The 144,179-nt window shown below is 36.0% G+C and overlaps 3 protein-coding genes and 1 long non-coding RNA gene across 9 annotated transcripts; 2 read left to right on the top strand and 2 right to left on the bottom strand.

Annotated features, from left to right (window-relative positions):
* The first annotated feature begins 26,897 nt into the window (after positions 1 to 26,897).
* On the top strand, positions 26,898 to 54,891 carry PITRM1 (pitrilysin metallopeptidase 1). Its single transcript, XM_003206978.5, has 27 exons — positions 26,898 to 27,053; positions 27,399 to 27,501; positions 28,283 to 28,389; positions 30,705 to 30,856; positions 31,205 to 31,319; positions 31,455 to 31,551; positions 31,866 to 32,026; positions 33,383 to 33,509; positions 34,250 to 34,338; positions 34,804 to 34,932; positions 36,631 to 36,744; positions 37,202 to 37,298; positions 39,470 to 39,604; positions 41,449 to 41,587; positions 42,701 to 42,817; positions 44,266 to 44,398; positions 45,099 to 45,219; positions 46,027 to 46,103; positions 46,522 to 46,687; positions 46,805 to 46,905; positions 47,752 to 47,872; positions 48,635 to 48,706; positions 49,988 to 50,100; positions 50,614 to 50,739; positions 51,869 to 52,014; positions 52,634 to 52,736; positions 53,310 to 54,891. The coding sequence occupies exons 1-27, from the start codon at positions 27,007 to 27,009 to the stop codon at positions 53,401 to 53,403; spliced, it is 3,102 nt and encodes a 1,033-aa protein (XP_003207026.2). The 5' UTR covers positions 26,898 to 27,006; the 3' UTR covers positions 53,404 to 54,891.
* On the bottom strand, positions 54,354 to 95,952 carry PFKP (phosphofructokinase, platelet). 4 transcript variants are annotated; one of them, XM_085227061.1, is made up of 23 exons: positions 95,812 to 95,952; positions 87,793 to 87,866; positions 82,328 to 82,405; positions 80,722 to 80,911; positions 78,059 to 78,224; positions 77,299 to 77,343; positions 77,105 to 77,213; positions 76,718 to 76,813; positions 75,487 to 75,579; positions 74,940 to 75,065; positions 74,357 to 74,421; positions 73,725 to 73,794; positions 71,167 to 71,313; positions 70,501 to 70,571; positions 69,965 to 70,052; positions 68,850 to 69,002; positions 63,108 to 63,260; positions 59,120 to 59,284; positions 58,116 to 58,177; positions 57,063 to 57,174; positions 56,106 to 56,205; positions 55,409 to 55,514; positions 54,354 to 54,891 (listed from the first exon to the last, which is right to left on the bottom strand). In XM_085227061.1, the coding sequence occupies exons 1-23, from the start codon at positions 95,894 to 95,896 to the stop codon at positions 54,738 to 54,740; spliced, it is 2,508 nt and encodes an 835-aa protein (XP_085083187.1). In that variant the 5' UTR covers positions 95,897 to 95,952; the 3' UTR covers positions 54,354 to 54,737. The 4 variants fall into 4 exon arrangements, with proteins under 4 accessions (XP_085083187.1, XP_085083189.1, XP_085083188.1 ...); XM_085227063.1 differs by lacking the exon at positions 63,108 to 63,260; XM_085227062.1 differs by lacking the exon at positions 68,850 to 69,002.
* LOC104911382 (uncharacterized) lies at positions 94,092 to 140,006 on the top strand. 3 transcript variants are annotated; one of them, XR_014884158.1, is made up of 6 exons: positions 94,092 to 94,372; positions 94,506 to 96,357; positions 101,159 to 101,238; positions 120,108 to 120,212; positions 136,060 to 136,225; positions 137,676 to 140,006. It is a non-coding gene; the product is annotated as an uncharacterized LOC104911382 (long non-coding RNA). The 3 variants fall into 3 exon arrangements; XR_014884159.1 differs by having other exon boundaries at positions 94,506 to 96,373; XR_014884160.1 differs by lacking the exon at positions 101,159 to 101,238 and having other exon boundaries at positions 94,093 to 94,372.
* Positions 109,715 to 113,331, bottom strand: LOC146544076 (interferon upsilon-like). Its single transcript, XM_085227064.1, has 5 exons — positions 113,197 to 113,331; positions 112,385 to 112,462; positions 110,775 to 110,912; positions 110,079 to 110,156; positions 109,715 to 109,974 (listed from the first exon to the last, which is right to left on the bottom strand). Exons 1-5 carry the CDS (start codon positions 113,329 to 113,331, stop codon positions 109,876 to 109,878), a joined length of 528 nt encoding a protein of 175 aa, XP_085083190.1. The 3' UTR covers positions 109,715 to 109,875.
* Positions 140,007 to 144,179: the final 4,173 nt, after the last annotated feature.

The following is a 144,179-nucleotide window of genomic DNA, read 5'->3' as shown; positions in this document are numbered from 1 at the left end:
TCAAGTTGTAATTCAGTACAGCAGCTTTGACTGGGAGAAGACACATAATTTTTCATGCCCAATAATAATGGAAACAGGGCTAATTTCTTAAAGCTGCTAACAAATAATGTAAAATATGTAATATTTAATAATGTAGTATATTTGTACCTTTCTGTATTGTAATGGCATCTCCTTGACATACACAGCTCTTTTTCTGAAGTCTGATCTTATGTGCACTGAGCTCCTGCCCATGATTATAAAAGATCTAAAAGGAATAAAATGTTAATACTATACGAATTCTGAAGACTTTCAATTGAGACCTGAAGATTTTCCTTTCCATTGCAGAACACAAAGTAAAAAAATTGGAAATTTTTAGGAGTGAAGGAGATGCACAAAAGTAACTCTTCATATAAACATCTGATGATAGTTTTTTTCATTTTGTTTTAAAAAAATATAACCATGGGACACTTTTACATGTTTGGAAGTTGGGATTTCTTTAAAATTGAAAATACTCTAAAAGTGATTCCTTTAGAAGTTCCAATATTAATTAAAAAAAAAAAAAAGAATTTGAAAAAATTCAAGTTGGACTCTGAAGATGATAAAGCTGTTCACTCCCACACAGATCACAAATTACCTAGATCCAGTGCAATATTTCAAATATGCCTTTGTTCCACACATCAACCTTGATGGGTATGAATTCTAGAAGCTACATGTCAGGCCTATATTTGTATTTACTTTCTTCACTGTTCTCATAGGGCCAAATACTTCTGCTTGTTCAAGGAAAGCATGTGTTTGGTGGCATGCAAGGAAATAGTGTATGTGCATTCTGCATAATTCTCACAAAGTCAATATACTTCCGTAGGGGATAAGTTGAACATTGATACATCCTTGTTTGTACATTCGGAGATGGTACATTCAAGATATGTTCAGCTCCACAAGGGGAAACAGCCTAACAACACAGCCGAAAGCCCATATTTGCATATAGGACATAAGGAAGAAAGATTAAGTGTTAAAAAAAAGCTAGTATATTGATGTAGCCAATTAAGATCAATTTTTCCCGTAGAAAACCTGCAGCAAAATTACCTCATAGCAAGGAGTTAATTCCAGTTTGACTCATACACTTTCAACCACAAATGCTCTGCAGAAGAGCTATCTTAAGGTCTTCCGTAAACTCAGGGTCTGATCCAAAGCCCTTTAAACCAGCAGTTTTTTTAGCCTCCAGATGAAAAAAGGCTGCTCCCAAAGCAATGCCTCATATTTTATGATGTTGGCTCATTACGACAGAGGCGGATGTTGATGGTATGGGAGGAGAGATTGAACCTTCCCGCCAATATGCCCTTACATTTTGTTGCCATGTGATAGAAGGCAGTAGAGGGGCAGTCTGACAGAATGGTATCTGACATGGAGGTGTGTATAAAGCAAAGGTATGGAACTGAATTTCTCCATGTAGAAAAGATTGCACCCACTGACATTCATCAGTGCTTGCTGAACATTGATGGAGACCAAACAGTGGACGTGAGCATAGTGATGGATAGTGCGCTTCAGCAATGGTGACAGTAAGTCACTCAGATGGTGTAGATTTTTATGAGCATGGCATGCTGGGCATGCTGGCATTTGCTCATTGTCGGTGAAAATGCGTAGTTAATGGTGATGATTATATTGAAAAATAGTATTTTGTGACTGAGAATGTTCTCTCTCCAATAGTCTTATTGTCCTATTTGTGCCTATTGCAATTTCCATGGAAATAAATAAGAGGCACTGCTTTTGGAGAGACCTATGTAGAATGAACCACTCCTCCTGATGCTTTTTCATACTTTTTAGTTTGCTCCATCAATATTAATTGACCAAGACGAGTAGCCAAATATTTATCACAAATAACTCTACCCAGTCTCGATGCCTTGTTCAGTAATATGTAAGCACTGAATAAAGAAAACACTATAGCCTGAGAAGTTATTTGAATTCAGGTTTCTACTAGCTGTTATCTAAAACGTTTGCTAGTTGTTACTATAAAACCCAACAAGATGTCACTCTTGACAATGAAGAAGGAAAGCCTAGGGTTCTCTGCAAAGATCTGTTTGAAACAGACAACAAACACTGAAACCACACATTTAGGAGGTTGCAACAAAGACTGACTTAGCAGATAAAAAAAAAATTCTGAATTCAAGAAATGATATCATTCTGAGCTTTGGTGTCAGCTATTAAAATTCCTCAGAGGGATATTTTTAATACTAAATTTTATTGCTTTTAGTAAGTGGCCAGGCTGGCTACACAGGAGACCTAAAGCACAAGACAGGCACAAGTTGTATTGGAACTGGCTGCCTCTTCAGCCCTGCAGTCCCCTGACCAGGGCAGACAGATGACCATCAGAGACATTGCCTTCATGCCTCTTCTGTTCCTGCTCTGTCTGTCTGCTGACATTGCCAGAGGGTCGTTTTCAGATAGAGACAAGAGTGCATCACTAATGCATAAACATGTCAAAACTAGACTGTTTAAAACTCTGTTTTATTACACTGGAGCTTGCAGCAGTGATCTGGAATGAGTGATGAGTCTGGGTTTCGGGTTTGAGGATGGCCAAGTTTTCATTAATTTACATCATTTTTGGCTTTGACCATTCACTGGTATGTTTTTTAAGATTTCACGCTGGCACAGTTCTGATTGGTTCCTATACAACCACCCATCTCAAAATAGATTTACCTCATGCTTTTCAAGAGAGGCTTTAATAGCACTGTCTAGTAGTGAGAAAGAAAAGCTCAAAGCATCCAGTTTAGTTTTTTAGAATGCCAGGCCGCTGATGTATTAAAAACCACCACAGTAAGTCCATGGAACAAAAAGGGAGGAAAATAATAGTGATAAAAGTAAGAAATGAAAGAGGAGATTGTTCCATAATTAATAGAGCACAGAGCTCCTCACTACTAATTTAAATCCAGTTCATTATTAGCTGTTTTGTCATGTTTTTATAGATTGCTTTCTGTCACAGACCTGTCACTCTATGTCTTACACAAAACACTGGCTTATTCCTGGTGCTGAACAGATAATGAAGTCATCCATTACAGTTTCTGGCCCACTCTGTCATGCAGTTACTCAGTTTATTTAGCAAAACAGTGTCTCGTGGACACAGATACCACACTACTGCAGCACTGCCAGTCGGAGATGCAGACCCGACTATCTCTTTTTTGACAGTAAAGTGCTCAAGTTGCATTCCTGTTAGTGTCTCTGAATGATGGTTGCCTATAGGCTGCACATTGTCTGTTTAAGCATAGGATGACACAACCATTCCAATACACAGTCCATAACAATAACCCTGTTAGTGTCTCCAGACTGATAGTGGGTGGCAGCCTTAAGGTCTTATTCAGTTTCATTAAGGTCTTATTCTGGCAATCTTTTTCAAAGGTATTTTTACTGAGTATTGCACTCCTGATGCTTTTTCTCACTCCTAGTCTGGACCCTATTTAAGCCAATCAGCCGGAAATTCCGTCTTGTCACAAAGCAGAGACAGCTTTTCTCCAGAATTCCTAAAACATGCATATGCTGTGCTACAAAACCCAGACAGGAAGCCCAACAACAGAGAAAAAGTGTAAAAAAGGATCCCAAGAACTCTATAAAATACTTCATTGGCATGTGCAGTTTAATGTTTACTGTTAGAACAAAGTGGAATAGATTTGTTTTCACTTGGGAATATCAAGATTTACAGATTCAAGTATTTAGAAACTTTTAATTCTGTGGAAAAATTAAACTGTAATAATGGCCAAATGTTTGGATTAGAATAAAAATAAAAATAATAATAATAAAAATAAAAATAAAAATAAAAGGCAGAAATACAAAAGCTTCCCAGAAGAAAGAAGATCTAATTTTCATTTTTTTTTTCTAATCTTGAAGCTCACAGTCAAATCTGAAAATAATTCTGTCTGGCAAAAAACAGTCTTACAACCGGATCATACACTGTTGTTTTTTAACTGGTTACAAGAATCAGAATAGCTCACAAATTCAAAGAGCTTCAGCACAAAAACTACATATATCCCTGTAGCAGACAAAGTAAATGCATTTAGAATTACAATTTATGTTCAGAATAAAACAAAACAGACAGACCAAAAACCACCACAAGAATGAGCTTAGCTTTCCAAGGCACAAAGCATGAGCTTTAAGTTAAATTTGGTTAATATGCTTTTCTGGACACAGCTAATTTCCTGCATCAGACTGTTAGTGAAAAAATGGTAAATGAAACATTTTTTTCCCCCTACAAGTACAAATGTATCATGATAATTTCAGACCAGCAAGTAATAAAACTATATTGTGAGAAATACTTTACTAAGAAAATCTACTATGAAATGTTATATAAAAATAACAGATTGTTCTGCATTTGATTTCTCCAAATGATCTCATTTAAATGTAAATTTTAACTAAGTTATGCTTCCCTTGGTGGTATTACTGTTTAAACTAATTGCTGGCTGTTAGAACTCAAAATCATATGTGTATGCAGCTGTGAATAATGAATTTCTATCATCTTGCTAAAGAGCACAGGTTTTTCTCTCTTGAAATCTCTTTGTCTTCATAGTATCTATCAGAACTTGTTTTTACACAAAATGAAGATTAAAAAAAGTGACCTTCAAAAATAACCTAAAAACAGATTTTGGAAGAGATTAGGTGGATCTCTTCTGAGGGAAAAACTGGTAAACTTCGCAACATTTGATTTGAGAGTCACAATAAAATCATTTACTTCTTTTAGCAGAAAATGACCCCTTACCAATCTTCATTGCTTTGCTTTTAACTTGTACCTTTTTTCTCTCTCTCTCTGATTTTTTGTTCTTCTATCAGAGATAATCAATTTTTGGCATCACTCACAATATGGGAAGCAGAATTACAAATCAATGGCATTACCACATTATATATCTCATATGATTCTTTTTTTCTCACAGATTCCTTCAGTTAGCAGCTGGGAAGCCCATAGTGCATATCAATGGCTCCACTCACATCTTCAGGTTTGTTTGTTCCTCTCAGATGCAACCATGTGTGAAGACCAAGATTTGCCCCATACAAAAGCACATATAAGCCCACTGCCTTTTGTGGCTTGGCAATCAGCATCAGATCCAGACTTGCTTGCTCACTGCATATCAGTGTATGAGATTTGCTGCATTCCCAGTGTGCTGTGGAAGGGGAAATGGTGAATGCACATGGTGCAAAAGTCAGGAAGTCTGACTAGAACAGAAAGTGATGGAACTAAACATGTTCTGGTTATTTATAATTTTTAGTGTTGTTTTCTTTTTCTTTCATACCACAGAGATTTATTTCCAAAGGGAAACTGTATCTAAGAGGATTGCTCCAAAAGTAATGCCTCCTATTTTATGATGTTGGCCTACTACATCAGAGACAAATATTGGTGGTATGGCAGTAGAGATACTCTGCCAATATTCCATTACATTTTGTTGTCATGTGATGGATGGCAGCAGAGGAGTAGCCTGACAAAAAATGGCATCTGACATCGAAGTACAAATGAAGCAAAGGTTGGAACTGAATTTCTTCATGAAGAAAAACTTGCACCCACTGAGATTCTTTGACACTTGCTGAAGGTTTATGGAGACCAAATAGTGGATGTAGACACAGTAAGGCAGGGGATGGTGCGTTTCAGTGGTGGCAACAACAGCGACAGTGGATCACCTCTGCTGGTGCAGATTTTTACAAGCACAGCATGCAGGCTCTTGTTCATTGCTTGAGAAAATGCATAATGATGGTGACTATACTGAAAAATAGCATTTAGTGAATGAGAATTTGCTCTATCAACTAGTGTTATCATGCTCTTTGTATCTATTGTAGTTTCCATAGAAATAAATAGGAGGCATTACTTTTGGAGTGATCTATGTATTACTAGGAAGTTGAGTATGTTCATAGTAAGATTAGCCCCACTTTTAGGATCCCTGGTGTAAGCCTTCAGCCCACATTTGTCCTTCTGCTGCTCAGGCTGACCTTGGAAGCTCTACCAAACATCTGGGCATGAGACCAGCTCCCTACATTCTGCATCCTTGTCCTTTCTGTTATAACATGTATTTGAAAGTTACCTTGATCTCCCACTGCTTTGACCTTAGAAAATCTGCCAGCAGTCTTTCTGGTTCTGGTAATTGGCCCTTCTGTTAATAAATAGTAAATACAACAGGAAAGAGAAGCTGTAGGTCCATCATTAATTTCTAAAACTATTTTAATGTTGCAGTCAAGAAAGAATAAAAGGATTACAAACAAATGATGTGATGCTGGAATGATATATGATAAAGACAGTGAGTGGCAGTGATACAATCTCTTTTGAATTCACAATTTCACAACATGGATGACCTTGGAGATTTTTACTCTTCATTCCAATAATATATTTGCAAAATTAAGAAAAAGATTCTTAATAGGAAAAAAAAAAAAAAAAAAAAAAGGCTGGTTTACATGTTTAGAAGTATGGAAAAATAAACCTTCAACTTTTTCTTTCACCGAGTCTGGCTACTTGTGAGAAGTATATTTTGCAAAAACCTTGTCACGTGAAAAACCAGACGAATGAACTGGAACCCAATGTACGGTTTGCATGCATTATTTAAAAACCAGACTACTTAAAAACATAGCTTTCCTTTACAAATCTCCTGCCAGCAAAGCTGAAATATTTCACTTTGTCCAGTTTCCACTTTTCTGCCAAGGCTACAAAATGAATTAATTCATTCCTCTTGTGCCACTTTACCTTACATTAAGTTTCCAAATATTCATTTAACTTAAAATACAAGCTGATGATGATAAGTTTAGCTCAAAGGTGGAAGCTTTAATGATACAGGAACTCATAACTGGAAGAATCTTTCAACTTGGATTACCAGTTTAAACCCAATGAAATGGTAACCTCTTGCAAGTTGGTTATGAAATTCATTGACACCCTGCACCTCATTCCTTGAACAGTAAACCACTTTGTAACTGGCACTTACTGGCAGACGTGCTGGCAATCTTAGCAGAACAAGTTAAGATTTAAGAGGCTTGGAAACTGAATATCTTCCAAGTTTGGAAGAACACAGAAGGTCCCGTGGCTGCTGTGATGACGGGCTCAGCTCCCAGGCTGGAGTCACTGGGAGTCCTTCCACTTTCCACATGGGCTTGGGATCACCAGTGAAAGCCGAACTTCAGCTTCCTTCAGCAGCTGCTCTGGGGCTATTAACAGCAGAAATGTCATTTTGTTTTTAGCTGGCTGTAGGTGTGTTTAAGACACCTGAACATAGTGCTAGAAAAATGCTATGTGCACTAAAGTCGTGGACTCTCCCTCAAATAGTATAACTTTTATGGTTGCCAAACATAACACATTGATAACTACCTCAATTCCATTTCAGTAGTTACCAGGTAAATGCATAGCACCAGCAAACTTAGAGTATTTTTCCCTTTTTATAGAAGTCCATGTTTCTGTACATTTTAATTAAAAAAAAAAAAAAAGGTTATATTCTGCAGCAAAATTTGGAAAACATAAAGTTCTCAAAAATTAATAGTGAAACATGAACTATAATTATTGCCATCACTGAAGTTATATTTATTAAAAGAGTAAGTCTATGCTCAAAATAAATGAGAACACTCCAATAGTGCTACATTTCTCCCTGTTTTGTAGTCTTCTAAAACAAATGGAAATGACATGAAAATATATCAGAAATATATAATAAGAGCTTGGAAATGAATCAGGAAACATAAAATTATGGTTCTGACTAAGGCATTATATTTTCCACATTGCATAATGTTATTACAGTCCTTTAAATCAGGGTTAAGGTAGCTTAGACCGAAATTCTGTTAATTTAAAAGATACCTATTAACTTGAGTGACTCAGGACTGACCTAAAAGACATGTTACTTTTATTTGTTCTTGTTCTTTCAAAGTGAAATTGCAGATTTCTGACAAAAAAAAAAATGCTTTCTCTTTGTCAAAGGCATTTGTCCCTTCACAGCATCATCTCCATTGAATGTCATTTATCAGGAAAGTCAGTGATTGTTATATTATCAAATTAGAAAAGGATGAAGAAAATCTGTTGAATAGACCTACAGAAGGGAAACTGTAAACCTCAGCCCTCATTTTGGAGAGTTGCTTGAACACCCTTCATAAATTCTCCCTGAATATCTTGTGTGTGTTTTTGTATATCGCCTATTTAGCTATGGAACATTAATTAAATTGAAACAATATGGATATATCATTTTGTATCATTTAGGGCAGTTTTCTTCAATTAGTATAGTAAGATGAAAATAACGTGTCTTAGCAAGGGTCACTTGTGTCATTTCACTGTACTCAGAGGTCTTTCCAACCAATTGTTTTCAATCAGCTTAGAAAGCACGATGAACAAAGCTGCTGGAGTGTAGCAGTCTTACATCCAGCATTATTCATGACATATTTTCAAGCATGGTTTCTGAGATCCAGACCACATGAAAGGATTTCTTTTGACTCTTTCAAAAAGTTTGTGGTCGATCTGTTTGCTTACAGTCATCACGGAAAGACTTATTCAGTGACTGCATGTTTTTAGAGGTTTTTTTTCCTTTTCCGTCTTGTGAGTGAAGATGAAAGAAGAACCTAATTACTGTAGGATTAAACTTCTTTATATGAAGGACATTTTGCTGTGACTTTGAACATTAATATCGCTAGAAAACACAGAGACAATAATTCTCATTTACCATACAGGTTCACATGATGCAATGTGTTGAATTAAAGAATGTAAAACTATAATTATACACATATGGCTTGTCAGAAAGTAAAAAGAATGCCATAATAGCTGCTAATTAATTTTTACAGCATGACCAAAGTTGGTTAGGTAGTTTGAATCAAGAGAACATGAAAAATTATACCCAATCTGCACTGTTAAAAATAGACATTAGGTTCTTTTCTGTTTATGAACTTGTATCTGAAACTTTGCATGTCAGTTACAAAGGTCTTTTGACATTCAAGAGAAAGCATTTCTTTTCTTAAAAATGAGGAAGGGCACAAGTTAAAGGAAGGAAAAAATACCCAAACATCTCATTTCTTAAAAATTTCAGAAGCTATAAAAATGTAAGCTTTATATGAATATTTTCAGCTTAACAAAAACCTAGTAATAAAAAAAAAAAAGCCTTGGTTTTTTGTTTTTTTTTTCCACTTTCATAGTTTCTTTCTATCTGAGTAGTTGGAAATAAATTAAGCTTCTCAAGCAATTTCAGTAGAAAACTCTAACTTACGTGGTTGGGCAATCATGACTCATAAGCTTACTTACCATAGTGGAAAATGAGGACATCCACTCCAGGACAAGTAGCTATGTAACTCCATCTTTGGGTGAAAGTTCTCATATAGATAAGCTCTAATTACTCACCAAGAGCACAACTGAGTTTTTTACCCACAGCGAGTAACCTTCAGTTTCTGCAGAAATCTTATGCAGACACTGTAGGAATATTGACCAGAAACAAAAATATAAAAATGTCCCTTGAAAAATCAAAATCCATACAGGCTATAGTCTGCTTTCTTTTTGAGGAATCTAAACTTGAAGAAAACTGAAAGTCCTATCTCTGTCAAAAGATACTGCCCAGTGCTTCAGAGTAAAATATCAATTTTTATTTTACAATGACATTCCTATTAAAATCCAGACTGTCATTAAAAATGTATATTTTTTCCTTCCAGTGAAACTTCTATTTCTAGAGAATCTTTGCAGTTGATTTTTTTTTTTTTACAAGTTTTCAAATTCTTTTCAGATTTTTGATCCTCCCTGCCTTCACATGAAAGCAATCACTCATTAGGATTGCAGTCATTTCACATTACAAGCAAACTGATTTTCTTGGCATAAGGATGTGCAGAATCAAGCACAGCTTTGCCCTGTACCAGAATAGTCATGACGTAAAGCACAGTACATGTGTCAACATATGTGCCCATAATTCTGAGATATGCTTACACTGCAGTTCACAGGCTTTTGAACCAAACCTTTTTGCTGTTCATTACCTGGCTTTCCAGTACGTGTGCAAGATTTAGCAACTGCAGTGACATGTTTTTCATTTTTAATAATCATAGAATGGCTTGTGCATCAACATTCCCTTCCAGGTTACATCCTTCCCAAGTAAGAAACTTGCAAAGAAAAAATAAATACCACTTAAATAAGTATTTATTTTGCAATGCCCACAAGCAAGGTCACAGGGAATTTGAAAGAAGCTACTTTTCTAAGCTTACATAAACACAGTGACCATGCTTATCTGAGCAAATCAAGCTCAAACTGCTTTTGCCTAGAATTTTTAAATGTGAATTACCCACAGAAAGCTGCTCTGGCTTTGATTCTTCATTCGGATTACCTGCAATTTCTTGCAAGCACTTAGATGCAAATAAGCACCATTTCTTTTCAAGATCAAAGATCTATTGGATGTCAGATTTTATCTCTGACAATCAGAACACTATATGCATAAGCCTAATGCTGTATGTTCTTACATTCAGATTCTCATGTTCATTGTGTTTAACAGAAAGTAGGTCATTGCCACATAGTAAGTGAATGAGCATAACAGTATAAGAAATCCATAATTCTCTCTTGAGGGTTCAACAAGGGAAGTAGGGAAAGAGATTGGATTAATTCTCCTGAAACAGTATGGTTGGTCATTATTCTTTATGTGGATCAATATGAATTGAGTCTGAGCTATTCTAAAACATACTGTTACTTTCCAGAAGGCAGTGAGCTATTCTGGTGGTGTGCTCAAACATTTGTCAGATTAGCTATTATACCTCACATCTCCATAAGAATTCTCAGTGCTCAGATGTGCTACTGAAATAATCTTGAGCAATTTTGCTTGAAGGTGAGATGATATAGTTGGATCTATTTGGGGTGATATTTTACTGATCAACCATTCTTTAAAACAAAACAAAACAAAAAATACTGAGGACAATTTGGTCATAATTGTCTCTAGATATTTTGACTGCTTTAAAAATTAATTTATCATCTAATCTGAGAGAGAGCATCAGAATAGGACAAGATTAGACCTTGAGATATTAACCTTACTATTATTAGCAAGGGCTTTTGTTCCTTTTCTAATTATGCAGCTTGCCTTCTTAGCAATAGAACCCCTACGTAAACCCAAGATACATGAAATCTCAGCTTCCTATTGGGAATAGGTGCATATATGCCATGGCACTGTGTGTGTCTACTGATCTGATCCTGTAAAGGGCTGAACATTCCTGGAAGCGTCAAGTTTGGGGGTTTTTTTAAGGACTAAGAATTTGCTGGTTTAAGCTTTTACTGGAATAAGAAGAAAGACTTCAGTGGATCTATGATAATTTAAACCAGCCCTCACTTCCACGATTTCAGAAGATCAGGCTTTCAGCACCACATTATATGCTGGAGCCATGAAGAATAGAAGTTAAAAATCCCCTCACAACCTTTATCATAAGGACTACACGCTCAGAATGCATATTGAAGAAAGAGTTTAGAACTGCATAATGTATGCTGTGCAAATGTCCTTCCTCTTTAGACACTGACACCGATTGTCTCAATCCACTGCAAAATGTTTCCTGCTTATAGTTAACTTCTTTTTTTATCTTTGATGAATTAATAGATTCTAATAGATAGTAGGTACAGTGTGCAGTTATTTGGACCAAGGCAGTGTGCTTATAGGCATCGCCAATAAATGGTGTTAGAGAATAAAACAAAGATGTCCAGGAGCAAAGGAGAAGGAGTGTAAGGAAGAAATAGAGGGCATTGAAAAGTCAGCTTTTTGAAGGGAATGTTCAAGGAGATTATTGCAATAACCTTTATATGAAGGTAAAGCATTAGACCTTTACTGCAGCATTTAAAGGATGAGTGAAACGTTTTAGGGTGTTTTATTTTTTTAATTCAAAAGATGAGAAATAAAATGTGTAAAAAAGCAACTATTTTCAGTGCTAGCTGTATCAAGAAAGTAAAACCTATTTTCTCATATGATGTTTAGAGACACTGCTGTTCAGTAGATGTCAGTCAAAATGAGTGAAAAGAGTCGTAACAGTGACTAAAAAAGCTTTCTTCTCTCATTTGTTCAGTTTTCAGCCTCTTTTCTCTTGAGATGTTATAATTCCATTGTACCTCCAGCTACCACAGAGACTTTCAGGATGGACAACCAATGAATGCACATAAAAGAACAAATGACTAAATGAATGAAAGAAAAAAATGATTTTTTTTCTTTTCCAAGATCACTATTAAATGATATTTCTCTTCCTGAGAAAATAAATACACTGACTTAAATTAAAGCAATGTTGACATTGTGACATGAAAACACAAGGTCATTATTCATTTATTATACCCTGCTGAGTCACAGAATTTAGAGAAACATGCACTATCTCACAGAATATTTCCTAGGGCCTTTGATCCTGCCAATATGTGCTTTAAAAGTGGAAGTCACTCCATGGACCTCAATGGAAAAACTGACACGCTTAAACAGCTGCATAAAGCTACATCCTCTGTGGAATGAAAACCGAGACACATAGCAGCCAATATGAACACAGAAATGAATCGGAATTTCTGTATATTAGTTATGAAGGAATAAATATTAAGTTTACTTCTACTGGAAATAGCAGTTTAATTTCCCCCTTGTGGGTATTGCTGCACAAGAGGAATACAAGTAGATTAAAACAATATATCAAATTTGCTAACATAAACCTTCTAAATCATAGAAATTCCAGTAATAATGCTGCCTAAAGGTGATGTAACATACTTCCACAGGATATTTGCATTAAATCAAAAGAGAGTGCAAACATACAGCATCTCTATGAATCAGGTCGGTTAGTTAAGTGACTGAATGTGGATTTGGGATTTTCAAATAAAGCTGAAGCACATAGATCACCCTCTGCCACACTGTCTTCAAGCCTAAGTGACTAAATGATTTAAATCTTATTGTCCTTTACTTTAACCTACTAAAAATCCTAGCCTTATGTTGAAAGTCTTGTCCCAGTGAAGTCCATTACAAGCCAAACAACTCAATGTATCTCAGCAATGCCATGATTTTATCTGGGCCACTGAACTTTCCCCACTCCAAAATGAGCATCCTCTAGACGAGGAGCTTTTTTTGCTCCCACTAATGATTTTATTTAGAGCTAGATTGAGTCATAGAAGATTAGCTTGACTTCAATCCAATTTAAGGTGAACAATCTTTAAGGGGGGTGACTACGTGGTGACAATAAAGCCTGAACAAAATAGCCTCAATGAAAAGCACAAATTTCTGCACGAGCTTTTATTAGTTTTCCAGTGTGAAGAAGGGAGCATTGCTGATCTGTGCTGCCACCCTGTGTCCGTTAGCCCTCTGACTGCCTCAAGACTGCAGCTGCAAATTCATAGAGTATTTGCACTTACAGTACCAGTTCCTCTTCCCTTTCTTAAGCATTGAACATCTCTCACAATAATCATCCCATATTAACTTCCATTCAAGATATATATTACAGCAGGAAATGTTTGACATCAGTATGGTTCCAAGCATACGTGTCTTAATGTTTGTTTGTTTGTTTGTTTTTTTAAAAAAAAGGCTTTCATTATGCCAAACTGATATTTTCTTACCATTACGGCAAGCATCATCACATGCTAACTGTCAAATAGTTTAGGTCCTGATTTAATTGGAAAACCGCAATTGAAAATGATGGATAATGTTTTCATTGTATTTATTTCGAGGCTCTGCTTAATCATAGTTCACAATGGGGAAATATTTTAATTAGATTTTCCCTGGGCCAGTCTAGGGACAAAGACTGTCCTTTCATTTTCATGTGAAGTCCTTCAGGCAAGAAGATTCCAATCTTTAATCATTGTGTTTAAACGCAACAACTAATAAACACATTGTTTACATATATGTATACATTTTACTGTAAATTATAATTTTAAATTCTTTACAGATGTGCAAGAGCTTGAATGGACATGGGAAAACTTACCCGGCTCTTGCCTCACAGGACAATTAGGGATTCCCTCTGCTGAAAATCTGAAGGGTGCAAAGGGCAAAACCTTTCATTTGTTTCAACCACCATGTTCCACTTCCTCAGGAAAATATTGTATATAGAGACACCTGCAATGTGTCTGCTAAAGTTAGCTGCCAGCTGAACCTTACTGTGCCTTCTTCCTTGGCAGATAGGAAGACTTAAATGAAAGTTTGATTTTTGCACTGGGCAATATTCACTGATCAGTGACCAGCCTATACTCGACATGCATCAGAAGCTGAGAGCTCTCTGATCACTTCTCATTTGTCATGATGCCCTTAAAACCCACAGTAGCCAAAGCAGGTAGCTTTGCAGAACTTCTGCAGTGTTCTCTTGGGCTCTCCAGGTTGTTTGTCTGAAGCTCAGCCGTTTTTCTTCTGAACTGCCTTTTCTCCAGACTGCAGAACAGGATATTTCTCATAGGTCCTCTCTGATATAAATACTCAACAAGATATGTGTATTTGTATTATGTGTCACAAAACTAACTTAACAAGCTTTTAACTCATACACAAAACCAAACACACTGACCATGTGAGACTTAATATTGTTAGCCAATTGTTAATTAATGAATACTATCTTTGATCACTATTATTTTTTCCAGTATTCTTTAGTGCCAAGAAAGGACAACACTCAGTGAACTGGTATTCCTAGTAATGCTCAGGTCACTCAGTGCTGAATGCCATTTACAGCCTTAAGGATATACAGGATTCCCATCTCTTCATAGGCTTTTCATCGCCATTGCTCAATTTTTCTCAGATGACTATTTGTATCATTAATTGCAGGCATATTTGCACCAGGCATGGAGTGCTGGACAAGCTACTCACAGAACCAGAAGTATTTTAAATGCATCAGCACCATGTTGCATTGAGCCCTATGGGTGGACTTTAGTGTATTAAGAGAATCAGTTTCTGTAACTCAGACAAGTGTCTCTGAAGGTAATGCTCTTCATTGGTAAGCTGTACCAAATCAGCTGAAGCTAGCAGAGGAATTTAAATCATGGCTTTGTTTTACACCATACGAACACAGCCTTATCTGCAATATGCTGTGAAAAGGTAGGTATTGTGTAAGGAACAAGACTATCCCTTTTTGTTCCTATTTGAAGGTAACTGCAGCCTAATTTTTCTGAGCTGTTAGAATTTTTATCACAGTTTAAAACATAGTTCCCTTTGGCTCCGTTTACAAACCCACAATATTTTGTTTTAAGTTTCATATAAAATGATCTCCCATTCAAGTCATGTGATGGATAGTTTTGTGGAAAAGAAAGCAAGACAAATGCAGCCTTGACCACATATTATGAATTTTGCATGGTTTCAGTGGAAATATGAAAATGATAGAACAAGGGGAAATGGTATTAATCTGAGACAGGGGAGGTTTAGGTTGGATATTAGGAGGAAATTTTTCACATAGAGGGTGGTGATGCACTGGAACAGGTTGCCCAGAGAGGTTGTGGATGCCCCATCCCTGTAGGCATTCAAGGCCAGGCTGGATGTGGCTCTGGACCACCTGGTCTAATGGTTGGCAACCCTGCACATAGTAGGGGGATTAAAACTAGATGATCATTGTGGTCCTTTTCAACCCAGGCCGTTTGATGATTCTATGATTCTATGAAGTGTCATGGGGAAATCTCTTGCTGAGAAGTAAGATACTGGCATAGGCTGCCCAAAGAAGCTGTGGAGGCCACATGCCTGGAGGTGTTCCAGGTCGGGTTTGATGCAGCCCTGGGAACCTGATCTAATGCCTGATTTAGTGATTGTTAACCCTGCCCATGGCAAGGAGTTGAAATTAGAATGATCTTCAAGGTCTCTTCCAACCCAAGCCATTCTATGATTCTATGAAGTCTCTGTCTCAACCTAGATCCTTTAAAAAGCAAATTTTAAATTGCACAGGCAATAACGGCATTTAATTTTCAGGGAAGACGGTAAATAACGGAGGAGGTATTTTATCATTTTGCAGCAGTGATAAATTTTCTCTTTAGAATGTAATCCTACCTAATGAGATATAAGTGCACAGATTGTCTCCCTGCCAACTGTATCAACAGAAGGCTCCTTTTAGCCAGCAGCACAATCAATAAGGCAATATGAGAGGTAAAGGGAAGGAAGCAAAAACCAGCAGTGTGACCAACACAAAAGCAAGGGTTAAGCTGAGGCTTTGGCATAAGACAGGACAATAACATCGGTTTTAAAGGAGACAAGGGTAGCAGCCGTGCTGTAAGACAGGACAAAATCCTGCTTCTATGAGGTTTTATGATAAAACAGGGAGCACTCGCCCTCTAGAGGATTAGTGACAAACAACCTCTTTCAGACTCGCAAATCCTTTGTCGCGATGGAGAATGGTGCGAAAGCATTTCACATTGCTGACATCGCTTCTGTGCCCTCTGCGCTCCCTGGCTCCAGTCCTTGCTGTGCTCCCGCGACTGTGGCGAAGGCAGAGAGAGGGTGACTCACCAGCAGGAGCCTTCCCAGCAGCTGTCATGGCAAATGATTCAGACATTTCTGGAGCTATAAACTCACAAATGGAGATCTTCCTGGAACAAATGGGAGCAGTTGGTTGAATAACAACTCTGCTGGTCTCCTCAGTCCCATTTAAAGGTGATATTATCACCCTTTCCTGTGGCATGGCCTCAGTTTACCTCTTCCTCTCCTGCCCCTTCCCAGCACAAGCCCTGCCAGACACTGCTGCCCACTGCCCAAAATGGGTGCAGCAGAGTTCCAAGTGGAGAGGTCCTTCCTCATCTGGTGCCAGACCAGGGCTTGCTCTGCTGATAGAAATGTCACCTCAGTGTCCTTCCTGCAGGTAGCGCAAGTCTTCAACTGCCTTCTCTTGCATTCCATAATTTGCCTTCTGCCTTCTTCACAGCCTCAAACAGCTTGAAAAATGGGAGATTATGACCCTTTTGCTAATTCAACATTAACGGTATGCAGACCTAAAATTCTTCACTGCCAATATCAGTTTCCTAAAAGCTGTGAAGAAAGCAAAACGTGTGGCAGATGAGTGGCAGATTTCCCAGTTTTATCCCATATTTATGTGCTGTGTATAATAAAACATCAGTCTACAATGTAGGGTAATGCATGTTTTTTTTTCTGATAGCTCCAGTCAATAATCTAAATTAATATTCCCAAGATCCAGAAGCAAGGCTAAACTGATCATTTAAGAGAAAGCACTTAAAAATGCATAGCATGTAATGGCACTTTGGAATAAGTTACTATTTATACTTTTGTAATAAATGCAAACTCAACCAGGGTTTCTGAAGGCCTAAATTTTAAGGCTCAGTTGAATGCTAATTGCTTACTAACAACATTATATAATTCTCTTATTAATCTTCTCTTGAAACAAGCTTACCCATGAGATATATTCCAAAGTTTGCATGTGGAAAACTGACATTTTTGAAAATGGAAACACATTGGATTTCCTAGCTGGAATTCACCTCTTCCATACTGAAAAATGTCTTCAGTAGAGTTAAAAGAAGTGACTGCCTCATTCTGCAAATTAATGCAGCCTTCTTGTGATTTCATTGTATCATGTCTCTCTGAAAGTACTGAAGAAGCTTTTAGGCCAACATTAGAAGTGCAGGATCTACATCTAAAATGGGATAGTTCTTTGTATTTTTGCTTATTCATGTTTTATTTAATTTTTTTACACATGTATGGTATATATATATGGGTGCTTGATACATCTAATTTTCAATTAGATTTTTCCAATTCCTTCTTAATTTCATTTTGTCACAGCCTCACAAATAGATTTTTTCAAACTTTTCTAGTTGTTACTACATATCTTGCAGTCACAGTGCATTCCACTTTTGAGTACGATTTCTCCTGATAAATTTTTAGGAAAAAACAGCATGTAAAACCTTGCTTGCTTGATTTGATCAGCAGTTCTCATATCCTCTTCATTTTCTATTTGCTTGTAAAGACATGAGGTGACCTCTCAAACAGTTAAAAAAGCTGTTACATATATATTTCAAAGATTTGGATATAAGCCATAGCAAAACAAGATTTGGTTTAGTTTGTTTATTTTCAAAAGCGTAGGAAAGTGAGGCTACCATGTTAATTTCACTTTTTTTTTTTTTTTTTTTTTACATAGGTTTTGCTTGGTTCAAAATGAGCAAAAGCAACCATTAGAGAATTTGCTGGTCCTGTGAAAGATTCGCCCCTGAATTAGCTTTCATGCTCCCAGGAAAAATAACTTGGAAAAAAAATTGAAATCTGTAAAAGCAGAAATTTGAAATCTGTAAAAGCAGAAGAGATAACTGAGGGGTTTTTTTGTTTGTTTTGTTTGTTTGTTTGTTTGTTTTCAAATTCAAATCTAGTTGTTCAGGAAATCCATTTATGCAAAAAAAAAAAAAACTTGTGAAAAGTATCTTTTTTGAAAGTAATAGAGAAGGATTAAGATAAAGATATATTTGAATTACAAATAAAATTATATCTGCATTTATATCTGTAAAAAGTTTTCCAATTCTACAGGAACTTTGGAGGAAGTTTAATTCATATATATCAGGGACGAATTTCATCACATAGGTGTTACATGAATACAACAAAAAATGATTTTTTTCCTGAGTCCTGGTGATTACTTAATGGAAAATCCATTAACTTATCTGTAAAATAATAACAGCAATCATAACTCATGAATTCCTTGTGAAACTGCAAAACCGAGCCATGATTACTGAAGTAGAGATTATATGAATCACCAATAACCTGGTGGGGTTTTTTCTGATAGCTCCAGTCAATAATCTAAATTAATATTCCCAAGATCCAGAAGCAAGGCTAAACTGATCATTTAAGAGAAAGCGCTTAAAAATGCATAGCATGTAATGGCTGGGGTTTCTTTTTGTAAGTTGGTGGCAGAGTTAAAAGATTCCTGGAGTCATGGCATGCAGTCTTCAGTTTTAATAACTACTGAGGCCATCAAAAATAATAACTTGATTCTCTTTCATATTATTGGTGCAGGCAGTCTTCCAACACTGAGCTCCTGTAGCAGGTTGACTTCAATTATTAAGCAGTAAAAGGTGGCAGGTCTTTATCAGAAACAGAGATGAAAGAGAATACTTTGCTTTACTACAAGAAGGGAAAGACATATTGCTGAACATAATAAACTGTATACTATGTGGAATACATCATAATGGGCTCTTTATTTGGCTTACATGTGGAAGATGAAACAAATGTGTTCATACATTCCACAGACATCTTTTCAGAACTTCAAACTATCTCATTTCATTCACTTTGGATAATATTTTCCATCTGACAAAGAATAAGATCATTCAGCAGATTAGGTCACACAGCCTATTTGAAGCCTTTATGGATTATTCAAAGGAGATAAACTTACATGTCCTGAAAAAAGTTGAGTAAATAAAACATGCATGATAAAAATCCTGGCTCAGTTCTACAGCCTTACTCAGGTAAATCTGCCAGTAACACATAGCAGGAAGCCACTGCTGCAGAAACAAAAGCTACTCGCACTCTTGATGAAATGCAAGGACTGCAAAAGCTGCAGTTTTCCTCAAGCAGGGCTGCTTCTCTGCCTTTCTGTGAGTGCAGTGTTGGTAGCTATACTTGTGTACCTCCCTTTAGAAATGGCTATCCGTGCAGCTACAGTTAAGGAGAGAGCACCATAAACATCAAAAGCCATGGGGCAATACTTCCCTTTGCTTCATGAAATTCTACTCAATTCAGTGCAATTGAGTATATCATATGCAAGTCAGAAGATCTTTTTTGGCCCATGAGTCTAAAAAAATTAACTGAAAACAAGCTTACTGAGCAAATGAAAAACTATGCACCACCATCAATATTTCTGAAGTGTTTTGACTCTGAACCTTCAGAACAATGACACACATTGTAAAGTTTTGCTTCAATAGTACAAAATCACAGTACAAAATACAGATATTTAGTAAGTCTTAATTTGTGTCTCATGTCTAGAATGTGATTATAAGTGTTGGCCAACTGCAGCACGATGCAGACATGAACAGTGGAAGATACAGATGGTTTCTGCTTAGCACTTGTTTATAATAATGAAGTGCAAGTCAAGATGCATTCTGTGTTGTATTTTAAGCTTCTGCGCAAGGCCAGTCAAAAATCTAAAATCAAGTACCGCTTTTTCAAAAAACAGCCAGGGAACTGGCAAATGTTTTGATTTCTTTAACTTTATATCATTTATACATTTGTTTTTATCTTGGTTTTCTAAGGCGGTTAGACTTGCAGCTCATGTTTTTCCTGTCTGTCACTGAGTTCCCTTCTCCTCCACCAAATGACTACTTGCAATGGAATCTGGTGAAAGCAGAAGTCTCAGGGACATTAAATTCCGTGTTTTGTTAAAAGAGACAGATGAGCAGCAGAACAACTTAAGTGCTCAGATGAGGGAAAAGCAGGAAGGACTCATCCATTTTATACTCAATTTTCTGAGCAATCTGTTCATGTATCATTCCAAATCAGCCACAGCGTATGATTTTGCACTGCTGTCATGGGCAATGGAAAACCACTGAAGAGATGAGATGCTCCTAAGAGCACTGCAGTATGGGGACAGATAACAGGGAATTGGTTTACTTCAAAGTACAGCATGTATCTAACAAGAAATATCTGTTTATATCTGTTGCTCATGGAAAAACTTGTCTAAACATCTACTTCTTCGCATAACAAAATTCTGATAGCTAAAGCAGATGGAGATACAAATATGGCATTTTTACCATCAATGCTATTTAAGCAGGCCAGAATACACCCAGCTGAGTACACTAAGTGTTCAAACCAGCATTCAAATGAGAAAATTTGAAGATTAGCAAGGAGTTGGTTCTTTGGCATTTGGAGTACAGAGCCAGGCTATACCATCTGAGTGAGATTATGGAGATAGTTTGCTCAAAGATTTCACCCAAAAGGCAACTGGACATAAACTAAAAATGGTTAGGCTGTCATCACCTTACACAACTCCCCCGTTTACTCATGGGGTTTTGTACCCTCAGACTTGCCCAAGGCCCTTCTTGCACACACAGTTGTATGAAGGACACTTTCATACTATAAAATCACTGCCCCAGTACAGTTCTCTCACTGCCTCAGGTAATTTAAACTGAAATTCCTCTCCCACTAGCTATGTCTCAGGGACTCAGAGGGATCAGAAGAGACAAAGGGCCAAGTGCGGACCTTAATTCTTAAGAAACTCTTTTGGCTTTGTAATTATAAAATGCTTTTTGTCATACTGATGCCCTGCTACCCCAACACTAGTTTTTCCTTTTTTTTTATTAAGAAAACTGAAAGAAACTTCATGATTAAATATTTTTTACCTTTCCTCCCTTCTTCTCCCAAAATGAAAACTGAGACATAACAAGAAACAATTATTTTCAGCAGTTTAAATATGAAGAGATGAAGAATGGGTTTTCAACAGCTTTGAACAAAATCAGATGTGGAATAGGTCCCATCTCTTCCCAAAACATGTTGTACTTTCCTAAAACAAAATACATACTTCTTTTTTTTCCCCCCATTACTTTGGTTCCACAGGATCTAACATACAGTTTTGCAAACACAGGCAGATAGTTGCGTTAAATTAAATTCTGCATAAATTCCCTAACTTCTTTAAGTAGGAGAGTACTTTGCCCTGTACATGTGTATGTGTATCTGCACTGTTAAGGTCTTAATAAAGGCTCTCTGTCAGCAGGGTGACAGGAGCAGGACTGAGTACTTTGTTAGAGCTATGTGAGAGACCAGATCTGCACAGCATTAATCTCCATTCTGGCTTATCTGACTCTGGTGCAACAAAGAAGTTAAGAAATGAAATAAAACCCAACTAAGGCTAAAAGAAAATTCATAAAACGAAGCCTCTCCACAGTAAGTATCAAGAATGGAGCAGATGGCAGAGTCTTCTACTTGTTTAACCTTTTCTTGATGTCACGGATTATGGTTTTCAAATGGGTCTAAGAAGACAATAGTGGAATTTATAAGTAGGGAGGCTTTTTGTCTTTCTTCTATTGGCAAAGATGCACTGATGTAATTCACAATTACCTATGTTGTTATTTTTCCTCAGTAAATGGCATTGCTAATGGATAAAGTGGATTTATTCTAAACTGTGAAGGGATGAATTAAAAGGCTAATAAAACTATGTAAATAATGTAGCCGAATATTTCTGTGTATTACAAGCAACCAGAAGAAAGAAGATCTTCCCAAACAGAATCACCCTTAGAAAGATGTCTTGTATGTCATAAATTTTTAAGCCATACTCAATGGCTTAAAATGTTGCTACTTTACTAATTCATTCTTTCTCTTTGTTATCCCTGAGATTCATAAGCTGTCAGCTGTACTGTTAACAAGTGCCTCTTACAAAGTTTGGAAATAGTACAAAATTGCAATCTGGAAGCAGCACAGGACAAGAAGTGCTTGAAGTTCTTTTTCATCATGGGGACATGAAGATGTTGACCAATTTTCAACTCCTATATTTGTGATTTTTTATATCAAAGTTTTTCAGTTAATGATAATCAACTTTGTAATATCCTTTTCCTACAACTAATTCTGCTGTTTCTCTAGCTACCCTTACTGATTCATCCACATAGTATTACAGAAGCATTGTTTTTCAACCTTGACACAACCTCTACTTTCCCTCTACCTTTCTCTCTCCTTCTTCTAGCTGATTTTTTCACCGTCACACTATTCGTTAGCAGGGAAAACAATTCAAATATTTAAATCTTCTAATAAAGATGAAGAAAAAGATGTGAAGGAGTGTATTGAAATAAATACAAGTGTAAACGGTTAAGCAAGGTTTTCCTCTTGACTGTCACCAGGTCTTTTTGTTTGGTTAAGATGATCCTACTTGTGATATGGCATTTTAGCAAGGCACAAGATTTTCTTTCTTCCTTCTCTCATACAGTTGGTTGGAAATAAATCTTGTTCCTAGCATTAAAGCAATAGGAAGTATTCTCAACTTCAGTAGTACAATACAAGGAAGAGCCTGCAAGCTTCAGCATCAATCCTGCATGGAGTTCCATAGCCCACTGTAGAGTGTATTTCCACCTTGTCGAATGTCTTTGAGAAAATGCATCCAAAAATCATTTCAATGAACATTACATGTGCTTTTCATTCCATTTTCTCCTATAAAGTCTTTGTGGTGAACATCTAGTTCTCTTTCACACTGCAGTATTACATACTTAATAATCTTCTATCTGGCTCTGACAGGCTTCCCACTAACAGGCTGGAAATCTTTGGGTACCCTCAAGTCTTATCAAGTTAAACAGGCATTTGGGAAGGTAGGAAAGAAGTGAAAAATGCAGCAGCAGCAAAAACATCAACTTTTGTCTCATTCTGTCACTCGCAATCTTGTCTAGAAGGAAATGCAGAGTAAATTAGGAGGCACACTGTGGACCTCTCCCCAAACAGCTTTGTGAAATACTTACTTTAGCATGTCGCAGAATGTTGACTAATACATGTAGTGCAAGCTTTATTAATTAACTGTGGAGAATACCTTTAAAAGTAGGAACATGATTAATTTTGGAAATTGATACAGAAGCAAAGGGTGCAGTAATGCTCAAGACAAAGCTGAAGCTGCGCTCATGCTCGCATCCTCTCAAAGACCTATACTCATCAAATCCTTTATAAGAATATGATGGGTGGTGCACAAAGGGAACCAGGGTATCTGGGATGCTGAAGTTTATTCTTTTCAGCTTGCAGAGTGCCATGTAATTGCCAGGAATTCTCTTCACAGAGCCTTTATTCATTGCCTCCAGAAAAAGGCTGACAAGCAGATAGTCTCCTCATTATTCTTTCCACTGAGAAAGCACAATTTCTGATATACCAACAATATCTTTTTATATTTCTATTTTTCAGTAGACCTTGAGCTTAGTTTTTTTTTTTACTTCAACTTTTTTAAAACTTTATAAGGAGTTTTATGTTGTTGAAGTCAACAGATAGTAGATGATTACGCAGAAAATCACTAGTCTCTTACCCAGGAGGGTAAAGCATTGTCCTGATTTTGGTTTGGAAAGAGACAACTTTCTTCATAGCAGGTGATAAGGTGTGTTTTTTACTTAGGGTGAAAATAATGTGGATAACACACCAATGTTTTAGTTGCTGCTAAATAACTCTGTCAAGGACTTTTCAGCTTCTCATGCTCCTCCCCCAACAATAAGGTTGGGAATGTATGAGAAGCTGTGAAGGGACAAAATGAGGACAGCCAACCCAAAATGGTGAAAGGGATATCCCATACCATTTTATGTCAAGCTCTACAATAAAACTGAAGGGAATTGGCCTGAAGGGCTGCCACTGCTGGGCATGAATTTGTAAGAAACTGGGCTGAACATCACTTGTTTTTTATTATTCTTCCTTTCTCTCTCTCTTTCTTTCTTTACCCTTCTCTTTCTCACTCAAACTTTCTTAATCTTTCTTTCTTAATTTTTCTCTTTCCCTTCCTTTTTCTACTTCACTTCCTTTTCACAGAGATAATCATTTGCATTAACTTTAGCCCTGGAAGAACTCTGAAAGAAATGTGCAGATGCAGTCTATACTCTGTGGAGGCAGAAATTTTGAGATCAAAGCATGGGATAAGAGCACTTCATAGAATGCAGTTATTCAGTTGCAACAAGCATCGTCTGTAAGAAGTTTTAACTTGGTAAAAAGTGGGCCGTATTGTCCATAATGGTAAGAAAAGACCCACATAAGCAGAAAGGACCAAACTCTCCTCCAAAAAAAGCAAAGAATGAATTTTCTTAATTAAACATAGATTAGTGTTTTCATTCCTGAGCAGTTTTAGTTGAGTATTTTGAAATAAAGAGCTAGGCTAGTACAGGCATGGGAATCTTTAACTTAAGTATTTAATTTAGGAACTGCATCCCTCTATTCAAACACTGAGGCTGAAATTGTCACCTCATTTCCACCAATTAAAAAGCTCTTTGATGTAATTGCAGTTAGTTAGAATTTGCCACTAAATAACTAACAGCAAAATCTGCTCGTTGTAATTCAAACCATTTTAAGTGATTTGTCAAGACAAACCAACTAAGATCAATTTATACCTGTTATGCTGTTACACAGCTGTGTGACTTTTCCAAATTAGGATTTTTTAAGATACAAAAGTCATGTTTATGAAATTAAATGTGTACGTATACATGTGTATCCGTACACTCACAAATAATATAATGTTCTATTTGTATAGGACAATGCAGCAGTAATACACAGCAAGAATATGAAAAGAAAAAATACATCTGTTTCTGTTCAATTACCCAGACAAAAACCTCTGATCTATAAAATACATGATAGACAAGACCAGAAAAAAAAAAAAATCTTAAAGTTTTCTAGGGGATTGTATAAAAGACCTCCATTTTGTGATTAAATTAAAATTTAGGAGTGATATTTGATAGATTTTGAAATTCTGCCCAATCACATTCGCTTAGTTTGTGAAAGGTTGCTTGTCAAATGCTATGTCAGTGAAACAAAAAAAGACAGCCAGTAAATCATCCTTCCAATATTAACATCAACTAAAAATAAATAAATGTCTGCAGTAGAATGCCAACTTGATGTTCCATTAAGATGAATGTTATAAACCATGAAGCAAACTCAATACTGATGACAAGAAATCTGTAAAAAGAGACAGTAGCTCATGGTCAAATTAGGAAACTTAGTAAGACTAAGGAACAAAATAGTAAATAGAAAAAAAAAGTCTTTTAAAATCAAAATTGCTGCAAATTATATTTATTGATACTATAAGAAAATAAACTATAAATATATTATTTATAAATATTTTAAAATTGCGTTATGCAGTGTATACTGACTTAGTGTGAATCCTAGAAGTGAATCTTTCCATGTGTTTATTCTTTTGAGAACATATTTCATTATATGTGCATGTCATTGTTTGCTTCTAGCTTGAAAAACTGTGGAACTGGTTTTTCATGGTGTTAACTCCTAGAAAGATAATGAAAGCAGCTTCTATCAAACTGCTGTGACACAAACAGAACAGAAGTAAAAAGGTCATGGGAGAGAAAAAAAAAAAAAAGAAATACAGCAGGTTAAATCATAGAATCATTAAGACTGGAAAAGATCTCTAAGATCATCTACTCCAAGCATCCACCTACCACCAGTACTGCCCACAAAGGATCACCGAATCATTAAATTTGGAAAAGATCTTTAAAATCATCTTGACCTCTAATATCATCTAATAGTAGAATGGCAGGAAGTAAATCAAGTACAAAAAAAAAAAAAAAAAAAAAAAGGCAGTAAACTAAATGACATTCATTAGCACAGAACTCCTAAGCTTCACAAGTTACTGGATCTTTTCACTGGGCTTAAAAATGAATGAGAAAGAAATGTAATTAAGACAGATCACAGGTTGTGTAGGTTAATGCACAACGTTCAGACTTCAACTACAGCAAGTTATTAGCTTTGTTATTTAATCTAAAAATTAATGAAATGGGAAAATTACTGAAAAACACAAGTAAAACAGGAGGGGGATGGACAGTGTGCAGCAGCAGGGCTGGGAGCGGAGATGGGAATCGAGTCACGCGATGATGCTGGAACCTGCAGGGAGACAGATCAGTGGGAGAAAATGCAGAGAGGAGAAGGTTGGAGATGATAAGAATTCCTAGAGTGCTTGAAATTTCTCTTTTTTGAGTCAGCATTGTAGATGAAGATGTGAATCCAAGCAGTGTGCAATAGCAGTGTGGAACGTTCCGAACACCCGCTGCTCACACTGCATTTAAAGTCCCACGTGCTCGCTCCTAATCAGGCCTCTGATTACTTAGTAAACAACCAGACTCCAGTGTGTAGGAACAAGGGTAATTTGCTGGCCAGGCCTCGTGGAAGCAAGCTATGAAATTCCTTATTAAGCCTACAAACTGTACTGATTTGCACAATGAAAGGAATAAAAAGCACGGACTTAGAACGCACAAGCTCTGTACTGCTGGGTGTAACACTGCGCCGAGGCCCCTGTTACGAAGATGGCTAGCAGGCACTTCTGAGCGTCTTATCTATAACAGACCACCCAAGAAGCGCCCCGGCTATGGGACAACCCCTCCGCCCCCACACCGCCCTCGGGCACGCAGCGGGACGGGCCAACATGGCGGGCGGGGCTTCCTGCCGCCGCCAATGCAGGTGGTGCTGCGGCGCCTGCGCTGCTTCGCTGCTGTACGGCCCGGTTCGTCCGCTCGGTTGTCGGCCTGCTGCGGGGTGCTGAGCCATGTGGAGCCGCTACCGGGCGGCTGCGGGGCTGCTGAGCCGCGGGCGGTGAGGACGGGGATGAAGCAAGGGAGCGGGTGGGAGGCCCTTCATCCTTTTTTCCTCGACCCCGGGCCCTCAACTCGCTGCGGTAGGCGGCCCGACCTTCCTTGCCCCGCGGGCCCCACAGCTCCTGTGCCCGCAGAAAAGCTCAGCCTAGGGGCGGGGAATGGCGCGTTGCTCCCTTGGCATGGACAGAAGGCCCTGTGCTGGCTGCCCCTCAGCACCGGCATGCAGCAGAGTGTTTTCCTCAGCTGCACCTCTGCTCCCTTCCCCAGCGCCAGGTGGAGGGAACGTGCCTTTCTCCCCTTGTTGTGGCCCTGAGATGCTCCAACAGGAGATGTGCTGTTTCAGGTCTCTGAATCAGAAGTCATGGAGGTGGAAGAGCATTCCTGCCAACGAACGGGCACTGCTGTATAGGGTTGGAGAACAAATCCACGGCTTCACAGTAACTCAGGTGAGCACTGCCTCTTCTTTGTATTGCTGGTGCAGATAAATTTTCCCTTGATGGGAAAAATGTCAAAATGAGGGCAAGAGTTTGTATTCTATGCAGGTGTTTGCATAGATGCCACGAGTGGTCTGTTAAAAATGATGTAGTAGTTGCTCATATTTATCCTTCTGTGACTGAATTCTTTATTAACATGTATCCCTGAGGGGATTTGCTGTTCCAGACTAAATGCTGCGCATGGAGTAGCAATTGGAGTATGTGTGTTATAGACATTGAGCGTTCGGTGTGGCCTGCTGAAAGTTGATTGATATACCCCACTGTGTGCTGGTTTATAGGAGACATTTAAGTAATATATTATCCCCAGAACTACTTTTATTGCTTTATTGAAAACTCCCTATAGGAATAATATGGGGAATTTCTTTTTACTTCTAAGGAAAAAAGTTGAAGTAGAGAATGAAGGTATTCTACAGTCACTAGTAGTAACAGAACCAGTAGTAGAATTGAGTTCTTTTAGTTTCCTTCTGCTGTCCTGACCACTAATATGTGAATATATGCCTTCTCTTTAAATTTTTGAACAGATTATTCTGGTCCTAATAGTTAACACCAGATGAGTATAGTCCTCCGATTATAATGTAGTGTATTTTTAAATATATTTTCTATTTAAATACGTACAAATATTTCATAAATCGTAGAAACACAGGATCAGTGAACTGATTGTTGCTATGTCATCCTTAATTTATTTGATCTCTTGGCAGTCAGTTTTTAATACAGATGTTTTCTTCCAATACAGGTTACAGCTGTTCCTGAGCTGTTCCTGACTGCAGTGAAGCTTAGTCATGACAGTACAGGAGCCAGATATTTACATGTTGCTCGGGAGGATTCCAATAATCTATTCAGGTAAAGCATGTATACGTATCATGTCCAGCATCAACCTGTGCTTTATACGTTGTAATTCAGCTTCATAACTAGATTTTTCTGTGATAGCAAAGACAGAAGTACTTCCTTTATGGTTCTTCCTTATAGTAACTCAGATTGTAACAGATGTTACAATGTCTGTTGTTCAACTGCTTGAAACAGAGCCAACACTTAACTCAAGTGAAATTCCTCAGATATTCAGGTGGACCTTAAAAATTTCCAAAGACAGAGATTTCACGGCTTCTCTGAGCAACTTTTTCTCAGGATTTAACTGTTTATATGTGGATTTTTATTTACTTTAATATCATGTTAGAACCTTCCTTATATTATTTAATGGTCATTGGTGCTTCTTTTTCCATCATGTATACCTATGCAAATAACTTGTTTCTATTGTAACCTTGTAGGTATTGGAAGGCAACTATTGGGCAAGCTTCCCTTGTCTCTTGGCACAGTCAATCTTTTGTAGAAGGCCATTAGATTAGTCAGGCACAGTTGGCCCTTAGTGGAACCATGGTTGCTCTCTAATCACCTCCTTCTCTTCCTTATGCCTCCACATAATTTCCAGGAGGATCTGTTCCTTGATCTTCTCAAACACTGAGGTGAGACTGATCAGCAGTTCCTGGTGTGATCCTCATTACTAGTTTTAAAAATGGGTGTGATATTTCCTTTTCTTAAATCACTCTGGATTTTTCCTGCCTGCTGTGACTTTTCCAATATGATGGAGAGTGGCTTAACTACATCTGCCAGTTCCCCTCAGGGCACTAGGATGCAGTTTATGTCCCATGGAGTCATGGATGTTTGGGTCTCAAAACTGATCTTCTGTTATGATGGAAGGAACTTCATTCACCAAGATGCTGTCCTGAGGTTCAGAGACATGACAGATGTGGAAAGAGTACTTGGCAGTGAAAACTGAAAGGAAAAGATTGAACACCTCTCCATGTCTTCTCCATGTTGGTTGTCCCTAGTTTTGTCTCATCTACGAGGGAGAAAGGTGTACTTTCTTTGGTCTTCCTGTTCCAACCCATGTATTTGTATTGTTATTCTTCATTGTCATTTCCAAATTCAGCTCTAGCTGTGCCTTAGCTTTCCTTACACACCTCTACATTTTTGAGCAGTATTACTATATTCTACCCAGGAATATATGGCTCTATTTTTTGTTTGTGCAGTTGTCTTAAAATTCAGTATTGGAAGTCCTTACACGGCCATGCTGATCTCCTGCCTGATTACCTACGCATGGGAATTGAGAGGTCTTGTGCTACAAGAAAAAATTCCTTAATAAGCAGCTAGTTCTTTTCTACTCTTTTATCCCTGAAGATGGTTTCCCAAGTGATACCATTCATTAATTCCTTAAACAATGAAAAATTAACTTAGGATTCAAGGTCATGATTTTACTCTTCTGGCTCACATCCTTCAAGACTGTGAACTCTGACAGACCTGATCACTGTAGCCCAGGCTGTCACCAGTACTGACCCCTCCAATTAGTTCATCTGTGTTGGTCCAGTAATTCTGCTCCTGTAATTGGGCTTTCTGTCACCTGGGTTAAGAAGTCAATCTTAACACACTCCAGGAATCTCTTGGACCAGTTACAGCTTGCTGTGCTATTTTTCCAGATGTCGGGGTATTCGGGGTATTTGAAGTTCCTTAGAATGATCAGAGCCTGTGAGTATGGCACTGTCTGTTCTTGAAGTATGAACACTTCATCAGCATCATCTCCTTGATCAGGCAGCCTGTAGTAGACACTAGTCACAAGCTCTTAATCTGCTTTTCACTGCTGTTTTTCAGTGGCATCTGTTTGCATTCCAGACTTTTTTTTTTTAACGTAGGGGACAATCCCGACACCTCTCCTTTTCTGCCTCTTTGCTTTGCCCTTCTGAGTAGTTTATAGCCATCAACTGCAGCACTTTGATCATGATTGATCTCACCAAATTTTAGTGATAGTGATTAGATCATAGTTTTCCAACTGTGCAATGGCTGCCAAGTCCTTCTGTACCTCTGGGCCCAAAACTAGATTTCCTAATAAATTGACATGTAGTTGCAAGACACAGAGCTTCTTTTTTTACCATAACTTTCGGCAGACTTTTTCTGAGTGTTTTGACTAGAAAATGTGTATATGTGAGTTTTTCAGCTAGTTAACTGAATAGAAGAGGAAAAAGATCGTATTTCCAAGTAGGATATAAATGTTATAAATGTAACTGTTGATATTGGCAACTATTACAGTTTTGACAATTGCTTTAGTTACATTGGTTGGCTTCTCATTGCAAGTAAATGCATTCTTCTCTGTTCTGTCTTTCTTACAGTTTACAATTCCGAACCACTCCAATGGACAGCACTGGGGTTCCACATATCCTTGAGCACACAGTATTATGTGGTTCTCAACAGTATCCCTGCAGAGATCCATTCTTCAAAATGTTAAACAGATCATTGTCCACTTTCATGAATGCATTCACAGGTGAGCCTGAAGTAAATGAATTTTGCTTAACATGAATAAGGTGGATTTTTTTTCCCTTTGGGAAGCTATTATCATTAAGTGTGAATGAGAAGTTGAAAACTAACAAGGCAAGGTGACAAAATAGATCATTTGGCAGTTACAAAGGCCTGGTAGAGCTAGAGCTTTTAGTACACAATAAGGCAATTGTTTCTATGCTTGCATGTTTGATAAATAATTGCAGTCTTAATATATTAGTCAATTAGTAATTTTCTTCACCAATTTATGTTGGTGAATGATTCAATAGAAATAAGAGCAGAATACACCTCAGAATTCCTAAAATTCTGATCTTTTATGTCTATTCGTATGCAGCTAGTGATTACACACTCTATCCATTTTCAACACAAAATCCCAAGGATTTCCAGAATCTCCTGTCAGTGTATTTAGATGCAGCTTTCTTTCCATGTTTGCGGCAACTGGACTTCTGGTAAGCTTGAGATGAAAAACAAACTTAACTTTTTATTTATTTATTTATTTATTTATTTTTAGATTTAAAAACAAAAATACAAAATCAAACAAATGAGCTCCCAAGCAGTGTTTCCTGTTATTAATTTTTTTTCAGGCAAGAAGGTTGGAGGTTAGAACATGAGAACCCAGCTGATCCTCAGACACCTCTGATTTTCAAAGGAGTTGTTTTTAATGAAATGAAAGGAGCATTTGTAAGTTTTGTGGATTTTTTTTTTTCTTTTTTCTTCAGTGAATTCAGCAAATGAAAACTTTTATCCATGAGATTAGACTGTTGAACATTTGTTTGCATATAAAAGAGCACCTTGCTAATGGATTTTGTTGTAAAACTTCTAAGTTGACAAAATAACACAGCCTTTTTTATCAAAGTATATGGGACTATAGAACAAATTCTTATGTGAGGAGTTCTTGTGCAAGTTAGAACTCAGGTCTTACTATTGATCACTTTTTATATTTGAAATGTGCTCTAATGACTTACTAAAATGTGGTATTTTTTTTTTTTCTTAAGACAGATAATGAGAGGGTATTTGCACAGCACCTGCAGAATAAACTTCTTCCTGATCACACTTATGGTGTAGTATCTGGTGGACATCCCTTAAGTATTCCTGATCTTACATGGGAGCAGCTTAAACAGTTCCATGCCTCGCATTATCATCCCAGCAATTCCAGGTATCTGAAATTTGTATCTTAGTAGGTTACATAGCGAGTTAGCATTGTGGTTTTATGAGGGGAACCCAACTGTATGGTATTTCCATATATTTCCATACTTCATGGTCAGCAACTTAGATAACCTGTATTCTCCATCAGCTAGCACAACATTATAGAATCACAAGGTTGGAAAGAATCTAAAAGATCATCTAATCCTGCTGTCCTCCTATCACCATTACTACCCACTAAGCTACTAAACCATATCTTGTAACACCAAAAAAGAAAGGAATTTGCTCTAGGGAAAGAATTGAAGGGTGAATTGGAGGCAGTGGCTTCTAAATGAGAGGTGGCTAATGTACACTTTCTAGGCTATGTGTGCCTGCTTGATTTTGATGATTTATGTGGAGTTTTATATACAAGTGATTTTCCATTAACTTATGTGTTGTGAGGAAATGAACATTGTGTAAGTACCTGGCAGTAATGCAGAATTACAGTACAAATAGCACAGATGAAGTGGTACAGAAACCTATAGACTCAAATCAACACAGATTAGAAGTTTAAAAAGAAGCTGAGAGTGCATGACTGTTCATTTGCTCTTGAGTATGTCGTACTGTTTTGGGTTCTAAACATTGGTTATCCATTTGAGTTGGTATTCTGTTGGTATTGCTAAAGTCATTAAGCTAAAAATCTACTTGAAAATATGAGGGTATTCTTTCTTCTGTACTAATCTGTTGATCTAATTCCTTTATGGAACACTAGCTAGTGACATGACTTTGAATTTACCGTCTTTTGTTTTTTTTCATCATTCCAAAATTCGCTTGTACCTGAGTTTAGATTTTAATTGAGGAATAACATTTACCTGAGACACATACAATGCCCATATTTAATCCAGTGGAAGTTAGTAATGTTTTTTGTAGGTATGGGAGTGTGCTTTGATAGAGTGACTTGCACAACTCAGCTGTGCTTTACAGATTGGTTGAGAAATGTATAATCATATTTTATATATTATGAGTGAGGACGATTAAAAAATGTGTCTTCTGAAACATTAGAGCACTGGAGTTATGGTTCCAATTACTAGTATTTTCTTCTTGTAATATTGCATAATTCTGCAGCTAACTGAATTTGAGTTTTTGTGGATTCTGAAGCATAACACAGGGCCTGGGAAGTGCTGTGGAATTTTACCATTACAGCTGTGGGTTTGATGTATGTGGCAAACTGTGGTAGGTCTTAAATCTTGTTCCTTATAGATGTAACAGAATCACTGGAAATCACATTGAATTCATAATGAAAGAAAAATAAAACAAACAAACAAAAAGAACCCTGTAGATTTTCCTGTAAAAATTGATCCTTAATTCTAAACTTTTGTTTGAAATGCAGGTTCTTCACTTATGGTAATTTTCCACTGGAGCAACATTTGAAACAAATTCATGAGGATGCGCTGGTAAAATTTGAACGAATTGAATCGAAGACTGACATCCCAAAACAGAAACTCTGGGAAAAGCCTGTAAGTATTAAGTTAAAAATGTCTTTATATCTCCATATGTATAAAGTAAAAAAAGAAAATGCACATCCAATAGTGGAATTGCAGAAACTTGAGTATAACAGGATAACATTTTAGCCCAGCCTGCTGGGGTTATTTTGTTTGTTTAGAAGTGTAATAAGTGAGCTAAAACTTTTTCTTTGTTAAAAGGGTTGAAAAAGAATGTTTACTTTAGTGTTTCAGTAATGTAATTATTCCATACCTTTGTTCATTTTCATTATTTTCAGTTTTCATATGCCCTCAGCATTTAGAGAACTGGAGCATTTATTACTGTAAAGCATCTAGAACTAGGGATAAGAGTGTTAATACTTTGTATCAGGAGATGCTTCTTTAATGTTACCTAAACTTTGAAGGTTGGTGTCAAAATAACTTTTTCCATTTATTTAAAACCTTTTCTTCCCTAGTTTGTCCGGAAGCTTTAAATTTTAGTTTGAAACCACACTTAGAGTGTTATTTATGGACAGATTTTCTTGATCTTCTTTATTTTTCCTCTTGTAAAAAGTGAAGTTACCACTCTTATCTTTTCAAGGTTACTGAGTAAATATTGTGTGTCTGTATACATACTCATCAGTAAATATCTGCAAAATTATTTTAGGTTTTTGTGAGGAGGATTTGAGGATGTAGACAGTCATTTTTTTAATTTCTAACTCTACTCTGAGTTTAGTCTCCCTCAAATGTACTTCTTTTTTTTTTATACTTTACAGCAAGAACACCATATAACATGTGGTTTAGACTCATTTGCTGGTGATCCTTCCAAGCAGACGACTGTCAGTGTCAGTTACTTGTTGACAGAGTAAGTCTTATCAAAATGAATTTCTTAATCAACCCTGTGGGGAGAACTAGACAAATCCTTTAACAAAGAGTTTAATTTGCTGAGAGTTTTTTCTTGTCTTTTTCTTTAGCAGGCAGAGTTAAGGAAAATCAGCCATTCTCTCACAGAACTATTCAGTGGGTTAGGCTTTGGGAAAACTGGCTTCTTGTATTTCGGTTGTCTTCCATTTACAAGTTTTACCAGCTGCTAACTTTTGTCCTTGCGTACTAAGTGAGCTTGCAGATTTTCTAGAATTATTGTTTATGATGAGTGAAAAAGCCAGAGCTCTTAATTTTCTAAGTTTGGTGTGGTGTTCATAAGTTATAATTATTTCTCCCTTGCCTCCCTTACATGGCTTTGTATAAGCATTTCTTCTGAAATGAAATCAGAGATGTTTGGTGTTACATGTTCATAGCTTGATGATTTTTAATAACTAATTTTTTTTAGTATTACAGATGTTTTTGAAACTTTCACACTAAGCCTCTTGTCTTCACTATTGGTTGATGGACCAAATTCTCCATTTTACAAAGCCTTAATTGAGTCTGGTGTTGGTACAGATTTTTCTCCTGATGTTGGGTAAGTGTTACAATTTAGCTTTCACCACTATAAAACAATGTTAGAGAAGATGTAAACCAATATCAAGTTTGAAAAAGCTATCTCTCATACAGACAACAGACACTACATCAGAAGACTCTGAATGTTTTCTCCTGATAAAGCACTGTCAGGTGTAATTTTTAGCTTGTCAATATCTTGTTAGAAGCTATGTTAGTTTTAAAAAAAGTGGTTCTATCTAATGTTATCAACAAGAAAAATATGTACATAGGAACATAGTATGCCTTCATTATTCTAATTTACTTGGAGTTTTCATCTTTTGTGTTTGATGTTACTTAAAAGAATGAGAAAAATGAGTTGGCTTGCTTTTTTAGTGCAGTTACTGTTGTTTTCTTACTTCAATTCTGGTGCTTGGTATTAATACTAGATCAGTTCGGCAGAAATGTGTTTTTATGCAATTAGATACCATTCATTTATCATCTCCACAGTGAGAAAAGGGTATGTATACCAGTGTTTATTTATTCAGAATGTAGTATTTGCAAGCAGTCTGCTAAGCTAGCTAGCTCTGCACCATAGCCTATAGATGAGTGGGTTCTGTTAGCTTCACTACAGGCTCAGCTGTTCATTATAGCTTGCCTTTTTTGTCAGCAGAAGGAAGCAATTTCAGGGCATGAACATCTGACTGATATTAGATATGAAGATGACAAAAACCATTCTTTGTTTCCACTATCTCAGATGTTTGAGTGCGAATCCTAAATGTAATAATCAAGTATGAATTTAATGGTTTGGGATAATCTGCTTGGCTTGAAGTTATCTCTTTTGGGTTTGCTGCAAGCCCTGTGTCATGAATACCAGTGCTGTGCAGATATCTTGATACCACAGGGCATGGTGTTTGTCTTCAAACACCGAAGAAGTGATTCAGTTGTATGTTTTGTCAGCTGAGCCTTTTGTACGTTTAATATATCTTGACTCATACAGTGAGTTGTCTTCAGTGTGCATCAGTGACTGTGCTGATGAGTCCAGAGATTGGTATTCCTGAGTTTGACATCTGACTCTGCCATTGAATCTATTTTTTTTTTAATATGAAATAGTGGATTTTTAGATTTTATTAACGCTAATTGCTTTTTGCATGTTGGCTTTCATCCAAATTGTTAGATGCTACATTTTTCTGCGAGTAACAATTTGTCTCTGTAAAGTGGAGTTCTCACAGTGCCTGACAGCCTGAGCAAAACTGTTTTTTTTTCCCTCCTCGGGTGCCATTAAAAGTAATTACAACAAAAACAAAATGCTTCACCTTCAACACTTACTCTGCAAATACTTCTTTAAATGTATTAATTAAAAGTACTATTCTGCTTGCTTAGAAGTGGAATATATATCTTCAGCTGTGCAGGTAGCTGAATTTTTCACTTAGGAGGTTTATTACCTGAAGGTACTTATTGATGACCTAGAAGATGAACGGAAAAGACTACCTTTCTTCAGTAACTGTTTTTCTTTCTCTAATATCATACACCATGTCATTTCCTAACAGTGTGCTGCTGCTGCTTAAAAGAACAAAAAGTTCTTTTAAGTTCAATTTCTTCAATTTCTTTTTTTTTTTTTTTTTTACTATCTAGAATTTAATAATCTGTGTATGTGAAAAGAATATTTCCCCCTTGCCTTTGCTGGCAAGTTTAATGCTTAAGTTGTACTGCTTGTTGCTGAGTTAAATGTGTTTTATTCTAGGTTTAATGGCTCAACAAGAGAAGCCTATTTCAGTGTGGGTCTACAGGGTATTGCTGAGAGAGACATTGAGACTGTGAAACAGATTATTGCTAGAACAGTTGATGAAGTTATTGTGTGAGTAATGTTAAATTTTTGAGACTATTGTTCTTTCATACAATCTTTTACAATTAGAGACATGTCTTTATATACAACTACTACTAATTACACAAGAATACATATGTATATATGTATATGTATTCTTGTTATATTAATATGCCTTGAAATTTTAATTAAGTTTTTAAAAAATTTACTGAAGAAGCAGTTATATTGCTCATTACCCTTAAAACTCTTATCTGTAACTTCCTCTGCTATAGCATATTCATCAGCACATTCATCAGGAGTTTAATGACATTGGTGCTGTTTCACTAAATAACACATCACAATAAGATTTTCCTATCAATTTTAATTTGGTGTGTAAGACATCATGATGTAAAATTTTCCTTATCGATATTGTAATTCATTTTCATAACTTCACTAAGAGCAATTAGTGCTTATGGATACGATTTCCTTCTCTCTTCACGCCTTCTCAAAGGAAAGGATTTGAAGAAGATAGGATTGAAGCTTTACTTCACAAAATTGAAATCCAGCTGAAGCACCAGTCTACAAGTTTTGGTCTTGCCCTGACGTCAGTAAGTTTGTATATATGCTTGTTATGATGTTTTCTCTAGAAATAAGTTATAAATCTGTTTGGTACACCTTTATAAAATATGGGATCATTTTTTTTAGGTATCAAAAGCCTACAACTTCTCACTTTCTGGCTTTTTCTTTGTCATATTATATACATTTGTTCTTTTCAGGAGTCCTCACGCTATTGCTAGACTCTACACTGCTACGTCAGGCAGCGTACGTACTGTCTTTTCCTGAATAGGAGCTTTGATTACAGTGGGACTGTACAATCAACAAATGTACAGGTAGCAGCATGGTGTGTTTAGGCTGATATTCTACAGGTTTTATAGTTAGCAAGATTATTGTGGTGGAAAGAGGCAATCAAAAACGAAATGCTCACCTGTATCCTAATCTCACAGTAGAAAGCTCCAAAAGGAGGGATCTCCAGAAAGAGATCCTTCACTAGTGGCAGTCAGCCCTTAAATGGAGTCTAGGAGAGGCGCAGCCAGGCTGCAGCTTTTCTGGTCACACAGGTGAATTGCCTTCACCTGTGCTCCCATGGCTGACTCAGTGCTTGTCTCAGGTGATCAATCAGTGGTTCAGGCTGGGATTCAACAGTTCCTATACAAGGACTGATTACTTTTGTAAGAAAGGAATGTCATGCTGACTCTTGGTATGTTTTGGCCTGTTACTTATCTATTTATAGAAATCAAATCAAAGGACTGTATTTTTCTTTGGAATTTAGGGTTGTGCCATTGTAATATATAAATATAATTGCTAACCATACCACTGGAAGGATTTTCCTCTGTGTGGTTTCTTTATTTAAAACATAAATAGGAGAATTCAGAAACTGGTAGCTAGCTTTTATTTTTCGCTGTAGGTTTCCTTTTGTTTCTGAACTGATTAAAACAGTGGAAATTGTATTCTAAAATAATGGCCCGTTCCAGCTTGCTTAGTTTTTATCTGTGCAACTGTTCAAAACAATCAAACAGTCTCCAGATAACCTTTTCTTCTTAGGTTCTGCATGAAAAGTGTGTGGAGAGTCAGTTTATCAGGGAGAAGAGATCAATATCTCCTTCTCTGCTTCTCCTCCTTTGAGAGCTGCAGAGAGCTGTGAGGTCATCTCTTAGCCTGCTTTTCTCTCAACTGGACAACCTAAGTGTCTTCAGCTTCCTCTGATAGGGCTTACCTTCCAGCCTTTTTACCAGCTTTTATTTCCCTGGACATATTCAGCTACCTTAACATCCTTCTTATGTAGTGGTGACCAGACCTATATACAGTATATTCGAGGTGAGGCCTCAAACGCTAAATATGGCAGGAGAATTGCCTCTGTCTGGCTATGCAGTGTTTAATGCACCCTAAAATGCAGTTTGTCCTCTCGGGTGCCAGGCACACTGCTGGTTCATGCTGAGCCTGCTGAAATCAGCACCTTTCTCTAGAGTCTGTGGGGCTGCACTCCTATCACTTGCATCCCTCTGTACTTGTCTGTCATTCTGTCATCAGTCCATCCCAAGTGTGGCACCTGGCATTTCTCTTGTTATATTTCATGATTTTTCTGTACACCCAGAGCTCCAGTCTATCTAGATCCCTCAGCAAGGCCACTTGTCCCTCAAGTGAGTCAATACTACCTCTCAGTTTATTATCAACTTGGAAACCTTTGTAAAGGATGCATTCAACTCCTGCATCCAAATCATTGATGAAAGTGTTGAACAGAACTGACCTTAGAATTGAGCCCCATGGGAACTGCTGTTGATTAAATCGCTTCATCAGACTGATAGGGTAAAAGTCTGTAATATTCATAAACTGTTTTGTGTCCACCTCCTGCTCTGCTTTTCCTTGTTTCTTGGTCTGAAAAAATATATTTATTTTAAAATTGAGAAAAAAGTATTGTCATAAATTTCCAGAATGCAGACCTAAACACCTTTGCAAAAAAAGAAAGTAAGTTTATTTGTTACGATAAAATCAGAGGAGAGAATGGAGGGGGACAAGGGACAGATGATGTGGTGGTATAGTCCTTTAGTCTGAATAAATATTTCAGCTTTACAATTCTATTCAATCTACTAAAAGTGTTCATCAGTTATTACATGCCTACTGTTCAGATATAGATGGGAAGGTAGTTTTGGAGCGCGGATGCTGCCAGTTATGGAAACACATATAGATTGTCCTGCTTATTTAACTACCCTTTCCCTTTCAGTATATAGCTTCCTGCTGGAATCAAGATGGGGATCCAGTGGAGCTCCTGAAGATTGCAGATAAAGTGTCACGGTTCAGGCAATGCCTTAAAGAAAATCCCACATTTCTTCAGGAAAAAGTTAAAATGTATTTTAAGGTAGGAACATTTTCAGAAAGATAACTGCAGTATTAATTTTTGAATCACAGTTTTGTGCTTACGGTTGAACTGAAGGGTACTGAGTTGTTCATACTGTCTGTTTTTAGATGCAGATAAACAGCAGCACTTTTTAATGAAGCATGTTAATTTTAAGTGGTTGAAATGAGAGCTTAAAACTGGAAAAATTGGCCAGTTGGACACATGGTAATGCACATATCAGAACACGATAAAATACTAGCGTTTAATTGAATTGCGATGCCTGATGCTATAGAAGAGCATGTGAAAAGACATGGATAGAGGATTATGGGCCTGGTTGTGTATTGGTGTAGCAGGAGCTTTCTATTCTTCCTTGAAAAGACTTTGGCTGTTTAAATAAGATTGTTTTAGTGCACTTCCCATTCCTTCAGTTGTTGTCTGAATTTTGCAGTTGGCTTTCTGCTCTTTTTCTTGTGTACCTGTGTATATGTTTTACTAGAGTGCTTGCAGATTCAAGAACAGCAAAGGCATTATGACATGGAATGGTTCGAAACCCTCTGCATTAGCTAGTAAAAACCCAGTAACAGCAGTGAAGTGTATTTCTTATTTTTGTTTTGTTGTGATTTTTTTTTATTGTTTTGCTTAAATTGTTCAAGTTGTTTTTGAAGGACTCATCTATGATACTTAACTGCCAGCTCGATTTACCTTTGAGTAAATGTTTCTTCACGTGTATCAAAGGTGGCATCAAACAGTGGCATCTGTTTTCCTAAAGGCATTATTAGTGTATGGAAGTAGTAAGGAGCTGTCAAGTTTTTGGCTGTTTTGTTAAGAAATACACAGTATTTTTGAGCATGTTCTTCACTATGCAGTTCTGCTGAGGGTTCTGAGATTAAAAACACTGCTCACTAGAAGTAATGAGAATTGTTGGATTTTCTGATATCAGTAGATGATGCACCTTATGTTGTACATTGTGCCTGAATATTAATAAAGCAGGAAGGCTGGAAGCAGTGGAGAGGATGCTGTTTATCTGTCCTTGGTTAATTTTGCATTTTACTTTTTAACTCTGTAGTCAGTCATGTTTCCTTTGTCTTCCATATAACCACAGGGGAGATAAGCTCATAAAGCAGGGAATCCAATTACAGTCTTTCAAACTATTGGGTGTGTGTCTCAGTGACAGATGTTACTGTTTGACTCCTACCTTGAAATGGGCATTTTTGAGGTCACTGTCTTTTGAATAGCCCCCCATTGTTATATAAAATGGTGGCTGCTGAGTAATTTTGTTATGAGAATTCCACAGTGCAGTATAAACAAAGAAATTTGACAGCAGTTGTGACGCTTGCATAATGCATGGAGTTCTTTAGCAGCAAGACTTGGAAGGCATTTTTGAGCAGGATAAGGCATGCACATTTTACGTCATTTGGGATCTCTGTGCTCTCAAGCTTGGGCAGGTTGAATGAGATGTTAAATGAAATTCTCCTGCAGTTAACTGGATTCCCCATCTTAGAACGTTCTCCAGATATAAGTTATGGCATGCTGTTCTGTAGTGTCATACCCAGTTGTTTCACCTAGATTTAATTACACAAGTACTGTATGCTGTTAGGGGAATCAGACTCCATTCTAAAATTTCACCAAAAGTTGTTCATGCTTGTCCATGTGGTAAGCTGCCTCTCGTATCCTCCCTAGCAGCAAACTGCTTCATTAAATAAGGAGTTTAAATAGTCTGTTTGTGATTCTTTTGATAATATGGTAGAACCAAGTAATGCATGGGCTGTTCTGATCTACTTCTGATGAAGCAATAATCTGAGGCAACACAGGTGGAAGCAGCCCTCAAAATTAATAATTCTCTGTTTTGGGATGCATTTCTGCAGGATAACCCGCATAGATTGACTCTGTCTATGAGTCCAGAGGAAGACTACTATGATAAACAAGCAAAACTGGAAGCAGAAAAACTGAAAAAGAAGGTCGATGCTCTTTCTGAAGAAGAGAAAACCCAGATCTTTGAAAAAGGTTAACATACTTATTCATGTTTTTGTTGGGTAACTGTTTAAAAATACACTCTGTTTGTTGGCGTCTTTTTTTTTTTTTTTTAAGCTATTGCTCAGTAAACTATTTTAAATTATTTAAATATATCAAACACACTCCAGCATTTGTTCTAAACTGGATAATTTTTTTTTTTATTGGTGGTGGCTTGTGTAATACATGTGTTAGGAAGCTATGCGGTTTATACTAAATTATGTGGTTGGTATATTCCCTTACTTTTAGCACTCAGAAAACAAAATGATCAAACATTTCAGCCAACAATCAGTAGGAAGAATGTTTTAAAATTTATCTGCTTTTTTTTTTCCTGCTAACTTGCAATTAGTACAAAGTGAATAGCACCATTTATCTTCAAGCTCTTTGTTTTTGAGCACATGAGGTTTGCTCCATGCTTCTATAAAATTTACATTTCCTAATTGTATTTCTTATCTTTTCTACTTAAAAAGGCAACTATAGAAATAATATTGTTTGGTTTATTCTGAGGAATAACATGAACTTGGAAACCTTGAGCAGTCATGTCTTTTTGTTAAAACATTGATCTAGACACAGAAATCCTATAAAAAATGGAGTTAATGTTCAGAAGCAGTGTCCCTGGGAGGGGAACAGGGGAAGACGATCTTTCAGATGAGTTTGTCTACATACAAAAATAATTTTGAGAATACTTAAAGGCAACCAGCTAGAATCTGAAAGAGGCTGAAATGTAAGGTAAAGCACAATGGTTTAGATGCATCAGTGTACTGACAGCACTTGAGAAAGATCTCTTATGAGTTAGAACCAAGGTCTGTGTTGTGTGATGGTGTCTGCAGAGCTGGACAACAGGGCAGACTGGCAGATATCACTTCTTCAGGGTTTGAAATACATGTAAGCAGGATGTGAAAGAAGGGGGCGTGTAGGAAAGAATTTACAAAGGTATGGTGTTCTTTTTGCTGACACAATAGCATGCAGAATTTGTTTCAGTGCAATATTTGAAAGAACAGTTGATAGGAAATGCTAAACTAAAACACATGTTTTTCTGATCTGCATCACTTCAGTAGATTTAGAAGATGAAAATGGTGAAACTTAGTATTCTGCTTTCTTTACTAGGTTTGGAATTAATTGATCTTCAAAGCAAACCTCAAGATACCTCTTGTCTCCCAGCTCTAAAAGTGTCTGACATTGAGCCCAAAATCCCATTCACTGTGCTGGAGACAACATTTGCAGGTTGGTGTAACCAGTATTTCGTCCTGTCAAGGACTACAGTACTGGATTGTTATTCAGCTACTAGCACAACTATTGCACTTCTTCCATCTTAGAGAAGTTTATGTACATGCCTAGCCGAAATAGTCGTACTCTGAAACAGAACCATCAACAGCAATAGCTTGTGGAGAAGGCAGTCATTTTGGCCTGAATTGTTTGATTCTGACTGTTTGTCAAAGTCGAGGGTGTTCCAACAAGCTAAATGCAATATCCAAAACAAACTGCAGTAGCACAGTGGGTCAGGCAGATATCCTGACTGTGTAGCTCGTGGCTGTTTTATCTCCCAAAGCTGAGTTTCCAGATAGCTTTAGACTTCAGAATTATAGACTGGAATAAAGTTTTAAACAAGGAGTACCTAGAATTCTTTGGGTGAGATTTTTTTTTTTTAATTAAAAAAAATTAAATCTGAAAGTGATTCTCACTGTTTGTTGCTGTGACCCTTTTTCTCTAGTCCAACACCTCTGCAGTAGACAGTTTGCAATGACATGTAGAAAATTCTTGGTGTCACCTCTGAGGGGTGATATTGAGGTGCTCCCAGCTGCAATCCAGTTGCCTGCTCTTTATCTAGCAGTAGAACACCTCCCTGCCTCCTGCTTTCTCACTGCCTGCCCTGCCCTGCAGTCAGAGAAGTCGCTAGGTATGCTCAATTATTCTTGAGCAATCCTGCTGCTTTCCAAAGACTTAAGCCTTGTCAAGTGTGCAGGAAGTATTTGTTAGTGCTCTCTTCCTACCTCCTACCTGTTTTTAAATATAAGATGTGCAGGAACAATGGAGAAGAAGTCACTTATTGTAACTTCATTGAAAAAATGTCCTGCTTTACCCATGGCTCTCCTTATGGATTGATAGGAAGCAAGAAGTCATAGGTCACAATTTTGTCATGGTTGCAGGTGACATTGCTCTGTAGTATATTTTTAACAGAAATTTTTCTATTAAAATTGTCAGCAAGTGTCAAGTACTGGATAATTTTGATACTAAAATTACCTGTTTTGTGAGAACTGTGTTTATTCTAATAGCTGTTGTTACAGTAGAACGTACAATGTGGGAACCTTTTTTTCGCAGCTTTTGAGGTAGAAAGACCAAAAAAACTACTACTAAAGGAGAAAAACTTCTCCAATCATTCAGGAACAAATTATCATTCCACCACTTGAGTGTTATATCTAAAATCTGTAATTTCTCTCTTTAAATTTTCCAGGCATGTCTTACTTTACCACGGACAAAACTAAACAAACAAACAAAAAAAGAAACAAACACAACCCCCACTTCAGTCCAGCATTCAGTGCAATATTCCAAGTTAAAACAATAAATGGATCTGAAGTGATTGCAGAAAATAATTCTAAATTCTCGTAAGAAGTGGTTTTGCTTTCATGTACTTACAGAGGAAGTTTATTCTTTTCTTGTTTATTCATCCCTAGCTGATGAAGTTCCTGTCCAGTACTGTACTCAGCCAACCAATGGGGTTGTGTACTTCAGAGCTATTTCCAGCTTGAACACTCTTCCTGAGGAGCTCAAACCATACGTGCCGCTGTTTTGCAACGTCATTACAAAGTGAGACACTTACTTTGCTAGAGTCTAAAGCAGTAAGATATATTACAGCTTACTGAAATAATACTGCTTCTAATAATTTCAGTGGCTGTTCTTGTAGGAAGAAGACAGTGATAAGTTGGTGTCCTGCTGGAACACTGATTCTTCCCTCTCCTTACAGAGTTGCCAACGCCTTTAGCCTTTGTTATTCTCTGCATTCCTTTGTTCATGGGTGTCAACATGAGCATTCCCCAAATAGATGGGAAATTTTATCTAAATGAAAAAAAGTCTTGCTGAAATTTAAGTTTTCATGTAGATTTTTCTCGGCCTGGTTTCACAATGTGGTCAAAGGAATGCTCACAAAGGGGCAAAAGTGGCGCCAGACATATTAAGTTACCTGGGCCAGAAGCAGTCTGTTCTTTTTAGTAGTGGTAACAGTTTGAGATGCTACTATTCTAGTTCCATGTGTATGTTGGGAGCAAGCCTGTACACTAAGCACCCTTTTTAATACTCCATTTTGAATTTGCAGTGGGTTTTAGCTGATGGCTTGGTGTGTTACTTTTTTTTTTTTTTAATGAATTGTGAAGTATTACATTTGCTTGATAACACTGCAAATTGCTTAATTTATGTGCCTAAAAAATGTGAGGTTTCCTTCACATTTGGTCTATAAGTCTTAGTCTTGCCATACAGTAGAAATGGAAATAAATCTGATTATTTTCCATAGGCTGGGATGTGGAGCCCTTGATTACAGGGAACAAGCCCAGAGGATAGAGCTAAAAACAGGTGGGATGTCTGTCAGCCCACATATCATTCCAGATGATTCACACTTGGATGTGTATGAACAGGTAAATTAATCATAAACTTACTGATGTTAAATTGCAATAACAACTCAAAGTTAAGGTCACTCAGGGTTTCCAATAGACCATCAGTTAATGTGCATTGAAAACAGTACAAAAGGGCTTATATATTTGGGTAAAATATATATTTGACAATTACGATATCTTAATATTTTGCATTAAGGGAAGCATGTGACACAGTCATCCATTTTAAGGCAGTGTTTTGCTAACATATGACTGTATTTTTGGGTGCTGCAAAACTTTGAAAACAAAGAGTTAGGGACAGAATGGAGTAGTGCTGTGAATAGAGATTGCTGTCAATCAGTAATAGGTGTATATGTCACTATTAACTGTGATTAGGAAACATTCAGTGCTTTTCAGGTTTGTTAGATCTTAGCATTGGGCTTTGTAGTTTTAGCAATAAATATATCTTAAGATATTTCGCAGTTACTGGGGTCTGCTTCCTGTAGTCTGTTCCCCATTGATCATGAAGTTAAGGGAGACTTCTTTGCAGAAAGATTCATCCCCAGAACAGTTCCTTGTTCTTCATATACAGAACAGCTAAAACTCTATTTCTAAACTCTTACTGTTGAGAGTCAGTAATCAGCAGGCTTGCTTTGTGTGAGGGTCAATCACATTTCATGTCTGCTCTGATTTTAGTAACATAGCCTGCATTGAAATATTTTTGTGTTGTGAAGTATTAGGTTGGCACCACTGCATTGCTTCCATGACAAAAATTCTTGCACGTTTCTCCATTGCTTTAGTTATTTGTCCAAAGGAGTTTTTTTGTGTATGTTTTCTTTTTTTTTCCTTCAGGGTGTGCTCTTTTCATCTCTGTGCTTGGATAGAAATCTGCCAGACATGATGCATTTATGGAGTGAAATATTTAACAAGTACTGTACATTGTTTTTTGGGTTTTGATTTATTTTATTTTTTTGCATGGTTTTTGGGGTTCCGTTTTTCCCTCTTGCCCCAGTCACTTCTTACAGATCCTACTTTGAGGTTTACTTTCATAACTTTATCTGTGAGGGACTCCCAGACTCTAAATCATAGAATGATTGAGGTTGGAAGGGACCTCTGGAGACCTTCTGGTCAAGGTCCCCCAATCAAGCAGGGCCATCTAGACCAGGTTACCCAGGATCATGTCCAGACAGGAAATCTAAGTACTCCATCCTTTGCATGACTGTATAATGGATTAAATGGAGAACTGATGGTCTGAAGGCGCTCTCTTGAATGAAAGATGCAGTATTATTTAAGCCCATTGGTGTGGTTTTGCATGAGATGTAGAGACCTATTTTTACTCTTTTTCAGCCCTCGATTTGAGGAGGAAGAGCACTTCAGAGTGCTGGTTAAGAAGACTGCCCAGGAGCTATCAAATGGGATTCCAGATTGTGGGCATTTATATGCTTCTATTAGAGCTAGCAAAAACCTTACGCCTTCTGGAGAACTGCAAGAAATGTTCAGTGGGATGGATCAGGTGAAAAGTTAATGGTGTTTTTAAGTGAGGCTCAAATCCTCTACTGTGGAATGACAGTGCTAATTTCTGTTGAATCTTTCTAATGACTTCATCTGTAGTTCTGCCCTTTCCGTGCAGGTGAAGTTGATGAAGAGAATAGCAGAAATGCCTGATGTTAAACCAATACTACGCAAACTACCACGGATTAAGAAGTATCTGTTAAATAGTGACAACATCAGGTGAGTTCTAGCTTAAACAGAAAGAAACATTGTGGTAAGAGAGAAGCCATGGCCTGTCAATGTGCATTTCTCAGTATTGTAGTCCTGTGAAACAGAAGACCTGAGGAAATACTGTGGAAATGTTCAGTCCATGTTTTATGTGCTTAAGAATTTGATGGTAGCTGTGGCTTTTGTTTTTTAACAGGTGAAATCTACAGCAAATGCAAAACTCAGATGTTGGATATTGTTGAACATTCTTTCAATATTCTGCCTTTTTTTTTTTTTTTTACCTTGAAAAGTACTCAAGAGAAATACTGTTATATTGCATTGTCATAGTTTATTTTTGTTTTATTTTTTCTCTTAAATAGAAAATAGGGATGTTTTGAAACCTGCTTTATGTATCAGTTGGGGAAAAATAAGACATTAGTTTCAAAACTAGTTCAGTTTGATGTTAAATTGTCGTAGATTGTTTTGCAAAGAAAACGATGAATAAAATTACTGAAGTATATGTGCTGTTCAAAATCATAGTAGCTGTGCTTGTAAAGACGGAATACAGAGGAGATGTTTCTGTTTTGTGAAATCTGTGTAGTCATATGTTGTGCTGAGAAGTGGTGGGTAGCTACTGCTGATTTGGGACAAACAAAATAAATAAAAAAAAATTAATAATTAATAATTAGATTTTTTTTTTTTTTTTTGGCATATCAGATGTTGTCTTAGGGGTATTTTACTATTTTCTGTGATAAAGATTATCCGTGATCACAGGTGAAATTTTCTGATGATTTAATAGGAAATACTTAGGCACAGTGGTGCAAATCATAATGGACTGTGCAAAACCACAAAAAGATAGTAAAAAATGTTTTTTGGCAGATGTTCTGTGAATGCAGCACCTCAACAGATGTCGGAGGCATCAAAAGAAGTAGAGAAGTTCATAAAGGGCATAACTAGAAGTAAAAAGGAGAGAAAACCTGTCCGTCCCCATGTGATTGAGGTAAGAAATCACTGTGACTAATGCATCAAATATATCTAATTTGATCTTCTGTAATGGCAACTGTTCAGTCTGAAGAAAAATACTCTATCCATACAGAGATGTCTGAATAAATTGGCCAGTCAACTCTGCAATAGGCTGGCTTTGTGGCAAAACATACAGCAGCTTGTCTTCATCCTGTAAAACAGACAACAGTAATCCTGTTGATCACCTGCCTGATCTTATCCTTAGGTGACTGCGTATGCATGAGATGAAGGAAAATTAATTATTCCTTTATCACATGAAACTGTAACTTCTTCTTTAGCTGTGCATTACTTGGCATGCTGGCCAAATGGAAATAGGGAGTAAGGTGCAGTTCCTTAGCAGTGTAGGAATCTGTTTCATTATTTGGATGGACTTTTGGCACAAATTGTATTTGATTCAATCTAGTTGTCAGAGAATCCACACTGTGTTAATTTCTGGAACTAGAGTAGGCTCCTAGTTCACTACCCATGAAGGAAACAGTTGGTTGGAACTTTTGGGGACTCTTTAATATTTCCCCTGGTCTCTTTTGGTACAAAATTACTCTTGAAAGTAGGTTTATTTAGCATTTGCTTAGAAATACAAATATAAAGAAATAATCAAGTGGCTTGCTTATGTTTGTGAAGACGTGTGGTCTGGTGGTGGTTTCAAAAGCTACCACAAGAAATATGAGGGAATAGGGATTGCATTTATAGTATTCTTAGTTGAAATCATCTTCTAATATGAGGACTGGATCTTTTGTAGAAATCTTCAGAAGTCAGACCTGTGGGAAGCAAAATGCTCAGTAGTTTGCAGATCACAAGGAAGCTAATTAATGTAAGTACATTATTGGTTGAGGATACCAGTGTGTGCCCTTTATCCTACACTGTATTGTTTAAACAATTCCTCAGACTTCATCTGTCTGTCTTCCTTTTTGTTGCTTTCCTTTTAGTTCTGATTTGGAGATCATGTAGCTGACTTCACATCCATGCTTGCAGAAAATACACTGTAAAAATCCATGTATTGTTGCTCCTAGCCCTTCTTTTCCTTCCTTTACTTCCTAGATGATTTTCTATCTGAATGACACCAGACAAAAGAGCATCAGTTACAGTTTAGTAAAAATGAAAACTTAGTTTGGCTGTAGAAGAGAAATGCAGCTTTGTTTACTATGAGTTCCCATGGAGAAAAAGCAGTGAAAGCACAACTGAAGATTTTTCTTGCTGACAAGTCATGCATGTGGTACTGTACTTGGCCTAACCATGCAGAGATGTGTGGGGAGCTGAAGGGCTATGGAACAGATCTCTGGAGTTTTGAAACATTTGAGAGTATTGAAATGTAATTGTAAAAGCTTTTGAGAGTGTTTAAGACTCTGTAGTTAAGTAAGCACATAGGAATATGTGTGAAAGAGAAAAGTGAGTGCTTTAGGAGCCTGGAGACATAAGAAGGATAGGAAGTACTGATGTGAGGGGATCTGCATCTCTGAAGGTATTTGAGAAATGTGTGTTGGTGGCACTAAGGGACACAATTTAGTGATGAGACTTGGTAGGTCAGGTTGTTGGTCGGACTTGATCTTGAAGGTCTTTTCCAACCTAAGTGATTATGATTCTGAATAAGAATCAAGTTTACTGCAGGGGATCTGTGAAATTCAAGTAACTGCTGCTTGTCACAAAACAGCTTTTTTTTTTTTTTTGTGGGGAGAAGTGTTGTTTTCAGGATTCAATACATGTAGTTGAATAGATGGACTCAAGTGTGATGGATGTAGAAGTGGAGAGTTATGAACACTTCAATCAGAGTAAAGATGTGACAGAGAAGTATGCATCTCAAAAACTCTTTGGTAATAATGTAATGTGAGGACAACTTAGAAGCTGGTGAGCAAGGATGAGTAGCTGATGTACAGTATCTACACACTCTGGTTTCCTAAGGCAATTGTAGTACTGGATTGCTAATCCAGCAAGCTGAATGTATTAACACTGATTGCAGTGTAAGTCACCTGGCAGCTTTAGCATATGAAACTCTGCCAAACAGACAGAGTCACATAGTTATTGAAAAAAGCCAGAGCTTTCAAAGGAATACGTTGTCTCATCTCTGCTGTGGTAATAATGTATTCTTTTCTCTTAGGATCCTACATTCAAACCATGCCCGATGAAGACACATTTTGTGCTTCCCTTCCCAGTCAACTATATTGGGGAATGTGTTCGAACAGTTCCCTACACAGCTACAGACTACGCAAGGTAGGAAGCAGAATCAGCAGGGAGCTTGTATGTGTGTTGCATAACACAAAACAAAATGGGAAGTTTTAGGTTGACGGTTGAAAATGGAGTGTCAATAAAAGTATGGTATATCTGTGACAAATTCTTTACAGAACATGGCTTAGTCCATGAATGCCCTGTTTTAGTAAGCGCTGAGATGAAGTAACTAAGGGCTGCTAACTCCTAACTTCCAAATAATAGCCCTGCTTACTTTAACGTGTCTGAAGTAACACTCCTCTGTAGCAGAGTTGCAGTTAGGAGGCTGTTTTTGTATTTCATTAAGGTGAAATAAATGGAATTAAAGGATTGTTCAAAAGTAGCAACTCTTACAACTATGTCACTTGACTCAGCTGTTGTTAACTGTTATTGTTCATGTTGTAGATTACAAGAAGCAGTGCATTGTAAATTGAGATCTTTTTGAATAGTAGAGGCAATTGAGAATATTACTGTTACCCAATTCACTTAACATCTTTTCTATTATTTCTCTCATTACAGCCTTCGAATTCTTGCACGGTTGATGACATCTAAGTTCCTACATAGAGAAATAAGAGAGAAAGGAGGGGCTTATGGTGGAGGTGCTAAACTTAATCACAATGGAATATTCACTTTCTACTCCTACAGGTAAAGTCATATCTCAGGGGACCACTGACTGCACTTGCATGCATCTTTGACTTAGTTGCAGCTCTCCTTCAAGATTAAATGAAACAAAAAGAATACTGAATGACAAGAAAGTAATTAAGATTAATTGCTTAATGTATATCAATTTTGTTAACAAACCTCTCCTTGCTTTCTCTGGTTTCTATCCCTGGGAAAGTCTAGTTTATCTCTGCTGGTTTAGCAACCAGTGTTGCCTTTGTGCCAGGTTTGTGTAAGACAGGTTTTCATTTATTTTGTCTTGGGCTGAAGAGACTCGTAAACTTTTGAGATTCTGGAGTAAAAGGGCACTTTTTCTGCTGGTCTTGCTTTTGAAAATACACAGCCTCTTTTGGTGACCGTGGGTGGAATCATCAAGAGATTCAGCAAAAAACATTCAGAAAGCATTGCTAGTAATGAGCTAGAATGGAGAGAGTATATTTTCTTTCCCACTGTTTGTCAGTCTGGAACAGTTAACCTGCTTTAGTTTTACAAAGGAATTTACAGATGAAGTTTGAAATGAAAGTATTGAAGACTAGCTATAATTCCCAATAGAAATGTCATGGGTCTGATAGAATTCTGTTTTAAATCGAATTAAATCTTACCGAAGATAGACTAACAGAGTACTTGGGCAAGATTCCTGGCTAAAATTTGAGCAGCATTGCCTCTCTGCAAAGTTTTCAACGTGGCAGGACTTGTCTTGGTTAGTATTTCAGTAGTTGTTGACCTGTTGCACCTGTTTTACAGGGAGTAAAAAGTAGTGTAGCAGGAAAAGCAACTTACAGATATGGTATATCATAAATACTGCTGTTGTTCTTAATGAAAGCTATGCCTTCTAAGCTGCTGAATCAAATTGATAGTGGATTATGAAGTGCTGGTTTACCATCTCTTTAATACCAATTCTCTGCGCACTGCCATGAAGCTACTTTTAGCAACTGAGCTTGCTGCCCTTGTGTACTCAAAAATTCAAAATACATTTGGTTCACACTATTCTACAAAGTTTGGTTTATGTATGCATGTTTTGTATAATGCATAGTAAAATGAATGAGGTAAAAACAAAGTAATTACTTCATGTTGTAAGACTCGAGTCAGTAATTTCACTTTTTTCCACACTAAGGGACCCAAATTCATTAGCCACCTTGAAAACATTTGAAAAAGCAGTTGAATGGGCCAAGTCTGGAGAGTTCACGCAAGAAGATATTGATGAAGCTAAATTGGCAGTATTTGCTGCTGTAGATGCACCAATAGCTCCTTCAGATAAAGGTACATTCTCACCAGCCTCTCAGCACTGGGATATTTATTTGCCTTTTATATTTAAAGGAGAGAAAATAGTTTGCTAAACTAAATCATATAGTAAAATTTGTACTTGGTGGATGCTGATTACCATTGCTCCTTTTCATAAATGCTGAATGTGTTCAGTCTCTGTACTGAGTATACATATTCAAGCTGCTCCTCAATATTAGGTGAATGAATACAGTTAAAAGATGAAGGCAGAACAGAGGAAAAAATTCTGGCTTGGAGTTAAATATAAGCAACTATAATAAAAATTGCCTTTTTTTAAATAGAAGTTACAGGGATTATTTTCCAGGCACGAGTGTCTTAATTTCTTTTTTTTTTTTTTTTTAAATTAAAACATAGAACTGTATCAAAATATTTGGTACTGATTTGCCAAAATAGAATGATTTTTTTTTTCTAAATAGGTACTTTACCCAGTCTGTGATCTTTGGTTTTACAGTTGAATCCTGTCACAGAACGGTTGTCAAATTGTAGTCTTTATTCTTCCCTTCCTGCTCAAGTATTTGTCTTACTCTGCACTCCTTGCATGCAGTTGTAGCTGGGATTCCAGTATGTTATTGCAGTATGTGGCTTTGTTTTCTTTTAGGTATGGACCATTTCTTATACGGGATTTCAGATGAAATGAAGCAGTCACACAGAGAGCAGCTTTTTGCTGTTAACAAAGACAACCTGGTTGATGTAGCAAATGAGTAAGTCTGTACTCAGAATATGGGGGGCAGAAGCCGCTTGTTTGAAAAATTGCACAAACGCTGAACAACTCGAACAAGTTTGTAAAAGTTGCCACAATTATGTTCTTATATTTCTTTCATTGGCCTTTTGTCCTACATTCAATATTTGCTTTTGTAAGTTAGAGAGATTTAATTATGTCCTGTATATTGCACTCTGGCAGATGTAACCTCCCTCCTACATTCTGAATCTGCAGGTGATTGTTCTATTTTTCAAAAACCCAGAAATTCTAAAGAACGTCTCCTCTGCTGTCCAACTCCTGGCCAAATGAGTTGGTTCTTCTTGACTACTACCACTTTGTGCTTATTTAGCCATGAATTCCACTGCAGAAGTTTAAGCAGATACACTAGTTATGGCTAGGCCCCAGTGACTGTTGTATTGTGATGGCTGGGGAAAAAAACACTGTAAATTCAAAAAGCTGTTGTAAAAGCAAACAATAGGTTTATATCCAACAGCTTTTTTTCCTGAAATATTTTAACTTACATAGGAGAGTCACAGAATACTGAATGCAGCAACATATTTGTTTCTTCTTGCAGGTATCTTGCAGTTGGGAAGAGCACTCGTGGGCTGGCTGTACTTGGCCCAGAAAATATGGATATCACCAAAGATCCCTCATGGGTCAAACGATGAGTAGCTGGCTGAACATCCAAGCTCATACAAAATAAGCCCATCTTTGTGACTATAATATGAAAAGCTAATAATTTTTAACTGAGCTGTGGCCCAGCTTAAATGCTACTTCAATTGCTGTTTGTAGGAATGTCCAACAAATCAGTTAAAACTGTAAAAAAAAATTCTAACCATACAGTATTAGAGAGCAGGAATGATTTGTTGTTATAGTAAAGACAGACTTTAGTATTTTATTCAAGACTCACTCCTTCCATCACATATAGATACTATATAAATTAAATATTTTTGTATATGTAGAACCTCAGAGTTCTAAATGGCATTTGGTTGAAAATATGTCTGCTATTGGATATATAAAGTGCTATGTCTCTTTTATATTGGTTTCATTCTTTGTTAATTCCAGCTTCCTGTCACAGGTATGTGCCAGTGCATCCTACCTCACATCAAACCAAGTTTGTGGTGAAGGGCAGTATAATGGGCAAATACACAGTGTATTTAAGTTCAGCTTTTCTCTTGCTTGTTTAGGGAACATTTGATCAAATTTTGGTACTACAGGAGTAGTACTTAATTTTTGTCATCATCCAGTTAACAGAAGTCTACACAAAAATGTTTTTTTTTCAGCTGTCTGTAACAAAATTTTAAGAACTAATTTTTGTTGTTTTCCATTATTAGGAAGAGTAGCTATAGCCTTAAAGAAGCTATAAGAAAGGAAATGTGAAATAAGGGCCACATTATGCTTTTCTGAATCTCTTTTAATTTTAGTTCCTGAAATAAGCTATTCCTATACAAGAAGAGTGAAGACTTACTAGCCTAAATTCAAAGCAGCAATGAAAGACAGCTTACTGTCCTACTTCTCTTATACGCTAAGGTGTGGAAGAGAAGAGAATTCTTCATGAAGCATTGTGTTTCACTTGTTTAGAAGCAAGTGCTAATACAGTTTGACACAGCACATTCAAGACATTTGCAACAGTACTTTATTTCACTTCAGGTACAGTAAGCACATCCTGTAACTTTAACACAAAGCTAGCCCTCTACACTTATTTTTGGGTGTAAGTATTCTGGAACAAAGTGCAGTGGGTGAGTAACGTTTTACTCTTTAGTAAGTGCAACACTGATCTATGCACTCGGTATTGGTAAGATGGTGCTTATTCATTTAGAGGCTAGGGTTTGTTTCAAACATAACACAAATACAGGACAAAGAATCTGTGTGACATGTGAATGTCGTGTTTCACATAAAGTGCTGGTACAATAACTTAAATGTTACAAAACAAAGCTGTAACGATTCTAAAGCATTGTTACTCACAATGTGCATCTATGCCAACAACCTAAAAATGATCTTTTTAGATGGCTCCGGTTTCTGCTTCCTTTGGGCTGTGCATAGCAACATGCTCCAGTTGGCCCGAGTCTGAAACATCATAGCTGGTCTTGTATTTGGCCAGGATTTTCATCAGTGGCCGCAGCTTCAGCCACCACTGCTCCATGGGAATCCTATGTCTGTGTAAGTGGTAGGCAGGAAAAAACAAGAAGTGAGTCATCATGTAGTAGTTAAGACAAACACACCATAGCTCATTTGGCAATACTGACAGTAATAATAATCTTCATAAATAGGAGCAAGTATTGCTCTTCATTAGCCCAAATATGAACAGAATAGTAAAGAAGAGAATAGACTGTACTAGATGGCGTATTTCACAGGGAGGGAGAATAGCATCTAAGACTCAAAAATGCTGCTCCACTAAACTTAATCAGAAGTAAGCCAATTCTTGTACATTAGAGCAAATGTAGTAATAGAAAAGGACAGTGGGCTCCCAGAATTAAATAAGTATTAAGGGAGTAGTTTGAAAAGACAAGTGAACAATCAAAGTGAATCACTGTCTGAATGTAAGCCAGAGACAAAAGCCCAATAAAACAGTTGGCAAATGCTGTGTGTCAGCACTGGGGCAAAGATGTTCATTTGATGTGGTGAAAGGAAGCCTGTTTTGAAATGTTTGAAATGTAAGCAGAGTATACATACACAAAGTCTGTTTCATTCTTCAGCTCAGCTACTGGTTGGAAAACAAGGTTGCGTCTGCGCATTCCCAGCAAACAGACAGAATCATCGGTATTGGCAAATACTTTTCCTAAAAAGAATGAAATAATTCAGCATCTTTTTTATTCGCACTTGTATGGGAACAGGCTAATTATTTGGAGTTACTGTATATTTAACATAGTAGTAAAACATCCATTAGTACTTTAATAGGTTAGGAGATCTTTTTAAGTTTATCTTTGGTGATTAGCCATGAAAATAGTGTAATTAATAAACAGTAAAACTGAATTTGAATATCCAGATTTAAATTGGATTTTAGTAAAGAGTATTTTACAAAAATTCCCAAAGAAGACATATTACCTTCTTCTGTCTCCCATGTAGCCATCATGAAATAAAAAGGAAGAACAGATGTAACTATGTAGTCAGCAATTCCTTCATGCATGATAAACTGTAATCACACTATGATTTTTAAAAGGTTGGTAAGAAAAACAGCTAAAATATCAACTGATGGAAGGGAATCTTACAGCAGAAACCACATAAAGACATTACTGAATAGTAAAAACATAAGATGGAAAGGAATGCATCGACTAGCTAACATACATTCAAATATTTTTGTAGGGAAATTGTCTTATATACTGATAGCTAAGTAAAGGCAGTAACAAGATAGCACTGAGTATTTCTGCACCTTTCCGATAGGTTTCCTTCAGTTTTTTGGAGATCCACTGCATAGCTTTCGCAGAAATCTTTGTCCCAAAGTTTCTGTCAAATGGTGAAGGTGCCCCACCCTGTGTGAAAATTTAACTGTGTTAATTCAATATTCATAGTTTTGTTTTATCAGTCCTCTCTGTTAATGGCTGCTCTACCTCTTAACTCCATCTTCCCCATCTCAAACAAGAGTGAAAAACCTATCACTAAAAATAAGCTGAATCATTTAAAATTTGTTATTCCAGGGTGGAATCCCCAATGAATCAATAATACTTTTCACTCAGATAAGTGGAGGGTGTTGTATTTGCCCTTTCATCTTCTTTTCCCTCAGTGCTGATCATAAAGCACTACCACACTCTCACACTTTATAAAGTAACCTCATTTCAGCACAGAACAAAGCAGGTAATTTAGAAATTTAGCTCTATGTGTATCTTTGACTCTACTTCAGTATTGTTAGTTAGCATAGCCAAAATAGAAACTCAGTTTGCCCCGCTAACAAGCAGTACAGCAAGATAAAGAGGGGGAAGGTACAAAGATCATAAGGAATAGTTAAATGTTGTCTTTTCTACCAGGATAATCCACCTGCACATAATTTCTTAACCAAATTTTATCAGAATTCAGGATCAGATAGGTTATGGATGGGTAGAAAGTTATGCTCTAAATATGTATTACAAGAAAAAATAACTGTAGTATCTATGAAAAAAAAGTGAAATTTTATTAATATAGACAGAAATGAAAATAAGAAGCTAAAGCATTTTTTATAGAATTTAAAAAAGGAATTACAATTAAATTTAATGTTAATAAGCACCTCTGAGTTACCTACAAACAAAAATCCACACATTTTCTTTAATCCTGAGTCAGATTTACTTGACATGCTTGAATAGTGTACGTTCTTTATGCTGATAAGCATGTCTGGAAATGTTAAGCTCAGTTTTACCTGCTGCATGTGGCCCAGAACATTTTTTCGACAGTCAAACACTCCTTTTCCTTCTTCAGAATACAGCTGATAAATGAAGTCAGTTGTGTAGTTCTCATTGCAATTCTCATTTCTGTAACAATTCAGGCCAAATACTGTTAGCAAATCAACTATTAGTTGTAAAGACATTCCCTGCTTATTGCATAACAGATGTTTTCCCAGTTTCTTGATACCAGCAATCATCACTTGGATATTTACATCCAGATCTGGTTTCATCTTTCATGGATGTGTTATTTTTACTACACCCACAGTACAGACAGGTCAGCCTGATTCCATTATTGAATAATGTAGTGAGAAATACCATTTTAATTCCAACATATTCACTATGCAGATGGAAAATGCGTAATCCGAGTAGTTACATGCTTTATACAATTTATAAACACATAGATAATGAGTAATACCTGTCTGTTCCTTATTAATACTGTAAATATCAAGTATTCCTTTTTTACCCTGATCACATTAGCAGTAGAATCTATACAACTATAATGGTTTCCTTGTACAATTTACTGTAGCATTTATTTTTCAACTCTTTGCTACTCAACACACTGAAAATAGATCTTTATAGAAGAGAGAAAGAGAGAGAGAGAAGCTGTGGACTGATTAAGGATATCTATGAATGTATCATTGTGAAGTATGTTTTAAGAATTATGATTTTTTGAAAAATGTTTTATCTTGTAAAACTTAAGTATAATTTTCATAGTAAAGGCTGTAATGCACGTATGTACACAAATAGTAGTTTCTACATTATTAAGAATCTGCAGTAAATGACAAAACAGGTTGAAAATATAATGAAGTATCAGATCATAAAGCAAATATATTTCCATAGAAAGAAGTAAGTTTTCGATTTCAGCTTCCAGACAGCTCCCAGACTTGTCTTCTAGAGCAATAGCTCTGTTAATCATCTTGTATTACACAGAACAATCAGAGAATATAAACTTAAAGTGTCTTCATGAGAGGCCAAACAGCTTTGCACTGAAATCACAGACTTCATCTACTGAAAGCACTTTTGCTTACCTCAGCACTAAACCACGCTGGATACTGGTTTTCATCTTTTCAGTCAAGTGTTCCACATTAGCCTAGGAACAACAAAGGTATTTTTTAAGAGCCATGTAGAACCCTTTAAAACAACTCTAATAAGCCTACATATTGTCTTATCCTGAGAACGTCTATAAAGGATTCCACATCAAGTATGTGCAAATTCAAATCAGTTTTGGAGATCTAGGAAAACATTCAGTATGTGGCTATTCATCTTGGGATAAAAATAACTTCATCCTCCACATTCAAGTAACTTATTTTTAAATAGCTACATAAACTTATTTTTCTGTGTGCTATACAGATGGAGAAGCTGGATAAACTTGATACACAAAAAACACACAACTTGTCATAAATGATCAGGTGCTGCAGTTAATTCCAGTCCCATGCAACAGAGCCTGTATTCTGCTGTGTATTCAGCTTTGTATTTGTCCATACAGAAGCTAGAACCAACCACCTCAGAAGTATAAATGCCTCATTAGTAGGTAAGCTCCATACCACCTTACCCCCTGCAGTCACATCCTAATCTGACATCCTTATTTAAATAACACCTCAAAAAATGCTTAAAGTCAATGTCAATTTCATTATACATCACTTTAAAATTTCTGACCCGTATAGCATTCTACAAATGAGCTGAGGAAAAGGTGTTTCTTTTTATATCATCTTTCTTCTGAAACTACCCAGCATTTTTCACTTATATCTAACTTAATTTCTATCAGAGGAATAAAAATGAAACAATTCCACTAATAACATTTACTGGTCAGTACAATCATTTCATCGGTTAACTTAATGCCAAAAATAATGGTGTATGTTCCTTTTAGGGAATGTGGAATTGTTTTACAGCGCAACTGGCGAGCACAGTTTCAGTTACAGTATATATATTTTCAATTTTAGCTATCTACTCCAAATATAGTCAGTAAGCTATAGAAGTACAACAATTTCAGAATGTACTTAAAAATAAGGAAAACATTTCTAATGCTGCATACCTGGAGCTCTCGAATGTCAAACTGTTCTTCAAAGATATAAGCAGCATCAGCTCCTGCTGCAAGGGCTCCCATATTGGCCAGGTAACCACAGTAACCACCCATGGTCTCAATGATGAATACACGTCGTTTGGTACCACTGGCTGACTGTTTGATGCGATCACAAGTCTACTCAAAGATAATATATTAGAAATTATGAACTTGGAATTTTTATACTTTTATGTGTGCCAGGCAATTTTGTGTCAGATATTGATGAAAGACTTCATTAAAAATGTATTAAGTGATAATTCAATATATCATAACCCATTTCAATACTGTAAGTCATCACATAAAATAATTTTTATAAGCCTACATAGGAAACAGTCAAAATATTTTGCTAGCATCAAAATACCTGTTTCACATTTGAAAAATAAATTTGTCTCATGCATGGACATAATAAATCGTGATAGCTTTATAACTGAGACACTAATTCTTATAGTGGAGGTGGAGCTTTTTAAACAACTTGAGTATATATTTTTCTTTATTTTGACTCCATTTGTTATTGAAAGTTTATATAATCTTATCACTGATTTTAAAATTCTCTGTGTTCCAGCCTATGCTAAACAGCTACAGGCCTTAGACATGTTCTGCCCTGTAAATTAATAATGGCATTCACATAAATATAATTATCTCCAGCACTACTGGAGTAATTCTTCCTGTTTTTGTTGTTTTTATTTGCATCTTGCTCTGACCAGCATAAGAAATACTCTACCAATAGATACAATGCTCACATAGCACTGATAACAGCAATATTTGCTACGGTTGCCCAAGAGACTGAAGAAGTGGAAAAAAAATTTCCAGGACCTAAGAAACTTGCATCTCCAGGCACTTCAGCAGCACTTGAGAAACTAGCTGACAAACTCTCACTTCCTGGAAGGAAAGTATTTCTACAGCAGCTGTTCAAAGTTATTTTTGAAGTTGTTAGAAAAAGGTGCTTCCTTTCAGGAAGAGATTAAGTAATAAATGTTATATGGGAGCTGGTGACAAGAGAAACTATGTAAACAGAATGTACTGTCCCAACATCGTGTCCATTTGGTAAAAAATAAGAAATGAAGGCATCAAATCATAGAAGCCTTAGAGTTGGAAGGGACCTTTAAGGGCCATCTAGTCCAACTCCCCTGCAGGGCCACGCACACCTACATCAGTTTGTCCAGGGCCTGATCCAGCCTCGCCTTGAAGGTCTCCAGAGACAGGGCATCAAATGTATCTCTGAGCAACCTGTTCCAGTGCCTCACCACCCTCACTGTAAAAGATTTCTTCCTTATATATAACCTAAATCTACCCTCTTTAAGCTTGAAGCCATTTCCCCTTGCTATACCACAACACACCCTACTGAAGAGTCTGTCCCTTCTTTCCTGTAGCTCCCCTTTAGATACTGACAAGCCCCTCTCAGGTCACCTCTCAGCCTTCTCTTATCCAGGCTTAACAGCCTGTTCTTTCAGCCTGTCCTCGTAGGAGAGCATTTGGCAATTTCATCATCTTGAAATTTTAATTATGTTAGTTTTAAAAAAAATCCCCATGCCTTAACGTTCTGAATGAGCAGTTACAGGTCCTGTAACTTTTGAGGCATTTTCAATTTCATAGATTTTTACACCCAGATAACTAAATCAGATCACTCAAAATAGGATTTCAAGCAGAAATTTCGATTGAGCTAAACGGGCCTCAAAAATATACCAAAACAGATCACATAAATATTGAAATTACATGTGAGAAACAAATTAATAATGTTTAATACATTCAATTACTAAAACTACTAAGTAAGTCCAGTTACCAGAAGATGCACGTAATATCATATATGCACACTCCCCACCCTTCCCCCGCATACACACACAAAAGCAGAAATCACACAAATGCATTGAAAACACAGACTGGTATTCTGTTATCTTGAACAGAAAGTATCTGTGCAATCTAAGAATTTTAGACTGAACTTCACTGTTTTTTCGAGACGTTCTTTCTTTCACCTGTCTTGAACTTGACAGTGTATTCAATCACTTGGCTTTCCTGTTCCAGATGTGGTTTTCTAAGAACTGTTGCAGAATGCTAACATTTGATATATGGATATAAAAACCTCATTACTTTTAGCAGTGGCAGGCATTAACTTATAAAAAAATCTGCCTGGAACTGGATTGATATTTCATTTAAATTATGATATAAAAAAATACTAGCATTAGAGACTGAAGAAATAAAAACACACCTGACGGTTTCCTTCACTTTGAAAGACCTAAAACATTTGTTAACTCCACACTTTCCACATAAGGTTTCCAGCTGCTGGTAACAGAACAAGTTTTCTGCTTTTTGATAAGTTATAATTTTGAGTAAAGACCTAGATTGTCCTAAGTAACAACAATCATTGTTTGTTTTGGGGATGGCTCATTTTAGATTTATTCCATTACTGACTATACAAGGTACATGCAAGTAGAAACTGTTTGCTATTCTTGCTGTCTTAGAATGACTTGTGACAGAAATACTCAAATACCAAAATGGCACTGATCAATTTTAAAGAAATTCAGAAAGTAACTTTCTTATTTGTAGCATATAAGATATTCTAAAAAGCTCCTTATTCAACCTGCAGCTCAAGACTTATAGGATGCATTAAATTAGACTAGAACAAAATATCTCAGGACTTGGAAAGACCATGTATCACTGCATATACACATGCATTTAGTGCCAGTGGTGATCTTCTGCGATCTAGCAGCCATATAGTCCATCCATATGCCTGCTGTAGATCATCTTTAAAAACTGGTACCGTATTGCTCTCTAAGCAACACAGTATCAATCTCCATCATGGCAAGTGGTAGCATTAGGTATTAAAGCCAGAAGTCAATTCCCCTGTGTCTCAAATTCCTGAATGTCAAATTCCCTTGTGTCTCAAAGTTTTTTTTTTTTTTATGGATTTGCAGTACTGTATCGTGCCACATTGCTATCCTAGTGTTTTCATGGTGAAATTTAGCTTACTTCCAGTGATTGTGGTAAGAAAATAAATAGACAGCTTTTTACAATGAGGTTATATTCCATGGTTTAGAAAAACTGCAAGTAAGTACTGCATCTCCCACTGACCAGCCCATAATGTGTTCTGATTCAGCACATTAATAAAAGCTCCTGTAGATAAATGACTATGTAAATAAATCAGTACCTGAGCGGGAAAGCAAATCCGCATTTCTGAAACCTCAGGATCTCCATTCAAACTTTCTTGGTCAATTGCTTCATAATTATTTATGTGTATTGATAACGGGAGTTCAGATAAAACAGAGCTATTCAGAGGTTTACTCACTTGTGTAAGTTATCATCCCAGATCCCTTTTCTGTTGTTTCAGCAGACTTTGTGAAATGTAAAGAATTACAGATTTCATACAGCAGTTGTACCCAAGGAAAAAGGAGACTGTTATGATCAAAATGGAAAGCTTCAATCACAACAGACCTGTCCTCAAATCAGCATCAGTGACAGACTAAACTGCTTGTGCAATCTTTATATTTACATGCACTTAATAAACATTAGCCCTAATGTAGTCCATAGGATCATTCATGTGTTTAGCATATCTACGTAACAGAACATTTTAAATACACTAAGCTCACTCACTGGCCCATGAAATAAATGTGGCATTTGTCTACGATACCTGCTTTCGTCATTCAGTTATGAGGAGCTACTTCAGTTAAATAAAATAATCATAAAATAAATTGAAATTTTAGAAAAGCAAAATCTTAATTTTCAGAAAAAAAAATACAAAACCAAAAACCCCTACTCACTAATGCAGTAGTCTTGGATAATGAAACAGAATCCTCAGAAGATGAAAACCAATTATAATGAATTATTTTAATCAGTCTTGGAAAAAACTTATAAAACATAAAAATAACAGTGGCTGAATAATTTCAGAACGCCAGACATTTAAAAGTCTTTAAGTATCCTGATCTTATGCATTTTATCATCTTAACTTTTAAAACATACGTAGTCTTACCTCCACAATAGCATTCAAGGCAGTGTCAGCACCAATGCTAAAGTCTGTGCCTGGCACATTGTTGCTAATAGTAGCAGGCAACACACAGATAGGTACGCAAAACTCCTCAAAGCAGGAACGTGCCTCATGTAGCTGCAGACAACTTTCATAGGCCTGAAGCAGTGGTACAAGTATGAGTGATACATTCCTTGTTTTTGGATTACTGTGCTAATGACTCCTTGCATGTGCTGGTAAATTTGGCTGTCCATTTGCCCAAATACAATTGGTGAGATTATTGGGGGTGCATCCTGTACATACCACAACAGTGCACTGGGCTTGCATTGGTACAATGCTCTTTGAAGAAATGCAGATTAGTGCAGGTTAATACAGAGTGAATATGAAGTGTGCGCAGCATTAAAAGTCTGAAGCAATTTAGCAGAAAAAGGCAGCATAAATGTAGATTGGAAATCTTTCTACAAAAAGACACTTAAAGAATAGTTTGAAACATGTTAAGGAGTTCAGAAAGTTACCTAGAAAAAAGCCTGCAATTTAAAGGAAATACGTAAAAAAGGTGGGTTTTTTGGAATATTATGTTATCCTATCTAGTCAAGACACACATCCATTTCCACTGAGAAAAAGAAGAAAAAGGTTCCTACATTTTTCAAGATTCTATCAACACACACATCTGCTTCTAGGGACACAGATTGGACAGAGGTCCAGAAAAATCCAAGAATGCGTGCATACGGATGCGTTATAGTTTTCAAGTAAATTTCAAAGATACTTTGAGAAGCAGCTGTACATTCCTGGGAGGATTCCAAATACTACATAATAAATTAGCATGAAAAGGACTAGGTATTCCTAACAGCAATCAAAATACTTGAAGTTCAAGCTGTTTTTAAGTAAACACTTTTTAAGTTACATTATTCCAATTCTATCTAATTTAAACTAATTCTGCATTTATTATGTGTGGCAATTTTTCAAACTGCCTGTGCAACGACTCTCAATGAGAAAGCCTAATTTCATAGTATGTTCCCACTTTGTTAATGTCTTTCTCCCAGAAAAGAATGATGCTCACAGAAGTCTCATCTTTTCAATTTCTCAGATCAGTTCAGAAAAGCAAATCAAATTACTAGGACCTTATCTTCACAAATATCTACTCAGCTGCCAGTTTAAGCAATAACTCGGAAGAAAGTGATGGGGAGAAGATTCACCCACGGGAGCTCTGCTTATAGACTCTTTCCTCCAGATAAATCAGATTCCATTCAGTGAAAAGACATGCCATCTGACAGTACATGAACGAAGTGCAAATTGAGTTTCTGAAGTCTATGCCAACTTCAGGTATTATTTTGGAATTGCAACTTTCAACTAAGTTCAGTGCTAAGATGCATTTCCCAAATGATGTCTGAAACATTCTAAAAAGCTGCTAAAAATATTGCTAATTCAGACCTGTAGCTCTGGCACTGAGAAGCAGTATCGGTAGAAGATATATATATAAATAAAAATAAAATTTATTTATTTATTAACAAATGAGACTTCACTGAGAATATTTCAGTATGTAGGAATTGCCTAGCCCAATTCAGTCAGTTGGAACTTTTGTCTCTTATGAAACAAAATGGTGATAAAACCATAAGGCTTTCCGAAGAAGTGGAAGAAAACACCGATAAGTTTCTCCAAAAAGTTTTATAATGAGACTTTTGGGAAACTGAGTTGAAGGAAAATTTAGAGCAGTAACTAACACAATTGGTTAGTTATGATATGTAAAGATATGTTTTACTTGCATTAAATATTGCCATTTCATTTGATGCAAGTGATTTTAGCAAACATATCCAAAGATTGCACCTCCACCAAGCATAAGCATTAGATAATTATATCTTAGTATCACTGCAAAGTATACGAAAAAAAACTTAAAAAACAAAAAAAAACCACCCACATAGCTTAACAATTATAAAATGTAAATAAGTAATAGGTGGTTTTAATATTAACTTTACAATTCCTTTTCTTATTTTTATATGAGGATTACAACAAGATCATAGAGGGATACTGTACCACATAAATAATATGGTTTATTTTTTTCCATATGCTTTTATTACATTCTTATTATTTAGAAGGGTACAGAAAAGATCAAAGATGCTTTATAATAATACATGCAGTCAAACAGACTGCAATTTGTTTACTTTATGTTAAGCTAATGCAAAAAGGCTATTAAAAAGGATGGATTCATTGCCAGATCTCCCCAGCCACATTGCTAGGACTGACATGGATGAAAATTTAATTGGATAGTTAGTTTGGAACTAATTTTCAGCTGGTTCAGCTGCCTGATTGAGATTAATCCAGTCACAGATGCTAGTATCAGCACTAGGAAAACACAGGGGAGCAGTCAATCGTGTAAAAAAACTGCAAAAAGATTGCATTAGGACATTTTAACAAGCTTTCTTCACTCCTCAATGAGTAAGGGTCTTCTTGAGGCTGTTCCTTTTCTCACAACCAGCTGATCACTCTGTATGCACTTCCCTTTGAATTAAAGGCAGACTGTCACCTCTTTGAGGATATCAGTTTTAGCCTCTTGCATTTTTAGGTTTCTTTGTCCTCCATCTCTAGTTCATCATACTGCTTCATTTCTTCATTCAGTTCTACATGCCTAAACAAAATATATATTCTACTATTCAATACATAGTCTTGGTTTATTCCTCCCTCCATCAGTAGGCTTTCTTTTCAAATTAAATTTTCATCTTCTCCATATTTTTCCCCATGGTTCTGTAGCTGAAAATTTTAACTTTGTATTCATTCTTTTACTTACAAAGTAGATTTCTACTTACTAGTTTCACCCACAGCATGTATTAATAATCTCCATTTTAAATGGATATTAAATAACCCAGCAATACACAGCCTTCACATTTGTGTGGAAAAAATGGAACACTTCTTCCGTGTCAGGTTCCAGAAGTGCGTTATCAGCAATAATACTCTATTCATTTCATTGAATTTCTCATACAAATGTAAGGACATAAATGTTTTTATTCAAATAATTACTTTCTTGCTGCTTCTGTTGACAAAACTCCAAATTCGTGTCCTTATCCTGCAATTTTAAACAATTTATTATGTCTTCTTTGATACAAAAGCCTTAAGCATACCCTTACATACAAAAAAACCTCCAGGATTCTCAAGCTATTTGGTATGGTTGAGTTTTCACTGAATTTTTCTCACTGATCTTAAACTAATGACAGAATAGAGCATACAAGCAAATTTAAAGTGCTGCTCAAAAGAATCCATGTTCTACTATTAAACTGATTAAAAGCCTACATCTTAAAATAGAAATGGAAAAAAAAAAATCAAGTCAAGAATCTGTCATATAATCTGAATTCTAGTTGTTGAGAAATGTACCGTCCACTGTCCATGAGTTAGAACAAGCCAAGTGTCATGGTCTCACCTAATCTCTTATTCAGAAAATCTGCAATTAAGTATTTACACATTCTGTGCTATCTTTGTTAAATACACCTGAAAGAAACAGTTAATGTTAAACTTAGTAAGACTGGTTGATGTCTTTATTAGTCCGCTTTCCCTTGTAAAGGCAACACAGTAACATTTTATTTGCGAATTTCTCTAGGTAACACTTTCATGCCTTGGTAATTTTCAAGCAACCTAATACTGACAAATGTCTAGTAATGCCAAACACTAACAAGGCCTCATTAACCAGCAGAGAAGAACGTACTTACCTTACTGAAAGTTGTCGATAAAACAGAAATACAAGTAGTACCACAGAAAAACTAAGTGTGATAATATTTAGGTGTGCTAATCTGAAACCTAAGAAATGCTAACCTGAACGTGCTATAAACTGTGACACGTTTATGCATCTAACAGCAGCAATAGGAATGAAAATTATAAGACTTGTATGACTGATAGGCTCAGTACAAGGGAGAGCATCGCTATCGAGACTGATTTGAACATGTGACAAAAGAACAGAAGGAAATACTTTTCATTATCTGTTTAGAGGACCACATTCAAACAAATGGAGGAGGCAACTGCAAATATATTAACCATAATTTTTTCTCCAATGTGAAAGTTTTCTTTCCCAAAAAAAGAACATAATTTTTTACTGGCTTGAATCTAAATCCAGAAAATGTCATTACATTTCATATTTACTTCAGAGAAAATTCTAGGCAAAGTAGAAAACAGGAACAAGACAAAAGCTATTGATAAAAAACAGATTGAAAAGCTCGCAACTACTGCATTGAAAATATGGAGTTATGACAGTTTGTCTAATGAATTAATACGATACCTAGGAATCCAAGTTTAAAGCAAAACACAGCAACAGAATGGAGAAAGGGAGAGGGAGAGAGATCCTGCTCTATATGAAATAACCTACAAAAAGAAGGCAGTTAAGTAAACACAGATTATAAAGGAAGAAAGAAGAGAAAAGTAGGTGTCATGCACAGTCACTTTACTCACCTCAATCATTTTGGAGAGATATTTTTATTTACCAGAACTGGAAACAAAGCTAATCTTTATAAAAAGTAAATTCAAAGCAAATTTTGCTTAGCTTGTAGTCTGTCAAGCTATTGCCTTGAACAAGACTGAAATTTGTTAAGGGTTTATTTTTCTGAATATAAAAATATTTATGTTGGTATGGTAAAATGAAAATAACAGGTGAAAATTAGGTAAGAGCTCTTAAGGCTGACAGCATTTGAGGAATCCTTGAAATTTCTCAAAATAATGTATTTAATTTTTACAAACACATCTAAGTGATAGAGTAACTGGCGGTTCAGTTTCAAAATGAATCTGACATGCTATTCCCATTTAAGATGTACATCGTGTACCTTGTTTTTAATTTTAGAAAACATAGCTCAATATGTAAAGTTAATGAAAAAGTTCATTACAAAGAAGAAACAGAATTACTTTGTAAGTGAAAAATGTAAATTCAATTTTAAAGAGGAGTGCTCTATTAAGACTTTCCTGTGTTTTAAACAAACTATGGACAATCTGCAAATGTATCTGTGATGCATATGCATTTACAGATTATACTGAAGAGAAAAAAATCTGAAGGAAGCGTAACATTCCCATTGTTGTTGCATAGACAAAATTATGTCAGATTATACAGAAGCAGAATTTCTTTTCTTAGCTCAGGAAGAGCAAATTAATACTTCATAAGTGATTCAGGTGAACTGTAAATATGCTTTACAGTGTCCTTTGTGTGGTATTTGACAATTCTCATTCTATCCAACTAAGTTCAGTTTTAATTGATGTGTTTTTCATTTACATTACTGATTTTTTTTTTTAAATACATCATAGTATGTCTCAGCTATTTATATAATAATCATTTGTTCTATTATTAGAGTACATATAGTTACTATTATTACAGAAATGATTTCATAAATAAGGATAAATTTCTGAACAGGATAAGGTTCACTTGGGACTTGTCACAGCTGGTTGTATAGGCATTTTATATATAAAAGGAATTTCTTCCTTTACAATATATCAAATTATCACCAAGTCCAAGCTTTAGATTTTTTTTTCCTATGGTAAACAATGAATCCATAATCCTATTTTATATTTTAGGAACTCAAAGGTGATTGTAGTTTCAGAACTACTTTTGAGACAAAACTAGTCTTCTAAACGAGCATCGTAAACACAGCTATATCAAGTAACTACATCATTTCCCGGGTTAGATTTCCAAAGTTCTGGTCTATAAAAATATCCACCTCTTGCCAATGTAGTCAGTTTTAAACACAACTGCTTCGTTAGTAAGCGCATACACCAGAATAGACTTACATCAGTTATAGTGTTCAGAGCAGTATCTGCACCAATGCTGAAATCTGAACCCGGTACATTGTTGGATACTGTTGCAGGAACCATAACCATTGGAACACAGAATTCATCATATTTCTCTCGGGCAGCTGACAATTCCAAAAGTCCGAGGTACGCCTGTTGGGCACAGGCATTGGGTGAAAAATTAGGATGAATACAATAAGGGCAAGGTTAGAATGATAAAATGGAACAGGCCACAGGGAGAGCCATTTCTACCACGACACACTTCAGCAAGTCAGAACTGTAAGGATTCACTAAAATATGATACACACACAAACACACAGGGTTAAAAATACGTACACATTTGAAAATAAAAAAAAAACAAACAGAACACTCAAGCAAATACATAATTCTGACATAACAAAGTTGCTTTGCACATCACAAAAATACTGCATGATAGTTTCCCAATCTTCAGGTACTCCTCATTTGAAATCTTACTATTCTTCAACTATATCAACATCCAGCAGAGTGGGAAAATAATAATAAATGATGATTCATTCCTTAGGAAGAAGCACTTAAGCACATTCTTCTCTACAAACAGTTGACTAATAAATACACTGCAGAATCAAGACCACTCCTAATGGTACCATCTTGGTAAAAGGGATCAATGTGAAATATAGGGGCAAAGAAAGGGAAGAAGAGGAAAATATAAATTATAGATTTTGAAATGCATTATGTGAAAAGAATGCCTTAAGTGAAAGTCCATAGTGTAATTACTACTACAGCTCAAGAATTTTATGAGTATTGTTCTAAGTATTGATACAGATGGGAAAACTGCTGTTTTTGTGGGTTTTTTAAATGTAAAATAACATAATTCGATATCACCTAATTTATCATTCAGTGCATCTTGTTTTGCAGTTATTAATCGTTGTCTTAAATGTCAGCTTCCCACAAAAACAATCAGTGATAATAATGATAATAAAATTTCTGATCCAAAACATTATTCAAATTTTTTTTTTTTTATAAAACAGTTATAAACAAATTCATTTTACATGAAGATTGGGTTAAAATTAGTTGTCTTTTTTTTTTTAAAACAGGAAATGCATTTTACTTAGATGTAAGTTTAATCTTTAGTGTACCTCAAATCCACCAATAACCATAAGAGCATTAATGTTGTTAGTGCGCATCTGATCAGCAATCTTCTCCAAATATTTTGCAGGAAGAGTACTGGAAATTATTAAACCAAAAGAAAAAATAAAAGCACTTCAAAACACTGCAGCAATAAGAATTGGCTATTAAGCAGTAACAGTAAATATAAGGAATAAAATATTTTTTCATATTACATATTTTATCCATTCAAATACTTCTTTCCTGACTTGCTGATGAGTAAGGAATCATGTTCAGGAATCATGAGGAGAATACAGGTTGTTAATCCTCCTTAGAATTAAGTACCCTGGTGAATTTTTCTGGTGAAGTCCCAACTCCCATTTTCATTCTCTTTTCAGAGTTGGTACAGTACTATCAGGATACCAAAATTTGAATTTAAAAAAATAATTTCTTATTTTAAAAATAAAAGATTTAAAACGCTCAATGAAAGGGGAAAAAAGCATTGAATTATACACAAGTTATAACATATTAGAATTCAACATAGCAATTGGGAAAATATTGCCATTACCGTTTGGTACCAAGAATTGATCCTCCTTGACCAGTCCAGCCTCCAACATCTCCCCAGCTGATTTCCTTGATCTTTACATTAAAACAAAAAAGGAGATTATGTTAAGTGATTATCCAGTTACTTCTGGCATGCAACAAACAACAGGCACTGAACCAAGTTGCTGAACCAAGCTGTAGGGCATTTTGGCAGCACCAAAAATGAATATGGCAACAATAGAAATCAATACCAAGAGGTTAATTTAAGTTCTCTTGATGTCTAACCAATCTCTTCCCATTCTATTTGTTCTTTCCTTCTCCAGATCATGATAACCCCTGCCTCCTTGTTTCATATGATCCTGTTTTCACATTCACTTTTAATGAACATGAAACACAAGCACCTAAAACTAGCTTTTTTTGATATTTGTTTTGGGATATATGGCTCCAGCTAGGCAGTAAAAAAAAAAAAAATTACTGAACTAATTTCTCTTTAGCTCTTTAGCAAGTAAATAGTAGTACTTTATATAAAGGAATCTATAGGCTTGACAAACAAAGATACAATCTGGGTTTTAGGAATTTATGAAATAAAAAAACTTTAAGAATCACTTCTCATAAGAGTTCCACAGAAGACAACTTCCAAGAACATGAACAAAATGGTAGAGTGGGATGGGATACACAATACTATACTGACCTTCCCTCTAGCAAAACCTTCAAATCCATCAATGACAGCAAACATTTTATGGCCTTCAGTTATGCCAACTCTCACTGCAGCCCTCACTGCAGCATTCATTCCAGCTGCAGGTGCACCAACATTTAAGACTGCCACATTAAAATTGGTCTGCAAAAGAAAAACAACAAATTTGAATAAGGACTTCCATTTCTACACCATGTTCTATTTTTCCATCATACATAGATGTTAAATATTAGAATAAATGAAAGGAAATTGCAAATCACCAAAACCCATAAAAAAAATGTTAAGTCAGCAAGAACATACATAAACCTATTCTCCTCATTTGTACAATGTCCTATAAGACTGTCACATTTTTATTTGATTTGCAAGTGGTTAATTCAGAATTCTGTAGCCTGGCTCAGCTAAATTAAAAAAAAACAAAAACAATTGCCTAAACTATTCAAGCTCTTTCATATTCCCACTCAAGTTTTCCAACATACAACCAGAATATCTCACAAAAAAGAACAAGAACTGATTCAGTTCATTCTAGCACCATAACCGTTAGGCATATGCAATCAGTAAAGATGGACAGCGGCAACTTTTACATTAGAAGTACCAGCCTGACTTCTAGAGCAGCTGGAAGTATAGCAGGAAACAAGATTGTTCAGCATCTTGATATGATAATATAAATTTTCAGATTATGACAGATCTTAAAGCATTTCTAAATGATTCACAATTGATTGTCTACATATACTGTCATTCCCTTCTGCAAGTTTAATAGGTCCCATATCATACTTTCCCATTTGAACATCAAGTATATATTTTTAATCTAAAACACAGATAATGTAAAAGAGAAGGTTCTGCTTAAAAACAAAAATAATAAATATTTTGGTACATAACGTACGTGAGCATTTAGTCTCCTTTTGTATTTGTTAGTTATCAACTGCCTTCCGGATAAAACAACTGTGTAAATGGATGTAAGCATTGCTGACTGAGCAATAGAGGTGACTATATTCATGAAACCTAGTGACAAAATAGGATGTTAAAAATCTCTCTTGTTGCAACAGATACAATTCTAAGCTGTAAGAGTTTTCAAATTAAGAACTCTTTTTTTAATGGACTTACATTGCCATGCTAATAAATCCAAGACTATTCAGACCACAGATATTTTTCAAAGGGAAAAAAAAGTAAATCAGTACTTCCATTAAAAATAAAAATAAGTACATATAGAATTGCTTTGTAAGGGTAAACAAAGCACGGGTAAACAAACAAGGATACTCTACATGAGCAAAATTCTAGCAAGCATCTTTGGATTTAATTTGAACTTTAAAATGTGAGATGTCATACTTCTGCACATGAAGAAGCATTACTTGAAATGTAAAACATTACCAGTTAAATCACAGACCATTGTCTCTGATTAAGAAAAGGTCAGACAATAAGAATCACTGACACCCAAAATGAATTATATTTTTGTGTATAAATAAGCATCTATTTAAATCTGAGGAAGACACTGTAATTTATCCATTCTGTTTTATACTTACAACTTCAAAATTAATACTGAGATCAAAACATAAGGAATTGAAACTTGACATGCCTGACCTTTTAGGAAATTTGCTTAGCAAAACAAAACTTAGATGATATCAAACTATGCAAGAAAAATGCAAGAAAATCTGGCAGCCTGTGCTTATATACTAAAATTCGCCATGCTTTACACCAATTGAACAATGCTAATTTTTTTTTTTATAATCATTAACATGACAGATTTGTAGCAATTTAGTATTGGAGAAGATCTAAAAGTAACTCTGGAAAATGGGAATACAAAACAAAAACAAACACAAAACAACAAACAGCAGTTGTTAAACAACAATCAGACAAAAAGAAATAAAAGAATGTATGCTCTTTCTTTTGTTTATTTTAAACTTCAGTACAACCAAAGGACTGTAAAAAAGGCAAAGGAAGCATAAGAGTAAAATATTTGTACAGAGCAACCCAGCTGAAGCAGAGCATACAGTATGCTCTGGTGATGATCAGCTAAGCCTTATCCTCAACAGTTTATTTGCTTTTTAATTCCCCTCCAACTCCTTTTAGTGAAGCCCACAGATTTGGATGGTGTGATCAAATCCAAGTACTTGCTATTTATTCTAAATGACCTACAAACTCCTTTTAGTGTCATCCATCATAAAGGACATAGCAAAACTACTATAAAACAAAGCAGACTCTTGTTCACCACTGACAGAAATGCATAGCTAATTGTGGTGACTATGCTGAAAAATAGCATTCCATAGTTGAAAATTTGCTCTATAAAACAGCATTTATTGTTCTATACTGTTACCTTTTTTTTTATTGAGATAAATAGAAGGCATTACTTTTAGAGTGATGTCTCTCCCTTTTTTTTTAGTTATTATTGTAATTAAATTGTTTGTTACAAGCATTTTTTCTGCCAATATAATAATTAACTAATTCTATAAAATATCTTACAGCAAAGATTTGAAGACAGTACTAAGGGAATAGGAAAAAAAATTGATTTGTTATGAAAACCCAATGGCAGACAGGTATTGCACACATTAAAAACTCCTCACCTTTGGAAGCTCGGCATCTGGCTTTTTTTGTGACAGTAATTTGTAGGTGTTAAGGTTGTTTTCAAAGCTCCTAAATAATGAATAGATAAAATAAACATTACAAAGTTTTTGAATATATAGTTACTTCAAGGAAATATCGAACTTTTTCCTAAGCTGTAAGAAAGTATCCCAACTTAAAAGATATGTTTTTAAGATTGTATATCCTATATATATAATAATATATATTTATTTACTAATATGTAAGTATATACCATAGGAAAACTAACAGCTGCTTACAAACATACTCATCTTAAACAGGTTTGGTTTCAAAATCCTAAATAAAGAGGCACATGGTTGCAATCAGCCAGCTCATACATAACAGCAGCTCTTTTTTCTGTAACTAGTTATCTTAATATCAGTCTTTAGGACTACTGTTTTCTTTGGTTTGTGTGGTGTTTTTTTTTTTTTTTTTGCTTCTTTATTTTAAACACAGATAAGAGTTTCAATTATTGTTTTAAGCAACTCTTCCTTTGTCTTCTAAATACACAAAAACAGATGAAAATTAAATTATGTAAAATAAAATAAATTGTTGGGAGAACTGCAGAAAAATGCAGCATTTTCTAGAGAAAATAAACTGATATGAGTGGCAATACCTCCCACGAAGCCTCACAGCCTCAACAAATCTTCCTTCATCCATGGCTTTCTGTACTTCTTGAGTCTTGAAAAAACAATTTTATTATTGAACATGTTTGAAAAACACAGAAAGTTATTCATCTAATATTTCTGTAAACAGACATTCTGAAATAACTTTTTAAAGGGAAAAAAATAAAAATTTGATATTTCAAACATAAAATATCCAAAGGTACAAGATTGGGGTAGAGTGGCTGGAAAGCTGTGTGGAAGAAAAGGATCTGGGGGCATTGGTCAACACTTGGGATGCCAGTAGTGCACCCAGATGGCAAAGAAAGCCACAACCATCCTGGTTTGTATCAGAAATTATGTATTCAGCTGGAGCAGGGAGGTGATCATCCCTCTGTACTCAGCTCTGGTGAGGCGGCACCTTGAGTACTGTGTTCAGCTGTGGGCCCCTAAATACAAGAAAGACTGAAGCTCTGGAGAAGCCTGGTAAAGAAGAGGCTCAGGAGGTTGAGGCAAGGTGAGCATCATCCTCGGAATATACAGTGCTCTGTTATAGTTAATGAATAACTGTAAAATACATTTTTGCCAGAAACTCACCATCTGCACACACTCCATCAAAGGCAGACGGACAGCTTGGTTTCCAGACAGAGACACAACACAGGCAGGAGTATCTGGAGTAGCTTCTAGAAGTGCAAGTACAGCTTCCACACCCATTCGGCTTGCCTGAAAATATAAAATGTTCTAGTGTCCAAGCAAGCATTTAAAAGCAAGAGGCTTCCAACCACAGAACTATTCAAGATCTCTCTGCAAATCAAGTTGAAACAATTTTTTTTTTTTTCAGAAGTTGCAGCAGCCTGATACCATATCAGACTATAAAACATGCAACATTGTTCTTGAAGCTTTGCTTTTTAGCTCTACTGTAGATTTTTTTCATGCAAAGCTCTTCACTATTTTAAATTTGAGATTTTCAGACAGTTCATTTGATACCTCCTTCACCCTAATTTAAAAAAAAAAATCTACACAGTCAGTGTAGTTCAGCTAGTCAGTGTGAAACTACTACAAATGATAAACTGTGAAGAAAGTAAAAACATACTATTTACTTCTATCATTTGGTGCCAAAACAAGTTATTCTAGGTTCACTCACCAAAATTCTATCAAAAGCTGAAGGAGTTCCACCTCTTTGCACATGACCCAAGATAGTCACTCGGGTGTCGAATCCAAGCCGCTGAACCACAAGCTGCAAAGAATTTCAAAATGGAATGGCTTTATTAGCGTAACTACTTTATATGTTCATGCATTACTCTGTTTCAAGTGTTGCTGTAATAATAAAAATCTCACATACTGTCCATTTTAATATGTCAACTTTTGTAGCATTTTCATTACTGTAATGTGAGATTTTTTTTTTCCTGAACTAGAATTAAACTCCAGGTTCTCAATCTAAGAGCACATCTTATTTAATAATGGCAAACCAGTTCCTTAAATTGCAATACTTCAACTATATATGCCTGTAATTACTGATTTGAGAAGATGCCCAGACTCAGTATCAATATATACAATAACGAAACGTTTTGAACTGTTGTCTGACCTTATGAAAAGATCCTAACTAACAGACACTGAAATAATTTCCCTTTAAATGTAATCTGGATGAGAAAGTAGAAATATAAAATACAACCAGCAATATGTCTTAGAATCTGTTTTACATGGACCACTCTTGCATTAAAGTGTACCCAGCAGGTCAAGGGAAGTGATTCTGCCCCTTTACTCTGCTCTCTTGAGATACCACTTGGAGTATTGCATCCAGCTTAGGCTCCCAAAACAAGAAGGACATGGAGCTGTTGGAGCAGGTCCAGAAAAAGACCATGAAGATGATCAGAGGGCTGGAGCACCTCCCATACAAGGACAGAATGAGAGAGCTGGGGCTCTTCAGCCTGGAGAAGAGAAGACTCCAAAGAAACCTTACGGTGGCCTTCCAGTACCTGAAGGGGGCCTATGGGAAAGCTGAGGAGGGACTTTCTATAAGGACAGGTAGTGACAGAATGAGGGGAAATGCAGTTAAATTGCAAGAGGGTACATTTAGACTAGATATCAGAAAAATTCTTTACTGTGAGGGTCTGGAATAGGTTGCCTGGTGAGGCTGTGAATGGCCCCTCCCTGGAAGCATTCAAGCCCAGGATGGACAGGGCTTTGAGCAACCTGGTATAGAGGGCGATGTCCTTACCTATAGCAAGGGGGTGAAACTAGATGATCTTAAAGGTCCCTTCCAATCCAAAACGTTATGTGATTCTATGATCAATTTACATTATAGAAATGCTACAGTTAGTAAAAAAACTCCCTATTATGAACAGAAAGTTCATCTTAAGGATATTGACACTTACATCCTTAACCTTCTCTGATGTTATAGGTTTGTTGTGGCAGTCAATAGCACCTTCAGCTACGATAATAATATTCAGCCTTTTCTTTCGTGCACGGTTCTACGATAAAAACAAAAGCATATCCATTTAAGCAAAAACAAACAAACAAAAAAAACAACCAGAAATCACAGCACAATTTTAGAAGCAATTATTATACATTAAGAAATATTCCCTCTCTTTCCAGTTTATACTTGATCACTTCAGAGTTCTCATACATTTCATTTTCATGCAGGGCTTTTCATTGAACTGAAATATATTTTATCAAACGAATAAGGAAAGGTACTGAAAGGTCTGACCACATTGCTAAATCACTGTGTATCTGCAAAAAGTCAAAATACAATAATACATTACCTCTGAAAGCTTAACACACATTGAATCCTCCCATCCTTCCTCTGGTGGGTATTCAGGAATAAATACCCAATCTGCACCACAAGCTAAGGCACTGACAAGAGCTAAATACCTAAAAAATAATTAGACATTTATTATGAAAAATAAAAATCTGATTATATTTGTACAAAACACAAACTACTGAAGACAATACATACCCACAGTGTCTCCCCATAACCTCCAGAACAAATGTCCTCTGATGGCTATTAAAAAAAAAAAAGAAGGAGTATGAAAGAATAATTCACTGCAGCTCAGAAATCTAATCTAAATTCTTCAACAGCTGGTATCAAGAAATGGGCTCAGTTTGCCAGGTTGCCAAACACAGAATTAATTTGAAAAATAAAAGATCATATTGATCTATGTACTTAAACTGCATATCTTTCATAACCTAATTTGTTTTCATTACATTTTACTCTAAAATAAATAAAAGTAGTTAGGAGAGAAGAGGTGAACAACTTCTAGAAATATAAGTGATGCAAAGGCATAATTAAGAATTTTATTAAGAATTTTAGGGATACCACGATAGAACTTTCTGGTGTGTTTGGTTTTTAAGTGCATAAAAATATACTTTAATTGCTTAAACTTTGCTTGAGGAAAGTTTACATACAAATGGATACCATCTGAATCTTCTCTAGAATATTACGTCTAGGAAAGATTAAAAACATAAAAAAAACAAAGCCTTCTCCTAAAGCTGATATTGCCTCTACTATCAAATGCTTGTACTACTGCCATGATGGGAATGGTACAAAAGCTGCAAAGAAACCAGATATGTATTCACACTCAATAAATACTATGTATACCAGTTACCTAACATCTTAAGATGACTATATACCCTCCATTACTGTATAGCAATAGGAAACAAGATTTGAAGCATAACAATAAAACACATTACAGTTTTCTGTAACACGCACAATTTACCTTTGTGCAGTGGTCATGATGGCATCCACAACTTCAATGATTCTGTGCAAGGCTGAGTCAGTTCCTATGGTCATATCAGTACCACAGAAGTCATTGTCTATGGACCCAACCATTCCCACAATGTTAAGGTAAGCATATTTCTTAACAGCTTCTTCATCAATCTTTCCTGTAAAAAATTACCCAGAGAAGGATCTGGATTAAGTTAGATTAAACTTAATAAAACTCAACATTATCAGTCATATCGCTTGGCTGCTCTACAAATTAAACATATCCAAACATAATCACCGTTTAGATATTTCACGTAATAAGGTTAGTGAAAAGCATAAAGGAAAACCAATCAAACAATCAACCAAAAGAATCCTGCATTTAATTCCTATGGTAAGGAGGGAAACAAGAGCTTTTCAGTTCACTTCAAAGTGTTAACAGACTATCATGCCTTATAACCAAACTTAAAATTGATGGCTGGGATATAATAGCATTTAATTTGGAGTATCAGTGTCTGACATGCAATGAAGAAGCAAAATGATGCAAACTGGATGAGAGTGACAAATGTAAGTAACCATAACACCTCATTTACACTTTTGAAGACTTTTGCTTCACTGAAAGGCTCTGATTTCACGATTAATAAATAAATAGAATAGAAAAGCTCCTATTGGCATTTTTAGTATGTGTCTCCACACACCTAAGAGAAAATGCTGAATCACTCAAGAGTTCTAAAGGATCTCAAGGACAAATTATCTTAGCTGCTGCAGTGCTTAGAACTACCTCAGTATTTGTGGAGGGGATCATAGTAAATGTAACAACAGATTTTTAATGTGAGATTCAAGACTATGGATATATATGTTTGATGTCTATACCAAACAAAATACTAGAAATCATAACAGAAAATATAACTCATGTTCTTGCAGATAAATATGGCATTCTGAAGAAGAGTCAAAATGTTTTATATCAACATATGATTTAGAACACAAAGTGTTTCTAGTGTTCTGTAAGTGAAATCACACAAATAAGGGGCATTTGGTTGACATAGTCTACCCAGATTACCTAAAAGTCAGTGACAAGGTACAATCCCAATGGATTTAGGAAAAACCAAGAAGTCATTGCATGGTAGAGAAGGTTTTTACATGAAATTATATGAAGCAGAGAGTGAAAAAATAAAAAACAGAAAGATGTAGTAAATGCAGATTCTCGCATCAGAGGAGGGTAACCGATGGAGTACTATAGAGATCTGTACTGTTCAGTATATTCAGCAATAACCTAAAACAGGGAATGAGCAGAAAGTTGCCTGAGCTTACTGGTCAAACTGAATTGTTTGGATTCTAAGGGTATGGGGTATCTGTGAAGAAATAAGGAAGACTAGCAAGACACAATAACCAGTGAAGTATCAGGTGGACTTCACTGTAGATAAATGTGAACTAATCCACATGAAAAACATATCCTAACATCAAAAATAAAATAATGCTGTTTTCATTAATGAATCAGCACCAGTAGCCAGTGGCAGTAAAAAAAAAAAGGCAAAAAAATCTATATATTAGGAAATATTAGGAAAATAACAGAAGAAAACAAAGATCATTATACTACTGTGTAGATCCATGGTTTGCCCTCATCTTGAATACTGGGTGCAGCTCGGGTCTTCCCCACCTCAAAAAGGATATGGTAGAACTGGAAAAGGTTCAGAGAAGGGCAATAAAGATGATCATAGATACAGAACTTGTATTATAAGGAACAACTAAGAAAGGACTCTTTCTTCTAGAAAAGAGATGAAAAAGTACAACAGCTGTAAAGTCTCAACAGGCAAACAGAGAAATGAGGATTGATCATTCACTGCACTGTTTTAAGTCATAAAATAGAAGACACCAAATGAAACTAGAAACCAGCAGGAACAAAATAAATAGGAGGAGAAGATTCTTTGCAATCTTCACAAACTCCTTGAAGCTGTAGAACTCATTGCTACAGTGTTCAGCAAAAATCTGTATGTGTTCAAAGAGATGGTATACATTCAGGGAAGAAAAATTGGTTAAAGGACTGATAACAGCATCTTGTTCAGTAAGTCTCAAAGACAGAAATTGATGGAACCGAGGAAAAAAACTTAAAAGATTCTGAATAACATATAGCACCAGCACAGCATTATACAAGTCTCCACTGTTGTACTTTTAACTAAACATTCTCTTGGATGCTATTAAAATGATTAACAGGCTGTATGCATTTTTACCAACAGATACAATGTTCTGATTTTAAACAAACAGAAGCATATATGGGAAAACATAATTTAACAACATCCAAATGTGTAACTTGTAGGAAAGAAATTACCATGTCAGTTTGTATTTGAAGAAAAGGGGCTTTTCAAGTAGAAGGTTTAAAGTTCAGGCCCTGAAAACGGTTCATCATTGGGGGAATAAAAAAAAAAAAAAACACAAAAACAAACCACAGAGACAGTTGTCCAGTAATTTATTTGGACTTTCTCAACATTTACAGTGTACAGGAAAGGATGTAGAGAAATGAAGTATTAAATTACGAAGAGATGCATAATTATGTAGAACATATGCATTTCATTTTTCAACGCAAGAAATACCCTCTGAATATAGTTTGTGAATATGTAGTTACAATACAAAACTTCTCTGAAGACTGAACTGTGAGTCTGGTGGGTCTCAACGCAAACTTACCTTTCTGCGCCAGTTCTTCTAGAAGTCCACTCCATTCTTCACGGAACAGATTGGCACCAGTTAAGCTACCATCTCCACCAATCACACAAAGATTAGTGATTCCTCTCTGAACCAAGTTGCAGGCTGCCTGCAGGCGACCCTCCCGGGTACGAAAGGATTTGCAGCGTGCACTACCAATCACTGTACCTCCCTAGAAAAAGGGAACATAAAGGGAATTTAGTTTAAATCTATAATCCAGAATATTACTGGATATTTTGTTTCTATTTAAGTTGCATTAATGACGAGTAGTTACTTTGCAGCATAACTGCCATTTTAATTCTACAGTGAATAAAAACTAATGGAAACAATTACCAAGCTCATGGGAAATTATGTTCTCAGGAGTGGATACATACACTAGGGAAAAGAGAAACACTCAAAGATGACTGATAAAGAGCTACTCTTGAAACAAAATGTTAAATTATTTGGGATTAATTTTAGTAGCATTCCAATTAATTACCTAATATCTACTCTATGTGATAACAGAAGTAAATGATACAACACTAAGTAGTCAAGATTCAAGATGAATTTGATCCAGCACAACTGTTTTTAATTAATGTCATGAAATCTATGAACAAGCACAAAAAAGATGTATCCATCCCTAAAGCTCCAAATTAGCATTTATTGTACATTCACAGAACTTCTGAGAAGAATGTACAATTTTCTATTTCATTGATTTATATACTGCATACATTAATCTGACTTAAAAAAAAAAATCTTTCTCCAGAAACCAAAGTAACTGTTTTCAAAATGCCCGAAACATCTGTGTACATGTAGACATTGTCAAAATGTAACATGTAATATAACTGAGAAAACATACCAAGCTAGATATTCTCATACTTTAAAAAAAATTGTGAGTGGAAAAGAGACTGCATTTGAAACAGTGTACTACAACTTATCCTAGTAGGCTGAGAAGTCTCTTATCAGAACAACTAAATACATTCTCAGCTTCAATATTGATGTTATTCTTACAGTACGTATTCAGCATGACATTCTGCTCCTGCCTTTGCTCATCAATCCTTGACCACACCACCTCAACTTTCTTTTAGTCATAAGACCACAGGTTGTACAAGATGGACAGAGCATGAAACAAACATACAAAATACATGCATGTATAACAACTTTCAACATTCCAGGTTTTTTCCTGTTTGTTTTATTAAAAAAATAAAAAAGTGTGTTTTTCTCTGCTTTATAGCTTTACATAGCTAATACAAGCTTCCATAGAAATATCCAGTTCAACTGGATATTCACTTGCCTTACAAAATATAGTTATTCCATATTTTGACCTTATAATATCTTTGCCAGTGTGTCTTTAGGAGGCTAACATCACGATACTGAAGATTTAGAACAAAGGCTTTCAAGATGATTTTTGTGTACTACATTTAAGATCCTTAAGTTCTTTAGAAGGTGTCAGGCAACCACACTATAAATAGGTACTGTTGGTCAGTCAGTCATCACATAAATAAAATTTCAGAATTGCAATTTTAGTTCATATTGGGGAAAAAAAAAAAAAAAAAAAAGAAAGAAGAAGAGAGAGAATTAGATTTCACCCCTATTCCCTAATACTTACCACTTGCAGGATACTGGATACACTTTCCCAAGAAACTTCAACAATATTATCACCGCCATCAACCATTCCTTGGTAACCCTAAAAAAGGAAAGCATTTCAGAAGTCTTATTTGAAAAGCAGTAACATTTCCACTGTAATAGTACTCCCTGTGTATATTTTAATGAAACTCTAAGTAATTAAAAACAGTGAATTAAAAGATACTTAATTTAAAGGATATACTGTCCAAGCAAGTATCATGTTAGGAAATATATTTAGACATATGTATGTTTAGAAGACAGCAAAACTGACACTATAAAGTAAAAACACCTAATTTGGGTGTTATATCAAAGGTTATATCCAATGAAAAGTAAATTGGTAATACTAGAGTATCGTATAATAGAATAGTATATGAATATTCTATAAAACTGGGAATGCCTCACTAACATAATAGGATGCGAGGATAAATGAAATGTGGCCTCCACAGAAGTTCAAGTTACCCAAATTAAACTCACAAGGATTTCAGTACAGATGCCAAAGGGAACATGTTACAAGCGTCTGCTCAGTGAGACAAATTAATTTACACTTTAGATGACTGAGTAAGAGCAAAGAAATAGCTAGGTAGAAGATGATCGGTCTCAAATTTCTATCATTCAACAGATCTTTTCAATATTTTGTGTAGTCTCCATACACCTTTAGTATGTATCTAATGTATACACATCCAAAATAGGTGTCTTGAAGCTGAGGCATTGTTTGTGTAATTCCTTCAAAATTGAAGACCAAGCTGGGAAACTAAAGACATGTAATCTACATAACTTCAATGTACTTACAAATATATGTATGTCCATATACAAGACATGTAACAATATTTTTTAACAATATTTTTCTGAGAAAGAACATATCCTTCTGAGAAAGTGCAAAGATTCTCAGTAAGATTTATTCCAGTGTATCCAGCTGAGCTTGATAAAAACTAAGTGCAATTATCAAAGAGGTATTAAAAGAAAAACAAACAAGAGTACAGAGTGTTCATAGTGTCACTCAATACTGGATAGAAAATTTTTCCTACTCATCTCTGTCTTGGCAACTATAGCACTGAAATACAAGGGCAATAAATCCTGAAAGAGTATCATGACATTGCACTTGTAACAGATTACAGGAAGCTGCACTATAAATTGACGAAAATACATACAGTCGATATATTTGCTCCAATTATTCACCTTCCATTCTTACTTGAAAGAAAAATTAATAAAGTTGCATTCAAGAAAGTATTACAGGCATATGTAGAAAAGGGATATTATATAAAGACATGAAAATTGCTAATTCATATTATATTAACCTATCTAAAACATAGGAAAGAGGGAAGGGACAAACACCACTTGAAAGTGGTTTTACATTTTGAAGCACAGCTTCAAAAAAGATGAGCTTTATTGACTCAGAATTATAGGATGGCTGAGTTTGGAAGGGACCACTGGAAGTCATTTTGTCCACCTGCAGTCAGTTCCAACTTCAACCAACCATTCTGCAATTTTGTGATAGTTTCTCTATATAAACATGCAATAACAAGGGCTGTATTAATGATTTCCCTAACTGTAGAGGAAAGACAAGGAGCTTTCGGAACAAGCTAGATCCATTTTGCTTTGCTTATATTAGCTTTTACTAATTCAGTTCTGCTTCTGCTTGCTAAGTGGTGTATTTAAGCTCACTTTAAACAGTTTGACTACAATTTCAATTCAATAGGCAAATGCAAAAGGCACAGAAGTTTTCAAAGAAAGCTTCCTATAAAAAGTATAAAGAAAAAAAAGAAGTATTAACAAAGATCATGATTTCCATTTACAAGTTTAGCTATTTAAATGCTGACACCAACTTGAGGTCTGAGCAATTCATTTTAAAGGTAGAATTCAACTTGAAATATTTCATCAGTACAGCAAGCATCATACTTGAAAATAACCCTTTTACGTTTCCTTCCTCTATCCTACATCTGAGATTTCAAACATTCACAGGATGCATACACATACACCATAACTTCTGGAGAAAGGGGCAGACAGTAAATACTGCTTCTCATCTTAAGTCTACAAAAACTTCTGGAAAAGAACAATCTGTCTTCTGATACCTTTCATGCAAGACATTCAGGGCTTCAGCAGTTGTTTAAATTTCCTTACTGAGCTTTTTTGGTTATTATTCAGTAACAAATTACTATTATCACTGAGGGCACAAACCATATATAAGGGCATATAAAATAAATTTTTCCTCACAGAAAACCACGGCTGCAGTACCACTGCATTTCTAACGCTGGCCTCTTGAGAAAAAGACCTCTAAAAGCAAGGTGAACAATCTAAAAGTTCCATAGCTTAGTGGTAAGTGTGTGCATACAGGGGAGTTATACGCTTCAATCCATGGAAAAGAAACATCTATTTCTAAAACAAACTGCCACAGAGGAGAGCTACAACTTTTACTTCTCATTCTCATTTAAAAACAGTCATTTTTGGTAAAAACAAAAACAAACAAAAACCTTAAGCTAGTCTCCTACAGTAGCCTGGTACTGTGCTTTCACCTCTTAAATTTTCACAGGATAAGTGAAATTAATTAATGGATACCAAAGCTTGAATCCAATCTGGAGGAGATTGGGAAATAGTGGTGCTATTCTACAAGGATACAATGTTACAATGCTAAAATTAAAATGCTAAAAGATGATAACATGATTGAAATGTGAAATCAGGGCAACAGTGTATAAAAGCACTATTTCCACGTATGAATAGAATGATTTTCAGATGTGTCCGCTTCAATGAAAATAAGATGAGCTTGGCTTGCTGGGGTTCTTTCTTAATTATTATTTTTATTCTAAAACTAGTTTTAATATTGATAATATTAATATTTTAATATTGATAATATTAGTGTGAGCTTCTTATTCATATAACATACTGTATAATCAATGGATATACAAATGGTATACATATATATCTCCAGGAGTTTGGCTAATATAATTTATATTGGAGAGAAAATCACTCACCCTGTCCTGGGCTCACGAGATTAACTCCTGATGGAGTGGATCTCCAGAGAGATCCTTCCCCACTGGCAGTCAGCTCTTAAATAGGTCTAGGAGAGGTGGAGCCAGGCTCCACCCCTTCCTGCAGCACAGGTGAATTGCCTTCACCTGTGCTCCCGTGGCTGACTCATTGCTTGCCTCAGGTGATCAATCAAAGGTTCAGGCCGTGATTCAGTAGCCCCATACTCACAACCCCACACCCCCTTTTGGGAGTCAAAATCTGCCTAAGTAGCATGAGAATTCCAGTTTCTTTCAGAAGATAAACTTAGAAAAAATACATACATATATAAATCAGTCTAGTTGACTGCTTGTTTACAATAATAGTCTCTCTCTTACCTCTGAATGAAGCACAGGAAAATGGAGTTTATGTTTTTTACTTCAAATACTGACCTAGTTTTGGCTACAGCTGTAGAAGATGGATGATTTTAGAACGCAGAAGTTCTTATGAGGGAAGACAAAAGTGACAGTAGAACAAAACAAGTGTACTACAATTGCAACAAAGTAAGCTTCAAAAGGCTGAGACTTTACTCCGTTTTTGACTCCAAATAAGAAAACATTTGCCAGTAGGGCAACAAAGACGATGAAAGAACTGGAGGGCATGACTTATGATGAACAGTTGAGGGTATTCGGTTTGTTTAACTTAGAGAAAACTGAGAGGAACTCTCACAGCAGCCCATGGCGTGCTCTGGAACGAATTTCTGCTCTCTGGTGATAAGTGATGAGATGAAAGCTGAGTCGGGGGAAGTTCACATCAAATATCAGGAAAAAGTTTTTTTACTGAGGGAGTAGTCAAGCACTGGAACAAGTGGTCATAGCTCCAACAATCAAAACTTCAACAGTAACTTTATTTATACAACTGACTCTCATTCCAAAAATTCTGTGATTTTGATATAGGATGGTTTAGTAATGGGAATGGGCATATTTCAGACAACAACATTAGCAAATTCTAGTAATTATTACAGAAGCACGGTACTTTGTAGCGGGATTTTTGAAGTTCAGAAAAACAGAAGAACTTCTATGGAAGTTGATGACTAAATACACTCCATTATACAAAACAGCCTTTAAAAGGTAACAAACAAACTCTAGGACGAATGATAAAGATGATAATTCTTAGTGCAGAGCTAATAAAAAAATAAATAAATAAATCTGTCCTTTAAAGGTAACAAAAAAAACCCTCCCTTCCTCAAAAATATTTGACCCATTTCAGCAAGCCTTCAGAACAGCTCAACACTGAAAGAATTCTAGAGGTTGGTCACATAATTAGCACACACTAAGTATTCAGAGCTACTTGCTGTAGCAGCGTAGTACAAAAGAATTTCGGAGCACAGTGTTTTACTTATTTGCATTTCAATACACTTCAAGTCTCTTTAGTAAATGAACCCTAGGAACAAGCAGACCAAGAAAGTAGATAAATTGCTGCCTTTTAAAGCTAAATTGTATATTTTGCATGCACAAAAAAAGAAAACAAAGTACTTTCCTATCATTTCTATGAACTCCTTTTGATAAATCACATTAAAAACAAAGAGCACATTCTGTTAGGAACACTGCCTACTGGATTTTGCCCCATATACTTTTTTTTTTTTTTTTTTTTAAATGATTTCTAGTCACCACATACTTCTAAGTAGGTGTAAAGGAATTCAAGTGTAAATAGAATGAGTGTTTTGCTAAGAACTATTTACTGAATTGTGTAATCTGCGCATTTTAAGTGAAAGTGTATTTCAGTCGACCAGGCTTAAATAGTATTCTTGTAATTTATATTAAATTTCGACATTTTTGTGTCAAATAACTGTTAAGAACATTATGCAGGTTAACACTCTTCATGCAGGCAGGCAATCAACAGGCAGTTAAAAGCTTCAACCGCAAAATTTTATGTCTGAACACGCTACTGATAGAGAAGGATTTCAGTACTAAAGCCAGGAAAGATGGCACTAGCCCTACAGAACTCTTGGTAAAAAGGAGTTGTATAAAAGCTCTTGGTGTTATCCATGAAATAGGGACAACAATCCCATTTACCCTGGCAGGAAGCCAGAGTTAAAAATTAGTAGTTTAACTAGGCTTAAGGAGGTAATTATAAGTTACAATGATAGGGGCCAGACAAACATCTAAACGATACACAAATACATCAGTGAGTATTAAAGTTCGAATTCACCACTGAGCAACAGTTGAGCAACAACCACCTATTTTCTCAACATTTTCAGGCTTACAGCAGCACACAGAGAATTCAATACATAATAAAAAGTAGTTTTTAAATGAAATAGATTTAATCACACATCATATAAAAAGCAATTTTCAGAAATAAGTATGAAAATAAATGTTGAGGTAATGATACATACAATATATTTTTTTATTCTATATTACTTGCTCTTCACAATCTCCACAAGTATAATCAGATTGCTCAAGTAGAGGCAGAAGATAAATACAGAATGAATTCAAAAACCCCACTAACCTCATAAACGAAATAGACTTTGGCTTTCACATATATTCCCATGCGTACTACTGCACGCACAGCAGCATTCATACCTGTTAAGAAAAAGCAAAATCACATTGGTATTTATTATCTTTGTATGTGTATTGTCTATTATCAGTGCCTTTGAAAATAAATTTAAAAGCCCAAAACATTAACTCATTCCTAATGACAGACAATGATCAGCATGTATTAGTCAGGAATTTGCCTAATGACAGCGCTATCAGCCCATGAATACAAAAAGCACAAAACTATTTGCTTTGATGTAACGATTGTCTTAGATTGGCAATCAATCAAAGACAACTATATGAATGCTAATATGCACACTGATCAGTTATTGAACTGTTGCTTATTGTAGAACAGCATCATAAAAGTAAGAACTACTAAACCAGAAAGGGAATGGAAATTCTTGTCACAATTAAGTTTTCAATATGAAATGTAAAACATTCAACCAATGCAGCTCCTTCAAAGGAGAAATTATGCTGCAATAGCTTTTTCCCCGAACTCTCCAAAATAATGCAAATCTATACAGCCAGTGTTCTGTTGGGAGCACAACCAAAGCTCCTGACATTGACAGGTGTCCAATTAAAAAGAAAGAAAAAAGTAGTAGTAAATCAACACAATAAATATTTATATTTCAAATAAATAAATAAATAAATAAATAAAAATGCCTACACACTACTTTGCTTCCTTGAAATTCCTTGGAATTCTCTCCTCACACATCTAATAAATGATCGTTAATATGAAGTCTTACACTCAAGTTGAACAATCAAACACCTGATCTCCTGAACACTAATGAAAGTTTGACTGGTTCCCCTACATGTGTTAAATGAATTTTTACCATAATACATCCCTTCAGATACTGTGTCATCTCACTCATTAATTAGTTCACACAAAAATATTCTACTTGCTCCTTACACGGACATAAGGGATTATGCAAAGCCTGGGTACAAAAGCAGCAGCTAGGCTACACTGAAAGAAATAATCCAGCACATCAGTTAAAAAGGAATGACAAAAACATGAAAAAAGAAAAAAGAAACCACTCTAAACCTGCTGCATTCGGTAATATCAAAGTAACAAAATAGTAGGCGAGCTTCGCTGTTACCAGAGGCATTAAATGCTCACTAATATGGAAATACAAAAATAGGGTAACCAGAATTTATAACCCATAACACAGTATGCCATAAAGATCTACCTCTACAACTTCTATCACCATTAGGAGAGGAGAATGAGACTAAAGTTTTCTCAAATATTTCAAAAGTTACTGAAGTGGCTTAACATAAAACATAAATTAAAAAAAAAAAAAAAGTCTGCCAAAATCAAGAAGTCATGCAGTCTGATTTGTTGTTTGTATACTGGCACTTAGCCTTAAGAATAAAATCCTAAGTAACTGTTCTCCCATAAATTCTGAAATAGGAAGTAATAGCAAGAATTCTCTTACTGCCCCTCAGCCCTGTGGCTGAGCACAAAAAAAAAGCAGTTTTGGAACAAGATCTGGATAATGCCAAGGAAAAGCTGAGAAATTCTTTCGACATGCTGTGCTGAAAAGAAAGTCAGCGTGCTAAATTCCAGATTAAAACAAATCTACTACACACAGTGGAACAATTTTCAAACAAACAATAAAGAAAAAAGAAAGTAATACAAAAACACACCAGGTCCTCTGGGAAACACAGACAAAAACCCTTCATTTTTCCAAGTTATAAAATGAACTGTCATTGCACTGCCATTTTCTGCAAATCGAGACAAGACAAGCACAAGCTACTCCTTTCATTAAAGTCCACTGAGTACTTCAACTCATTAGCTGAACAACCGTTTGTTGTTTTCAGGTTTTTTGTTTGTTTTTAAGAGGTAAGAACAAGTTTTAAAATTAGCCATATCACTGCAAAGTTCTAGAAGAGTGGCTAAAAAGTTCATTTTCTGAAGGAAAGACATACATTGTCAGTCACTGAGGACTACTCAGAACTGCCTCGCTTTAAGAACTTTCTGTTCTCGAGGCCCAGCTCTGACACCTCTCATGTTTGGCACAGAAGGGGAAATAGGAAATATTAAGGCATGTTCAGCTACAAAGACTGTGCTGCCTCACTTGTTAACTTGTGCTAACTTTTGTCTTTTTTCTTCAAGTATTCAAGTAGAAAAGGTGTCTGATTCAAGAAACTTGAAGTTCTGTCAGCAAAAAAAAACAACAAAAACAACACACATGAAATACAAACATTACAGTGTCTATTAAAGGCATACGCTCATCTTTCTACTACTCATATTTCTGTATTATCGGTCATGTATCACACTTTTCTATGTTTAGGATAAATCTTCCAAATAGTATATTTTAAAGAAAGGTAGCTCTTACTCCAAATTTTCTCCCATATCACTTTTTCCCTAAAAATTAGCCTGCAAATGTTGACCAGACTTAACTTTCACACTTGAAAAATAGAATTTATTTCTCAAAATGAGAAATCAGTTAATCCTTTTCACATTAATATATTCATAATATCATCACATACTTTTAAAGTATTTCTTCATTTCCCTGTGTCTTATATGAAAAACTGGTAAGGCTCATAATTTACTTGTCTGAAAAGAGGGCAAAAAAACTGCAAGTTACAGACAGAAAGCATTTCTTCAGTACCCACACTGAAACTCAGTAAATTTATGCAATAGACATTGTTATTATTTGGTGATGTGTGTTTTTTTTTCATACAGGAGGTAGATTTGGGCATCTATTAGCAAGCTCCTGCAAAAGTGGTTAGCACCTCATGAGGGCTGAGGACTAAAGCATATTATGATTTGGTATCTTCAAAATGCAGGTAAAACACTAAAACTTTAGACCATTATATCTTGGCTATTGAAATCTGAACACTCTGCTGCTTGCAGCAATACAAATATGTAAATACAGAGCATTTCACAAAGTCTCTGCATAACTTATCTAACAAAACCCTGCTCTATTTCATTATCTGTGGAGTCCTACAATAGCATTTATGAATTACCATAATATCTATGAAATGTAATTTTATGCTTATTACTGAAAAATAGATTTACCCAGTTAATCATGAATTTAGTTCTGAGTAACAAATACGGCACCAATAAACACATAGGATTAGAATAGCAGCTTCAAAAGTAAGCCACAGACAAAAACATTATTTTTAATAACATAAGAATTATTCAAATTCTTTCTCAATTATCATTTGCTTTTGCATTAAAGCCTTTGATAAAGGAAATGATTTATTTTGTCCTTTTGGACTCAGCAATGTTTAAGCTATCTGCAATTATTTGAATTAATTATAGGAATTATGTAAAACCATCTAGGAATTTATTGTCTATTCAACTGTCTTTGAAATCACTAGTTTTTCCACAGCAGAGTTACCAACAGAATCGCTGAAATTTTTAAGTTATTTCTTAGACAATCCCTTCCCTCAAAAGAAAATTTCTATCCCATGGCTCATCCTATTTCACATACACAAACAGAACTACAACACAGGAGTTCGAATGAAACTAGGACGCTATATCATGTTGAGCTAATTTTTTTTCAGTTTAGTCAATTAAAAGAAGTATTTATACAGTAACTATAATACTAACCAAGGAGAAGTCAAAAACATGTATTTTGGTCACAGATCAAGAAATCCTTAAGTACTACCAATTTTAAAGATAGGTATTGGCTTAAACATGTTTGCTAAACCACGAAGTGTGTACTTAAGTACTATCTTGAATAAGAAACCTGAGTTAAAAGATTATAGAGCAAAACACACAAATTACAGGAATGTCTTACCACTATGAACCAGAAAGAATTAATTCAGAAACAAAATGAATATGAATTAAGAGACTATATAGTAATGAATTAAGAGACTATAATAATCTTACTGAACGATAAGAAAAAACACAAATACAAAACCTGAACAAATCATTGAAAAAAATAATAATAATTGGAGTTTTCTCCATTTATCTTTAATCATGTCACATTTTATTGAATTACAGTAATGAATCTAGATAACTGAATGCCATAGACTTTTCTAACAGTAACACCGTATTAGATCAGAGCCTTGTATTGCAAATACTTGCATAACTTCCATACCAGATACATATCTCTTTCAAGATTTAAAAAGCATACTAACAGTCTATTTTCAATCTTAGAATTATAGATGCAGTTCCTCCAAAATATTAAATGTCATGAAAAAGATACACTCATCTATTAATAACGATAAGCCTTGACTTTACTTATGTATGTGTGCATGTCCATAATTTAAATGCTTTTTGCACATGCCTGTCTCTAGAAACACAGAATCTTATTTTCTGAGATAGATGCCTCAGTGATTATCTTCAAACTACGTAAGCATTAGCAAATAAACTCTACAATTTGGACATCATAAGGGAGTGCATTTTATTAGTTTATTAATTTATTATTCATCCAGCAATCACAATCCATTTTTCCAGTGTAACCGATCATGACAAGAGCAGCACATCTATGCTACCACATTAAATATGCCTTGAAACATCATTGGTAAATCTGTAACGCTTCAGACAGAGAAATAGAAGTCTTAATTTCAGCAGCAACCATCTATGGCATTCTAAGACATTATCAGGCAATCCATATTCTACCTCCCTTAATTGTTATCTGCCACAACACTAAACCTTTTAGTATGTCTCAGAAATAATGTGATCGCCTTTAAAAAAAAAAAAAAAATCCCGGGTGAATAGATGGGCAACAGCCACAAATTCAATATTTCCAGTGATGCAAATCTGCCTTCCATTAGCTTTCAGATGATATGGCTCTTCTTCATGTAGAGCCACACCTATGATGATCCTAGAACAGGCAGTCCAATTGGAGGTTGCACAAATGTAAAAGTAACCTACAGCTGTCAAAATTATCCATGGTACCGGTAGCCAGCATAAAATACTACCACTGTACTTAAAGGAGATCATGGCAAGTGCTGCAGTGTGATGACAGAAGAATGACTCAAAACCCATTTTCAGTTCACCTTTATGAGCAGTAGTCACCATCATTTAGAAACAGCGCACAAACTGAATCAACTCCTGAACTTTGAGAGTAACTGTCAGAACTTCTTTTCCCTCTCAAGGTACTTGTGACTAAGGAAGAAAGTACTTGCTTTAGTTCACTATTGAGCTGGCTAGGTAAAGTAATGCCTGCTAAGTTTAGTACTTGCACACATTAGTGCATAAACATAAAATAAGTGTAATATTTTAAGTAGTGTATTGACGTAAAATAAACCACTAATACATTCTTTAACACAAGCGTATTGTTTATGGTGGGGTTGGAAATGTGATGACTAAATCATAATAACCCTAGTATGGAGCGTACATGTTATATAGTCCTTAATATTCAACAGTCAGTCAAAAAGACAAGCATAAAACCTTGCAAGAAAGTACCACAAAAGTGAGGAAGTAATTTACGCTTTAAAATATCCCATAAATAGAAAAGCTTGTGTATTTTACATAATGCTACTCCTAAATTATTCAAAAGGTACAGCAGCCGCAGAGGCAGTAACTTGTATTCTAAAATATCAAGCATATTTTGTTCTAGGCAAAGATTTACTGCCCACCTATCTAAATCAAGGCATCTACTGGGATGAAGACTCATGTTTATTGTAACTATAATTGATGCTCTTTCCACTGCCTTTCCTGCTGAGGTTGGTTTGCATTACAGATAATCTGAATATTTCTGATGTCTATATAAAAAATCTGAAAGAAAACAGGAGTCTGAAACTATTCTGTTTTCATCTTTTTTGCCTACTTCAGAGTTGGTAGTTTTGCCTGCCCTACAGTTTTGCTTGAACATGTATCTTCAAAGAGTTCTGCAGCAATACCACTGTATTTCCTTCTGCTCATAGTTCACAACTTCTCTAGCACATTTGCCCTACAGAAGGCAAATGACCTTGACAAGGCATGACTCATCTTGTCCCTTGTCCTACGCCTAACCTAGCATGCAAACAGAACAGAGGTAGTATTTTACACATCCACGTTGTTCTCAAGATAGTAAGGTTTATGGAAGTCAGCTGTGTTGTGTCATTCAGTCCAAAGGACCAAATTCTAAAACTACATTTTAGTTATTCTAAGTTAGGTCAACAAAGCTGCCTACAAAATATCTTGGAAGCCATCCAGTTTGCTTTGTTTAGTCTTCACAACAATCTCATTCCTCAGACAGCAACTTTCACTGTTGTTAATCTTTACCTTGCTTCATTTGCAATCTGGTGGATAATAGTCTAGATGCTACTCACAGATTCTGAAAGTCCTTTAAGTGTCTTAATTCACACAGTGGCCAGCAGAGATTAATACTTTATAAAAAAGAGATGCATCTGCTGGTGCATTATATAATCGCCAGACACGCGGAAGCGAGTCAGCCTCTTGCTGAACACGCTACTGCTGCTTGAGGCAATGCCCTGTCACACTTAGAAGTTAAAATGGCGATTTGGCGACCAGACCATCAACACAGAGAAGCTTTGACTCACAGTTCCTTCTGGAATCATTTAGCAGTGGAAGTAATGACACTGAGAGCAAACTGTAGATAAAACTTGAACAAACGTAACCCAACTGAGGAGCAAGAGAGAAACCATTTAAGGTAATCGATTTGTTTTTTTCTCAAGAGCTACAATGTTTTCCTCTCTGATTGGTACTAGAGCCCCTCACACTCTCGATTAGAAAGATTCCCGATAATTCTAAGTAAAACCGGGGACTCCCCGTTATTCCTGCAGGGAGAGGGCGGGAGGATGCTTCTCCCATCCCCGATGACGCAAGGAGGCGGAATCCGCAGCGACTCGCAGCGGATCACGTACACACCGGCGGCGGGGAGGAAGCGCGGAGGCACCGCTCCGTGGAGCTGCCGGCACGGGGACACAGCGGGGAGCGGACACCGGAGAGCGGGGGGTGCTGCTGCTACCGCTCACGCGTTGGAAGAACCGCGAGGATGCCCCAAACGCGGCAGGACCGACACGTGTCCACGTGCGGGGCTGCTAGTTCTGGTCTTTAAACTTCCAAGCCCATGCACAAAGGAAAGAGGCTTTTTTTTTTTTTTTTTTTTAACCCTTCAAAAAGCGTGTTAAAGGAACATTCCTTAACATAAAGCATTTCCGAAGCACTCTCTGGCAATGATAGTACTAAAATAGTTGTGACCTAGCAAAGGAAGCTGAAAGCAATCTTCACTTAACTAGTAGAAGTCCTGCTAAGCCACGTGAAAAAAAAATAATAATAATAAAAAAATCGGAGATTTAGAGCCTTAATCAACTGAAACTTTAGACTTAATTTATGTGAGGTTTTCTGGTAGAAAAGGGGAAATGAAAGTGTGGGAAAACACGACTTCAGAACTAAGTATTTTGCGATCGAGGCTCTTTCTCTTTTCTTCTAACGTCTATAGGTCTTTTGTTCCCCCTCTTCCCGTGGCTAGAACTCCCTCTTACACTCAGGCATTTAAGTGAAACACGTTTGCAGCGTGCTCCTGCTGAGCTAGAGAGCCAAGCACCACCCGAGATTTTGAATCACGGGTAGGAACAGGAAAGCGCTGCCGGTGCCAACACGCAGAGAAGCGGATGAGGCGAGGGCTGTCAGCAGCCAGGCAGCCTCCTCTGGTTCCCACCAGCCTCCGTTCCCCACCATTTCCCGGAGTGAAGACATTTTGGTGGTGAAAGTGCCCGGAGCGCCTCTATCCTCTGCCCTGCCAGGCTCGGAGGCGGCCACGCGTAGAGAAACGCGATGAGAACAGGAAAGACGGATAAGAGAGTCTTCCTGCAGCTCGGAGGCCGCGCAAAAACGGTTTTCAGCGGCCTCAGTAAGAGAGGCAGCGAGGAAATAGGAGCCCGCGGACTACCGCAGTCCCTCCAGCAGCCTCTCCCCACGCCGAGCTGCCCCTGCTTCCCGCACTGCCTCGCACATGGGCTCCCCGCGCTCCTCCCTCCCTCACCCCATCCCCCGAGGGCTCCCCCTACCCTCCCCGCTGCTCTTTTCCCTTCCGCGCCCCAGCCTCCCTTCCACCCTCCTCGTTTCCCCCTGCTTCCCCATAGCCACCTTGGGCATCGCCGCCGCTGGTCAGCACCCCGATGGCTTTCCCGGTGCCGGAGAGGTTCTCGAAGAACTTGGGCTGGTGATCCATGGCTGCGGGGGAGGAGGGGGGCGCGGAGCGAGGCGATGAGGGAGCCCCTGCGGCTCGGCTCGGCTCGGCCCGGGAGCGCGAAAGCGGCTCTGTCAAGTATTTGGCCTCCAATTAAAAAAAAAAATAATAATAATAATAATAAATAATTTAAGTTTAAAAAAAAAAAAACACGGTGCTGGAATGTATTTACAGAACGTGTTTCGATAGGAAAAAAAAAAAAAAAACAACACGGAAGCAACGCGAGAAGCCCGAAGAAAGGAAAAGAGACGAAGAAAACGCGAGCGAGATCAGACGTGCTGCACCCACATCGAACCCCGCACCTCCCGCCACCGCCGCTGTTTCCTCCGGCCGCTCCCGCTGACAGCCCGCCCGGCCCCACCTTCTAACGCCCCTCCGCGAGCGGCGGTTGACGGCCGGCTCTAGCAGCCAGTGGAAAGACGCGCTGCCGTCGTGAGCCACGGGTGGGCGGTTACGTTTGTAAGGAAGCGGGCAGGTCGGGGGGTGTGCGCGAGGCGGGGGAGCGGCGGAGGAGGGGCCGCAGGTGGGAGCGGGAGGCGTCGTTGCGCCCTTCCCCCCGCGCCGCCGGGGCCTGGGGGGGGGGGCGATGCGGAGAACGTGGCTGGCGTCTGGGCAGGGGGGAGGTGCGGGGGGAGGAGGGAGCTCCGTCGGACGGAGTTAGCGCATCCTCCCAGCGCCGGAGTGCTGAGTAACAGCGTGGAGCCGCTGCCGGGGTGCCCCTCCTATGAAGAGCTCTCTCTCGGGCCCTCCCGCTGTCGGGGCTTATCTCTGCGGAGGGAATCCTCTATGCGAGAGCTCAGCCTTCCCTTCCCAGCCCGTTTCCAGTGTTTCAGTTACTGCCCGGCTCTTCTAGTGCTGCGGCGCTTTCTGTCTCTCGCTTGGCTGCTGCTGAAAAGACTCAGCTAGTGAGGAAAGCAGCTTTGGCTGAAGGAGCAGAGGGGGTTATTTCAGCCATGGTGTGGCACAACTTATGTCACAGGGCCTGGTCGCTGTCTGGCTCGTCTGTGTGCAGCATCTAGAAGCATTACAGGTATTCAGGCACACGTAGGAAAAGGAAATCCCTGTCTACAAGTATTCACAGCTTGGAGACACGTGTTGAGTCTAAGGGAGGAGGAGAGGCAAAGCAAATGAGAGACACTGGATGGAATCCCTGTCCTGCCATACCTTTTGTTCTGCTTCATTGTGCGATGTGCCATGTGTCACAGCAGAAACAGACCCTTATTTTATTAAGTTAAATAAATATTAATGTACTGTTCCAGAAGAAGTTCTTTGTGGAATAAAGAGAAACATAAGTAAAAGCGTTTGCAGAATCAGGAACTAAGTTACTTGACCAAAATTACAAAGTCAGGGAGAGTCAGGAACAGAAACAACATGCTGACTCAAGTTTTATACTTTAATTGCTGTAATAATTATTTTTTTGATTCAACAACTACATCACATTAAACAATTCTTACTCAAAAAATACATGTTCTCATCCTGTCAACTTTCACACAGTCACAGGCACACGTACAGTCATTTGAGTAGTTCAGTCAATATTACTCAGAGATAAATGCTTCCAGAAACTGTACGTGCAAAGAAATGTCTATGCTTATTATGTGGGCAGTTCTATATTTGCAAATCTCAGAGGCTAAGATGAGTGTATTGACAATGGAAAAGACACATTTCCAAATAGATTGTATACTTTGAGTAATTTTTTTCTGTACAAGTAGCTGCACTAGTGATAATGTAGGGAATATTGTGCTATTTCCCTGTATTTGAAGATATTTCCAAGTAACAAACTGTAATAACAAAGGTAAACTTCTTGTAGAAATATATAAACACCTATAAAGTCCCACTTTGAATGACTTCAATATGAAATGAAATTACATCAATTTATTTAAGGGTAGCTCTGGAAAAGCTAATTAATGCTTATACACTGCCTCTAATATCAATTGAAATTAGGCTAATATACACTTTTACAGCAGCTTCAAGATAACAGGCAGATGATAATTTCTCATCTGAGCAATACTTTGAGGAAGCTTTGCACTGATTTGCTTTGGTACAGACACTTAGCTCGTTTTTAGAATTGACTTATTTTACTCAGTTTTTGTTAAGCCATTTACATTTGGTCTTGAAGTAGACATGTCCCTTTTACTTCCAAATATACCTTTGGTGCTATGGAGCTATGTTTTCTGAAAGTACTTTTTTTTTTTTTTGGCCAACTGCTCGATGATACGTAAAAAATTTGGTCCTTATAACTGATGTAACTGTTTTCCCACATGTCTAATTAGAATGTGGCCTACAATTTCACTGCTTTTAGCATTTATTACAGCTACTTATTGTTCTTTAGGACAGCTCTCAGGAGAGAACTGTATTTTGACTGTGTAAAGGCTAATGACAGAGGTGGGAGGAAGGAATGGATGTAGAACTGTTTGTTCTTGAAGCAGTCTTGATGTGCTTAAATGTCTTACAGGGCTACAGTTGCCAGGACTGAATTCTTGGCTTGAATATTGAAGACTGTTAGGGCAAACAATACTGTTTAACCTTGTGGGATATAGTTGCAATGCACTTGGCTACAGTTGCATAAATCATACTGACGCTAAGAAAACAGGCTTTTTGAGATATTCAAACTGATAATAAAGAAATGTATGAATAGAACATCAGCAGCCAAGCTGCACACTGCATTAGGTGCTCTAATTTTCCTCTTACCTTATTCAATCAGTTTATTACCTTATAATACCTTATTCAATCAGTTTATACAGGATAGGAACAGCATGGGTGGATTTCACCCTGATATTCACCACTGCAGATAGTATACTGCATCCTTCTTCTTATGCCTGTATATTCCCCGTGCTCCATCTAGATCAAAGCTATCCGTCCATCTTTTAATCCTCAGGTTTGTTTGGCTTCAACTGTTGTTAATTTAACAGTATTTTTCTATGAGTTATTTCCTCCATAATGGACTAAGGAGAATCTCCATCCTTTACTGGATGTGGCGGGGAATGTGGCCAATGAGGATAAGGAAAAGGCTGAGGTTCTCAATGCCTGCTTTGCATCTGTCTTTAAAAGTCAGAGCAGTTATCCTCAAGGTACTCTACCCCCTGACCTGTAAGTGTGGGATGAGGTGTGGAATAAACCCTCTGTGATTCAGGTGGAAACTGTTAGAGACCTATTACTACACCTGGACTGCCACAAGTCCATGGGGCCAGATGGGATCCACCTGAAGTTGCTGAGGAAGGTGGCGAAGGTGATAGCCAAGCCACTTTGTATTATCTATCAGCATTCCTGGTCAACTGGAAAGGTCCCAGAAGATTGGAGATTTACCAGTGTAACTCTCATCTACAAGAAGGGTCATAAAGAGGATCTGGGGAACTACAGGCCTGTCAGCCTGACCTCTGTGCCATTTTGCAGCAGATTATCTTGAGAGAAATCACACAGCATGTGCGAGACAACCAGGGGATCAGGCCTAGACAGCATGGGTTCATGAAAAGTAGGTCCTGCTTGACCAACATCATCTTCTATAATCAGGTGACCCACATGGTGGACAAGGAAAAGGTTGTTGACATAGTCTACCTAGACAGTAGACACAGTGTTCTTCTGGAGAAGCTGGCAGCCCATGGCTTGGGCAGGTACACTCTCTACTGGGTAAAGAATTGGCTGGATGGCCAGGCCCAGAGAGTGATAATATGTGGAGTCACATGCAGCTGTCAACTGGTCACATGTGGTTTTGCCCAGGGATGGATATTGAGGCCTGTTCTGTTCAATATCTTTACTGATGACCTGGATGAGGGCACTGAGTGCATCCCTGCAGGTGATACCAATTTGGGAGAAAGTATCGATCCACCTGAGGATAGGAAGGCCTTACACAGGGATCTAGACAGGCTGGATAGCTGGACTGAGGCCAACGGGGTGAAGTTTAACAAGTCCAAGTGCCAGGTCCTGCGCTTTAACCACAACCGCAGGCAACACTACAAGCTTGGGACAAAGTGGCTGGAAGACTGTGTAGAGGAAACAGACATGGGGTATTGGTTGACTCTCAGCTGAATATTGGACGACAGTGTGCCCAGATGGCTAAGAAGGCCAATGGCATTCTGGCTTGTATCAGAAATAGCATTGCCAGGAGGAGCAGGGAAGTAATTGTTCCTCTGTACTCAGCACCGGTGAGGTGCACCTGGAATACTGTGTTCAATTTTGGGCCCCTCATTGAAAGAAAGACATTTGAGGCACTGGAGTGTGTTCAGAGAAGGGCAACAAAGCTGGTAAGGGATCTGGAGCACAGGGCTTATTAGGAGTGGCTGAGGGAGCCAGGATTGTTCAATCTGGAGAAGAGGAGGCCCAGGGGTGACCTTACAGCTCTCCACAACTATCTGAAGGGAGGTTGTGGTGAAGTGGGAGTAGGACTCTTCTTCCATGTAACTAATGATAGGACTAGAGGGAATGGCCTTAAGTTGCGCCAGGGGAGATTCAGACTGGACTTCAGGAAATGCTACTTCTCTGAGGGCATGGTCAGGTGCTGGAATGGGCTGTCCAGGGAGGTGGTGGACTTTCCGACTCTGGAGATGTTCAAGAAGTGTTTAGATGTTGTACTGAGGGACATGGTTATTAGGAAATATTGGTGATAGGTGGATGGTTGGACTGAATGATCTTAGAGGTCTTTTCCAACTGATATGTATGTACTCCAAGTGACATATATGTACAATTTGTAATCTATGCTCAATGGTTTCATTATTTGATATATATTTTTTATTTTTTTTGTATTATTTTTTCTTCTTTCTGCTTCCAGCTTGTAAATTGATTATTGATTGTCACTATCAAACAAACGTTATTAGTGTTATATTTATTTCTATGTAACCTAGCTTTCAAACCTTGCTTTTTCAAAAAAACACAATTTTTTTTTAAAAAAACAATATTTAAACCTCAAAAATGTTTTTTATTGTTTCGACATGATCCATATAACTCTGGTCTCCACTTCTTAAATTAAAAGTGTGTTTTTTTCCTTTTATTGGGTAGAAAAATTCAACACTGAGCTAAGCACCACTCAAAATAATGCAGATCAAAGAGGATTTGTGTTATGAAAGATGGATTGTGTCAGATATACTAGGCTTGGGATGATTGAGCTGTGCTAGTCATACATGTAACATAATTGTTTCGTTTAAAAGACCACAGAAACAGAAAAAACTGCTTCAGTCATTTATTTAAGAGGAAACATACTAATTAAATGGGTAATGAATCATAAAATTGACTGGATTATTTCTCCTTTTTTAGGGGAGAAGAATATGTAAGTCTGTCTTTCTCACCTTGAGAACTTCAGCATTGAGCCATCATGTTGTGCCACAGAATAACTTGTAAGCTTGCAGTACTATGACCCACAACACGTGCGTGTGTAGCTGTGAAATAAGTAGAGCCATGTATAGAAGTTCATAGTTCACATGAAATGATTATAGATTAATAATGCTATTCTCAGAATATGATGCTGCAGATGTTTTATTTTAATCAGTATGAATTGTCTCAATGTGTTGAGGAGAATTCTTACTACTTGTGTGATATGAATTGCATGTTTATGTAATTTATTGCATAATATAAAAATATAAAAATTACAATATTGTCTGGTACATATAACTTCTTTCTTCTAGATGTGTGCCTTCAATACTTAATTATTAGATGGTATTATCCTTTGTATATTATTCATGAATTAGTGCATCCTTGTAAGAGCTTCAGCAGGAGAGTTAAAGCATGTTCATACAAAAATAAAGTATCCTCCTTACTGACAGGACAGATTGTGGAAAGCTTCAATGCACTTGGGCAAAAGAGGAGGCTGCTTTTAGGATTGCCCATTTCTGATCACGTGCAGCAATTGTTAGGCTGTATTTTATATATATATATATATATATATATATATTATATAAAAAGTGAGAACTGTGGAGATCACTTCAGATGAAGAGATGATATTAACTTACCTAAAAATTTGTTCCATGATATTCCTGTGAAAAATCTAGTTAGAATAATGCTTAGGCTTTAGCTTCTGACACAGCATGAATATGGAGACATCAGTTAACTGCTTATGTGGACTGGGGCCAAATGGATCATTTGGCATCTTTTCCCTCAGCAGACTTGATGGAAAGGGGAGAAAAAATCTGAAAGACCTAGGTATAAATCAGGTTTTTTTTAAGGGAAGGGTTGCCTCTTTCCCAATTTATGACATTGGGTATCAAAAAACTTATAAACAAAAAACAGAAAACAAACAAAATATATGCACTCACACACACACAGAACAATTACAACACAAAAATACTCACAGATGAACACTGAAATGTTATTCTCTGTTATGCTGCTTAAAGCATAGTATTATTATGCTTCAAAAAATGGATTATGGTAAGTAATGATCAGACCTAAACTAATTCAATTGGTTTGGTAAGTGTAACTTCATTTCTTCCTTAATATAATCTCTGATTCTCTACAAATATCAAAATGGTAGTTACCTGTCACATTCAATTTTAAAATATTGAATTAATAGGACAGTATAATCAATATTTGTCAGTAACTCCAAAAGTAATGCCTTCTATTTATTTCCATGGAAACTACAACAGTACAAAGAGCACACTATTTGACAGAACAAATTCTCAGCTACACAGCACTGTTTTTCAACATATCATTAGCTGTGTATTTTTACTACTTATGAAAAAGATTGAATGCCACTCTTGTAAAAATCTGCGTGTCTGTCCGGAACTTGGCTTGTCCTTCTTGTAACTGTTGCCATTGATAAAACACAAGACCCCACCACATCACTGTGCTCACATCCATTGGTTGGTCTCCATAAACTTTCAGCAAGTATAGATGAATGTCAATGAGTGCTTTTTTTTTTTTTTTTTTTTTTTTTTTTTTTTTTTTTTTTTTCCCCTACATAGAGGAATTCAGTTCCACACCTTTCCAGACACACTTTCCTGCTACAACTTTTGCTCTTTGTTCTTTTTACGTTGCTCCTTATGAAGAGAGAGCATCTATCCCCTTTGTAGCTTCTATTTAAGTACTGAAAAACAGTGAGAAGCTACCTTTTTCTACAGGGTGAAAATACTTAACTCCTTCAGTATTTCCTACAGCCCTACATTCATCTTTGTGGTCCTTTTTGGACCCTCCGCAATCTGCCATTTTTGAATTGTGGGTACCAGAACTGGATGCTTTAGTCCAGATGTAGCCTGACAAGAGATGAACAGAGTAGGATGATAACATTCCAATCTCTACTAGTCATTCCCCTGCATATCCAGCCCAGAGCTGGTTTTCTTTTGTTTCTACAGCAGTGCACTTCTGACTAGTGTTCAGCTTGTTCACCAGGACTCTCAGGTCCATTTCTGTAAGGCAGCTCCTCATCCACACAGATCCCAGCCTACACTGGGCTCTTCAGTTATGTCATTCTTTGGGGGAACTCTGCTTATGATAGGTTGCCAGCCTCAATAAAAGTGGAATCTCTAGCGTTACGTATGATAATGTAGGTAACTGTGCATACTTCAGTCATTAGTGATAAATTGTTGAGAGAGATGAAATTATCTATGACTGCATTTTTTTTTTCAAAGTTTCTTCTTATTCATTGTGTAATCTTACTGCTGGATTGAAATAGAATTCTGTATTCAAAATGTGTAAACAGAAACACTAATTTGGGTGTTGACAGGTGGAGGAGGAGCATAACTGGTCAAAATGAAATACATTCCAGTGTCTACAGGTCACCTTTGTGTCCTCCACAAAATATTTGTTTAGCAGAATGTTGTGAAGTTTTCTTTCTGCAGGACTTAGTGAAATAGAAAAGGATTTTTTTCAGTGAAGCAGATAATGAGGCTCTGCATTACAGCTTGTGTGTTAGCAGCCAGCAATTTCTGAGAGAAATTACAAGTGCTTAAAGAAAACAATAACGTTAAGTATTTGCTCGAAATTATTTACATTCCAAGAAACAGTCTTTACCTTTTATTTTTGTTATTTTGCTACGGTGTCATTAATAATGCATAATAGCAAAGATTGATTCTTCAACAGAGCATCATAATTTTGTGTATACTATTTCCTAGTCAGTCAGTACTTCTTGTTCTTAAGCATATGCTTTATGTCTTGCTCTTTCTCCTCCTTGTTTCAGTTTGTCTTCCAGGTTTTTTTTGTTTGTTTGTTTGTCTACTTGTTTTGTTTGTTTTCTTTTTCAACTATCTGTTTTCCTTTGCTCCTCCTTGATTTCTTTACTTGCAACTTCCTTCCCATTTCATTCTTCCTTACTTCCTAACACTAACAGTAAAAGTTTCAGGAGATTTCTCTCTCTGTGGATAGTACTATACTTAATTGGTATTAATTTAGTATTCTTTCTTCTGAATATTTTTTATGACACTGACTTGAGATCATAACTGATGATGAAAAACATGTAATGTTTCCACTTATGGAAGAAAGAAATAGCCTTTAATAAGTAGCAGAGTCATTTCACTTATAAGACGCCAGTCAGGATACCTTATTGAATGTGATCAGTATTCTTGTGCAAGTTGTTAGTAACATCTCCTTTCTCATTTTCTTTGAAATTTAAATAGATTAAATGTATATAATATTAATTTATTGTGAAAATTCATCTATATGCATCCTTTGAATGCATGTATTTAAATTTTGGGACAGAGCTGCAGAAAAAGACAAGTTGTGTTTACTATTTACAGAGTTAATAATGTTGTGAACTTATGTGGTGAATAGTATTCAAGAGTGTGTGCTAGTCATAAGCTCATACTGATGTCTGGCTTTTTACAAATTGATTTTTTTTTTTTTTTTGCACAGTATTTGCACAGTAATTGACTGTGATTCCTTGGAATACCAGAGAAATTTGATAAGAGAAATTACTCTCTTTGATTAATTATGCAAGGGTACAAAGTATTTTTATGATATGCTTAAGTAATACCTTAGATTAGGATTGGTATGTTGAAGAAATCAGCATGTTGTTAAAAAATTGAATGGTGATTTCTGTGATGAGATGTAGATGGAGTATATTTAATGTTTTCAGGAGAGAGAGCAGAGATATCATGTTAGCAAAAGATGTTTTAATATTGTCTTAACCATTATATTGCCATCGATAAAAGTAATTTATCAAGAATCACAATGGGATGAGAACTACAATGAGGAATATTCACTTTTCTAACAATTTCTGCCTTCGTTGTTTTCAAGACTTACCTTGACAAAGCATGGAATTCAGTGATGACCTTACTCTGAGCAGGAGTTTGAATTTGGATCTTATAATATCCCTTCCAACTTAAACTGTTTTGTGATTCTATAATTCAAAATTATACTCAATTTTGTAAAGAACTAAGATAATCAATGCATGTTATAGGTGGATTAGAAGGTAATAATTATTTTATCTTTAAGTTCATTTACATATAAGCAAATGAATGAAGGCATAAATTTCTGACCAGTTCTCTTTCAGAAAAGTTGTAAATCTTAGCTATGAAAAGTATTCAGAAAATATTGTTTTCTTCTAGTTTTCAAAATTCATTGCATCTGAGTGCTAGCGTGATAAATGAGCTGCAGAAAACAAAACAAAACAAAACAAAAAAAGCAAACAAACAAACAAAAAAAGAACCCACCAAAAAATGACAACAACAACAACAAAAAGCAGTAGTGCAGAAAATTATTTCCAGGACTATCAATAAACTACTGCTCTGAGTTTTGTTCTTTATGCTTCTTGCTATTTGTAATTTCCTTCTGAGAATAGATTTAGTTATTTCACTGCACTTCAGACTTTAACTACCATTGAACCCAATGGTTTCAAAGCCAAATTTAAATAAAAATTTATTATAGGAAACAAATAAAGATCCCAGTCCAATACACTTATCACTGCTTTGTCTGTAAAATATCTAATATCTTTCTTTAACAGTAATATCATGTGCTTCAATCCCTGAAATATGGAGAAACCTTCTCTAGAACAGAGAAAATACTGTTCATCTACCTGTGTCACAAACTTGATGTGGTAAGGCTTTGGTTCATTCATTCATTCATTCATTCATTAGAAAGATGACACAGATTACAGAACATTGCTTTCATAAGTGGTGTGATAGAGCTACTGTTTTTTTCCTCGGGAAGTTAGAAGATCTATGCATGGAAATTATTGACTTCTTTTCCTGTGTTCCAATGTAGCAAGTGACAATACATGTGTTTATGACGCATCTTGCATGGAAAGAAATAGTGTCCATTATAGGATGAAAGTGTCTGAAGGGGTTTAGACAGATGATTAGGATGCCAGCTGAGTGGTAACTACTCTGAAAATCTTTTTGTTTTAAGAAAGAACCTGTGTACTTTTTGGAACTGGGAATCCTCATTGGAAAATTACTGTGCAGCCAGAGGAATGAATAATGTATCACTGCAAGATTGCAACTAATGAATACACAGGGAACACTTAATAGTTTGCATAGGGTAAATCCAAGGGGCTACCTTGATTTCCAGGAGAGGGTGAGGCAGAGGCCAAAATAAGTGTAATCGCAGTCACTTTCTTTTCTCAAGAAGGCATGCATGCCAGGAAGAGGCCAGTCTGTACAACTGTGGATGAAGAAGTGATATGATGTTGCTATAGAGACAGGTTAGCCTTGAAAATGAAACTCAGAGTAATTTCTAGAGTATGTCTGACTACTGCAGCCAAGTGTGGAGCAGCAATGCCTTACATGGTATGATCTGGCACCAGTAACTCAGCAAACAGACAAAATGTAGTAACAGTCCTTTTTCAGGAATAACACTGAAGGGAGAGATGCGTCCAGCACAAGAACAGCAGTAAGAAGGCGTATGGGAGAGATTTGTCATTTGTTAATTTATAATCAAGCTAATTCAATTTTACAGCCATTCCACCCTTGTTGTGAAGAACAAGCTGCCCTTTGATGTGAGTTAGGGCTCCTAGTGAAACTTAACTTCAGTAAGATAACAGCCACTTACCTGGAAGTTATAAAACATTTCTTACTCTTCCTTTTCCCCTTTGGCATTTGCAACAGAAGTTTCTATTCAGCCAAAACATTGTTTATTGGCTAGTGCTGATGTATTTCAGAACTTTTTTTAAAAATGGAATGATAGATGATGTTTTTTGATCTCAATAATTTCAGTTATTTCATTCACCATATTTTGAACAGTATTTGTAGCTACTAAAAAATTAATCTCTTTAGCGTAAAGAAGAAAAAAAGATTATAATCAGATAGATAACAAAGCCAATGAATAAGAGAAAATGATCTTATAATTTGCATTTTATAGGTCATTATTTAATTTATTTAATATTAAATGTTCATAAATTTGGTGAACTAAATAGCTTCTGGATTTGTGTCTAGGAATGGAATCTCAGTATATAAGCGTGAATAAGTATTAATTATGATTTAATGAAATGTGAGGATATGAAAGGCAATTTTGAAAGAGCTTTGTAAGTTACTGCAAAATGCTATTTTCTGTGCCAGTCTTGAGTAGTCATCATATTGTTATTCATGCAAACAGAAAGATGTAAAACACTTTATTTTTTACTTTTTTTTTATTATTATTGTTTACTAGTTATCCATTGAATTAAGCTTGTATTCATTAAACAAGACTTTTCCCCCTTCAGTTACGTCTGAATAATCTGAAATAAATTGAAATGCTTCTCAGAAAGCATTTAGTGCTGGTTTCTAGGAAAAAGCAAATAACCTCTGCACCACAAAGCATATGCTATGTATTATTGAAAGTATGGAGGCATTAGCATTCAAAGAGTGTCTACCAACCTGTTTACATAGGGATGGAAAATCCTTATGCATCACTTCAAAAATACTCTCATGTATTAATTGCGTGAGAGAAGCAGGTCAAATCACAAAATGCTAATATATTGAGATGTAATGAGGACATTATGCTGCATTTGTTTGGAATATTGGATGGTATTTTTTTCTTTTTATTGCTGTATTATCAACAGATTGTGTAAGTTGTGAATGAGTCTTAAGCAAAGCTAGCAGATACTATGGCCTTTATATTTCTTTCTTTTTAAAATCTTTCTCCTAACTGCCTTTGTTTTATTCCATCAATACACAATTAATGTATTAGAAAACAATGAGTATTTTTTCTCTTTTGCAAAAAAACATAAAAAGTTTTAAAATTCAAATGCCACTTCCAGAAAAAAAAAAAGTAAACTCTTCATGATAATTACACGAGTACTTTTTTAACTCATGTTGAATTTGTGCTGTACAAAATCAGAGTTGTTAATCAGTTCTTCATTGCCTAAGTGAATAACTGGTATTATTACGTCTGGTCTGCACTTTTATCATTATGTTATTATCAAAAGTTCAAAAGCTACCCGAGGTATTACCTTGTTTCTTCAGAACAGGCTTTAATAGAGGCCTTATCCTTGCTAGTCCATAATGTTTGGTACCACCTGGCTCAAATAGTGTACTGCAGCAATCTTTGTGACTGTTTTCTTTAGTTTTATATAGTGCTTTGATTTACCCACATACCTAAAAATACAGGGAAAAAAATATGCTCCCACGTAGATAATACAAGTTCTTTTTGTTGAAAATCTAAAGAGGTTAGAATTTGCCAACTTCTCCAGCAGGAATTAAAATATCTTTCTGTAGCTGCTGCTTGGAACTCATGGCAAGATGCCTAAAAAATTCCCAATCCTGATAAATCTTCCTCTGTGGCAGAATATTTGGGTAGATATTTTAATATGAAATATGAAATAATTAATTAGCTGAGGATTTAAGTCCAGTGCATCTGTTAACTCCTTTACTATTGCAGACTGTATTTCTTCACTCATATTTTCTATGTTGAATATCTTTTGTAAACTGATTAAAAAGGATTCTGACTGTTATTAAAATGAACATACAGCACAATAATTGTACCCTCCTAAGCTAACTCAGTTTAGAAATGGCTACTCTTTAGGAATAAAACTATTCAATGAACTCATTGGAAAAGCAATGAAAAGGGAAATTTTAAGATATTATTTATCATTGCTATAAGCACTATCGTTACATATAATGTACTGGCAAAGCACTTTCCATGATGAAAAGTTAGCATCCATGTCCCAACTATTGCCATATGTATCAGTATCTTCTATAGAATGTTGCCAGGGACAAAAGCAATTTCTCAGGTCAAAATTGTGTTGATTTTTATTTGTTTGTTTGTTTTGCATTATTTTACTTCGTTATTTGTCCCAGTTTAATTCATTAGAGGGTTTATTGTATGGATAACTGTGATTTTGAGATATTAATTTGCTACTGGAACATTGCACTCTCTGAGCAATAATCTTTCACAGAGAGGTGAAATCACTTCCAATTCCAAAAGAGAGGAAATCACTTCCAATTTCAGTGGCATATTAATATGTCACTGAATAGGTGATCAAAACTGTGTCTGCCCTTGAACTTGAAGATAAAATGTAGATCTCAGGATATTTTGATAATGTTGATTGTCTGGTAGCTAGCTCTCTTTTGTTTGGAAAAGATGTAGGGTTTTTTTTTTGTTGTTGTTGTTTGCTTGCCCCTCCTTTCCCAAGCCATTTTTGAGAAGAGATTTATAGAATATTGGGAATTTGGGAAAGTAATTTTAAAGTGAAATTGGGCTACACGTGAAGGCTTGAAGTAGATTTTTTAAAAAATAAATAAATTCAGTAGTGGAAAGGAAATAGGAGGATATACGGAATTACAAATAGATGCACAATAAAACAACTTGCACAACTGTTTACACTCAGTGTTTATCCTGAATACAAGCTTTAGAGTGCCATACCGATTGTATCTTTTTTATGAAATGTACTCCATTTTTTTTTAGTAAAATAAGTAAATCAACACATTTACATGCTTTCTTGCATCCTTTTTATTCAGACTAAAGTTATTATAAGTAGGTTAGAAAAAATATCTTGACAAAAATAACTTTACAAAAATAAGTAACATAACTTTAAATAGGAACTATGTGTATACTACTTCCTTTAATTTAAAAAAAAAATTTATCTCGACATGACAATGTATCCTCAAAATATTTGATTAGAACTGACGTTCTTAATGTGTTGATCTTCTCCTGAAAGAGTAGTTTTCAATTCTTTGAAGTAGCTCTCTTGCTTGTGCATGGATCTCTTGCCAAGTGCAGTGATCATTTGTCTGTGAAGTAAAAGTTATTACAAAGTGTTTTTTAGCTGTTTTATAAAAGATGACATAACATACTATGGAGAAGGAAAATGTAAATTGAGAAATAGCTTACTTACCTTGGACACAAATGTATCCATTTTTTGGAAGCATTCTTTTATTATAGATTCGTGGATGATGTTAAGCTTGGGTTTTAGCTGTTATTTTTAATGGAAAATAAAAGAAGCTATTAGTTCAAAAACTGATAAGTAAATAAAAAATGAACATAAGTTGGTAAAACTGGTAGACATGCATTGTAACATGTTTCTCACATACAAGCCTTCTGAAGGGGTCAATGTGAAAGATAGCATAGTGCTGACAGCTTATGAATATATCCAAGGAGATTCCACAATCATTCTGGTCAACCTGTGTCAGTGCTCAGTCATCTGCACAGTACAACAGTACTCTGGTGTTCAGACGTAACTTTCCAAGTTTCATTTTATGCCCATTGCCTCTTGTCCTAACACTGGGGAGCACTAGAAAGAGTTTGGCTCCGTCTTCTTTGCACTATCCAATCAGGTATTTATAGACATTGATGAGAGCTCCCCTCAGCCTTCTCTTCTCTGGGCTGAAGCTCTCTCAGCTTTTCCTTATAGGAGAGATGCTTCAGACCCTTTGTCACCATCGTGACCCTTCACTGGGCTCTCCAGTACATCCATATATCTGATACTGAGGGCCCCAGAACTGGGCACAGTATTCTAGATGCAGTCTGATCATCACTGAGTAAAAAGACTATTATTTAAATATCATGCTGTGGAGTAAGACATTATACTTACACAAGTCTTGAGTTGGGCATGAATTTCATATATTTCTCTTAGAAAAATGTTCTTATTTTGAAAAGGTGCATCTGGTCTTTTGAAAAACTCAGCAATTTCATGCACTATATGAACAATGGCTGTGTGATCATATTTAACCTACAAAGAAAAAAAAAAAAAGAAAAAAGAAAAAAAATTACAGATTAACTTAGTTTTTGAAGTTTGCACTTAAACCTTGGCGAATGGTACCTTTTTGAACTGCCTGAGACCAGATATTATTAATTCTTGCACAGTTTTTATCAATTGCTTGTATTCTCCAAAAATTTTAGTAGAAAACATTATAGGAAATAGTATGCATTAAATTGACATTATTTGTTTGAAAATCAGAAATAATACGTGCAATTTCCAAATTTTCTTTTTCATAAACTTGGTCTCTATTTCATAAAGGAAATATATCTTGCATTTTTGACCTACTTTTATATACTTTTATATACTTGAATACATACAATGTATGAAGAATACAAATACAAATTCAAATACTTGAATACATACAATGTATGAAGAATAATCAATAAGAGAACAAATGTTGAAAATAGATTAAGATCCAAGCCAAGGGACTAGGAATGTGCAGAAGGTGGAACAACAAAAGTGGCTAATATTGCATTATATCTTTTTTATTCTCTATTGAGCTTTGCGACTTCATTAAAGGTGAATTGGAAGTGATCTGAATGAGCTGCTTTCATATGGTGACACTTTCAGCCAAGCACCCTCTTATTTTGAAGCACTGAAGACCTGAGCTGAATGTGGACTGTATGCATAGAGTACGTGCATGTGTAGAGTAATATTTACAATTACTTCTGTGCTACTTTGGAGTCTGTTTCTGACTGAAACCAAACCTGACATACTGATCTGGTAGATTCCAGAACACCAGATTAATTACAACTAATTTTCTACTTTAGACAGCATAATAAATATAAAATAGCATCTTCTCTTTTTCTTGTACTTAGTAACATACTTTAAAATCTAGGAAACATATTAAAAATTTATTGCCTTTCCTTGTTTGTTTTCTTCCTAATTCCAAGTATCCTTTATATTTTCAGGAATAGTTTATGAAAGCAAATGAGAATGGTAGTGATAGGACTGCAGAGTTTGAAATTGAAAAGGTTATCATTTAGCTTACTTTATGTGATCTCTGCAGACTTGAGCAAAGGGAAAATCACAAAAGGAGACAAAATGGGCAGGAAATGTTCCTTTATAATATTTCTGATATCCAAAACTGTTTTCTGAGATCATCTGTGCCAAAGAAAAGTTTCTTTGTGATGTTGCAAGTACTCTCTTTTCAGTAAGACTGTTTTCTTGCAAAGTAAACTGAGGCATTATGTTTTCAGCTGATGCCAGATAGCAGGGAGCCCTGGTGGATTCCAGAGTATGTGACTAGGTACATTTCATTAGCCAGTAAACTCTCAGGGAGAAGAATTTGGAGTGAAAATTCAAGAATCTGATTTACCATTTAAACCTAGAAAATTATTATGCCATAACTCTAATGTGAAGTCTTGTGTCAAGGTACATATCTATTTGAAGTAGAGATGTTACAGTGAAAAACAACCAAGTTCATTTATGTTACTACTTACTGCTTTTAGCATTTTCTCAGGGAAGCACAATTCTTCGTTGCTCACTTCATCACACTCCAAAGAATAGCTTCTAGTGTTCTTAAGGAAAACATTAGTGTCATCATTTTAAGTATATATAAAATTTTTATTACAGGAAAAAAAAAAATCATAGAAGGCTGTATTAAATAATTAATTGATATCTTATCATTGAAAGACTACATTCATAGAAGACATTGTATATCTATCTCATGATGTTGTGGAGATTCATTTGGCTTATACATTCCCAAAATCGAATAAATATCTGCTTGTATAGCAGGACTCTTCACCTATTTCAAGGTTTTTCAAACATTATACTTTTATGAGGAGATGTTCAGGAAAAGGCAGGCCACAAATATACCACAAATGCCATCAGAAAGCATTTGTTTCAATAACTTTTCCTCATGAATGTGGAAGCTCCTTTGTATGGATGGGATTATTTCCTGCGAAATTATGGTGTTATGGCTTCTGCTGATGCAAGTTAGTAGAAATCCCTGGAGACTGTATTCTAAAACATGTGACTTCTGTCACTCCTCTGTGGAGCATGTGGAGCTTTTCATGGAAGACACAAAATTGCCAGATATTGAGATGAAAATTTGAATGAAAAGAAATAAAAATAAGATTTTGGGTTTCATAGAAAAAGGACATTGTGGTACATGGCGTTTTTGTAATGTGAAAAAATTGCAATCACACAATTATTAAGCATTTAATAAATAACATATCTTACACTGAAACTGAAAAAGGAGAGATTGGAGACTACACCTACAGACCATGATGGTATTTTGCACATTACTTACAAGTTTCTCAATCTCATTTAAAAGTTCACTCCACTGCACACTTTCAAAGCATTTGTGGATGTTGCCTTGTCGATTACCGAGGGATGTAGCAATACAGCAGACAGTTAAGATGAAGAAGCTTCTGGGGCAATGCATCGTCTAGCTCTGAAACAGTGAATTGAGAATTGAACAGTAGGCTAACATAAACAGGATGCTTTTACAATTTTGTAAAGTCATACAAGTATAGTTGGTATCATTTACCCCGGATTCTTCACTTTTAGTCTGTAGTATTTCTAATAAAGATAAAGACTGTAACTATACCTAAACACGAACTAAACTCTAATCAGTGCAATTATATCCACTTTAACCTGATAGGAATTTCACTCAGAACTTTAGCAATCATAATGCTTCCAGAGGGTAGAAGATAATATTGAGAATGATTACGCTGTGCTAGGCCAAATGAGCTAAATTTTTATGATATAATATCTTGAAGCTAAGTATGTTATTCGATGTATAATCAGAAAAAAAAATAACATAAGAGAACTCTTAGTGTACTATCCATACAATGTATGAATGGTTGGATGTGTTTTATTTTGTTTTTGTTAATTGCATTCCAGTGTTAGGAAACATATATTTTCCAACCATTTCTTTATAAATAAAAAAGAGTAGTATATAGAAAAATTGCATTGTTTACTATAGTAAATTTGACATAATATAAACTACTGCCAGGTCTACTAAATAATGATTTTTAAAAAGAGATTTTTTTTTTTAAGAAAAGTTCGCTGTATAGTAAATGTCGGTAACTTGTAACATGGTTTAAGGCAATTGCTTCTAAATATAAGGGTTTTTTAAATAAGATGTGATACTAGTTTGACACTACAATTGTAAAGGAAAAATGAAATGAGTAAAACAAAATTCAGCAATAAAATTTAAGGGACCTACCTTGTGGATAATATTCAGCTCCTGACAGTGCAACTTCTGGAGCGCTCCGGGGGTACCATTCCATCAGCTACCAGCCCCTTTTAAATACTTTTCCCCTACTTTAGAAATATGTGACTGCCTCCTTTTAGCAGATGATGCAGAGTGAAACTTTCTTCTTTCATTATTCCTTTTCTTCAGGTGCACCGATTTCCAGGCAAGAAGGTAGTTATATGTAGGTGGCATGGAGGCCACATTTTAAAGTTTTTATTTAGTCTGATAAAGTCTAGGTAGCTGAAGAACAAAACAGTAATGTTTGTTTTACAAGATTTCACATCAGCTTAATAAGTAACAGCAGTTTGTAAATAGTTGCATACAGTTAATAAAATATAAAATTTCCTATTCTTCTATTTGAATAAATAATATTTTCTGTATTTACATTATGAACTTATATATAACATTTTATATGATTTTATTTTGTTCTTGTATAAGTAATATAAAACTTAAAAAAATTATATGTGAACATTCATTATACAGTTCTGTAAAAATTATATTTATATATAAATACAAGATGCAAACGTTCACACACGTACGTATGCGTCACACACATATACATGCATATCTACAGACACATCTGTATAGACAAAATCCCTATATTACACCAAGTACTATGAAGTAATCTGTGAAGTAAGTCTTTAATTGGCTGTAGGTTGAAATATTTAAAGGTAGGGAAGATGTCCCAGAGATAATCTCCAACAAATTTAAAAATGTTTTAATAATAACAGTAATTATATTTTTTCATTACATTTTCTCTCTAAGGCTTTTAAATTCTGTCAAAATTCAAAGCAACTGTAGCATCTAAATGTATTGTTCTTATTATTTCATACTCCTCTGAGCTTTTTATCCTACTGCCTGAAGTTTTGCTATAAAGTTTGCCCAAATGTTAAGCATTGTTACTTGCAAATGAAACATCCTGTCACCAAGTTTTTAAAGTTTTTATACAGATTTGTAGTTTTAAATATTCTCATGATGTCTAATGTCTGGTTTACTAGAAAGCTCATTAAAACTGTATTTCTATCTTTCATTTTGTAATTTGTCCCTTTACAGGATGAGTTGTTGTCTTTGATAATTTTCCTTTACAAATGGTAGTGAGTGTCTGTTCTACACTTAGTATTGACAACTCTCAGGAACTGCCATAGGACATCTAACATCTGGGCTTAAGAAAGATTTTTGTCTCTTTTCTGTGGGGAAGTAAAATGGCTGGATAGGTATGAAGAGCTGACATCCAAACAGTGGATGATAGTACACTGAGGTGGTTTGTGGTGCTTTTCAGCAGTGATTACAGCTATGTGAGAGACATGGCCATGCACAGCTGTCACACCATGAAATGAAGAGCGTCTTGATCCACTCATCCATGTTGATGGGCTAACAGTGGTGACTATGTTGGAAAACAGTGTTTTTTAGCAGAGAATTTTCTCTGTTATTATGCTCTTCATACCTGTTATAGTTTCCACGGAAATAAATAGGAGGCAGTACTTTTGGAGCAACCTACATGTATTACTCTCCATATACTGAAGCATGCTGGTTAAATTTCAGATTCTAACATACACATAATGTTAATACAAACATCCTTAAACAGTAGCGCCCTGAACTTTATATGTGTATTTGACTCAAGTTAGCTTCTTAATTGACATCGGTAAAAATTGGAAAATATAACGTATATGGTACATTTTCCATGGATATTCCATGAGAAAAATTCTGAGAAATGTTTTGGCAGAGGAGAAGAATAGCATGCAAATTGCCAGTGCTCCTTATCTTTGTCTTCCTTTTCTTCCTTTACCAATAGAAGATGCAAAATGGTTGCTGAGTACCATCTTGTGAGTAAACCATAATTATTCTTCCTAAAAAAATTAATGTACCTATAATAAAAGATGTCTGACAGATGCCTGTGTTTGGAAACAGACATGTTTTTTTCTCCCTGCTTAGCTTTCTACATTAGGTTTCATACTTCAGGGTAATTTTGTCATTTTCTTTTGTACATTGGAACTCCATTACTGACTAGGACAAGGCATTTTCTTTGCCTGAAATTCTTTAGCTTTCTTCTTTTAATGCTTTCTCTCTCTATTGTGGTTTTCCTTTTTAAAAAATAGCAGCGATGTGGTAAAACTTCCATTCTGTTGTGTTTCTAATTAAAACATTTCAAACAAAAAAGGCCAGAAAAAGAATTAATTAAGGATAAAAAAGTTACAGAAGCTTTACTGAGAATAAGAACTACAGTTTTTGTTGTGTTTTGGCCCTTTTGTGCTGATTTGCCAGAGAAAAATAAACTAATTTTTTCAAATGAGGTAATTAAATACTGCCACTATTGCTATGCAAATATAAAAAATTGTGCTAGAAGATCACATTCTAGTAGGATCTGAAGCAGGATGTTTCCTGCCCAGCCCTTTTTTTTTAATTATTTTTCTTTGATGTGGGCGTGAACTCTTTTTTTTTTTTTTTTGAAACTGCATACCTTACTGTGTCAAGTCTATCCACTGAAAGTGAAAGCCACACCCAAAAGAAAGTGATTTCCTGCTGATCAGGAAAAGTAATCTGTAAAGACTTCTTGAGGCTATAAGGTTAAATATTTAACCATACTTAGAATTTCAAATAGCATCCTGTAGATGAAATGATAGCAACATACCTCTCAAAAATTTTACTTTCACTTGTTTTGAGAAGGTGGATATTGTGGGAATTATGAAACCTTGACTTTACTATCTACTTTAAATCTTTATCCTGATACAAATTTAGCTTATAATTGTTTGTAAATGATATTATATTAGGCCCAGTATCATTATTGTTCTGATCCAGCATGCTATATTTTAGCGTAAAAGAAAGAGGAAATTTAATAGTGATAAAGTATAATTTGTACTAGCATACAAACTTGGGAAAAAGAAAATGTATATCAGAGTTTGAGGCTGGATTTGGTGATTTTAGGAATTTGTTTATAGTTTTTTGTAAAGTGTGATTTAAAGAAAGCATTCTTCAGTATTTATTAACTAAAGTAAATTGAATTGTGGTCTTAAATCCAGAAAATGTCAATAAAATAAAAGCTGCCTCCTTTTCATGTGTTCTCACAACTATATCTCCCTCAATTAAAATAATTGTACAAACTATTGGAATAGTTTAATATTCTAAGCTGAACGTGAGAATGATTCCTCCTTATCACTTTTGGTATCATTTCCTTCCATATCTTTTAATTCACATTACTTTCTATTCCTGAAGGTTATGCATCTGCATTAGAATTCCCACTCATTTCTGCAAAATATTTCTTGCAAAGATCCTGCTCTATGTCACAGACAGTCCTGAGTTAATGTTTGAAAGCACTTTGTGGTTTGTATAATCTGTTTAACAATATTGTAATGTGAAACATTCAGTCATGATTATTTTGGCATCAAGCTGAGACATTTTCAAAAGACTTCCTGCAAGTGCTGATCACCCAATCTCTGGTAAGAATCTGTTGAGGTATGGGCAAGCTGAGTCCAGAGTTGGACTGAAAACTGAATGACTGGGCCTTGAGAATGGTGATCAGCATCACGACAACTAGAAGCCAACAAGTGTTGGTGTACCCAAAGGATCAGTTATGGATCTACTACAGTTTAACATCTTCACTAATCTTCTGAATGATGGGGCAGAGTGTACCCTCAGCAAGTTTACAAATGACACAAAACTGGGAGAAGAGGTGATATGTCAAAGGTTCTGCCAACCAGAAGGACCAGGGCAGGCTGGAGAAATGAGTTGACAAGAACATCATAAGGTTCAACATGGAGAAATGCAAAGTCCTTCACCTGGATAAGACCAACTCCAGGTACCAAGAACATGATAAGGGTCACCCAGCCACACAGCAACCTGGCAGAAAAGGATCTGGGAATCTTGGTGGACATCAAGTTGAACATGAGACAGCAATGTGCCCTTACCACTAAGGGGGCTCATAGTATTCTGGGCTGGGCAAGGCAAAATATTGCTAGCAGATCAAGGAAGGTAATCTTTCCTCTACTTAGCACTGCTGAGTCCACACCTGGAGTAGTGTGTCCAGTTCTGGACATATTGGTGAGCCCAGTGAAAGACCACAGAATTGCCCATGTCTTCTATCAGGAGAGACTGAGAGAGCTGGGTCTATTCAGTCTAGAGAAGAGTAGGTTCAGGGGAGATCTTATCAATATCTGTAAATATCGTAAGGGAGTGTGCAAAGAGGATGAAACCAGGCTCTCTTCAGTGATGCTCAGTGCCAGAACAAGAAGCAAAGAGCACAAATTAAAATGCAAGAGGTTCTGTCAGGAAGCATTCTGTGGTTGTCCAGAAATGCTGTGGAGTCTCCTCCTTGAGATATTAAAAAACTAAGACACTGTCCTGGGCAATCTGTTCTAGGTGTCTGCTTGATCGAGGTGTCGTATAGGAAGACCTCCAGAGGTCCCTTCCAAACTCAACTTTTCTACAATTCCTTATTTGAATGCAAATTATTCAGAAAGTTATTGGGAAAGAACAATTACTTTTCTTCATGTAGGAGAACTAATATCAGTGCTTTCCTCTGCTTAGCAAAATGTAATCCAGACAGTGGAATTCTAATTTGTCATAAAATATTTTAGGTTTATGGCACTTGTGCAGGTATGCTTAAATTAGGGAGTGATGCACGCAGGGCAAATATATTAATATGGGATTTAAAACAGATTTTTCAAAATGTGGTAAGTGAACCAAGTTATTGTGGGAAGTGTTAATATGGGGTTTTGCAATACCTGCACTCATTGATTTTATAATAAGACTGAAAACATTAATGAGATTTTCATAGGTGTTAATGCTTTTAATCACTTGCAGATGGCAAAATTATAAAGGATAATTTTTAAATTGCCACATATATTAAACACTCTGCAAATTCTGTTTCCATGCAGCCATTGAAACTTAATAATATGAAGCCTTCACTTCAGAATAAAAAACATCATAAAACAAATGAACTGTCAACAGATTTAATTTTTTAGCACAAAGTTGCTCAAGTAGTTAAAATAATACTTTTATTATTTTATTTATAGGGTATTTTTAAATCTCTATTATTTTCTGCTATATTAATAGTTTACTACAAATCCAATTTTCCCCAAACTCCAGAATCTTTAAAATCATCATGACATAGCAGATTTACTTGTCTCTCTCTTAGCATGAGATTTAATGAGTCATTCTTGTTTATTTTGATTCCTGTAATACTCACAATTCAGGAAGATATTTTAAATGGTAAAAGGATAATTGCTTGATATTCTAATGTAGTGTGTATAGGTGTATGAATATATAAATATATACATTTATATGTATAAACATTAGTTGCACTGAAAAGCCAGTAAGTGAGTTTAAATATATGATGCTTTTAAAAATATCATAATTCTAAGTAGAAAACCTGATGTTTGTGTAATGGCTTTACTATGGGCTTTGGAAGCCACAGCCTCCACTTATATTGATAATTGAATACAATCTCTCTAAATATATAACTAAAATACTTTACATTGCACAGCTCCTAATTTTTTATCTTTTAGGCTATTCCAGCTATCTAAACAAGCTCTTTTCACTGCGCAAAATCATAATGTTCTGCTCCTAACTTTAATTTTTCTTACTCAGAGTAGCACTGGGTGGTTTCACTTTGCACACTTTAATGAGCAAGGAGATACTCTCCACCCTTCCTGTAAGTAAGTTAGAGACCTCACTTTATAATAACTGGCAATGGCTTTTTAGTGTCTAGCTCAGTTTTTGTTTTGTTTCTTAGTTTCATTTCAGGAAATAGACAATTATTTTACATTTCTTTGCTGCCAATTTCAGACTAGATTTTTTCTTTTTTTTTTAATGATTTGTTTAATTCCATTTGTGTTTCCTAGCAACAAATGGAACTTCTCTAACTATGACCTTACAGTGAGAACTGGGGATTTTCACAGCTAACCCACACTTCATGCCTCTACATTGAAATGGAATCTGACACTTTCTTTTCCTTCCATTCTCAGTACCCCAGGCCATTTCCTTCCTATGCTGAGTTCAAAAGGATGGACTGAGCTTTGTGTTCTGGCAGGAAGCATTTTTACCCTCAAGCCAGCTGCCTGATTTTGTCTGTGAGTACATCTTTAGAATAATCCAGCAGAAGTTACAGATTTAGAAGAGTTGCAATGTATGACACTACAAATTAATCTCAGAATTTCTACTAAATTCATCTAAATTCTGGCTTCAAAGCTGCCTTTCAAAAGGCTGCTTTTCACGATGTGTTTGTCGCTGGTTGATCTTGGGGTATACAATTGAAAGTTACAATTGATGGCTATCGTTCATATTATCTAACTGACTTGAAAGCATAAGTTATTTAGGTTTTACTTTACTTTTTTTCTTTTGTTAGGATAACAAATCCAGTTTTCACAGTTGCTAGTTACATATTTTGTGCTTCAGTCTCCTAATCTTATTTATGGCTGTTTTGCTGAATTTGCATTGAATTTGTATGACAATGTCTTTTTTTTTGTACTGGAAAGTTCAAAAAAATGGACTCAGTATTCTAGATGAGTTGTCACAAGTGCTGTATAAAAGAGAATAACAATTTCCCTGGACCTGTTTGCTGACCACAGATAATAAAGAGAGGCAAGTAAGTCTTCTTCATTGCAGAGACTCAATGTTGACTCATTTTCATGTTAACCAGGACCACAGGCCTTTTTGCAAAGCTGCCATTTAGCTGGTAACACCAGCCTGTGCAGCTGGGTGGTGTTATTCCATCCAAACTACAGAAGTTTCTATTTGCTTTTTTGAAGCTTGCGAGATCTGTCCATATTTCTAGTCTGTTGAAAATCTAACAACTGGTGAATCCATCTTCCAGTGTACTCGCCCTAGCCCACAATTTAATATTCTATACATACCTGTTGAGGCTATATTACTTTTAATAGTTCAGGCCATTAGAAAAGTCATTTAGCAGACTGACCTCAGCATTGACTCCTGAGGAATGCTCTTTGGAACTCACTTTCAGCCTTCATGCTGTTGACTGCAACACTTTGAGCCACACTAGCCCATTTCCTATGGGCTAATGGCAAAAATCACAATGACCATGTGCTAGTTCCAGAACTCATTGTTATAGCCATGTTATAGCCAACATATCCAGACCGTATTTCTCCAGTGTGACTATTAGGATATGCTGGGAGAAAGAAAAGATAAAAAAAAAAAAAAAAGAAACCATTTTAAATGTGTCAGGATTGCTATGTTAAGAGCATCTTGGTCATGAATTTGGATGTGTGATTTTCTGACTTAAGAGCTTAGCCTGTTAAGCTGAAGATGATGTATTGCTTTCAACTTCGTAACTCTTTAGTAAGTAATTTCTAGATGTAATTTGCCAAGACAGGAGCCCCAAATAATTTGGTGCCTGGCTACAATAACCAGTATTGTAAAAATCTCATGGTTATCATTGGCCACTATATCTTTTCCTGTACAGTTTCTTGTTAGAATGGATTGAATGAATTACAAACGTAGTTTTTAGTCAAAGGCTTTGACCTCTGCAAGCTCAACAGTGTAATCAGAGCTGGACAGGAGGTCAAATGTATTAGTTAGAATGTAACTGGACGAATTCTGGAACTAGCAGATGGTCATTGTGATTTTTGCCATTTCAGTGTTCTAGATAAATGAAAATACAGCTACAAAGACTCAACAAAACATTCCCGATGATTCATCTTTAGACTTGTCTCATCTTGCATCTCCCAATTTACTGATTTATCCTTTTGTATAGCAACAGTTTTCCCTTCTTTGAATACGATTAAAAGTGGAATATGCATTCCAGGTGAACAAATAGTAGTTTCAGTCAGGAAATCATTTTCGTTTATACTTGTATCTAAGAAAATAGGACTTGAAACTTACCATATAGGAGTATTCTTACTATATTTAAATAATTAAAAATATAACAGTATCCTATGTTTTTTTGGTAGAAGTCTTCAGATTAACTGGGACTTCAAGAATTACAAGCAAAAGATTTAGTATTTATACGGCCTATTTCATATTTCAAGTTAACAACATTTCCACAGAACTTGTACTCATGTATATCTCTGGCTGTGTTCAGACACCTCAGAGTAATTACTTGTTATTACCTCTTACTGCATGCCTCAGCCATGTTGGAACAAGAAATTAATCTGTACTGGGGTTAAGCAACACCTTTTCCCTTTCTGGTTTTAAATTCTTCCTTCTATTAGAAGAAGTTGCATTCACAGAAGCCAAAACTTAAAGGCCATCTTTGGATACAGCATACTTGAAAACTTGATTTGGCTTACCCCACAGTAATTAAAAGCCCCATGAGAATAATGGTTTATAGAGGCAGAACATGTCTCCTGCTGTTACATGCTATTTTAAACCCTAGAAGAATAAGATTATTTTTTTTTTTTTTCTCTGTTTAGGAAGACATGTCAATGCTTCCTAGACAGCTGTAAAATCTCATCTCTAACCACTGTCTACAAGAATTATCAGATATGTTTCTCCCTGAAGTAGTACTTTAGACTTACATTTCCCTGTCTGTCCAAGTGGATCTAATAAGGAATAAATATTTTTTAATGAGTTGGAGTGGAGTGTGATATGAAACAATTTTCTAGAATGCTGTAAAACTTGTATTAGTATGTATGTGGGAAAAGAAATAATTCTTAGTAAGTCTCATTAGGTACACTGATAATAGTTCAGATAAGAACTGAGTAGCAAACATCCAGAACTGTTTCTATGCTATGTTCCTTGTGACATCTTGACATTCTTGTGACATCCAGAAATGCTCCTGGAAATAAGATTTGTTATTCTTTAAACTAGTCTTCTATCATCCTAGATACATATTTAGTGACATAAGACTTCTCTCAGCTCCTTTTTTTTCCACAAGCAGTCAAACTTAATGTAAATATTTTCTCTAGCTGCTAGAAACTGATAAGGAAGAATGTAAAAGAATATATTTTCTTGACAAATGAGAATAAGGTAAAATGCTTTCAGAAACAACAGGCTATTCTTGAATTTTATTTACTCATGAACTTTACAACCAATGGCAGAATACAGCTATTCCCTGCATGCACTATAATTTCTAGAAAAAAACATATCTTAATAACAAGTTAATGTGAAGTTAACAACACCTAAAGAAGTCATCAAAGTGCTACTGAATTATGGTGTTATTTCCAGTTCTTAAGTGAGGACCAGCAAGCTTTCTGCTCACCTCTTCTTTTGACTTTTTTCCTCTTTCGTAAGCTGTTCAAGGTGAAATGAATAAAATATTTAGCATCATACAGGAAATGAGAGCTTAGAAGATATTTCATCATGTTTGTTGCAATATGGAGAAAACCACAAATTGTTTCTGAAAGAGAACAGGTTGTCCCTGAAATGACAGGATAAAATGAAGGAAATGAAACTTAAACTGCTGTAAACAGATGGAATGAGCCATATGTTGAAAGGGAAAATCTCAGTCTAGTCTGTTGAAACATGCAGGTGAACTCTGGCATTCTTTTTACAGTGCTAATTCACTGAGAGTACATGACCTACACCAGATCAATAGTTTCTTGTGGAGAAGCACTTCAGGAAATGTTTGGAAGAGCACAGATATACACAGAACAGTTTAAAGAATCCCACTTGCTACTTTGCTTCAAAAATATATTTTTCCATTTTTACATTGATGTACTCTTGCAGGTACTCGTCAGTGTTTGTAATGAAACCTTGCTACAGAGAGTCGCTCACTTCCACACTATGTTTGGGTTTCTCTTTATAAAGACATTTTATAAAGCATGCTATAGCAGTTGGCAGATCTCAGCTTTTCTGGATTTGTTATTAGTGTGCTCCTGTTGCAGAAACTACAAGATTACTCCTTCAGTGCTCTTAAGTTAGTAGTGTGGTTAATTCAATAATCTAAATTTCTTCTGAAATAAATAAACCTATTTAGTAGACTATTTTTGTTTGTCCTTTGTATGTTGTCTTCTTGCCTCCAATCACAACAATTCCCAGAAGACTTTATTTGGTAGCATTATGGACAGTAGAATCAAAGAACGGTTTGGGTTGAAAGGGTCCTTAAGAACAATCTAGTTCCAAACCCCTGCTGTAGGTAGGCATCTAGGTCAGCTTGCCCAGAGCCCCATTGTGCCTGGCCTTGAGCACTTCCAGAGATAGGACATCCACAACTTCCCTGAGCAACGTGTTCCAGTGCCTTACACAGCCTGAGTAAAGAATTTCCTCCTAAAATACAATTTAAACCTCACCTTTTTCAGTCTAAAGCCATTTCCTATGATTATCTGCCCATGTAAAAAATCAGACTTCCTCCTGCTTTTAAGCTCTCATTCGGTACTGGAATGCCTCAATTATGTCTTCTTAGCACCATCTCTTCTGCAGGGTAAACAAGCCCAGATCCCTCAACATTTCTTCACGGGAGAGATGCTCATTTGTTCACAGTCACGTCCATCCTCTGGATGGATTCCAACAGCTCTATGTGCTGGGGGCCCCAGACCTGGATGCAGTACCATGGATGGGGTCTTACAAAAGCAGAGCAGAGGGGAAATATGGCCTTCCTTAGCCTACTGGGCACCTCTCTTCTGATGCAGTCCAGAATCCAGTTGGCCTTCTGGCCTTCAAGTAATCACTGCTGGCTCATGTTCAGTTTTTCATCCTCTCGTACTCCCATATTCTTTTCCTCAGGGCCGCTCTCAGTCCATGCCTTGCAAGTATTCAAGTTTGGGACTGTATTGACCCACGTGGAGGACCTTGCACTGTATCTCTTTATCTGCATGTAGCTCTATTCCTGGAAAATCTATTTAATAATTCTGTTTAAGTTGTTTTGCTACAAACCGATGTCTTTACTTACGTTACCTTTGTTTGTTTTATTTTATTTATATATGTACATACATAGATTTTTTAAGATTGTACAGTTCTACTACACTTCTGTGTTCCAGTTAAGACTTCTTTTTAACCATTTCTTAATGTCCTAATTTTCTTTCATCTCATTGTCAGGACTGTTTGGTCTGGCATCATAAAGGTTAGTTCAGTATAACAATATTGAAATTCCTTTTGGAGTTTAGATTTTGGGCTGTTCGATAGGAGACAGGAGAAATGAGCCTGACTTCCTGTGTAGGCTTTTATAGCACTTGAAGGCTGAATACTCAGTCTCTGACTGGAGTATCTTAAGTGCTCAGTTAACACCAATTCTTTTCACATGGTGACATTGCAACTTGTATAAATGTTCCTAAAGTAGTAATCAAGATATCTCTATTGTAACTCTAATGCAAATGAATTTTGATGATCCATTTGCCTCAAAAAAGGCTGCATTAGTTTATTCTCTTCCATTTCAGTGCACATTACAACAATGCAAGAATGACTACTATCAAACTACGAAAAATGCTAATTATTTTGATGTTTCAGAAATAGTTTGAACTAAGAAGAATGAACTTTCATATGCATTTTATTTCAGAACTGAAATAATATAACATTCCAGCAGAGGGAACTCTCATTCTTTATAATGCACAACTAAGGCTTGCTTTACTATCTTGTTTGTGGATTAATATTTTATTCTCACAGAAATGCCTAGCTTTCTAGTCTGTGTAAAAAACAAAGTCTAAAATGGTGGATTTTGAGATAGCATGTGACATTAAAAAACAAACAACAAACAACAACAAACAGATAAAAGGATTTTGTACTAGGGATACACAATCTATAGCATTAAATATTCCCAAAAAATCTGTCAGTTCTACAAATAAAATATTAAACATACATCTTTACCTACGCATGAGTAGAAGAACTAATCTAAATTTTTTATATGTTTTCTTGTTTGAAATCTAGAGCCTACATTTTAAATGGTAACTCTAAAGAAAGGAAGACCTTAAGAATTTATATTCTTTGTAGCTTTTCTTCTATCTATGAGAGATTCAACATTTGGTTTCAGTACTGCAGATGAGTCAAGTTGTCTAGGTAACAACCCATTCTCATTGCTTTACTGAGCATATATTAAGTATTTTCTCATACTGATTCAATATGTTCTAATCAAATCAAAGTAATCCTAATGATATTGCCATAAATCTGAAATACGTTATATCTTTCTATTAATTTATGCATAATTTGGGAAGCTGACTACAAGCTTGTTTGTATAGTGTGTATTTCAGTTGTACTGATTCTTATGTTCACTGCAGGCAAAGATTGAAGCAAGGCTTACAGAATGTTCAGATGATTCACAGCAGCTTTTTATTCTATTTTACCTGTACAGTTAACACTTAAATATAACGAATCCGTCTCTGTAAAGTCTTCCATTTGTGCAGTTATTGGCTCAGTCCTTGGGTCCTTCCAGATTCTGAAGTTATAACTTCCTACACAGTCCAGCCTGAAGGTTACTAACAGCATGCGTACACATGCACACATGCACACCCAGAAAGTAGAGAGCATCCTTGCACAGAAAATATGTAGAAATAGAACTTAATACAGAGTTCAGGTGCAGGGCTTGCCTGCAACTTACACCTTTGACTATCCCTCCTCTTCACAACAGCTCCTGCCCCACACACCTTGCTCTCTGCCACTGCCTTTGGCTTTTTCCCTAGATATCTTGTAATAGGTTTTGCAATTCTGTGCAAAAAACTTCAGAACATCCCATAGTAAAACTTATGCAGTCCCATAGTCCTCCACAACTACCCTATAACAAATTCTGTCTTTCTTATGAGACCCCTAGTAGTGTTTGTTTGACTGATAACTTGTTTTGTTCCTTGCCTTTTTCTCTGACACTGGATACAGATGAACTAAATATATTTCTGAATTCCGCTATCCTTACATTTCAGCAGTGTCTGCAGTGCAGCAGAAACTTCCTGATTAAATTCTTTGTGTCATCTTTACAAAGAGAATATTCACAGACTCAAAAAAAAAAAAAAAAAAAAAAAAAAAAAAAAATCATAAGAATTCTACATTCATTGGATACTACTCAATGAAACAGAGAAATTACATACAGGAGTAACTTCTTAATTTAGGCATTTACAGAAGCATTTAGCTGCTGTTTTTCATTCAGTGAGTTGGATTCCATACCTGTCACTGAGGTTTTCCATATTCTTTAGCACAATATAAAAAACTTCTAGCCTCAGTCCAAGATACAACAAAGGAGAAAAGTACTAGCAAATAAGTCTTACTGCATCATGTGTAGAATTATCTCAGAAAATAGAGCTAAAAGAGGATTGAAGAGGCCATCTGTTCCATCCCACTACCCCAAGTCAACCTTGACTCCATTTGAACTATTCATTTGTTAACTCTAGTTAAATTTTAATAAAAAGGGTCCAATTATGAAGCTTTTCTACAACTGCCATATCTAATCTATTCCAATCTTAACTGCTTTCATTAGACAATGTCTCTTAAACTCTTAAGTAAATATCCCTTAATGCATATTAAATAAGTTATAACAACCCACAACCCACCAGCCTCTTTTTCTAGTGCTGCATTATTGCTTCTGTTTAGATTGTTGATACCAAAGTACCCACACTTATGCTGTCAAAGGGAGGCTTAGCTCTTGTAATCTTTGACAAAAGGTGTAAGTAGCAGAGAGTGGTATTGGAATTAATAATAAAAAAAAAAGTATTGGAGAGAGTGGATTCCACTCTGTTGATACAATTATTCTTTATTTCTAAGCCTGGCTTCTAAAGAATTTATGTAATCATTTCATTTGTCTGTCACACTGTTAAATTAGAAAAGTTGTGACATGCAATAAAAAAACACGCTGTATGTGTAAAGCCAAGAATTCATTATTGGCATAAGTGAAATTTCATAAGAAAAATCAAAAGTAAAAAAAAATCAAGCTAAGAAATGCAGAAAAATGAAAGAAAAAGATTTTACTCCATGTAGTAAAATAAAAGTGAAAATAAAGGTTTCAGTAGTAATTATATGCTTGAGATCCTTATACACACCTGTCCATTGCCCATCTTGGTCTTGGTCTTTTCTCAGAAGGAAGTCAGGCAGAAGGGGTTGCAGAAAATTTCTGTGTCTCACAGTTCTGTTGCTATCTGGAGTGATCCTGGTGGTGTTTTTTTCTTCCTTTTTCCCAGAGTATTATGAGGTCCATGGTTTCTTCTTCACTATGGGTTCACTTGAGGTCATTCAGTTTTTTTGACAGTTTTGCACCATTTTCTTTGTCAACCGTTCAGCAACATAGTTAATATTGCAACCAAATTTTGCATGTAAGGTGTGTAAGGAGTCCGTAACTCCATTTCTTTAACTCAGCATTGGTGAATTGTTTATCTTTCTGGGGCTTCAGTGCTATCCTGCAGCCTCTTTCTTGCTACCCTCATGCCTGTACTCCTCTACATATTCTCATATGTGGTCAGTGCTATCATACCTCTCCTGTGCTTCTCTACCACTGCATCATTATGCTGAACTCATAACCACTTCACTCTTCACAGAGGAATTACTCACTGCTAGTGTCTATATAAAAAAATATAGTTATACTATAGAACAAAAAGCAAAATTGACACAAATTGGATGTAACAGGATGGTCAAATAGAAGAATCGCTATTAAATCCAAATAATCTGAAAGAGGCAAGGTCCTGAGACCCTGGAAAAGCCAGTTCAAGGCCTGTGCCCAGTAACGAGCATGGGCAACGATATACTTATGGGGATACTGGGCTATGAGAACCTGCCAGGACTTTATTAGCTCTTGAATTTCAACTTAAAGGTGAGGAACTCAGAAGCATGGCAAGAGAAGAGTGCCAATAATATACAGTGGGAATAAGATTATGTAGTAGTGGTACAAAATCACGTGTCCTCCTTAGACTGCCAGCTGATCATTCAGCCCATGTTTGCTTGCCAGACGTGTGCACAGCTCTGAACCAGCCTCTGGGTATGTAGAAACCAGAGAGTTATAGAATAAGTCAGTGCTTTGTGGGATGGCTTGGGAAAACCAGAGTTAGATTGCTTGAGCTAATGCAGTGAGAAGGAGACACAAGAATTCAGACACTGAACAACAGGGAACTAAGCCATAATGGCTTTCTTTGCAAACATACATATTGTGCCACTGAGCAGCAGCAATCTGAATCACATTCACATACACGTTTGAAAGAAAAATATTAAATACACAAGCATCCATGGAATTAAACAACACATGCTCTTTAAAGTTTCTGGGGAGAAGCAGGCTCAGTTAACTTGTTGCTTGAGGGAACCCAATATTACCTTTAAAGAGAAGGTTTTTTTGTTTTCTTTCCTTTTGTTGAACTTCCAGAATTCTTTGTTTGACTGTGAAATAATTCCATCAGTCATCTCAAATAGCTTTAAGAAACTGATTGCCACAGTATTTGATTGCTTCATCATCAGCAACACACTTATTTTTACATAATTCCTGTGACATAGATAAATGTTCTGACGTTAAGTCTGGGAATCTTAATCAAAGCTTCTCAAAGACAGTGTGGGTGCATAACCAGATGCCATTCTAGAGGAAACAGATGTATAGATACTTTGGACTTGAGCAAGGTTCCATGAGAACTGAATCCAGTTTTTACATCCCAAGATAAGCAGCCAGCCATTTATTTCCAGACAGGCAGATCTCTCGCCTTATGTTCTTTTCATATTCAAGGGACCTGTGTTTTTTGGCTTTGTCATGCACTTGATTGCACAGGCACTGCTATGGGAAATTTCACAGCTTTAAACAAACAATAATATGAATTATGGCTGCGTACTCTGTCCTTTGATGACTGACTTCATGAGTCTTAGCATAGCACACCTTCCTACTACAAGAATATTCGATTTTTCTCATGTGCTTTTCAAGATGCTATTTTTTAATTTACTTTTTTAATTGGAAGCTCTTACATCTTTTAGCTCTCTCCTTCCTGCCCTGACTGTTTGAAATCTGTTGGAAATGATTATCAGTGGACTGCTCGATGGACAGAGGAATGGGCACATATTACAACCATATAAACCTTATCTTCCGAGATGAGGAAGAAACAAACCTGCAGAAATCTCTCACAATCTTCTGTAGATAGACAATGTTTATAAAGGTAATTGAGATTAGTCCCTGTAAAATTCTGTTCTGAATATTCTTAGGGCCTCCAGTGGTATTCCTAAAACTCAATTGAATCAGTAAGAAATAAAATCTTTCCTAAAGTTGTAAACTCTCTTTACTCCTTATTGCCTTTATTTCCTGAAGCATCATAGCCCTGAGCAAATACAACTTATTTGAACTTGAACAGAGGCTGGAAGGTTTTTTTTCCTCTTATATTCATTTATTATTGCTTTTCTGTTGCAATGTTGTGTATGTTTTATGAAGGTCTGAAACTTCACTATTTCAGCAAGCACAAGAAAATACTGTCTTCATAAAATTCCCACACTAATATACAAAGAACCAGGAAAAGCTGGTAACACAGCAATGTGTTATTTAATGGCAAGTCAAATTTTCAAGTGTATTCTCTCTCACTCTCAAACGTACAGACACTCACACATCACAAACTTGATACTCGTAGACCAAGTTCTTATATCAAGGGACACCATGATCTTAAGAACCTGAGTTGTCCTGTGAGCCAAAATAAGCATTAACATAAGGCAGGTCCTTATATATATGGCTATTGAGAAGCTTATAGTATTCAAGTCCGCAAGTATAATTTGTGAAAAGAAAATGATAATCTTACACAGCTAAATATCTGTTGAGAAAAAAAAAATAATTTCCACATAGTGGAAGTTTTTTATTTTTTCTGAAGGGAAAATATAAATGTATTATTTTGCTTTGATTCAGATTATTTTTCATTTTGTTGACCTGAGCTGATGCATGTAATTATGATTTAATTCAAGAAAACAATAAAAACTGTTGCTCTGTCAACACACTACATTTGAACTGCTTTAAGTCGTGCTTCTGAAGAGGCCTTGATGATCAATTTGCCTGGTGAAAAGTATCTGAAATAATATCTGAAATAATGCACACAAATATCACTGAGTTGCGTGAGTTAGCATTTATTTGTTTGTTTATTTATTTACTTACTTACTGATTTCCTCAAACTGAATAATAGAAATTTCCCTGCTGAGATGTTCAATCAAAAGAAATGGGAATCAGTCCACTGGTTTGTTGAGCATGGGTGGCAGTCATCTGACCAGTTAACTACCTTACACAAAGTTGTTTGTGATGATAATTGCATTTGTAACTGCACACTAGGTGGTCTCCATATACTTAGTCTAAAAGAATTAAGGAAGAAGAAATAATCTGTCTGGTTGATTGATTAAAAAAAAAAAAAAAGTAGAATGTTTAAAATGGAAAGGAAGTGAATAGTGGTTAAACTTTGGTACAGTAATGGAGATATGGAAGAAAAAGCACTACAATACAATTCGATGAGGGAAGAATTTAACTGTAAATAAAATGGTCTGTGAAACTGATCCTCCATTATCTTCACCTGGAGCCTCTGTTTGAGGTACTGGGTGTAACCACGGAAGAAAATTAACATACACTCAGGCACACGGGTTTAAAAGATCCAACGCGAGGTATTTGAACACTAGGGGGTAGCACTTAACCGGGCTACAGCTACCAGCTTTGTAAGGAAAACTGGAACAGCTGCTGTAGTGACAGACTCTCCTGCATTTAATGGCAATGTTAAAATTTTGCAGGGAGAAAACACAGTTGTTGGAATAAGAGAAAAAGAATGTAGGTTACAAGTCTTACTCTTTCTATAATAGCTATAAATGTACTCTAAAACTTCAGTTACTGATATGGATCATGGACAGCAGAGCAAATTATATATTAAACTAATCGCGAGTAATGTTCGTATATCACAGTTTCATCTTTTCTGTTTTTCTTCAGTCGATGTTTCCTAATTTAAACCTGTTCTTCCTTTACTTCAAGTAAAAGGGAAAGATCTTAAGGGTCTGAGTCATTACCTTCTGTAGTTTTTACGTATTTTTGGCTTGACATGGTAAAAGAAAGTCCTGTCTCTGAAGAAGCTTTTTTTACCTTATGCCAGAGTTAATGACTATAACATATTGGATCTCATGCACAATTCATGAAAGCTGATTTAACGTTAATGCAGGTGCATAGAATGGTTCAAGTTGTTCACCTGCTCTCCTTGATGGAGGCAAAATGCTGTCGTGATTTCTAACAAGGAGAAATGAGGAATGAATCAAGGAGATAAAATATATAATGTATATAAATGTGGCTTAGAGTGCATTGTAAATGATTTTACCTAGCTAGTCACATACCTTTCTCTAATGGCAGACAAATTTTCTAGTGGATGATAAAACATGAGGCTAGATTGTCATCCTGTTGGCAACCCTTGGAGGCAAATTAGGACTTAATCCTTCTGCCAGTGGAATCATTGGCAGGCAATCATATGCACAATATGCTGCTTCAAATGTAATCAGAAGAAATGTGCATTTGATCTAGCTGGATAAAACTCTTCAACTGATAATCACCTACTAACTTACGATCTTGATAACTTGCCATTTCTCTAATTTTCTCCTAAAATGTAGAAAGAAATTCTATCAAAGTAAGACTTTCCCCACTGCCTATTGAAAACAGAACAAGGTTTGCTGGTTCCAGTAGCTTTCATAACTACTATCAAAATTAGTTTTCTTTTAAAGTGGTCTCATTATAGAGTTACTATGTTTATAGAACTTATTTTTTTCCAAAATTAATAGTGACAGCCATTCACCATTTCTCAATACTGTAAGTGTGCAGAAAGCATTCATTCACTATACATTGCTTAGTTTCTCAGTTCTGCTTTTAAGCTAAACAGGAAAGATTAGCCTAGGTACTCAATGTCCAAATGAGTTGCTTGGACTAGAAATTTAACTTTCTCATGCTAATGTTAAGTAGGTTGCATTCTGTGAAGAATTATCAAGTGGAATCTTATCAATATATATACATACCTGAAGGGAGGATACAAAGATATTGGAGCCAAGCTATTTTCAGTGGTGCCTAGTGCCAGGACAAAGGGCGATGGGCATGAGCTGAAACACAGCAAACTCCAGCTGAACATAAGAAAACATTTTTTTATTGTAGTGGTGACAGAGCAGGGGAGCAAGTTGCCAAGGGAGGGCATATCTACATCTTTGGAGGCATTCAAAAGAAACCTGGACATGGTTCTGAGTAACTTGCTCTGTCTGAGCCTCCAATAAGTAACACGGTTGGACTACACAGACGTGAGAGGTCCCATCCAAGATCATTTATATCGTGATTCTGAGTTTTTGTGAAATGCAATGTATGCAATAAATTATCACCTGCTAACTATTTCTAGGTATATTTATATAAGAAAAACATAAATTATTTTAAATGTAACATGTATATGTAAATTAATAAATAGTAAATTTTTATATCAAATATCTACTTATAGCTTCCAAAATTTCACATAAAAGTGATTTTCATGTTATCAGAATTTTCAAAAATATTATATGCTATAAGCTAGTGGCATCATTTCCCCAGAATCAAGCTTTTAGAATGTCAGAGTGCCAGTGACTATCAGACAATCACTCCAAACTTTTCTGATAGACAATATTTGAAGTTAATTAACCTATCACTGCCTACAAGGTTCTATGCTACAAATTTCATGGAAACTTGCATTTGATCAGTTATTTTAAATGAGCGTGTACTTCAATGAAATAAGTATTTCAGAAGCCACAATACAGGAACTACATTAGAACTATCGCATAACTTCTTTATTATCTGAAGTAGGCAATGATATAGCTCTGTCAACTAACACGTTGTATTGAACAATTAATGGTACTGCATGTCTCTGCACAGTCTTTCCGAGTGTAGAGGTTTGTACAGAGATTTTGCCTATAGTATGCTGTACATGTGCAACTATACAGACAGCTGGAGAAGCGTCAGAGCAGGTATAAAGAGAGAGAAGTTTCTTACAAGACAAGACATTCTTTTCTGTTGAGAACTGTTTTTTGTTTTTTTTTTTCCCCCAGAAATTATTTATTGGAAAATTTAATACATCCTGAGCATGATAGTTATACCAACTTTTAGACATATCCAGTAGAGAAGGTAGTGTATGTATGTAACCTATAGTAAGTTGTGGTCTAACTTTACATTGCCACTTGCAACTGGACATATTAATAATTTTACTACTGCAACTGGGATTTCCATTATTTCTTCATCATCTTCCATGGCCCCAAAATAGCTGTGGAGAGACAAGATGTTATCAACATTTTATGAGTTCTGAGCAAGTTCTAAAACCTTTATTTCAAATTACTGCTTCATTTTCTTTTCTACAAGTTTAACTTCTAATTCTATGTTACTGTTTGTCCACCTCTTAGCTTCTTTATGTACAAGAAGAAACTAGTCAAGCAAACATATCCAGCTATATTGCTGTTTACTGTGACATGAAAATATGTCCTAGGCTGTTCTAAATGACTAAGAGGGAACTTACAGAACCAAATGTTTTCTTAAGGCAGAAGAGTAAAGGATTTCTTAAAATGTCTTTGATTTATGTGCCAAGCATTTCAGGACACTCTCTCACCTAGAGGAAAATAATCTCCAGGAAAGTAACCTTTTCAGTGGTGCCCAGTGACAGGACAAGGGGCAATGCTGGAACACAGTAAGTTCCATCTGAATATGAGAAATAATTTCTTTACTATGAGGATGATAGAGCAAGGAAAGTTGTGTAGTCTCCTTCTCTGGAAACACACCAAACCTTCCTGGATATTTTCCTGTGTAACCTACTGCAGGGAAATTGTTTTTGCAGTGAGGTGGGGCTGGATAATCTAAGAAGTCCTTTCCAACCCCTACAATTCTGCAACCCTGTGACTGTGAACCTTCAGTCAGGAAGGAACATCTTCATTTCTCATTTTTGATTTGTCTTTCTTATGATATAAACTGAAAATAACTGTGCATAAACTGAGCTTCAAGTATAAGCTTCCAATATGAGATGAAAATGAAGAGCTACAGCATGCATGGATTGTCTTGCGCACTATATTGTAATAAAATAAATGGAATAAAATATCACTACAGAGTAACGCTTAGTATCCTACAGCCTGTAGTTTACAAGTCTAGATAAGAGGGCAATAGGACAAAAATTAAATCAGAGTTGACTCAATTAAAGGTCTTAAGACTGTTTTGCACATATTAAGCTGGGAACAATTCTATGGATAGCCTAAAATAATCATCCAAATGTAAGTGTATAATTTAGAGTTCACTGAGTAGATCTTTAATGTTCACTAAATGTATCCAATTAGATCTCTACTGATGATAATGGGAACTTAGCTTGCGTGTAAACAAATTAATTTAGATGTCTTAATCAGTGAGCTTTACCAATCAGGATGACTGTATTGTAATGAAAGGACATCCAAGGTAGCTTTAAACTCTCTGGCTTGGGCAAGTCCAATCTAATTTCACAGAGTTTAGTTCAGATGTGTATCCTGACATGAGGGATGGCTATAGTACAGGCTATTTTGGAGACCTGTAGCATGTAATTTACTTTGTTTAAAAAATGTTTTACTGTTGACTTAAATGGATGTTATCTGGTAACCGGGTTTTTGCCAAGCTGTGATGCAGAACTTATACAAAAAAAGTACTTATTCCTTGGACACTAGTACTAGGGATACAGAATGAGTTAAGCTCATGAAATCTTGTCCAATTTGATGAAAGTATGACATACTGTAATGACTTTATAATACTCCTTATTTCATTTTTACTGTGTAACATTGCTTCATTTTCCTTCATGGGCACAAAACTTGACTGAGGTCATGCAATGACACCTAGCTTATTACCATAGCTGGCTTCTATTAAATTCATAGAGCATTAAAATATTCAGCATTTAAAAATTCAAAGTTATTCTTGTCTTAAATGTTCAACAGTAACATTACAGATACAACATTTTTTTGCCATCACTCTTGTTTTCAATAACCTTTTCAAATACCTTTCTAAAGAGCATTTCTTTATAATTTTATCTAGTATTAATTAAGGATGTGCTTATATTTGTATTTTAAACTATTAATAGCAGAAACAATGGAGCAATGAGTCATTGAATTTTTTCCTTTATTTTATTTTGTTTTATTTTTTTACAGTGTGAAGATATGCTTTCTGGCTTAAATCAGCACAGAAGGATATACAAACTCCCATGGCCTATTCACATTACCTCTAACCTCAGATGATGCCAATGACAATTACAATTCTTAATTAACTACCTGTATGATTGATGAGCTAAGAGGTACTTCTGATTCTGAGGCTCAGGTATGCTACACACTGACACAAAAAGTGACAATTGCTTTGAAGACTATGCAGTAAACATACAAAACAGATAGGCTGGGAGGCAGAACACATGTACCAAAAGATTAAAGTTGTGAGTCACCATGAATGGATATAGATGTCAGAAAGGTACAGATATTGCCTAATAGATGTCATCAATGGAGTAATGAAGTCTGAAATAGGATTCTTGATTTTTTTTTTAGAGCACTTAGACTTCCAGCAGGTTATCAGCAAAGCCAAGACTAGATTTTAGGAATAAACTCACCTCATCTTCCTTAAACATATGTAGCATTGACAGCTATTGCTGAAGCTCCCTTTATATTCATTGTTGAGAGGTAGGGTTTTTTTAGGATTCAATCCAACTGATGTATTAAAAACGTCTATTTTAAAGTGAGAAGAATTCTATCTTAGACTTCTGAGCCTATAGTAACTATGTTTCTACTGATTATACATGGAGACTAGAATGACTCACATAAAGAACAGACTTTCACATTTAGTGGGATGAATTCTCCATAAATCCTTTGAGTGAAGGAGTAATGTTCTTCTCTCTGAACCGTGAAACCATCCTGAATAAGATAGTAAAGTATATCCAAGTAACTGCTGAGCATTTTTTAATAAGTACAAACAAATGTTTCCCTTTCATTTAAATATTGAAATTCTGGAGATACCTGGCTCAGGTGGCTATTTTGTACACTCATAATCAGTACTGCTCTGAATTCTATTCCCTACTATTCAGATGTACAGGATTTCAGAGGATTTCACACAAATATATTATTTATGATTTTATATGCATACAAACTGCACCAATAAACCATTGTCTAGCGAAGGAGGTCCCAAAAGGTTAGATATTTGCACAGTTTCAGTTACTGACTTAAAAAAATCCCTTCAACCAGAAAAGAGTTGCAAGAATTCTAACCTGTAACTTGTATTCTCATTTTATTTAACAACCCTGCACACAATCCATCTAGGTCAGTTTAAATGAATGCCTTATTGCTACTTAGATGATTATGGGTTGCAATTCATTTAACATGCCCAATGATTCATGTTTAATTTATTGAATTTAATGCAGTATCTGAGTAACTTACGCATGTGTAGTACTTTAAATGCATGCACAATGGCACATAGATCCCTATGCAGGGTTTTGCTGAAGTAATCAGCTTATTGATGTGTTATAGTTTGAGATATCATGTTACTTTTTATGTCAATATTTAATTTAATTCTGTTTGCAGTAATGAGTCTGTCACTATAGTGATGTGTAGGTAGGTATGTCTGTCTACCACTCAGAAGTTCGCCAGTTTTTATGCAAATAATGGTTCAAGATGTGTCTAGTTTTATGATTTGTTACCTGAACATTTCATGAGCCACTAACTTGCATTTGCATCTTTTTTTTGTATTGCTATTTTGAAACTAATTAATGAATGCTTTTTGTTTACAGCAAGAGGTTTGAATCTTCCTTCAGTACCAGACAAGTCAAAGGACATTTACAAGTGAAACTCAATTTCTTCTGTGGAAATGATTTTCCTGTATGATAAAGCTATGTAGGATATACCTGTATGCTTCCTTGAATCTTCTGCACTGCAGCTTTTCATTAATAGGAGGAAAATGGAGACTGCCTCAGAGAAATCTGAGCTTTTTCAAAATCCAGAAGTTAAGACCATTATTTTTGGTAGACCTATATTTTTATGCTGCTTATTAGCCTATTCTGTTCCTGATGAAAGACTGTACTTACAGTTCTCATTGTGATACTGAGTCCTTACAAGACAGGAGGATAAAAAAATCATGTTTAAATTATCTAGCAAAAATGCTCTTGTCTTGATGGAATCCACATTACCTGCAATGTTTTTTTTTACCTTAACCATACTCCTTTCTTATCTCTAAAGCACAGTAAACAGGTTTGTGCTTGAGATTTGTGATACCAATAAAGAGGAATTCTATTTGGCATTCTTATCACCAAGTTTGAGGTTTTTCTCTTTCCTCCCTCTGCATAAATGGACAAACTATACTTTTCTTATTCCCACAGTCTTGTGATAAAATGTTATATGCTTTTTCTTCTGTTTTGACAAGTCCTCCTACCAGGATAACTGACAAGGAAGACCTTGCTGTAATCGACTTCTAACTTTAGTTGACATAACACACAAAAAGAGTTCAGAAGTAGTTATATGTAAGATTTTGTATATTCTACCTGTTAAATATTTGCATTCTAAGCAATGAAATGTAGTTCCATATAAGTTTTTATTTCCAAATAGTTGTTAAGTAAACATCAATGTGCACTGTAGTGACACACTAGTTCTAACTTCATGCTAACAAGCCGCAGGTACTCAAGGAGCAATTGTGGTTCCATACTCACATTTAGACAACTTAATGAAATTATATACTGTAGTAGGTCAGAAGATGTAATGTGCAAAGAAATATGGTTGACTGTCAGTATATCAAAGATAATTGGTAAAGGCATCTGCCAAAGAGATCCTAGATTAGAGTTTCTTCTTTGAACAAACAAACAAGCAAACAAGCAAACAAACAATCAAAAAATACATTTAGAACAAATACCAGCCCCAGAAACATTTATAGCTTATAAAGTAAGCGATTAGCTTTATAAGAGAAGATTTTGCTGGCATAGCAAATTTTTGATTTAAGTTTTATTTTCAGGATCCTTTTAACATTTGTCTAGCAGAGATAAACATAGTGTAGTTCTGCCATTGGAGTTATGATTTATACCAGCTGATACATCAACCTTTGTCTTGGATTTATTTCCATTGATTTCATTCCATCTGTTATTTAGAAACATTTCAATTATTTTACACGCTCATCTATCTAAAATTAAGCTGAAGTTACATAAACCCACAACCAAATGCCTACATATAAGATCAGCTTGAAGTTATTTCTTTGTCTTTAGCTGTAACAATTCTCCGAAAAACAAATGGGTTCTCTTATGGAAAACTGATGAGAGATTAAAAAACAAAATGCCTGTTGCTGTTGATTTCTCTGGAAGTACTGCCTCCTATTTTATTATATTGGCCCACAAAGTTAATGGCAGATGTTGGTGGTATGACAGTCAAGATTGAATCTTCCCAATAGTATTCTGTTACATTTTGTTGCCATGCAACAGATGGCAGCAGAGGAACCATGACAGAATTATGTCTGACGTGCAAGTGCATATGAAGCAAAGGTGTGAAACTGAATTTCTCCATGTGGAAAAAATGGCACCCATTCACATTCATTGTTTACTGAAGGTTTATGAAGACCAATCAGTGGATATTAGTGCAGTGAGGTGGTGGGTGATGTGTTTCAGAAGTGTTGATAGTGATGTGAAAGATGTTATGTTATAGATGGCTATGAGAGTTCTACATGCACAGCATGCAGGCTCTTGTTCATCACTGGTGAAAATGCATAGCTATGGGTGATGACTACGTTGAAAAATAGTGTTTTCTAACTGAGAATTTGCTTCATCAAATAGTGCTCTTTGTATCTGTTGTAGTTTCCATGGAAATAAATAGGAGGCATTACTTTTGGTGTGACTTATGGATATAATGCAGTTAAAAACCAATAAGATAATGGCAAAATTCAGTGTCATGGATGCTTTCTTGGATTTTTGATAAAAAAATTGATAAAAAAATCTGAAACGTCGTTTTGATACTTTTCAATTTCTCTCAAACAAGATAGGGTATGAGTTTAAGATGGAGCTTTCTTCAATAAATTGATTTTTTAAAATTATTTTCAGTCAAGTTCTTTCTTTTGCAAAGGACGTTTAACTGAGTTTTCTGTATTCTGGCTTCTGTAGATTTTGGTGTTCCACGTATTTAGGCAAATACTTAATAAAGACAATGAGCTATATGCTACAGTGATTGTGAGAGCAAAACTCTCTCTAATATTTTCCATGCATTAAGGACTATGAAATTGAGCTGATCAGTACTAACCATAACGAATTTGCATCTACTATATGTAGGCTGTCATTCAAAGATCTCAAAATTATTTTAGATGTGAAGAATCCTATGTAAAATCTGAATTGTCTCCTTTTCAGTTACAATGATCAGACTTCTTCTTGGCCCTAATCAAAGTTTGGATAGTCCTAGATTATGAATATTTTTCCTCCAAGACTGAGAAATAGAATGGTTTTGTAATGAATTTAGTAATGACTTGCATCCAAATGGTTCACCAACAAGCAAGTAAGGGCTAGAGACCACAACGTATCCAGCAATTAGAGTGGTACATTGCTATCTGACCATCTGAATGAAATTATTTGTTATTCTGTCAATTTCCACTAGTATTTAGGACAAGTTCCTTAACTAGCTGGTATTCTATGTTACGCTTGCAAAATGAAGACAATAGTTCTATTAGGTTCTGGGAATAAATGCATTACAAATTTTGTATATCTCAACTCTTATGGTAATAGAAGTGATACACTTTCCATAAAGAATCAATTTCCTTGTTTTGAAATATGATTTATGATGAATCCATGACTGAACCTGATCTTTAGAAATATCTTTGAAACATATTGTACCATTTCTTTCTGCCAGCTGTTGTGAGAGTTCGGGTTAGTTGCATTCTGCCTGAATTGCTGCTAATGGAGAGTTTGTAGTCCTAAATGTGTCTTTACTGGCAACAAAGCTTCCACTCTGAGTTTCTTGGCAGTAGGCTGCTGATTTGAGAAATTATGTATTTCTATTTGTGGAAGAGATGGTCTCTAATTTCCATTCCTGATAATGTCAATATATATGTATAACATATGTTGATGTTAAATTGCTCAACAAATCTTTGCAAATCCTGTGCATATGCACAAATCCTGTGAGTAGTCACTTTTACTTCATGCTACACAGCTTTTCTGCCTTCTTTTAGTTCTATACAATAGCTTAACTCCCTGTCCACCTCTGTGTGCTGGAGTTGTGTGATCAGAACAACAGTAGATGCAATCAAAGTCACAATTAGACTGTGATTCACGTTATGTAAAAGATTCATCATGCCAATTGATGTGAAATGACATGTGATCTCTAGGCACTGATTGCACAAGGCTTTAATCTCTCCACATGCTGAGTATTGTACTTTCAGTGGTTCAGCAAAGCTTGGTTGTAATCATTTTTCAACTATTGCTTTTCCATGATTTCATTATGAAGAGTATAACAATTAGGTCTTTGTCTACTACTTTTAAATATCAGAGAGCACTGATTACACAGTTAGCATCCTGAGTGTAGTTGACCTTTTGGGTAGAAATGATATAAGACTGGTGTTTTTTACTATTTGAGGGTTAGGTGGCAGGTAGCTTTTTTTTTTATTTTATTTTATCTAGCATCCCTTTTCACTTTGTGGCTCATGGGGTCAGTCACTCAGAAACTTTTCAAAGATAAGTAAATAGCAATTTTTTTAAGAGCTAAATCCAAAAAGTAGACATTTTTGTAATTTTTAAGATGAAAGACATCTTAGATGAGAAGATTCTTCTAAATGTCAATTTTCAGGAAAAAGTAAATCCTAAACATAGCCTACATTTTCCTCTAAAATATTATAGCTACCAAAAATTAGACTTTACATTGATATCTCTGTAAGACTTCAGGTGTTACACTTCTCTCTGGTCTGGGCAGTGAGGTGCCACTTTATGAGTGTATATGATAAGCGAGATGTGGGGGAAAAGTTAAAAATTATGTGTAATAGTTACCAATTGGAAATTGCGCAGTAACTGAACAAGCAGGAGTTTTCCAGACTTGAATCTTAAGTAGAAGTGTTCTTTCCTTTGACGCCTGTGAATAACAAAGAATACGTAGATGTTAATGTGCCTAACTAAACTCTGTTTCAAAGAACTGAGTATGACTGAGTGGCACTCATTTTTTATTTCTGAAGAATATGAATAATATGGCCATCCATAAGCGCATTAAGTCATGGAATAACTATATAATGATTTCTAAGTTTCCCAGGGGAAGCACTTGGTATGATCAAATGTACAAGTCTGCTCAGTATAAATCGCTGTGGGGGAAGGAAAGGAGGTTCAGCCTGCTAACTGGTTCCAGTAGCCATGGTGTCCTTCTGACTTATCTGCAATGCTATCTTCCCCCAGATCCTTCTACCTTAAGCCTTTTATATACCATTTTTTGACTTCGAGGTGGAGCTTAAGTGACTCTAGTCAAACATACTTTTGTTTTGAAATGTCTATTCAGAGAATATTTTTGTCAGAAAGGTGGAAACTGCTTTCTTAGGACTATCTCTGGAAACAAAACAGTTTGGCAGTTCCAAAAATATCACCAAGTCCCCATCCCTGCACAGTGACAGGGTTTGGCCATAGGACTTCCACTCTGCTCTACATTCCATGTTGTTTATTTTTTACAGTTAGCATATCAGGCTTTCCTGGTATTTGCTAACAATCTAAAGTTTTCAGGTCTTATATTGCTTAGGAACTATCATGGAATGGATTATCCAACACATTCCACCCTGGAGGTTTACCGTCTCTCAAGGGGTGGACATTTCACTAAGCCACCTTTGGTAAATGTTCCTCATAATCCACCTGAAGACTATTGTCACTCAACCTTCACAATATTTAGAAGGAATTGGGGAGGTCATATACAGTCTTGTTATTAAGATTAGACCTCAAGGAACTTTCAGAGTGCTTGCTATTTATGGGTTAAGATGACTGACTCGTAGTATTTGGTGTGACTGTGTTACCAGTCCTGATTAGGGCTTTGGGTGTAATGGCCAGGCCAAAGGAAGAGACTGGGAGCAAGGGGGAGAATACCAGTACAATGTTAATGGTACAAGCACCTGCTCAGCTTAAGCATTAGATACCACTATTGAAGTCTATGAAACTAATCTGTAACTACTATTATTATAATTACTACAGAGAAGATTAGATGATCAGAATGTTAGAATGAATAATTTCATAGAGGTTCACTTGTATCTAGAGAGTGATTTTATAAAAAGTAGTATTTGCCTACTGCTTGGATTACTTGACATTGTGCAATGCTGTGCAAAAAATCTGTAGTATGTTTCCTCTTGTGATCTTACAGTACAGCTTCAGTGCTTCCAGCCTCGCATATTTCCATTTTCAATTCCAGTCTTGAGTAAGGGAGAAAAGAGGATAACTACTGACATAGACATTGGATAAATCACTCAATCTATTTAACATACATACATATTTTACTGGTAAAATTAATGGTCAAAATCTACCCCAAAGGCCATTTCCAAGATTTCAGCTGGCCATTCAATTTGATAGATGTAATATTTTTTCTAAATGAGCTTAACGTTCATTATAATAGAAACATATGTTGGTGTAACAGTGTTGAGGCCCATGTGTCAACCCTGTTTTGTTGCTAGTGATTGTACTGTGGAAACCTGACTATGCTCAGTCTGCTTCCAGACAGGACTGCAGATGTTGACTTTTACTCTTCTATTACTGAGTGATAGACACATTCCGTTATCCCTGAGACTAACAGGAATCTTATTCACCTGTAATTTATTTTTTAATCAAAACAAATCTAAAGATGGAAAATGAGGTTAGAAGACCATGTTTTGTGTATGAACATATATTATTTCTTTCCTATGTATATCTATTCATGATTTGCCTGTCTTTTCTGTTGATTGCAGCCATCTGTTGCACCATCCCTTTGCAAGGCTCTATCTTTAGATACATAAATGATAGAGAGAAACTTATCTTGGCTTTGAATGAAACAACTTTTGTTTTGTTTTGTTTTGTTTTTATTACATAAGTCAACAAATTTGTACAAGATAGTTGAGCACAAAGTAGGTACCTCTGATGATAGTCTGTTGCCAACTTTGGTCACAATCCCATAGTTTTCAAGTGACAATTTAGCTTAGAAATCTACAAAATAAAATGCATAGCAGTTTTCCCTGCAGCAGAAAGTGACAGTATTCTCAAAGGTGCAACAATCTGACAGTTTGCTGGCCTTGTAATACTTCACGGATGATGTATTAATTTACCCCAGTTATAGTTGGTGGTTTTTTT

This window comes from Meleagris gallopavo, chromosome 6 (genome assembly GCF_905368555.1).
Source record: "Meleagris gallopavo chromosome 6, MGAL_WU_HG_1.1, whole genome shotgun sequence".
NCBI lineage: Eukaryota > Metazoa > Chordata > Aves > Galliformes > Phasianidae > Meleagris > Meleagris gallopavo.
This window is presented reverse-complemented; position numbering and strand designations above follow the sequence as displayed.

Excerpts from the sequence above, each read along its gene's own strand:
- PFKP (XM_085227061.1), bottom strand. The coding sequence starts at position 95,896 with ATGGATCACCAGCCCAAGTTCTTCGAGAACCTCTCCGGCACCGGGAAA. Across the intron at positions 71,314-73,724 it reads CAGATGCCGAGCTTCCAAAG|ACCAATTTTAATGTGGCAGT; the intron begins GTGAGGAGTTTT and ends TTTCTTTTGCAG. Across the intron at positions 56,206-57,062 it reads TTCTGGGCCACATGCAGCAG|GGTGGGGCACCTTCACCATT; the intron begins GTAAAACTGAGC and ends ATTTTCACACAG.
- LOC146544076 (XM_085227064.1), bottom strand. The coding sequence starts at position 113,331 with ATGCATTGCCCCAGAAGCTTCTTCATCTTAACTGTCTGCTGTATTGCT. Across the intron at positions 110,157-110,774 it reads ATGCCCAACTCAAGACTTGT|CTAAAACCCAAGCTTAACAT; the intron begins GTAAGTATAATG and ends TAAAAATAACAG. Across the intron at positions 109,975-110,078 it reads TGGATACATTTGTGTCCAAG|ACAAATGATCACTGCACTTG; the intron begins GTAAGTAAGCTA and ends TTTACTTCACAG.
- PITRM1 (XM_003206978.5), top strand. The coding sequence starts at position 27,007 with ATGTGGAGCCGCTACCGGGCGGCTGCGGGGCTGCTGAGCCGCGGGCG. Across the intron at positions 31,320-31,454 it reads TTGCGGCAACTGGACTTCTG|GCAAGAAGGTTGGAGGTTAG; the intron begins GTAAGCTTGAGA and ends ATTTTTTTTCAG. Across the intron at positions 46,688-46,804 it reads TGTTCAGTGGGATGGATCAG|GTGAAGTTGATGAAGAGAAT; the intron begins GTGAAAAGTTAA and ends CTTTCCGTGCAG.